The sequence below is a fragment of the Lytechinus pictus genome, chromosome 5 (assembly GCF_037042905.1).
Source record: "Lytechinus pictus isolate F3 Inbred chromosome 5, Lp3.0, whole genome shotgun sequence".
In the NCBI taxonomy this organism is placed as follows: Eukaryota; Metazoa; Echinodermata; class Echinoidea; order Temnopleuroida; family Toxopneustidae; genus Lytechinus; species Lytechinus pictus.
Genome location: NC_087249.1, coordinates 9,517,663 through 9,661,841, shown reverse-complemented (window position 1 = coordinate 9,661,841; position 144,179 = coordinate 9,517,663). Strand labels below are relative to the sequence as shown.

The 144,179-nt window shown below is 35.6% G+C and overlaps 6 protein-coding genes across 10 annotated transcripts; 3 read left to right on the top strand and 3 right to left on the bottom strand.

Annotated features, from left to right (window-relative positions):
* The first annotated feature begins 1,509 nt into the window (after positions 1-1,509).
* Positions 1,510-12,757, top strand: LOC129261832 (band 4.1-like protein 4A). Its single transcript, XM_064099373.1, has 4 exons — positions 1,510-2,178; positions 9,165-9,269; positions 10,020-10,062; positions 11,608-12,757. Exons 1-4 carry the CDS (start codon positions 2,095-2,097, stop codon positions 11,814-11,816), a joined length of 441 nt encoding a protein of 146 aa, XP_063955443.1. The 5' UTR covers positions 1,510-2,094; the 3' UTR covers positions 11,817-12,757.
* Positions 12,758-28,710: 15,953 nt separating this feature from the next.
* LOC129262456 (band 4.1-like protein 4A) lies at positions 28,711-69,881 on the top strand. The gene is made up of 19 exons (XM_064099319.1): positions 28,711-28,714; positions 30,172-30,292; positions 31,375-31,551; positions 33,505-33,565; positions 38,355-38,506; positions 39,355-39,597; positions 40,460-40,555; positions 41,125-41,274; positions 41,512-41,586; positions 44,441-44,488; positions 53,190-53,318; positions 56,047-56,097; positions 56,592-56,702; positions 57,660-57,764; positions 58,460-58,679; positions 58,952-59,116; positions 60,001-60,233; positions 61,236-61,976; positions 64,857-69,881. Exons 1-19 carry the CDS (start codon positions 28,711-28,713, stop codon positions 64,942-64,944), a joined length of 2,970 nt encoding a protein of 989 aa, XP_063955389.1. The 3' UTR covers positions 64,945-69,881.
* Positions 69,882-72,484: 2,603 nt separating this feature from the next.
* LOC129262457 (zinc finger protein 532-like) lies at positions 72,485-84,260 on the bottom strand. The gene is made up of 3 exons (XM_054900581.2): positions 83,973-84,260; positions 79,930-80,269; positions 72,485-78,355 (listed from the first exon to the last, which is right to left on the bottom strand). Exons 2-3 carry the CDS (start codon positions 80,237-80,239, stop codon positions 75,648-75,650), a joined length of 3,018 nt encoding a protein of 1,005 aa, XP_054756556.2. The 5' UTR covers positions 80,240-80,269; positions 83,973-84,260; the 3' UTR covers positions 72,485-75,647.
* On the top strand, positions 84,016-97,201 carry LOC129260535 (uncharacterized). 5 transcript variants are annotated; one of them, XM_064099771.1, is made up of 6 exons: positions 84,087-84,133; positions 86,879-87,018; positions 88,315-88,405; positions 89,993-90,072; positions 91,242-91,402; positions 91,882-97,201. In XM_064099771.1, exons 4-6 carry the CDS (start codon positions 90,031-90,033, stop codon positions 92,066-92,068), a joined length of 390 nt encoding a protein of 129 aa, XP_063955841.1. In that variant the 5' UTR covers positions 84,087-84,133; positions 86,879-87,018; positions 88,315-88,405; positions 89,993-90,030; the 3' UTR covers positions 92,069-97,201. The 5 variants fall into 5 exon arrangements, with proteins under 5 accessions (XP_063955839.1, XP_063955844.1, XP_063955841.1 ...); XM_064099770.1 differs by having other exon boundaries at positions 84,089-84,133; positions 86,926-87,018; XM_064099769.1 differs by lacking the exon at positions 86,879-87,018 and having other exon boundaries at positions 84,016-84,133.
* A 2,086-nt stretch (positions 97,202-99,287) lies between these two features.
* Positions 99,288-116,437, bottom strand: LOC129262458 (coatomer subunit epsilon-like). Its single transcript, XM_054900582.2, has 11 exons — positions 116,026-116,437; positions 111,588-111,650; positions 110,409-110,509; positions 109,690-109,792; positions 108,628-108,677; positions 105,251-105,304; positions 103,835-103,916; positions 103,379-103,534; positions 102,442-102,510; positions 101,603-101,677; positions 99,288-101,002 (listed from the first exon to the last, which is right to left on the bottom strand). The coding sequence occupies exons 1-11, from the start codon at positions 116,125-116,127 to the stop codon at positions 100,958-100,960; spliced, it is 900 nt and encodes a 299-aa protein (XP_054756557.1). The 5' UTR covers positions 116,128-116,437; the 3' UTR covers positions 99,288-100,957.
* Positions 116,438-120,401: 3,964 nt separating this feature from the next.
* On the bottom strand, positions 120,402-142,506 carry LOC129262459 (integrator complex subunit 14-like). The gene is made up of 8 exons (XM_054900583.2): positions 142,249-142,506; positions 134,883-134,990; positions 132,338-132,845; positions 130,382-130,538; positions 126,818-126,951; positions 126,474-126,592; positions 125,417-125,482; positions 120,402-125,130 (listed from the first exon to the last, which is right to left on the bottom strand). The coding sequence occupies exons 1-8, from the start codon at positions 142,483-142,485 to the stop codon at positions 124,906-124,908; spliced, it is 1,554 nt and encodes a 517-aa protein (XP_054756558.2). The 5' UTR covers positions 142,486-142,506; the 3' UTR covers positions 120,402-124,905.
* Positions 142,507-144,179: the final 1,673 nt, after the last annotated feature.

The following is a 144,179-nucleotide window of genomic DNA, read 5'->3' as shown; positions in this document are numbered from 1 at the left end:
CACTAATCAAATATATCGAGCGCAAAGCGCGAGCTGAAAATTTAGATAATTCAGACCTGAAGTGGGGCATTCTGAGGTTTCTTTGTAGGAAGTAACTACTGTAGGACCATACGTATATCATTAACCAAATGATGCGAGCGCGAAGCGCGAGCTGAAAATTTTTGATAATTAGATCAGAAGAAGGGACATTTTAAGGACTGATTTTAGGAATTCATGATAAGCAGACATACCTCACCAATCCACTAATGCGAACGTAATCACGGACAGGAAATGTTTCATATATAGGAAGACCTTAACGTGGGGCGATCACTTTTTGAGTCGTGAAAAAGAAGCATATGTCACTACATAAAACAATGATAACTCAAGTGCTATAGGAAATATATTTGGTTTATATTGACTTGAAAACGGGATGTTTTAGTACAACAGGATTATATATCTCGTCAAACAGACAATGCGAGCACCAGGAACAATGAAGACGTAGGCCCTGGGCAAATTATGTTTCATAAAGTTATGATAAAAATGTTTCTTATGTAATGTAACATAATATATATAGTCCTTTCTCCCCCTTTTCTCCTTTTCCCCGGTTTTTTTTGGTCAGCCGATTGGGGGGGGGGGGGCACGTGCCCCCCATGCCCCCCCCCCCCGTAGTTACGCCACCGTATGTCCATATGGCAAATACCCCTCCAATATTATTATCTTTTTTACCCCATGATGGTTTAATGGTTTTATTAGAGATTACATTAAAAAAAAATTGACATTCCATCTTAATCCCTTTCCAAAGACCCCAACATTGATAATTTGGAAGAAACGGGGGTTTCTCTTCAATGTTATAATAAGGACATTAGTATTTCGTTTGGAAATGGTAAACTGGCTCTTTATTGGCATTTTATGATTCAATAATATTGTTTTATTTGTTAAGCTGTATTTCAGGAAGAGTTTTCACCAATAAAACAATTCTCTCTTGTAATTTCTTTTTTCATTTCTTTCGTAAAAAGTGGGGGGGATGTTTGTACAGGCCATCCCCCCCTCCTCGAAAAGTGGGGGGGATATATCCCCCCCATCCCCCCCGGGATTTACGCCAGTGATAATCATATAAAAAGAGTGTCAAGTACTAAGTTCTTAGGTGTTATTATTGATGATAAGTTGTCTTGGAAAAATCGTATGGACGAGTTACTTGCGTGGTACCATAATCTACTGGAATTCTTAGGAGGTGTAATAATTTTTGCCCAGAAATGTTCTAATATTATTGTATCACTCTTTAATATTTTCTAATTTTAGCTAATGCTCCACAGTTGGGGCTTTAAATCGCAGTATATGTGTATAATATAGTGGAGACGCCCGATATATATGAAATGAAAACGTCCGATATTTATCTCAAATTTCAACAAATTTAAAATAACAGATTTCAGTGAGAGTCATATAATTTCAATACGACGAAAATGTCATTTTTGAACAGCGCCATCTCTTGTCCAATTAACATGATAACACTTGCAAACCCGGTTGCAAACCAAATTATTGATTATTTTGATGCAATTTAAATATAATACATCGACAAAGGCCAAGTCGAGATTTCGACTCGCAGACGAATCAGTCGGTTACGATTGTTGACAAAAACTCTGGAAATGAATCAGCTTAAAACGAAATATTTCTTTTACTAATTATCCATTCTGTACTGTTTCGGAGGCGGGGCCCGGGGTAATCACCGTTTTCAAAGCAAGCGACAGGTGTACCGGTACCGTATGTAAAAACGCCATTTACCGTGGCGCTTCCAATGCAATTACGGTACCCCTGACTGCCGGTGGTGTTTGATAATAAGATTCGGATTGGGATTTCGAAAACAGCGTCTGTGACTGTGGCACTGTGTGCATCACGGGTGACTATAAGACTAGTTTATGGATATTCTAAAAGGTTATATATTGGAGTAGATTTATGCAACTACTCGATATTGACACCCTAGTAAATGTGACTACAATATGGCTATTTACGCAGTCTGAAAAATGATGTTTGGTCATCTACGTTAGAAAGCACAGAGCAGCTGAAAATTTTAACGGATTATTGACTTCTCTTCTCGCCGACTGCTCCCCGTGCGTAGAGATGACGTGCTGTGGTGTCCAGACTATTGATGCGTTCTGCAGTATCCAGCTGCTCAATGGCTCGGAAGTGAACATGAATTTAGAGGTGAATATTTCTTAAAATCATTGGTGGTATAGCTGGCACCAGGTAGCAAATAATAAAAGTATGGTACTAGTGGATCGTATTACCGAACACTTTTCATGAATTCAATCTTATCAAACACATTATTCTCATCAAATTCATCAAACTTTCACCATAAATACACAATTACCTACAAAATATAAATATGTAAAAATTTTGCCGAAATCGTTTTTCTGTTTTACGATATTAGCTTCCAATCGAACCCCTCTTCGCATGTGAAATATTTTGGTCACTTGAAAAAGGTATCGTATTACCGAACGTGTGTTTTCTATGGGAAAAATTGAGAAAACAACAAAATCACCGATGAGGTTTTTTACCATCTTATCATTTTTAGAATATTAAGACTTTGAAAATGTGTTTTTGACCATTTTTCATAATCTTTCTATTCAGTTTCTCTTTGGAAGAATGTTGCAAAGTTTTGAGCGTATGAAATTATTTTCTGACGTGTATGATGCGCGCGTTCGTTAATACAAGGCCGGTCGGTAATACAATCACTCACTATACATTGTTAGGCCTATCTCGGTCTCCTCCCTGAATAAAAAAAAGGGCCTAGGATATATGATCGTAGACCAAAAGCTTCGGTCTAGTGTTATATTGGTTGTTCCGCTGAACTCCATTGGCTCCACTCACCAATTACATGTGTACGAGGAGAAGAATAAAAAAATGTTTAAAAACTCCTCGAAACAGACGGCTGCCAGCTGTAATATGATTGATGCAGTGCCTTCAAGTTACAGTATTTCAACTGCAAGTAAAGTCTAATGCATATTAATTCATTGTTGAAACTGGTTTTTCTTTACAAAAAAAAAGTTTTCTATTTTGATTTGTACATCATAATGAATGAACTTTATTTTTCTGTATTAAATGTTGAGCACTGAATTATTACTGTACTACTTGTAGATCTATATGGGATCAGGAATTATTGATCAAGTGACGCCCCTCCCCTCCCTCTTTGCAAGGTTGCACTATCTATTTGTAACTTTCATTGTCTGTTTAAAGGGATGGTCCGGGCTAAAAATATTTATATTTTAATACATGGAGTAGAATTCACTGAGCAAAATGCCGAAAATTTCATCAAAATCGGATACCAAATAATTAAGTTATTGAAGTTTAAAGTTAAGCAATATTTTGTGAAAACAGTCGTCATGAATATTCGTTAGGTGGGCTGATGACGTCACATCCCCACTTTCCTTTTTCTTACGTTACATAAAATCATATTTTTTTTCATTATTTCATACTTGTGTGAATAATATGTCTCCCTTATACTAAAATGAGTTGCAGCAATAAATATCTAATGCACTAAATCAGTTGTCAATCCAATTTTTCTAGATCTTGGAGGAAAAAAAATTGAAAAAACCTAATTTCATATAATAAAATACAAAAGAACGAGTGGGGATGTGACATCATCAGCCCACCTAATGAATATTCATGACGACTGTTTTCACAAAATATTGCTAAACTTTAAAATTCAATAACTTTGATATTTGTTATCCGATTTTGATGAAATTTTTTGGCATTTTGCTCAGAGAATTCTATTCTATTTATCAAGCTATAAATACTTTCAGACCAGACCATCCCTTTAATGGTAATTTCCATTGGATTACAAGTAAAAGTAACTTTTGTGTAAAATTGATTTGTCACAAAATGTTAACATTGATGAAAGATAAAAGGTCATTTTTTAGGCCAAGATTATGGATTTGAATGTTCATTGTAATTTGAGTCATAATGGTGATGGTGATAAGCATAAATGATCATGAAAAAAAAAATTGTCATCCGTTTATTATATCACTGATCGAAAAGCTTGTTTTATGATCTGCAAAAAGGCAAATATTATGATTTTGTAAGAACTGAATATTTGCTCTGAGCAGCTGAACTCCACACTTGTATTATAGATTGATGTTTACTTTGAAATTTTCACTTTTTGATCCACTCAATTTATTCATCAGACTGATAGACAACTTCAAAGAATTGACAGATAAATATTTTCCAACCGTGAGTTTACATAGCATAGGAACATCTCCTTTTGAGCTGTTTGAATAAACTTGAGTTCATGTATTCTCCTAATTGTTATAGTTCAACACCTACATGTATGCAAATATCAAACAAGAACAGTAGTCAGTGGAGCTTTATGTATTTTGGAGAGTTCACATGGTTTCAAAGTAGAAAATGAGGAACAAGGAAGATAGAGAAGAAGAAGAATGGGAAGGGGAAAATAGAAAGTGGTGAAAGAGGAAGGAGAAGACAAAGAAGAGAGAGAGGTAGAGGTGAAATAACAGGAGAAGAAAAAGAAAAGGGAGAAGAAAAAGAAAAGTGAGAAGAAAGAACTGTATGTTTTCTTCATCCAAAGTCTATATAAATAATGTTAAAGGGGTTCTGCAGGATGAAAATAACAAAGTCGTTATTCTTTGTCTGATTTTGATAAAATTTTCAGTGTTTTGTTCGTATGATTTTTCTGTTCAAAATTAGTTGAAAACATATTATTTTCAGCCTGTCGATTGAAGGAGGATAACAAATTGGACAGATTACAGGCCAGTAATAAAGAATAATAAATTAACCAGATTTAAAAGTAAAATATATCCATCTATAAATCAACTCTGTATGATGCTATACATTATTATCTAATCATTTACTTTAAAAAATGAAGCAGTTATCAAACTGAAAAATTGTTTATCTTCATTGAAAAGTGTATTTTTCAAGACATCACACAAGTCTCCATCCACTAGAAACAAGTCTTTTGTATGATATAACCACTCAATTAGATTAGATTAGATTAGAAGTTCATATATTTTTTAATACTTTAGTTATCTGTTGGTGTGAGATCAGATTTACAATTCATAGTTTGATCCTTTATCCTCCTCATCTTCAGTTGTGTATTGTTTTTCTTTTGTATACTGGTATGTCATTTGAGAGTTTAAGACATTGTTTCAGCGTAAATAGAGGCTTACTCTTTGACATGTTCTCAAACTTCTCTCATCCAAGTTTTCAGTCTTCCATCCATTCCCTGCGGCCTCATTCCACCACGTCCGCATAATCCTTCAAAATCATTAATTTGCCAAATTTTTCCATCTTTTTTCAAGTCTTGACTCTCCCGTCAGTCCCGATAAAGATCATGTATGATGTGCTCAGCTCACATGGCGAGAATCCATGGACTGTTACCCTCGCTGACACACGAGGGGGTAACATATGATCCTCAGGTGCTTATTAATTTACCTTGCATCTTGTCATTGCGAGTCTCTGTTCGAAACTTTGATGGGTTATTGAGCGAGATGGTTTTGTTGCAATGCAGGCAAAACTACTGCCTGCTCATTTCGAAGGAAGTTATCTCAATTTCTTTACTAAAATAATCTTCTTCAAGCCATATTTGAATTGTTGTTTTTAATTGCATATTCATGTACCTGACTACCTGTTGCATTCAGACCTTGATAATGATAATAATAATCTGCTTTTACATGTATATAGCACTTAATACATCTGAATGACGTCTCTAAGTGCTTAATACATTTATTTTGTATATACTGCACTACGAGTACATACCATGCCTTGAAGGTAATACCATTGCTCACTTTTTGATTTAAAGTGAAATAGTTGATGGCTTGTTTTTTTGTTGTAAGACATGGATTGTATCCTATTCTGACAAATTACTTAAGTGGCACAGTTGATAATAAGTGATTATTATTGAATAAAAATGTTAAGCAGCACACACAAAATGGACAAAAGGCTTTAAAATGAGGAATGGGGTCACTCATTGTGGATGTCCTTACAGGCCGGCCTTCGCAATTCTTCTTTTGTTACCAGATCCTTTTTGATGAATGCAATCTTTCTATCTATATTTAGGCATGTATGTAGGTTTACATATAGACTGCCAAATATGATAAGGCCTAGATGCAACCTATTTTCCTTTTTCATTTACTAAAGTTCAAAATAAGATATTCATTTAAAAAATGTTTTGGTGGGGTCAAAAAAGCATTTTTTTTCACCACCCTCCTCTACAGGTAAAAAAAAAAATCAGTTTAATGATTACTTTTAGAAATGGCCAGCTGGTTGCATCTGTTAATTTCTATCATATATCCGTATAAACACTAGTCAAAATTTATGACAACACATTCATCTCTAACTCCAATATAGTCTCTTGCACCACCTGACTACTAATGTAGTCAATTTTTATTGATATGTTTTTAGAGTGCATCTTAATCAGATTCAGTAACTCTTTGCCTGCTTCTGTCTGGAAATAGAATCTTTACTATACATTACATGGTGAGAGAATTTAAAAAAAAAAAAATCGCCATTCATGTGTAATCACATCATTAGGGTCAATTGGCTTTCATAGAGCACTGTGCTGTGTTTGAAAAGCACTCCCGCCAATAAACTGTGTTTGATTTGGAGATGAGAATCAATTTGAAATTATGTGAACCTCAGGTGGAGGTTTCTGGCCTGGATATGAAGGCATCTAATTGAATAACTCCAGTGACTGAAAGTAAATCAGACAGAACTATATCAACCTATCTGTTGTTGATAGATGCTGCCATTGGTTACCAGCTGTGATAACACGATGATCAATTTGACAACAATGATTTTTGTGTAGGATTATGGTTGGTTGATATAGAAGGAAAATAGAGTGATGGATAAATAAAAAAACTCTATATTTCCAAGAATTGGTGGACATTGATTGGCCTCTTTTTTAATTAATGTCATATACATACACATAAACATTACAGTATGCATTGATGAATAAATCATTGTTTAATAATTAGTTGGGGGAAAAGGGAATGAAACAGAGCAAAATGCCCTGGATCTTCTTTCTTTGCATGCAGAATGCTTTGATTGTGAGCACAATTTATTGGAAGGTTGTGCCATACAATGCAGTCATATCAGTGTCATTATCTTATTTGTCTTGTACATTGTGTTATCTATTTACATGTACATGTAAGCCTACAATCAACAGTTCACACCCATTTTAGGCAAGACATTGTGGCATTGTTTGGAATTTGAGTATCAAGAACATAATACTGAAATTGATGATTGCCACTGATTGTGAGTGCTGTGATAATGGTCTGTCAATTATTATGTCAGCTTAAACCTTTTAAGGTTATTGTACTTTTAAAGGGGTCACTAGCTAACAATACAGTGGCCAAATCTATTGCCTGTTTCAAATTAGAAGGATGGAATTTTCATGAACATGATTTGTACATGTATGCAATCTGTGATGAAAAAAGACACCTAAAAACAAATCTAATGCAGTTACATGTACATTCCCTGTAGTTACAAGTGAATGCTTCTTAAATACACCCCCAATGACATTATTTGTGCCAGAGTTTGCATGAGAGAGAGAGTCTTTAGAGAATCAATCAAGCAGAAACCAGCAGTTTGTTATTTTTGTTTTTCATAAAAGGGGGTGCATCTTCCCATAGAGTTTTGTCTTGTCACACTTGAATTGCTATTGAAGTCGACAAGTCGTTGGTTGTTTTGTCAAACTCAAGAGGAGGTTTTGATGGGCATGTTATGGGGTACGTTATGGGTTTCAAATCTCTCAAAATTGCCTCGATTCTTTCTTTGAACTTTGAAGATGGAGAGAATCAGAGATTCATGCATATTCATTTTCCAGGTTGAATCTTTGTGTTATTAGTTTGAAATTATTTCCCTCACATAAATTTCCATCTAGCTGCTGGCTAGTGACTAGCTTGATAAGCTGGTAAATAGGTACATGTATGCAGAGAAATGTATGTACTGTTTACTAACTTGCAATTGCTTTCTCGGCTAGTCGCTAGCTAGTATCTTGCACACTCTAAATTCCAAGGATTTAAAAATCATCCAGATCGGCTGTGAATAGTGACCAGCTGAATATTAGATTTAGAATTAAACCTTGTTGATTTGAATATAAATCTAAAAGATTTGAATTTAAATCTTTTGAGATTTAAAAGTTAATCCTTAGGATTTAAAATAAATTCATAGTTTGGCTGGTAACTATTCACAGCCAATCTGGATTTATTTTTAATCCTTGGAATTTAGAGTGCAGTATGCTTAAATTTCTGTCAGGGTTTGTCCAAGTTAATTGTTATCATACAATTCTTTTCACTAGAGATTTCTTCTTTTTTTAAAACAATTTGGCCCATATTCTGAACTTGGGTTTAAGTTCAACCCAAGTTTAAAGTTGTGGTTTAACTCATGGAGCCAATTGGAGTACAAATCTCTAACAGTACACATTAAATTTATTAACATTAATATGACACCCAAATTGTTCATAATTGTCTGGGAACTGAAGTATTTTTTTAATGAAAGCAGGAGGAAACAAAATAGTAAACATAAGAAATATGACAAATACAATATAAACATAATTTTTGGCTCCCCATAATTTTAGCACAGACTTAGACCGTGGTCTATTAAAGTTAAACCTGACTTCCTCTATTTTCTTTCTTGCTCTCTGTTTTGCTTTGGTTTTTGCCTGTTTAAAAGCCCAATTTCCTTTCTTAAAATATGAAATCAATTTAATGATTGATTGAATTTATTGTTGTGCACAAACAAAAGTTGCATCAAATCACATTGTATGAATTGCAGTACCGTAATTAGGTATTTTTTGAGAATGCTCTAAAATTTCATCACAAATTCGTATTTTATGTTTTCATTGAAAATTGAAATAAAATTTTGTGAAATCCATAATTTAAAGATATATACATTTTTATTCATTGGATTGTTAATAAACATGTATTCACACATATGTCAAGCCTTAATCGTAATTATACAGGTAGGCCTAGATGAACGATCCTCATCTGAAACAATTATAAATTTTATTAAACCTAAACTATTAAAGTTGCATTTTTTTTTTAATTAAAATGTTATTAAATGTAGAAGAAAAACATTGAAAATGTGTGTGTGTGTGTTGTGTCTCTATTCTTCACAGGTTTTACTCATAACATTTTCCCCTTATTTTCTCTTTCCCCAAATAATTTCTCCTCCAGTATAAGATGAGAGGAAGTGATGTTCTTGATCGAGTCTTCAATCACATGAATCTGCTTGAAACTGATTTCTTTGGGCTCAGATTCATCGATAAAGACAACCAAACTGTAAGTTTCCTCCCATTGCATGTTTCTTGTGAGTGATGGTTATGCTAATGAAATTACATGAAGATGTTCTTATAGCAACTTGTACATTACAGAAAATACCTGAGGGTGATCCACAAGGAGTTAAGTGCGACTTAGAGTCATTCTTAAAAGCCAACGCACAGATATTACATGTATTTAACTCATAACATTTGCTCCTGGCTTTGTTTCGTTGTAGAGTATGTTTATGTCGGTTTCAAAATTTAAATGGCAACATGAATCATGATAGAAAACGTGATTACAAAATGCAACATAGTGAGAAACAATGGGTGTTCAATGTTTTCCATTCTTGGTCATAAAAGTAAACGTATTTCAAATCACGAATCGGAGGAAAATTTAAACGTCAAAAAGTAGTGTTTGTAAACATGATCACCTCAGATTTTTTTTCCATCCTATGTTTTTTTATAACAATTGAAAGCACAGAAATTATTGTCATTTCAAGATTGATAATTGGTATTAATAACTTGACCTCTTTGATATAGAAATCCCATTTTGGAATCTTACATATGACATTAAAAACATTTAAACTCGTGATAAAAGACACTTTAATGTGATTCATTAATGAGATCGGATTAGAAAATTTGATGTGGTCATGTTTTTCAGTAAAGATTACGATTTAACAGTTTTATATTCAGTGGCATTAGAAATTATAATTAATTTAAAAGTGATTGTACATGTAACAGTTGATTTTTTTTATACTTGAATTTATTACAGCATTGGTTGAATGCTGAAAAACAAGTACTAAAGCAGTTAAAAAGTAAGTACAGTAGTATGAAATTATTTCTAAATGTTCTGTTTTGATTATTTTCTCCAAACTTGAATGCTGGGTATTATATCTTACAGTTAATATTTTGACATTTTCCTATATACTAGATGGATTATTTCACCTTATATTTTCCCCAGAACTAGATTGATACAAAGTTTTTATTTTTTTTTTAGTGATGAAGCCTCTTGACAATTTGTGAGAAATGGGTACAAATTGAGTGGTTTATTTATTTATGAGATACGCATTGATACTTGACACTGTCTTTTTTTTTATACACCAAGTAATGACATAAAGGGACTACCGGTAAGCTCGAGACCAAGAAACAATGTAAAATCCAAAACTTAAGTTCAATGTTCTACGTTGGTCTCTGTTGCAACTTGCAAGTTTGGTAATTGGAACAGATCTGTGTTACTATTTACGATCAAGGCTACTCAAAACGTTGATTGGAATGAACAGAAAAAAATCAAACTAGAAAAACTCTGGAGTATTTCATCTATTATGTAAAAAAAGAAAGTTACTCAAATGACCCTTTCCATTTTTTTTTCAAAACAGTTACATATATATATACTAATATATAAAAATTATTAAGAGTAAATGAGATCAGTCACTCACTATTTCTTTTGTATTCTAATCTTTGAATTTATATATACATGTATTTCAATTTTTGTAGGGTTGACAATAAGACTCTTCATCAAATCACAATAGGTTACAACAATGACAATTCCACATATCCAGGGAGAAATCAAACTTTGTTTCGAACATAGTAATCAGGAGAAAATCAAAATATTTCATATGTTGTATGATAAAATACAAAAGAAATAGTGAGTGATTGATGTCATATGTCCCCTTATTTGCATACTGACCAGGATGAGGATGTGCATATGGCTATTTTGTGAAATTCAGCGAAATTCTTTAATGTCATAACTTTCTTATTTAACATCTGGGGCCCATTTCATAAAGAGTTACAACTTTTGTAACTTTGCCATTATGGCAACTACCATGGTAACCTTGATTTTGATTGGCTGCTGAGCCCTGTTGCCATGGTAGTTGCCATAATGGCAAAGTTACAACAGTTTTAACTCTTTATGAAACAGCCCCTGGTTTTGATGAAATTTTCAGCATTATTAAAGCTTGTTTGATATTTCTCCTTTTAATCAAATCAACTTTCTGTGGAGGCATGGACCTGTCCACGGAGGATAATCTATTGTTACTAGTGGTGCTGTGACAATGCTCAGCACCCCCCAGTAACATTAGAATTATCCTCCGTAGACAGGGCCCTGTGTGGAGGTGGACTTGGCCTATAATAATTCAGTGAATTCATGCTTCCAACGTCTTGCAGGAATATTTGGCCAAATTAATTAAAACATTATATAGGTTGAAATACAAGATACATGTTGGTGTTTTAAGACGAGTTCTGCTCTCATGACATTCAAGACTTATAAGGATAGGTCTATGGGCATCTTACAATCTGGTACTGAAAATCAGTAAGGTGACAAGTCATTCCCTAAACTCTTCTACCTCTTTATTTTTCTGCAGATGTGAGTCCGATGACATTGTACTTTGGGGTCAAGTTTTACGTGGAGGATCCGTGTCGGTTGTCCGAGGAAGTTACCAGGTACCAGTTCTTTCTGCAGCTGAAGATGGACATGCTTCAGGGAAGACTTCCCTGCAGCTTCAACATGGCTTCAGAACTCTTTGCCTATGCAGTGCAATGTGAGTATCAAAGAGCAAGCTCTGATGTTTAATGGATGTTGATGTTGCTGGCTTTCCATAGTTGTGGTTGATCGGATCAATTTCAACTCTTTGTTAGACTGGCCAAAATTCAAAATGAATCAATTTGGAATAACTTTATGTGTAAAGTATTTCAGAATTGGGTTTATGAGAAATATGCATTTTACAGGCGGATGGAGTTCTATACATGTCCTTTCTTTTTCTTTCTCTTTTTTTTTCATACTTTCTGATTTTTCTTGTTCCGCCTTTTTCTAATGTCATGAACTCTTGTAATGTCACTCATAAGCAACATTCTTGTTCTTCAGAAACTGAAACCACATGTAATGAGAGATTATTAATTCTTAATATTTATTACAACCTTGAAAGGCTTAAATTTGATTACTTTGGATTACCTAAAACAATCATCTGTCAAATTTTAATCTGTTTGGACAAATGCATCACATCACATTCCATTGCCCGGCTCCAGGTTATCGATTGCCGTTATTTGTCATCGTAGGCCCCGACTCCATCACACGCAGACCCCCAAACGCTGAATCCAAGAGCTTGACAAGCCCAAATTTTATTCCAGCGGGTATTGGTCTCGTCAAAATAGTCTCAACGAAGTATGACGACACTTCATTACTGCCAAGCCCTGGCAATGAACAAATGTTTCATTGCAGTGTGGATTACTCCTTTTAATTTCGGAAACTTGAGAGGGGCATACTAGCATGGGTGAAAGTCTCTTCACTCGTTCCTAAGCAAAATGGCTAGTGGAGAATGACCTCTCTTATGATCACTATGGCAATATCTGAGGAAATTCGTCACAGTGAAGTTATATTGTATTTTGCATTGTCTTCGCTTATTTCCATCTACCTGTTTTGTTATCAAGTTTCTTTGGTTGATGATAAAAACTCTATTAAAATCAAAGTGATTGTTAAACTTATATCCCTTGTGAAATAGTGAAAATTATTCAGATAAAAAAAAAATACCTCTTGTACTAAAGCAATAACTTGAATTGCCATGTATCCTCTTGACATGAAGATGAAAATCCAATTTAAAAAATTGTTGATTAGATCATTCAGATTATTTCTCAAGACTGTTTATGTGGTCTTTTTATCCACTTTGCACATTTTGTCAAAATCTTTGAAAGGTATACAGTATCCTCAGTTCGAAGCTGGTACAACTTTTGTTGAAATGGAGATGTCTGTACTGTAGTCCATGTTTAAATGGGTAGACATTGGATTTGAGTTCTGCTTCATACAGAATGCAGTAAAATTCTATACTTCCATCCTTTGAACCATACATTCTACCGTAGTACCGTTTATATTCAAACCCCTCCTGGCCCTTGGTTAATTCTTTGATATCTTCAGAATAGTCTGGTATTCTCCTACGTGGCGCCTCAGAGCATCGTAAATCACCTGTCATTCTTGCATGCCATCTATTGAATACTTGGAGTCATTATCGCATTGTGATGTATTGATGTTCTCTGCCCACTTCCTGCCTCATCATTCAGACTGATTCAGGCAGAGTTATGGTTCCTGTCGACATCATCGGCCCAGGTTCACTACAAACTGATCCCGCTATTTCACGGCCCCGTCTTACGATTGAGTTACGATTGATCTGATCAACTTCAACTATATGGAAATCCATTAATGTCATTTTTTTTTCTGCAGGTAATTTGCACATTGTCTTTTTGTAAACAAAGAGGAGCATACTGAACAGTACAGAAAACAGGTGGGTGTTTCATAAAGCTGTTCGTAAGTTAAGAGCGACTTTAAGAACGACTGGTGATCCCTTCTTGTGGTAAATGAACCATGCAATGTCATGAAATTGGTGATTAATTCGCGCGCAAGAAAGGTTCACCAGTCGTTCTTAAAGTCGCTCTTAATTTTAAACGAACAGCTTTATGAAACGGCCCCCAGATGTTGTAAATAAACATCATATTCTAGATTTTTTTTTAACAAACATGCATTGTAGATGTTGACATTGCAGGTTTTCCATAGTTGTGGTTGATAAGATCAATCGCAACTCTTTGTAATGTAAGACGAGGCCCTGATCTGGGGTATTTTGTGGAAAGAGTTGCATTCAAACACAGCTCAAAGAATTAAATGCAACTTTGATTTTTATTTGGACTTGTGCTTCATTTAAAAATTTTTGTTCATATTCAACTCTTTCAACAAGAGCTAGATGAAAACCCCAATGAAAATGTCAAAATGCAACTTGATTCTCAACCGGTTCCATGACATTTGCTCCGGCGACAATTGCTCTGCTGCAAATTCCACACACTAATCGAATGGCCAGCTTCAACCCTGGGTTTAACACTATACCCTACCTTAAACCTATGTTGTGTCACCTTCACACACATTCTGGAATTCAATTTGATTATTTTTTGGTGATGATGATTGGGCTCCTGGCAAATAATCCTGATTTGAGTAGTGTTGAGAGTGATTTACTTGCAGGCAAAAGTGCTGAAGATTTTCTTCAAAAAACATATTGAGAGTCTGATGAAAATATCATAATGCGGAAGGGGAATATATTCTGAATCTATGGTGTGAAACTATGAATGTATTTTTTTTTTTTGGAGTGGGAGCTCGGGCAGGGGGAGGGGAGTGGGAGGGGGGGGGGTGATGAACCGCTTCTACATGTAGTTTCAATATGTCTCGTTAGTGATTATTTGCAGCACCTGTCTCTTTGATGGGTCTCAGTTATGTTTTAGTAGTAGCCCGATATCCCTTTCTTTCTACCGCTAAACTAACAGGTTAGAAGCAGGGTTTTTCTATGGTTCAAGGTCCAATGCCAAACTACTCAATTTTCTTGACATGAATGTTGTTCTATGAAGTGTGAGAAACAGAGAACTAGATGAAGGAAGTGGGGAATCATGCGATTTGAAGTTAAAAACCCAATTCCAATTTGGTATATAGCCCTAAATATAGTCTGTTACATGTAGAATATTCTCTGTCATAGCAATGATTATGATAATTATGATATTCCACTTTTATATAGCACTTATCTATCTGAACGAGGCCTCTATACACGTTACAGAAATCGTATGTCATATTCAAGGCAAACAATTTTTGACACTACACTCTAAATTTCAAAGATTTAAAATGAATAGAAAAAAGATGTGAATAGTGACCAGCCGAATATTAGAATTAAGATTTAAACTTTGTGGATTTAAGTACAGAGCTAAAAGATTTGAATTTAAATCTTTTGAGATTTAAAAGAAAAAAATTATCATTTCATCATTGAGATTAAAAATAAATCCAAAAATCATTTCATCATTGAGATTAAAAATAAATCCAACATTTGGTTGGTCACTACTCACAGTCAATATGGATTTATTTTAAATCCTTGAAATTTAGAGTGTCAGTTACACTTTCAAATCAATCTCCATCTACTGCATTGAGCTTTGATGAAAAAGAAAATAATGAGGGAAATGAAATGAGATTGCGTGAAAAAAAAGTAACTGTAAGCAGTTAAAGGACTGAATATCTTTTCAATTGATTTTGAACCCTGATCACTGAGCCTTTGCACTGCAGAATAAAAGAGGGATATAATAAGAGCATACAGAGAAAAAAACACATAGAGGTAGGTAGGGAGAGAGATGTACTCCTTTTCATCGAACACAAAAACAAACAAAAAATCATCTAGCTGAATGAAAAATGAAATGTGTGCAAAGCAAATTAATGACATGAGATGACTAATGAGATTGTTTTTTACATTTCAATTTTTTTTAATAGCTTGTTTTTCCAAAATAAAAATGTTCAGTCCATGAACAATAACATTTTGATTACAAAGGTAATTGAGTGTTACCTTTCCTTTGAAAAATCTCTTTTTAATAGGTTCAAATTTTCAAATTAAGTTTCCTTTTACCTATAATTACGGTAAATGTTGTTTTCATGTACAGTTGAAGTCTTTGCAAAAAAGAGAAAATAAGGTCCTATGAACTCAACATCAAAGATTAAAGTTGCTGAACTTCTGCATGAAAGAATGTGCGAACATAAAACAAACATACCAAACTTGATGATCCTTTGCACTTAATCGCTACGTATCCCAGGAAAAATCCTAATTTAGAATTAGGGTCATGCTATACAATATAAAGCTAAAGTTATGATTTTATGATGAAGTGTTTTCAATCACATTTGACGAGACGCCTTCAGGGGGGAAAACACTGTTTGATCTGAACTTGTAATCACATGCTGTGCGTCGGTCTGAAGCATAAGCCGAACAAAAACTGCCTCGAGGAGAAATTATAGTCTTTGAACGTGTTGAAGAGACCTTTTGTTAGATTATGCTTTATGATTATAATGGACTTTACCTCCCCATGGGCATATAAATCATATGTTTCTATGATATTGCAGGAAATTCTTTTTATGAAGTTTTTTAATGTCTGTAGAGTAGATAGCATGGATTTCTTTCTAAGTTCATTCTGAAACAACTTAAATGTAAGGTATTGAGCTTGAAAGTTATACCAGTCTTGCCTTTATTGCTATTGTTTTTGTACCTTATTGTATTATTGGCATTTTTTTAATTTGCTCTGAAAAATATTGAAGCACTCCTTGGACCTAGGTCCATGAGCATATACTATAGGCCTAAATGCTATTAAACCTTTGTAGAGCTCAAATGGGTCTTAAGTCAAACAAGTTAACTGCAAACTATATAAAGATCTCTAGTATTGGTTGTAGTTGAAGTTATAGACTAAATTTTAAATTGACATCTTCACTCTGGGCTGGCTAAGATTGTCTTGTTTAAACACTTGTTCAAAAAGTTTAAATTAATCATATACATGTAGACCTACTTGGTGAAAACAGTGAAAGACCTTTCAGGAGCCTCAAAACAGCAACTAACTAATAAAGTATATGTGAAATTAAATGACATAGTATACTAGCATGATATAAATTATAAGATAAAAAATGAAATGAAATGAACAGAGAATTTGGCCTATAAAATGGAATTAAAGTTTTGAAAGTTACCCATTGACAGAAATTCCAGATAAATTGATAATCTAAAGTACATGCAGGCTAAATCTTGCAATGAATAGAGATTGATACTGTATCAAAAGCAACAATTTATTGTCATTTTTTTTTTCATAAAAGCTCTCCGGTTAGCTTTACCCAAGTGGCCAGTTACTGTTCAAAAGAAAAATTATTGCTCTGGATCTAACAGCTCCCAAATTGCATCATAAAAGTCAGGGGGTATTTATTCTGCAGCCCATCAAACAGCTTTGTCCTGAAACCATGCCAGTTTAGAGTGTTTTGAATGGTTTCAAAGTTTTTATGGCTTGCAGGACATGGAGGGCTACATGCCACCTTTGACCTAAACGGTACTAGGACAGAAAGAAAATCACAGTAAATTACATGTGTTCTACTTGGAACCAGTAGGGCTTAACTTTGTGAATGATGGTTAACATCGTTTGGTCTAATACCAGTTGGTCTAATTCCCAGGTCTTTTAGCAACCCATTAAAGCCTGGATCAAGTTGGTCTTCTATCAGGTTTTTGAGATTAGTCTAATGCCATTTGCTTTACAATCTTTGTAGATTAGTTCTAATAGTCTGTTTTTTCTTTATCAACTACTTCACCATGTTGGTGGACTATAATTATACCCCTTTTCCCCATCAAGAGCATTTTAGCCAAGCAAACTTTAAATGTGAAAGAGGTGATTTAGGTCCCATCAGGGCCAACCAAACTAAAAAAGTTTGAGGCCTTCACATTTGATCTTGTATATGATTTACTCAGTATGAACACATCAAATGATAGTAGATCAAGAGCATGGTGATTCACATGATCTATTAAATTAGTTTATAATAATAATGGTGATGATGATGATGATTATGCAACATTTATAGGCCAATAGCGCTAAATACATGTACAATATTTCCAAGCAATGCATACTATCATCCCTGCTTTAGCATGGCTCCCCTGGTTGGGTGCTTGAACATTCGAGGAATCTGTACCAATTTACCACACCTGGGTGTAGAGTGGCAAATGTAGATAGACTCCTGGCCAAATGACGGGATTTAAACCCCTAATCTTTGCGGTTCAAAGTCCAGAGACTTCTTCCCTTTTTGCTTCCAATGGAAGGTGGGATTTAAAAAAAAATGCTGTTTTGCAGATTTATGTGATCCTGTAGCTCTCAGATATCAAAAATAGTTAGTGAAATGTTTTGTGTCACTCAAAGGAGACACTTTAAAACCTTTTAGGAGAGATAAAAACTGTTTATGACCATTCAGTATCTTTACAGTTATTTGTGTTTATCTAGATCACAACAGAACTGAAAGCGATGGTCCGGGCTAAAAGTATGTATAGCTTAATAAATAGAGTAGAATTCACTGAGCAAAATGCCAAAAATTTCATCAAAATCGGATAACAAATAATAGTTACTGAATTTTAAAGTTTAGCAATATTTTGTGAAAACAGTCGTCATGAATATTCATTAGGTGGGCTGATGATGCCACATCTCCACTTGTTCTTTTGTATTTTATTATATGAAATTAGGTTTATTCAAATTTTTTCATCAAAGAACTAGAAAAGTTGGATTGACAACTGATTTAGTGCATTAGATATTTATTGCTGCAACTTATTTCATTATAAGGGAGACATATTATTCACACAAGTATGAAATAATGAAAAAATTATGATTTTATGTAATAAAATAAGAAAACGGAAAGTGGATATGTGACATCATCAGCCCACCTAATGAATATTCATGACGACTGTTCTCACAAAATATTGCTATACTTTAAACTTCAATAACTTTATTATTTGTTATCCGATTTTGATGAAATTTTCGGCATTTTGCTCAGTGAATTCTACTCTATGTATTAAGATGTAAATATTTTCAGCCCGGACCATCCCTTTAAGTTAACAGTTTTTTTTTGGGGGGGGGTGTTGTTTGGAGAAGAAATTTACATCTTTACCTTATGTAACTTTGATGTTTATAGATACTTTTTTAAGATAAAAGCTTGTAAGTTTCCATTCAAAAAGTCTGAAGATGATTGAGAGAGGGTGACACACTTGCACACACATACAAGGAGGGATCTATGTGATTTAGGTAATGAAAACAATAATCTATTTTACTAATGAAAACAACATATCAACCTAATTTTAGGCCTACTAATGTAATAAAAATTAAATAAATAGCCTAGGCCTACATCTAGGTGCTTATATTTTAAACAGCCATAATGTCTTTTTACATGTAGCACTGAAAGACTTTCACGTTATACTCTACAGCAAGTCAAGCCTTCAAATTAGGACAGTGAACTTTTGGTCGACCTACTTGACGAACATCTTTTTCCTCCTAATAATGCTCTTAAAAATCTGAAATTGTTCTTTGAGGGATCCTTGTTGTCAGATAAAAGTTCATGCAACTTCCGGAGATTTCTAATATCAGTCTCTAGTAATAGAAACTTGTGTGTTGTTTTAACTTTTTGTGAGCCGTCAACAGGCGTATTCAGACCGCCTCGATCACGGGAGTACCTGTTGAATTATTAGAACCTTAAAATACCTGATAATTATTTTTTCGTATTCATACCGGCCCTTACGGCTCTGGGTAAGATCCCGAAGTTACGAGCATGCGCAGTATGATCTGATAAGCAGGGAAGGCGCGAGATTCAAAATCACTTGCTCAGCCGCTACCCATGACGCTCTAAAAGAAAGTTCACAAATTAGCTTTCACACTGCCAAAATTCATTCAACCTTGGAATAATCCTTGCAAAAGTTTTCATAATTTTGACAAGTATACTATTACTAGTACCTACTATTTATTTATTTATTTATTTTTGAGGGGGAGTATTACGTGCAATTTGCTTTCACACTGCCAAAATTACCTGGTATTTTCTGGTCAGAGTAGGTTAGGGCAATTTCCCAATCAGAAAATACCTGGAATTTACAAACTTCAAGGCAGTCTGAATACTCCCATAGATCAGTCTATTTTCAGCTGATGAGGGATGCGTAGTTGACTTTGTAGAATGACATTATATCAAGGGTGAACCACGAATTGATTTATGGAGGAGCTTTTAAGGACTGACTGCTCTATGGGAAATTATGATAAACTGGTGAATAAATCTTGATGATTTCATATTAACAGGTCAAAGAACGCATGTTTTCTCTGCCCCAGAATTGGCTTTTGATCAACTCATTGAAATATTTATTCGCTTCACATGGGACTTATCTTTACCAAGTATGTTGAAAGAGCAATCCTACATGATATTATCAATCTTGAAGTTGCCTCATTGGCATTTTCTTTCCCATTGAATGGATTTTGGTTGAAAATCAAAGCATATTGTAAGTTGATTTCTATAATTGATGCACAAGCAATTCTATCTTTGAAACTTATTACATTTTAATGACATTGTAAACTGGCCGTTTTAGCTCTGCTGTTGGCTAATATTTATATGAGTATATAAAATAAATAAATAACCAATAAATAAATAAGAACCCAAATGAACTTGTTTTTAGATCAAGTATCTGACACAGATCTTTTCCTTCATCAATTCACACAAACACAAGAATCTATTAATATTTCAGTATTTAATTCAAACAGACCAGGTGCTTGAGCGACATGCTATAGAGGTTGTTACATGTAGTTTTGATTGATCGCAATTCATGCATATGAACTATTAATTGCGTTTTGGTGATTTTCATCATAATATTACCTGTTATTTATATATCGTTTCTCCCTGAAGTTATTGGTGATCTGTTTTTATTTCTCTGACTTTATGAAAGGAAAATGCCCCATAACTTTAATGACAAGATCCTATAGACCTCATTCTTTTTTAATTTGGGGAGGGGGTTGGGGGTGGTAGGGATATAGGCCTATGAGGGAGGGGCCCTTATTTCATTTTTGGGGATCCTTTTGATTCAATGTAACATTTAATGTCATGGTTTTTGTATTCAGGTAAAAAAATAATTTAAATTGATTAATTAGAAATTTATTTTATTTTTTTGGAAAAAATACATTTACATAAAGTTAATTCTGAAATGGGCTAAGAAGAGCATTATATATATTTTTTTGGGGGGGGATTGCTAGTCGCCTATGCCTTTGGCAACTTTCTGTGATACATTAAGGTTGTATTGAAAACTGTCCCATGAGAACGGATACATTCAGAACATAATCATTTCCACCTTTTGTTCTCACTTGCTGTTTGATTGATCATTGAACAGAACAATAAGTTAAAGAGTGGTGTGTAAATATTACTCTTTTTGTGAGAAAATCATTGTCATTTAACCAAGCTTTGTTTGCACATTCTTTGGAAGCAGTCAACTCAGAATTAAATCTTGTGCAGTCAGAGCTTCACAAACATGTATGAGTGTAGTGTTTGTACAATTTAAACTGGGAAACAAAGGGACTATTTGCTTGCCCATCCCTCAAAACTTTGAGTAAATTTTCTGCTTTTACCTGTATTGTACTGTAACTGTATATTATCCTATGGAGAAACCGTTTCATGATTAGCTGATAAGGCTTATTATAATCACTCGGGTCGCGTTCGCGTTCGAAATCACTCGGGTCGCGTTCGAAATCACTCGGGTTTTTGATTTTTGGCGATTTTTTTTTTATTTCGATGCGATTTTTTTTCTAACGGTGTCTTCAATGGGACAAACACGCTGGGCAAATAAAATGAAATTGAAATTCTAGTTTCGTTTTAAGCCAGCAAATGCCTTAAATAAAATGCATCATCTTAAAGGCGCAAGTGCAATTAAAATGTAATAGAAGTCGCAAGCACGCGCGATGATTCGGAACATGTTATTAAAATGCTTTGGGGAGCTAACGTTTTCAAATCAATTTATTACTATCTTCAGAAATTAACTTTTGATAACCAAGAACAAATACAAAAGAAGCGGGTTCCGCTATCACCACGAGGTTGAAGAGAAGTGTCTATCATCATAAAGGAGGTAAGAGAGTAGTGCAGTGATGTCCGTCGGTAAACCGACCTTTAAAAGTTCACGGCGGCGTCCGCTATTAGTCTGCTGGGCAAACCCTTCGCTCGAGTTAAGGGTCTGAATGTGCAGCCTACTCATGCCTTGTGTACTGAAGGCTCTCCTGTATTGGAACAGCAAGTTTTGTATGTGCTAGTCTTTGCGTGGAGGCACACTTGTTGATCATAGTTCCAATCAGGGTCTGTGCCTGCAGACTAGTCCGCTATCACCACGAGGTTGAAGAGAAGATATCTATCCTCGTAAACATCGTCAGAGATAATACTGCGTCTTTCTCCCTGATTAATGCGACCTCTAAATAGCTAGCACCTCAAAAAAATCTTGAAATATGTTCTGAACGATCACGCACTGTAACTAGATCTACGCCGATATTTTATATCCGATTTTTCCTTCAAGGGGCATGATCGAAGATTGGCAGGTGATCGCGCCGATTGTGGTAAAATCGGGTAAAATCGGGAGCCGATTTTAAAATCGGTTAATTAGAATAGGTACAATTACGATTTTAAAATTAATTTAAAATCGATTTCCAAAATCAAGTTTAAAATCGATCTAAGATCAATTTTAGATCAGTTTTAGTATTAGTTTTTAAAAGCACATTCACATTTTTACTGATGCTGATGAAAAGTTAGTTTGGTTGTCAGAGCATTATTTGTCCTGCGTCTAAATAACTATGTCCGATCGAAGGACCGTTTTAATTTCGGAAAGGTAGGAGAGACAGAGAGAGAGACTGATCCCCGTTCAGCTCAACGTATACGTTTGGCACGCGAGCACAAAGAAGATCAATTAAGCACATCACCTAATGCAATGTTTCGAGAATTTAGGTAGGGAATTTTTTAGGTCTCCAGTTACTTAAAACATGATATGGCGATTTTATCTATAAAATAAGACAAATTTTATGAGAAATGGACAATAGTTAAGAGCAGAATTTTAAAACGCCTATCGGAAAGATCGTCCTCAAAGCTCATTACGTATTAGACAGCTGGCAGCCGTCTGTTTCGATTTTTTTTTTCATTTTTATTTCTCCTCGTACACAGACGGCTCGCTATGGTGCAACCATCATTACGGGGTTAACAATGCAAAATCCCCCAGACAGCGCTCATCGATTTTTGTCTTTATTTCATAAAAATATATGGAAAGAACTGTATCAAATAAATATTATTATTCGGGCATTTTCACGGTAACTGACATTACACGGCACAATGTTTTCACACCTTCCATTGTGTGTATCTCTAAAACAACAAATGATGGGAGCTTGCTTTTGATAGAGTTAATAAAGTGAACCTTGCTGTATACTCTGATACTAAGTTTTCCTATGTAACCACATTTTTTTACGCATCAGCAAGCAAAAATGTGTCGGTAACTGACATTACGCAAAAGGACATGCAATTTCAGGGTGTTCATTAAAATTGAAATATCTCATGTCCCTGAGTAGATAGAGAAATAATTTGAATATGTAAATATACCTCCGTTACTAGGTTAAGATGTGTCAAAATATTAAACAATTCGTTTTTGTCTTTTGGGGACTATGATAATTTTTTCACAACCATGCTGGTAACTGACATTACGGTAACTGACATTACACTTAATTTGCCATTGAGATAACACATGGAAGTCAAATGTGTGGAATCATTGCATTTTATCTTCTGTGCAGGGCTTCACATGAAAGTGAGCTTGATGTGGAAGTATACCCGAGTTTTTAGGAACATTTCAATGAAAAAACTTTTTCTTTTTCTTAATTCCTTTCTTTGATTTGAACATTTTTATCATTACTTGTCGGTAACTGACAATACACATTAACATTACCCAGTGCTATATGATTTTCAGAGGCATAATTTTCTTGGTACTTATATGTAAGGCTTTTTAAAATCATAAGAGTTTCATAATACTTCACATTTTTAATAATCAAAAGATAAGAAATGTATGTTTTACTTACCCGGGGGGGGGGGGGGGGGTGGGTCATAGCAGCTACATGTTTTCCTATAGTAATTTAATATTGCATTGACTGTACTACATGGATTTTTCTGACTATACACCCATAATATATTCATCAGTTTTATATTGACTTTTTAAACCTTTTCCTTCTCCAACCTCCCCCTCCCCTCAAAAAGGCAAAATTAATAAGGGTCTCCTCCCCTAGGCTACATGTACCCCTCCCCCGAATCTCATGCAGCCATGTAGTTTTAGTGATTTCTATTCTGGTCAGTGCAAGCAATGCTTGTTCATATCTGTCGGATTTCAATTCTCTTCATAATTTGTTTAATCATTTTCTTTGCTAATTTCTTTTATAAGCTGTCAACAAAAAATAAACTCCAGCTTCTAAACTGAAACTGAACTATTTGTAAATTAGAAAAAACACCACAGTTTTAGTAGATCCATGCAACATTGATCAGAACTGTCAAATTTCACTTTTCATCTATACTTATAAACCAAAAACAAAATTGTATCACACATCCACACTACTAACAGGTATAAAATCCAGGAATTTACTTTTAGCGAGGCAATGCTCAAAAGAATCCTAGAAACTAAAAAAGGGACCCTGGAAATCCCCTTCATCACAATGTTAAGCTTAAAAAATGTTGCAGATTTAGGCAATAGGTTGGGAAAAGTACCACCTACCCCCCCCCCCCCGAAAACCAAACAAAAAATTGTCTGATACAAACAATTAGGTACTAGGTAAAGTGCATGTACAAAACAATTTCATAGTATTTTTTATTGCACGATGGGAATGCAACTGATTCAGCCCCCCTTTATGATCTCGGCCGTCGATCACGCGATCGCAACGAAAATTGGCACGCGCTTTACCCATGGCATTATCTACAAAACTATAAAATCAAATTGTGCAGAAAATCTCATTGCTGATTAATTATGCTAATTTATGCATAAAATCATAAGTTTGATCTAATTAATAAAATAATGACCCTAAAATGCTAATTTTTGTTTCACATACTCTAGATAGGCATCTGATCAAATTTATTTTTCAAAAATTTCAACATCACATTTATTTTCTTATGTATTCTATTGATTTTTAAATTTCTGATGTATTTCTTTGTTTTTTGGACTTTGTTTTTTATTGTTTTTTCAATGGATATTGTCAGGGACTTTATTTTGGCACTATACAAGATAAAATTAATTGATTTTAAAAGTAAAAGGAAAAATAATGATACATTTTATGAATTTTGGCTGAAAACACTATTTGCATTGGATTTGTACACAAATTCATGTTTTTTAGTAATTTTGGGTCTGCATGCACTTACAAAATGTTGCGTAATTTCGGAACCGTGTACCCGGGGGTCACAATTTTGGTCTCAAAAGTTGCTCGAGACTTGAAGGTAAAAAGTCAGCTAGCGACGCGGTCAAAAACATTCGAGCAGTGGATTTATCGCGAAAAATGTCGAGGGGTCTTAGGGTTAGATAACAAGTATACAATATTTCTTCACCATAAAATTGACCACATATTTGCATTTCAATATTGGTAACCAACGTTTTATCATGGTAACTGACATTACATCTCGGTAACTGACATTACATTTTCCACTTGGTAACTGACATTACATATATTTAATGGTACCCTATTGCTTCATTGTTAATTGGTAATCTTTAATTTTGGTGTAGAAGGGAGGGGTGTTACCTAGAGAGGAAATCTACCAAGTTTCATATAATATATCCTCTTTTCCAGGAAATGAGAAAAAAAAGTTCATGTTTTCGGTAACTGACATTACATACCATATCACATACTTCATCAATGTTTTTTTATCAGATGAATGAATTACTGGTGTTTCTTTCTGTGGGATTTTAAAAAGTGTTATAATAGCAAGCTAAATCAAAGGCAAAAACATCATGATCAAACCTGTTCTTTAAAAATCTGTCAAAACAAAATATGTATCAATATACTATTTTCAACACTAATTTGTATCCATACTTTGGCAGCCATTTTGAAATAAAAAATGGCTGCCAGAGTCGGAAAAAATGTTGTCTCAGAAACTTCAGGTCTTGTTTTATTAAAAAACATAAAGCATTTGACATGAATATCAACTTTATTTTTTTGCCTCTGTGTCCATCTGTGGTGAAAATGCCCATTCCGTTTTGTCCTAAAATGCACCAAAAAAAGAGAAAATAAACTTAAAAGGGAAAAACAGTAACTAATTGCTTCGGCTGTCGCGCAACTTCACTTCCCCGTTTTATTGGAACTTAATGCATAAACATATGGCCATTGAGTCCCTGTACAGATCGAGCTAGAACTTCGGTCTCTGTATTGGTGAGTGGAGCTAATGGAGTTTAGCGGAACAACGAACATTACAGACTGGAGACCGAAGCTTTTGGTCTAACTGCGTATACATGCATTAAACCACGGATGGCTTGCTATGCATACCGCTGAATAAAATACTTTCGGACGAGCTGCAGACTGACTGGCACTGTAACATGGGATCTAACTCGGCTGGACTCACGTTACCTTGCTCCATGCTACCGATGCACGCCGTGTCCGACCGTGGCCGGGTCCCGCCTTGGGGCCATTGCATGCAGGCATACATGTCCGTACATGGGAATGACGATGTAATATCGACGTGGCAGATATGGCAAGTTCCGACTCGGAGTCCTCGTATAAAAACAGTAAAAGTCTGGATGTATTCTAGGATAGTTGAGCCACATGGCTGATTTGCTTGTTTGTTATGTTAAGCAGTAGGCGAGTGCCTTTTTTTTAAGGTACTTGCCGGCTTAAAACGGAACTAGAATTTGAATTTCATTTTATTTTCCCAGCGTGTTTGTCCCATTGAAGACACCGTTAGAAAAAAAAATCGCATCGAAATAAAAAAAAATCGCCAAAAATCCAAAACCCGAGTGATTTCGAACGCGACCCGAGTGATTTCGAACGCGAACGCGACCCGAGTGATTATAACAAGCCGCTGATAATACAGTATCAGTGCATGAAATTAGCCAAGAAAATTTCAATGCATAAAGAGATGTAGAGGATGTCTATTTAAACAATGTGTGCCTGGTCTCTATTACTATAACTCAGTATTTACATGTATCTAATTTTAGTACTTTTAGTAGCAAAAATGTGATTTAATCAGAAACATATTATATACATGTAGATTGTCAACCTTGAAATACATCTATGAACAAGTTTTCTGATTTATTTACTCTACTGTATATCAGAGTATTTGTGAAACATAATTTAATTTGATTGTTGATGTTCCCACCTTGCCATAATGGTTGGGAAAGGACGTTTTTTTAATATGGTGGAAAATTGGTTCATGTATTGGTACAATGATACCCCTTTCATAAACCCAATAAAACATATCCTCCAATTAGCCGCCTAAGAGTAATGCGGATAATTCAATAAAAATTGCGTTCACAAACTCCATAAATTATTTTTACGAGCGCCCGTCCTGAAAAAGGCGGATAATCGTCATGACAACTGGACACGCCCCCTCCAATGCGGTTGTGTTGGAAAAGGGTGACCTTGTGACCGCACCATGGCAATTATCCGCATTATTTGGAAATACGTTCATAAACTCAAAATCTTGTCCCGATGCCGCTATTATGCGGATAATAGCAGCATCAGAATAATGCGGATAACTCTTGTCCTCCTCTGATTTTACGACCAAATTATGCTGCTATTAGCCGCATAATTGTGTTTTATTGGGTTTATGAAAGGGGTATTAGTCAAGTGTTTGTTTTGATGAAATGGGGATTATAACATTGGTTTATTTCCATTGGGTCCAATGCCAATTCATCCAATTGCCAACTCGTCTACCATCATTTGGTCTAACATCATTTGGTCTAACATCAGTTTGTGTCATTTCGTCCACTCACCATTCCATCTAAATGACCAGTTGGTCCAATAGCCATTTAGTCTATATACCATTTGGTCTAATTAGACTAAGTGTTATTTGGGCAAAACGAATGAAAACAAATGGACGGAATGGCATTAGATTAAATGAAGGTAGACCATGTGGTTAGTGGACGAGTTGGTAGTGGACGAATTGGCAATTTACCATTGAACACCAACAACTCTTTACATGTATTACTGCTAAAGCCTGCCTCGAACTGGGCAGTCCACTGGAAAAATACATGTAGGCCTGGGCGGTCACCAGTCAACCCTCCCCCCCCCCCCAAAAAAAAAAAAAAAATGGGATGACTCGGACCTACTTACTGCAAATTCATTTAAGTGCAACTATTATTAAAATTATCTACCATCCTTTTTTCTTTAGCCCAATTATTTAAGATAAAAGACAGAAGTTGCAGCAAACAATTATTTCATGAGAAAGTCTTTTAAATCAAGGTTAATTGTCAAACTATTATCATGCATCTAGATCTGGTATTTAATGTAAACTTATCTTTGTAAAATCATGAAATCTTAGCTCAAAATCGGTAATTCTGATGATCACTAAGGCAAAAAAGCATAAGTGGGAAAGGGTATTAATATTGCTTTGAAAAAATACCTGACATTTGATGGAATTTCATGCTTATTAAGCTCATTTCTCAGCAATTACGCATTTTCTTCCAGAGCTATTTGGCACACAAATTTGATTTATACACACAAACACTTTGCTGGTAATTTTATTGGATTCTGTTCGAACTCATTTGAGATCGTTAACACAACTGGTATTTATCTTGAAATGTGATTGGGTTTGCGGTTGCATTTGTTTGTGTATCACTCCCTACGGATACAAGTTTTTAATCAGATAAAATATTCTGTGGACTTAATCTGGGCGAAGTCCTCTGCATGTATAGCGTGGGATCAAATACATAAAGTAAATATGCATTGTTTTATTTTGATGGTGGCTTAATAGATGTAGGCAATTGTTGTGCATTGTACAAGCAAGGGACAAGTGTTAAATCCAATGTATCGATTTCATCAGAGTCTTTCAGAGATAAAAATGCCAAGATTTTGAAATATCTGGTGGGAATGCACTTGTATGAGGTAGACTGTATCCAGTCTGAGAGAAGGTTTTTTCCCCTCTGGCATATTTATTTTGTTTGGTTTATAATATCATGGGTATCATAAATATTCCTATGTTCAATACAATCCTCATTAAATATAACTCTTTTCTTATGACTAATAGCTTGATCAAAGGTCATCACTTCTTGACTTGCATCTTAGAATATGCGTAGTACTAGAAGTTTCTGATTTTTACTTCATGTTGAATTGTGATATTATGCGCTGAATACCCCCCCCCCCCAAAAAAAAAGTGTTTAGAAGCGCCAATAAGTTACCTGGGGGATGTTTCACAAAGATTTAAGTATGATTTTACAGGGTTTTGTAAGAAAATATTTGCAATCAATTGCAAATATTCTGTTGCAGTTTTACAATTGATCGATCAATTTTAACCATAGCAAATCAGATTACATTGTTTGTTTCAAGAAGCAGATTAGCAATCAATCTCAAATTTGCAATTAATTTCAAAACTTATGATTGATTTAGCAACTAAAAATAGACTTTCAATTGATTACAAGTTTCTTGCATTGCCCCATTAGAGTCCTTGCGCGTGGCATAAAAGGCATGACTTCATTGGCCAGATCATGCTAAGAGGACACGCACTACTGCATATTGATCAAGAAGATTGCGCATCGTATTTCAGTCCGACTCTAAGTCATTCTTAACTTTTTGTGAAACACCCCCTCCCAGGTGGTACATTTCGGTAAAGTGTGAAAGCCATCTTAGTTTAAAGCATTTTATTGGATTTTCATCCTTTTTGAAATAATTACAGTAGACCAATCAAATCAGTTCATTCTATATTAGTTGTTTTTCGTTTTTTATAAACAGGGGCCGCGGAACGGTTTTCAAAGTGGGGGGCTGACCATGCAAAATATCACAATCCTATGGTCATTTTTACGTTTTTGTACACGGTTTTGGAAAAAAATGGGGGGGCTTCAGCACCCCAGCCCCCCCCCCCCCCCCCGCTTCCGCGGCCCCTGATAAATCAGGTGAGCGTCTCATCAACATTTTTGTCTGACAAGTTGTCAGATCTTCCCTTGATTTTGATTGGCTGTGAGAGGCACTGTTCCTATGGTAACTGTTGGATAAAACAGGACTTGTCGGATAAAACGTCCGACAAGTCCTTTCATGGAAGGCTCCCCATACTACAAGTAGATGTCATACAGTCATACTATGTTTGATTATTATTTTCTAATTTCCACGCATACAACTGTTACAGTAGTCCTTATTTTGATTGACCAATACTCCATTTTCGGACAATAAAGTTATTCCAATATGTCATGGACTCCTCCCTTTTCTTTAGCAAAAGTACATTTACATTTATTTCATGAAGACAGTTGCCACAAATTTGGATCTTGTATAATGAGATGATGATTCTTGGAAATGATCACTCTTACCCTATTTATTCATTTTTGATAGACAAAGAAAAATAGCAATTTTGGGCTATCAATTTGTTTTTATGTTTCCTTGATCAATATCAATGATTGAATTATCTCCTCTTTCTTTCTCTTTCGCAGCTGAATTAGGAGATTACGACAGAGAGCTCCACCCAGAGGGCTATGTATCTGAGTTCCGCTTTGTACCGAATCAGACGGAAGAACTTGAAAAAGCTATCTCAGAACATCATCAGAAACTCAGGTAAGATCCACGCTGCTAAATATCTGAAATCTTAGAACCCGTTTTCATTTCCATCCTAGAACTAGTTTACTGGAAACTAGTTTCATGTGTAATGAGAGCTGTCGCAGCTGTCTTGGAAGCAATCTTCCAAAACGGTTTGGAAAAACCACCTCGCGATGGAGTTTTCAAAATTACTTTGCCGTATTAAAGTGGTTTTAGAGTAAGTGAGGACACAACCGTTCTTCGGGAAGTGATCCTCGCACATGTTTTGTGTAGAATGCCTACACTGTGGTTTCAAATTTCATGCGAAACTGAAAGCGTACCCATAGCAGCAAGATCGCTTTCTGTGAAGCTGCAGTGAAGTGGTTTTAAAAACCACTTTCAGGTGATCAAATGGGAACGCTAGCAAAGCGATCTTCCAACTGGGTTTCTAAACCAGTTTCCAGTAAACTAGTTTTTAGGATTGCAATGAGAATGGTGTCATATCCTCTCTTGATTTCAGCCTAAAATACTATTATTTTTGTATATTTGTTTTGTCATCACCGCTCATCAAAATGTAGATTAAAAATATACCCTTTTCATTCATGCTACCTCACATAGCCTAAAGGCCTGTTTCCAAAAAGCGTTGCAATCAAACGTAACTTCAATAATCAATCACAATTTGATTTTCAACCACCCTTCAGGACTTGAGTTTGATTTTTTTTTTAAGAGTTGCCTTTAAGCATTAATCTTTCTGCCATGGGCGCCAGATAAGTATCAGGCTTGTTGATCAATTCAGAACATCTATACAGGACCGAATCCCACCACAGCACTCGCGTCCTGTGGCAAGGTGTTAATCTACATTTGCCACTCTCCACCCAGGTGTATTAAAATGGTAGGAAGAAATTCCTTGAATGCTCAAGCCGTGCTAAAGCCAGGATAATAGTATGCAGCACTTAGAAACATTGTATTGAATTATTATTAATTATGTTTATTAATTACATTGGCAATTATACCTTGATTTTGGGAGGTTTTTTTTTTAGTGTAAGATCATGATGTTTCCACAAAGTTATACAGAACAACAAAAATAATCTTCTAATTTTACATTTCCCTATCTATTTCAGGGGTCTGCAACCAGCCAAAGCAGAGATGGGATTCCTGGACAGGGTGAAGCGGCTAGAGATGTATGGTGTGGACCTATGTCAAGTGGTAGGCATGGACCATATAGAGTACTTCCTGGGGACCACGCCCAAGGGTGTGGTCATCTACCATAACAAGAAGAAGGTGGCGTTATATAACTGGTAAGTAGAGCAATGCGGTGTTTGTAGGGCCATGGGGTTGAATATGGAGTATTAATGGAGGATCACCTGTGACATTTGGTAGAAAGGGGTTATTATAGAGTACTTCTTAGGGGGCCACGCCCAAGGGTGTGGTCATGTATCATAACAAGGAGAGAGTGGCGATTACAACTGGTAAGTAGAGCAATGCATTTTTAGTAGGGTTGTAGGTGGCATATAGAGTTAATGGAGGATCACCTGTGAAATTTGGTAGAAAGGGGTCATTATAGAGTACTTCTTAGGGGCCACGCCCAAGGGTGTTGTCATGTATCATAAAAAGGAGAGAGTGGCAATTACAACTGGTAAGTAGAGCAATGCATTTTTAGTAGGGTTGTAGGTGGAATATAGAGTTAATGGAGGATCACCTGTGAAATTTGGTAGAAAGGGGTTATCATAGAGTACTTCTTAGGGGCCACGCCCAAGGGTGTGGTCATCTTCCATAACAAGAAGAGAATGGTACTTTGCAACTGCTTTGTAGAGCAGTACGGTGCAGAGAGATTTGTGGGGTTTAGAAGATGAAGAACATACAAATAACTGAGCCAAGTGTAAGGGAGGGATGGGGGATGCAGCAGCACAACTATCAGCAGAGTCATAATAAGTGGAGTAAAGTTTGTTATGTAAACTTTATATTTATATATTATTGTGTGTAATTATAAATGTATGACATAAAATTGTATTATGCTTTATGTTCTGTTTGAAATAAATCAAACATTTAAATTTGAATTTTGAAATTTGAAAAGTTGAATTGAGAGGACTTATAGAAATATATACCTTTATATGTAATTCGATTAGCAAGATCCCTTCTATCCATCCACTTTATCATTTCTACAATTGTGGGCAGCATACATGGTATCTAACTTCTCTTGGGAAACTCCATCTGAACAAATTTTCGAAATATTATCCTGGCCCAAAATACGCAATGTCTTTTTTAGAGCATCTCGCTTAATGGTTCATAAATGTTTACATGAAGCTGCTCCCCAGGTGCTTTGTGATAAGTTTATTTATATAGAGAAAATATCCTCCCGAACAACTAGAAGCACAAATAAGATGATAATCAGGGTGCCATATGCTCGTACAACCTTTTATCAGAAATCATTTTTTGTCACAGGCCCATTACATTGGAATAAACTACCCGAACACCTCCGATTCATAGAAAACATTTAACAGTTCAAACGGGAAATGGCTAAATGGGAAAAAACCTTTAATATGTAATAGGGACTAATGGTGGAATCTATTTTATTCTTTCTCCTCATTTTGTACATATTTTATCTCTTTTCATGTGTATATAATGTTTTCGTTTAGTTTTAGGTAACATCTGTACAGTATCATATTTTATTTGTTCTGTTATTTTCCATAGTTAATTATGCTTATTTCATTTCATTTTTTTTTTCAATATTAGTATTTATGCTCTATTCTTTGTTTATATTTGAATATGTTACCATGTTTTATATTTGTGTTTGTTTACGAAGGGCCTCAACGAAAACCAGCTTGTTGCTGATTGAGCTACCCTTCTTTTAAATATTTGAAATAAATAAATAAATAAATAAATAAATTGTGTATCAAAGAAAACAAATCAATCCTTAAAGTCTTATTTCCTTTTTCTCATATGCTTTCATTCATTGTTTATTATTTTGTCTTAGCATTCCATTAGTATGAAGATACAGACCTTTGTTTTTCTCTTTTTTTTTGCAATTCGCATAGTGCATATTGCAGAGTCTGGAGCAGTGAGACTAGGTTCACGTATTGTTGCTGCCTCTTTCTTACATGGACTTACATAGACAAAGAGTTTTGAGTCTAGTCTTTATTCTAGACATGGTATAATTGTTAAATTGTCAGTTTTGAGTCTGAGCTTGGAGACTAGTATTCTATTTTCCTTTACCTGTTCCGAATTTTTCTTCTTTTCCTTCCATTTTACAGGTCAAAAATCAAACAAATGAACTTCAGACTCATGGAGTTCAGGATCACTGTAGAAGGCAAGGTAATGAACAGATCTTCTTACTTTTTCAACATTCATAAATTTTTGTGATTTATTTACCGTTTTCAGAGAAATGATGCTTCGGTATTTAGGAGCATGACACTTCAAAATAAAAATTCGATGATTTTGGATTAAGGGTGCGAACAAATGTAATCAAACTTCTTTCCGGGAGTTTTTATATTTTGTTTTTTACAGGCATGAGCATCATTCCTTGATGGCATTTTTTGATGGGGTTTTTTTTCTCCAAAGTTTTCATGTTTTTTTTTTATTGGTATCGTAAAGATTCGGATACAGGCTTTTATTGAGTTTTCGGTTGTTGGCATTTTTCAAAACCTATTTGAAATTTTGACAGCTTATATTTTGTTTTTTACAGGCATGAGCATCATTCCTTGATGGCATTTTTTGATGGGGTTTTTTTTCTCCAAAGTTTTCATGTTGTTTTTTTATTGGTATCGTAAAGATTCGGATACAGGCTTTTATTGAGTTTTCGGTTGTTGGCATTTTTCAAAACCTATTTGAAATTTTGACAGCTGCAACATATTCAGAATAGAAAATGAAAAGCTTAAAACACTTTGGTTCTTAAAGGTCTTAACTTAATATTGCTGTGTAATTTATATCAATAATAACAATAATAATTTGTATTCACATGCATGGATATTCATGGGGTCATCAATATGCAAATTAGCATATTTTATCAATTCATTGATAGCTGATTTATTTGTTATTTATTCATTTTTTTATATTCAACTCACCAGGTAATTGCTTTTTTAATGGTTCACTCAGTCAGTCACTACATAATTCAATATTCAAAACTCAACGCTCTAATTCTGGCCTGCATTTTCAACACCATATTTTAAAGAATGTTGTCATGTCATTTTATAAACCATCTGCAGCTGTAGAAAGAAAAACATAATCTTTCTACCTATCAAAAGGAAGTTAGATTGATCAAAACAGGTAGTCTTGCAACAGAAAACATGTCCTCTACAATTTGATATGATAGGACCTACCTCACTCATCGAAACCATTACACTAAAAGAGGAAAATCAACCAAAACAATCCTAAAGTTCTCCCTCTTGGTATGTATACTCTAGCTGATTGTTGATAGATGAGAATGGAACACAGTCAAAAAGACTTTTAATAGGGATCTAATTTTAGGGAGGGGGGTCTTAGAATGTTGGATGGATAAGTTGAATACTGTGTAGAGAAGGGAAACAAGTTTAGTCAAGTTGAGAGAAATTGAGGGGTAAATAGAAGCTAAAAGAAATAAGGTACAAACTAGAATTACTGAGAGAAAGAGAGAGAGATAGAGGGAAAGATTGAATGGGAGGGAGGAAGGGGGGCAGGGTGAAAGGTAAAGGGATGGAGGGGGGGGGGGGGTTAAAGAAGAAGCCTGTAGGGCCTGTGTTGCTGAAGAGGAAGAGGTGAAAATATAGGGTTATAAAGAAATGGTAAAAACAGAAAATGCTAAATCTTCAATCTTGATGATTTTTAATATTAACATACAAAAAAGTTATAAAGAAATGATAACTTTTCATCAAAAAAGAGATAGGTGGAAATGTAATCAAAATGATATTGAACACTGATTATTGCAAATGTAAGAGCATGAGATTGTTAAAGACATTGGATGATAGATGGAAAGCAATGCAATTATAATTAAGTTGTAAAAATCTGAAACAGAAATAGAAAAGAGTAACAGATGATAAAAAGAGACAGAGGTGAATGGTGATCTTGAAAGGAACAGAAATTGACAAGAATCGAAGGAGACAGGTCTGACATACCTCCAGGCAAAAGGGACCGAAATAGATATTGTTGACAAATTGTTGTGTAGCAACAAATCAAGATGGAAATTCATACCTGTAAATACAAGTGACACTAATGCTCGTCAAACAATATGATATCATAGATACATAAAACATACCTTCACTGCTCTCCGTACACGGCTTATCTATCATCAGAGGCAAACATATCTTTAATTGTCATTGCACATATTTTCAAACTCCTTGCTGTCAAACGTTTATAGCCCCCCCCCCCCTTCAATTACTGGATCATTTGAAAGAAAAAGTAGTGGGAGTTGAATTTTATGGTCCATTTGTGTTTCTTGTTTATTTTAAGACCATGCTCGGCTTTCTTCAAGATCATAAAGTTGATGAAAAACTAACATTCAGTATTATTAGAACTTTAAGTTGAAGTGAGTTGAAAAAGATAAAGGGAAAAGTCCTATCTACTTTTTCCATCTAGTTTTATTGAACCAATGTTATATCTGCATAAGACAAACAACATTGAACATTTTATTTATGGGGGCTGGGGTAGATTTGCACTAAAGCTATTTTTAAGATATGCATGACTTTATCTATCTATCTATCTATCTATCTATCTATCTATCTATCTATCTATCTATCTATCTATCTATCTATCTATCTATCTGTCTGTCTGTCTGTCTGTCTGTCTGTCTGTCTGTCTGTCTGTCTGTCTGTCTGTCTGTCTGTCTGTCTGTCTGTCTGTCTGTCTGTCTGTCTGTCTGTCTGTCTGTCTGTCTGTCTGTCTGTCTGTCTGCCTGTCTGTCTGTCTGTCTGTCTGTCTATCTATTTATCTATCTTCTATCTATCTTTCTGTCTATCTATCTGTCTCTATGTCCCTGTATATATCTGTATATTTCATCTTTCTCTCGTTATAATTCTAGTCCCCTTGTTATCCCCCTTTCATCTGAGTATACCAGCATGAAAAAATTAAACCAGTTATCCCACACCAAAACTTTCCAAATGTCTTCCAATTTCCTTGTGTCAAATTCACATCCATATCTTCCTGTCTTTAATTCCGCACTCTTGTATTGTTTCAATAAACATTGGGCCAGGTGGTTGGCAAACATGAATGTTGTTCTAACGCAGCATATGCGACATGCCCGACACTTATAAAACCTGCCGTGTTCGTGACCCGAGTATTGTTATTCGACACTTGCTAAGCAGTTGGGCACTTGAACTTAAGAGTATTTTAAAGCAATTTATCGGCAGGCTTTGGTTGTGATCGTAGGCATTACAAGTACACTTGGTGGGATATGTTGGGGAAAAAAATTGGATGCCTTATTTTCTCAATTATAAAACATTTGACAAAGCCGACATTGAAAATGCCTATCAAATTGTAGCAATAATGAATTACACTTCAGCGGAAGTTGGAGCAGTTTATATCAATTTCAGAAATGAGAAAGTTTAGGAATTAAAATGTGATCAATAAGACCCAAACTGAACAAAAATAGTTCACCTGAAAGTCTGATATTTTCATATTTCCTTAAATATTTTTCCAACAACAGTCTAACTACTTGATTGAAAGTCTTCTAAAGTTCCGAGGCAACTCTACAACTTCCCCTTTTCTACCTTGTTATCCATGGTATGAGAATGCCTGGAACATTGAAGGCTTTAAGAGCAAACTATAAAGTGAGGCAAGATTGTAAACTGTTGGGGCATTTTGGGGGGATTTTTTGGTTATGTAGATATTTCAGTCTGCTTTTCATAGAGAATCAGATATATGTAGGCTTGTTTGACAAAAGTGAAGACACCAATGAACAAAGCATAACAAAGCAATGCAAGCTATAATAGTGCACTAATGGAAGGGAATGGAGATCTTCAGTCTTGAAGATCCCAGAAGTTCTGCACTTTTTTAATCTGAGTTTTCTCAAACTCTTACTGTAGTATTTCTATCATTTTTCACTTCTATTCCTTTTAAAGCACCTCATTTTAGTATTGCTTTCAATGTCTAAAAATAAAATAAGAAAAAAAACTTTTTCTCAGTAACAAGAAGAGGAGCGTTTCATCAAACGACATACATGTTTTATCTGACAGGTCCTGTTTTATTTGACGGTTTCCATAGAAACGGTGCTTCTCAACCAATCAAAATCAAGGAAAATTGTCCAACAATTAATTGTTGATAAATATTCCCCTGATTTATCAAATAGAGCAGTTATATTACATTTCCTGTTGGTCTAGCTATCTCCTTGATAACTTTTGAGATTGATATGAGATGAAACCATGGTTGCGTATAAACAGAAAGTTCATCCTGACGAAAAAATTTGATATGAAAATCGCAAAAAAAAATAATGAAAAATATTGAAGGGTTTAAGATTTTGATTTGCAACTTATATGAGCAGCTGCCCAATATGTTATGGAATATAAAATGCATAAATTTCAATTTTTCAATGATTTATGATGACTTTTTTTCTTTTTCTGAGATAATGGCATTTCATTATCATATGTGTGGGAAAGCTGCTCGCTTACAACGTCACAAATCAAATAATTGAAATTCTTATTCTAATTTCTAGACAGCTAAAATAAACAACTCAATGTGCTTGGTGTGCAAATCTTTGCGGTATTTTAGAGATGTTTAAGCTGTCGGCCCAGCTACAAAGGGTTTGTCCTTAAACCCCAGGGGCTTCCCCTCTGTTATCATAGGCCATTTAAGTGCTCTAACAGCATGGGTTAGGTTTCACCAGGGAGTTCCCTGGTTTCACTGATCTCCCCTAATAGTATTAGGATGTTATTGATATCATAAGGAAAACCTTGCATCAAAGCTGGTAATCCGTAAGCAAAACAGGCTCATAATTTTGAATAAAGGCATGAATAGTAAAAATGTGATCAATGATAATATTTATACTTATTGAAAAGATATAATAAAATACATTTTTTTACAGATGAATAACAATCTAAGTCTAATGGATCACATTGTCACAATAACAGAAATTCAGTTATGTTGCAATTTAATATTTTTTTCATATCTTTCACTCTTCTTTTCATTCTTTTATTAGGAGTATTCTTGGACACTCCCCTCACACTCATCATGCAAGCATCTATTCCAGTGTTACATAGAGCAGCATATGTTCTTCAGGCTAAGGCCGTCCATGCTCGAACGCAATGGGACTCTTACCAAATCACTCAAGAGCAATGGTAGCAGATACAGGTAATTATAATAATAGGTGGGTTTTTATTTAGTGTTTAAAGCTTTGATAAATTGCAACAATATCACTGAAGGGTTTAACCAATATATGTTTGCTGCTGTCATCAGGTTCTTTTCCACTCTAAGGAGAGCATTTCAATTTTGTCGTGCATGCCTATATAGCCACAGATTTAAGAGCAATAAATTCCAATAAATTTGATGTATTTGTATGTATATGTTTGTCTTTAACAAACATAGATTGTTAAAGACGATGTGTGGAGCGTTGTGGCCCAGTGGATTAGTCTTCTGACTTTGAAAAAGAGGGTCATGGGTTCGAATCCCAGCCATGGTGTAATTTCCTTCAGCAAGAAATTTATCCACATTGTGCTGCACTCAACCCAGGTGAGGTGAATGGGTACCCGGTAGGAAGAAATTCCTTGAATACTTGAGCGCCTAGGCAGCCCAGCTAAAGCCGGGGTAATAATAATAGCAGGGCCCGCTGGGAGAACAGTTTTCAGAACTGATGTAGCTTCCTTGGGTAAATATACCTATATTATTATTATTATTATAGATTATGAGTTGATATATTAATTGCCTCGTGTTAATATTACCTCTAATCTGAGTGAATTATTGTAAATCTGAGAAGCGTTTCATGAAAGGACTTGTCAGACCTTTTATCCAACAATTACGTTCTGTTTTGTCTGACAGTTACCGTAGTAACAGTGCTTCTCAGCCAATCAGAACCTGGGAAAGTTCTCATATCTGACAATTTGTCAGAACACAGATGTTGATGAAACGCTCCCCTAGTGCTGATAGAACGATTTTCTCAGGTTGTGCATCAAATTCCTAGAACGTTCTCTCTTTGGTTTCAGTTTCAGGACCCAGGAGGAGGCACTTCAGAACTCCATGAGGCTGAGACGACCCGAGCCCCAGGTTCAGAGGGTTCCCAGCCGTCGCTACCTCAGGAGAGTCTCGGGCAATGATGCTGACCAGAGTCTCTATGTCAACCATTCTTCCTTGATGATGAATGGATCACCGGGTATGGACGACGCAGATGGTACGATGATGTCGTCCGGGAGAGTCGCCAAGTCTGTTGCTCCGGAACCAGTCAGGAGGTGAGGTTCTTTTCAAAACTTGAAATATTTTGATATCTGTGACAAAATAAGAAAGAAATTTCAATCCCTTAACAATTGCTGTTCTGGATGCCATTTCATTAACATTTGTCATCTGTTGTCATTGGACAAGTCCAATCCAATCTGAACAATCTACCTCATATGATCCGGCTGAAAAGCACAGGTGTCTTGACTGTTATTATGGTAGCTGTTGTATAATGACAACTTGTCAGTGCTGACAACTTTTATGAAGTAATCCTTAGATTACACAGGGTTCGAGTCTGGTTAGCAGTCTTTTATTTCATGTGAAAACTAGTTTGGAATGTTAGCTTACTTCTGTTCGGTCATTCTTGCAACAAAAGAAATTACAAATAATATACTATGATGTTCTGTTGGTGTTGATAGCATTTGTCATCATTGTAACTACATCTAAAGCAGTCTTAGAGATCGGGATTATAGTTATGAAAGCATTGTATATCACAGTATTATCTGTTTTGGAAATGGAAATGGAAGTGATTTTTTACCTGATTGCTAAGAAAGCATAAATGCTTGTAAGCAAGCAACCAGAGGACAACGGCTTAGATCCTCTATGAGGGACCTGGTAATGAGGATTTAAATGCTTTGCCAAAGGGCACTAGTGCACCAATTGGGAATCAGACCCGGGTCACCGGAGTATAAAACCCCCGCTCTATCGACTGAGCTATCGCGATTGGTTGAAAAGCACAGGTTACTTGACTGTTAGTATGGTAGCTGTTATATGTGCTCTTATTTTAAGCTTTTTAGACCTTTAAAATCAAGGCAAACTGAAGTTTTAGTAAGTATTCTATTCATGTTCAATCTAAGATCTTGTTCCCTTTGCCACTAGAACACACAGTCAGTTGAGTGGTCGGGAGAGTCCAACCTCTGGTATCAGTATCAGGTCTGTGCCTTGGGATGATGCCGATGGAGCTCTATCAGATAGGTAAGGATGGATGCAGTGGTGCGGAAGATGGAGATGGTGGTGGTGATGATTATGATTATGAGGGAGGAGGATGAAGATGATGATGATAATGATGATGGTTATGGTGATGGTGATGATGATAAATTTGATGATTATGATGATGGTGATGATGATGACGACGATGATGATGATGGTTAAGGTGATGGTGATGATGATGGTGGTGATGATGATGATGTTAGTGGTGGTGATTATGATGATGATGATGATGTTTGTGGTGGTGATGATGATGACGATAATGATGTTTGTGGTGGTGTTACTGACGATGATGATATAATTGGTCATGGTAGTGGCAATGATAGTAGTGATGATGAAGCTGCTGTAGACGGCATTCATTATGATGGGGAATATGATGTTAAGTTTGATAACAGTGAAAATTATGGCATATATTATGCAATAATTTTGATGTGTTCTTAGGGAAAATGTAAAAAAAGTCCCCATCTTTCTTCAAAAAACAGATTTATTTGCTCACCTTTTCATCACTCAACCATCTCATAATTAAATTTTTTTATGATGCTTTCTGAATCATACAGGGGTTTGTTTACACGAAGCGGCGAGTCTCCCGTACACAGACCAAGACGGCCTCACTCCAGATCCTCGTCACCAGGCACTAGCAGGAGGAGACATCACCATGGCGACCGATCAGGCAGCGAGACAGAATCTATCAGCTCCAGAAAGTACAGGTAAACATAATTTGCACAATAGATAAGATACATCGTGTGTGATTAGTAAAGATTAATTAATGAAAGTCTCTGGAAAATATGATAATGAATAATTCATGGTAAATTTAATTCTAACGTTGCATTAATGCCTGCCCAAACCGCTTGCTGTTCCTTAGTTTTGCATGTTCTTGTGCGTCCTTGCTATATAAATCCAGCTATTAACTGTTTTTATCATCTCTGTTGATTTTGTTGTTACAGGTACAGAAGGTCGTTAACGGGATCAGAGGCAAGTGGGGATGAGACAAGCCATCGGAGGAGAAGGAGAAGAAGAAAGTGAGTGGATGAATAGAAATTTTTTTTTTAATATTTGCAATATTTTATTGTCATTGCTTTATTGATTTCTATTGATTGGGAAAAGATCATGAAATGAACATATCCCATTGAATATTTCAAATATTGACACCCATTATTTGCAATGCATTTGTCAAAATTATATGAACTAGTATGCATGTTATCTCAAATGACCGTTACGTTTTTGCCGTATTTGTTCTGTTTTTTCACCCAAAATACAGCGTTACTTTTTTTCTTTGTAAAATACGTTTTCTTAAAATTTCAATCGTGTACAATATGCATTGTGTTTAGCTAGCTGGGTGTTTAAGGTGAGTGTGCATTATGATAGGTAGTGCGGTAATGAATTACGCATAAAAAATCCCCAATGTGATGGTGCTTTGTGCAGGGCATAAATTTAAGGTATACCATAAAATTAATCGACGGCCAGGCCGTCGATGCCCCTATAACTGGCCGTGATGCCTTTAGTTACAAAAAAGTGATCAATTCACGGCCAAAAAGGCCGTGCCCTTTTTTCTACCTGGCCGACGTGCCCTTTTTCAAAACTGGTCATGCCCTTTCTCAGTGTAAGATTAAAGTTTACAAAGTTCTCCCATATTTCACAAGCAAAAATACAGAAGAGAGAGAGAAAAAAACAAAGTTAAAAACTAACTCAGATCAATTCAAAGTGCAAGCCATTTTCCGTGATTTTCTGGGATCTACACACAGACACACACACACACGCAAAGTTAGCATACAGGGTACATGTACCAGCTGCCACACGTGGCTTGGCCTGCCTGCCTGTGTGGTGTGTGGCAGGCTTGCATGATCGGAGGAGATTTGCAAACTCTGAATCAAAGTGAAAAATCTCACATGATTAACAGTTTTTCCAACAAAATAATCACAAAATCGGCAGGACATTTTTATAATTACATATATATGGATCCTCAGATTAATGATTTGGTGATGTAGTCGTAGGAGCAAGTTATCAAATTTTCATTACTAGATCGGTTTAGTTGTTTCAGCTTTTGTTTTGAGTGAAATTGAGTCTTATCGTGTTCGCACCGATAACAAGAAGACAAGACAATGGGAAGAGATGGTGTGATGCCGCAACAATGTTTCACTTTGAAATTTTATTCGTTTCTAAAACATTTTAGTTTTCTAACAATTTTTAAATATATTATAAAAAAAGACAAATATCAGTAAGATTTATGTTAGATGATTACATTTGTTTTGTTTGCTTGAAGCTGGATTTTTTTTCCTCTTTAATTCTTTCTTCATTTCTTTCTTTATTGCTTTCTTACGTTCATTTTCTTTCTTTTCTATCTTTTTTTCTTCATCCTTTCTTCTATCCTTCCTGCTTGCTTTTTTTGTTTTATCTTATTTCAAATCTTTCCTAGCTTTCTTTCCTGATCCTTTTTCTCTCTCTGTTCATTTTTTGTTCTTCCCTTCCTTCCTTTTCTTACTTTCCTTTTATTTCCTTTCTTCTTTCTTTCCTTATTTTTTTTGTTCCCTTCCTCTCCTCTTTTTTCATTCTTTCTGTCATTCCCTCTTTCTTCTTTTCTTTCATTCTTTTCTTGCTTTCACTCTCTCTTTCGCTTCATTCTTTCCTTCCTTTTCTTTTCCTTTCCCTTATTCTTTCTTATCTTCCTTCCTGATTTTTTCTTTTTCTTTTACCATTCCTTCTTTCTCCATCCTATCTTTTCTAAATTCCCTTTTCCATTCCATCTATATTTATTTCTTATTATTTCCTAGCTTTCCTTCCTTTTTTCTGTGTTCATTTATTTTCTTCATTCTTTCCTTCTTTACATGTCCCTCATTGTTTTTCTTTCTTTTTCTTACTTTCCTTCTTTTTTTTTAAATTTTATTTTTTCTTTCATTCTTTCATTTCTTAAAATTGTCTGCATCCTTTTCCCTTCCTCTCCCTTTTCTTTTTCTTTCTCTCCTATTATTTTCTTTCTTTTTTATTCTTTCCTTCCTCTCCTTCATCCTTTATTTCATTCTTTTTCCTTTTTGCTATTCCCTTCCTTCCTTTCTCCCTCCCTTCCTGTTTTCTTCAAGTTTTTCTCAAGGAATGAAAAAAAAAATTCTTTCCTTCTTTCCTTCATTCATCCTCCATGTTTTTTCTTTTCTTTTTTGTCGTTCAAACATTCATTTATCATCCCTTCCTTTCTTTTTCTTTCCTCTTTTTCTGTTTTATTTATTTCAAAGAATGAAGGAAACCTTTCTTCTTTCCTTGATTATTTCTTTCATCCTTCTTTTATTCTAACTTTCTTTCTTTTTTCCTTCATTTTCTTTAATTCATTTTTTCTTTGTTTCTTGTTTTATAATTATTTTCAGTGATTCCCTTTTTATTTTGTGCCACTGTTCGGTCGTTTTGCTTCGTTATATTTTACAAAATACTTTTTTAAAAATCAAAATACTGGTTTTTTCCTCTCAGAATACTGTTTTTGCTTTTTGGAGGTTGGCATCTCTGCTAGTGATAGTGGTGGACCGTGACCTGGAGGAAACAAAGCATTGGAGGGGAACTGTATTGTTTTTTAACAATGCTGTGCCCCTCCAATGCTTTGTCTCCTCCAGGTTACAGTCCGCCACTGCCTAGTGGAATCATTGAATTATCTTTCAGTTTCAAATTCAATTAGTCAAAATTGATTTGTTAAAAGAGATAATGTTTATTTGTGTAGAAATGTGAAAGACACAGAGAGTTTACATTAAAGTACACCAAAATAATGATGTAATGTAAGGTGTATGAGAACTGTCAGTATGAGATACTTACAAAAATATACTTTATGTAAATGGGAATGCATTCACCCACCAACTCTATTCTGATTTGTTTGTTTGTATTTATCTTTTGTGCTAGATCTCGTGATAGCAGTGGTAGTGATGGTGAGGGAAGACATCGGAGGAGGTGAGTTTGACTGTAAATTGGATTTTCAGTTACCATGGTTAATTTGGTTGCCATAGAGATGTATGTATTCTATCCTTAATTAGTCCCATGTTCACGATGAAATTATTCCACCATCCTCCCAATCCTTGCAAAAAAAGATGAATAGAAAAAGGAAACTTGATCTGCATGCAACATATCCACGCATTTGTGCATTTCAACTGCTATGTTAAAAAAAGTCAGTAGATAGTTTAGATACATTTAAATCTTTATAAAAATAGAAAATTGGTCTGCTTGGCCGCTATTAAAGTCCAAGAATCACAATTGGTTATAGTAGAATGCCATAAAAAATCATAGATTTTAAAAGAACATGGAGCAAAGCTCACAGAAATGAAAGTAAAGACACACTCTTCGTCAGTGTCCATGGTGTGACAAAAAAGAGAAATCAAAATCTGTTTAGAGTTAATATTTATATAATTCTGTTTGTCTATTCAAAGATATGTTTCATTATATTATGTCTGTTTACACATGATTGAGAAGTATACTATCAATACCAATCATATAAATATAACCCAAAGATGTATCAGTGAAAAGCTGTTGCCTACATTATATGAAGGGGCCTAAAGTAACAGGATAAAAAATCCAACATTTTCAACCACGATAAAGATTAATGGAACAACTCGAGGGGGAAGAAATCGGGGGAGATGTATAAGAGCAAGTGTGAATGTGACGTCCCATCTACCAGGGGGTACATTACAGAGCTGCCAAAAATGGCAAGTTCCTTACTCCCTGAACAGGCCTGTTCACACTGTCAGAGTATAGGCATGGTAATAGCCTTGGAATAAGGATAAGCCACATTCTTGGGGATTTACCGAAGCTTAAGACAGGCTTTAATGATTAAAAAAACAATAATAATTCCTTGGTCAAATGATCAAATTAGACACCGTTTTCATTACGCTTTCTAAAACTAGTTTACTGGAAACTGGTTCAGGAAACCAGTTTGGAAGATAGCTTTACTAGCGTTCCCATTCACCCGAAAGTGGTTTTCAAAATCACTTCACGTAAAGCGATCTTGTTGCTATAGGAACGCTTTTAGTGGGGTGACATGTTTAGCGCGAAATTCGAAACTGCTGCGTAGGCATTCTACACTCAGTGTGTGGAGTAGCGCGTTCAAAATGTGCGAAGATCGCTTCCCGAAGAACAATTGTGTCCTCACGCTAAAACCAGTTTAACGAGGCAAAGTGATCTGAAAACTACATCACGAGGTGGTTTTCTAAACGGTTTGGAAGATCGCTTCAACCGTTTTCACTACACGCTAAACTTGTTTCCAGTAAACTAGTTTTAGGACGGTAGTGAGAACGGTGTCTACGATAGAAAAAATATACATTGGCCAACAATTGATTTTTTTTTTGCCTTACTTTTTTTAAAATTTGTATACAAAAATTGTAGGCTAAATTATATAATTGAGACACCCAATGAAATCTAGAGCAGATTATTAAAAATTTTATTTTAAGATGTAATGTCATCAAATATATAAGCTCAAGACGGGAACTATAGTTTATTAATGGCTATATGAATAAGGACTTCAATGTATTTCTGTGAGTAGTGCAATTTTGTAGTCAAATCATGTTTTTTACAAAAAAATGTTTACCTATTGTAATATTTCTAACAAATTTTCAAAGATTATACACACATTAAAACCATTATTTTCAAACAGATATGATTTAAATAATTAAAAAAGGCCAATGACAAGGAATTTTGATAATATTTATGAGCAATTCTTTCAATTTATGAACCTTTTTGTACTTCTGAATTTTGACCCCTATTTTTTTTCTTTTCACTTCACAATCTGCTCAAGCTTTGATGATGTACATGTAAGAGCATTGCAACTTTTTGTATGAACTAGAAAAACTGATGAAACTTTTCAAAGAAATCTTACATATGGGAGGTCCCATGTACATATTTCATGGAATTGCCCAAATTATAAAATAATGACATTCTATTTACCCAGGGTAGCCACTTCAGTTTGATAGGAAACTGCTCTGCCAGTGGGCCCTGCATAACATAACCTGTTATTATTACCCTTTTCCAATCTAAAACTTGAGCGCCTAGCATGAAGGCAGAAGGTCCCATTGTTATAAGTCTTTGGTATGACTCAGCCTGGGATAGAACCCACGAACCTCCCATTCATGAGTCGGACACTCTACCACTGAGCCATCATGTCCGATAAATTCAAATACAAGGATACTTGCAAGAGAATGAGGCTAATGTGCTGGGGTGGGCACGGTGCCAACCATGTACGTCTGCAAGCCTGAACATGGTAGGTCCATGGTTACATGATTGGCTTTTGGGGTCAACCCCTTGCCCTGTCTTTAATTTTCGTATGAAAATGTAATGAAGATGAATGATCAGGGGCTGCCTCTGTTTTTATGACTCTTCAATTTGTTTTTGAAACCCACCTACCCCCATGTTGATCACTCACATGTCTTGACGTTTAACCCATAATGACTTGATATCCCCTCCAGGCAATTTTTGCGATGAGAGAGTGTTTGGAAGTAGTCGGTAAGATATCAATGTAGATTTAAAGGAAAGTACAAAATCTTGGGAGCATTTCATTGAACATCTTGTTAGTGGTTTTCACTAAAGACTGTTATAGATATAAGCTACTGAAATCCTTGTATCTGATTGGCTGAAAATGAATGGTGTCAATAAAATCACTGATCAGATACTTCATGAAAACGTCCATTGTCACATGTTCAGGATGAGAAAAATTGTCTAAAACTTATTGGAAAAGTGGTCATATACATGCCCCTTAAGAATATGTGATGGAGGGGTTTTCTAGAAAACAAGTTTTTTAAAGGAAGAATAGGACCTCATCTTACCATGTTCATATTGTTCAGAAGCATATGTGGGATTTGTTACACAAATGTCCAACTGACAAGTCTTCTTCACTATTTGAAAACCCCTTCAAATCTGAAATAAAACTTCTTTCCTTATCCCTGCACTACCCCATTAATTCTTTTAAAAAGATGCCTGCGAAGCATTACCAGTCTCAAAATAATAGATTTGCAAGTCTTGCCATGATTTTAACAACAGGTTATTATCCATGTGAGAGCTAGGGTGTGAATGTGATTTCTTGAGGGAAACTGCACGACTTACCCCGTTTTGTCTTTCAATATTTCTCATCCCACCTGTTCATCGAAGACAGTTCGAATCGACAGTGATTGAGTACTTTTTCTTGAATGAAAATTCCTTCACTCTAAGCACAGACTTTCATTGATCTTTGAATATGGCATGTGATCATACATGCCTGTCATATATTCCATAATGTTAAAGATAACTTTTATTTTAGTCACCAGTCAATTTACTGATAATTAATTGGTTCTTTCCCACTGCTGCCACTAAAACATGTGACTTTTTGAAACAGCTAGAGTAGAGTTTAAGCACCCCAGCCATTACATACAAATATTTCATGCACTCAAGATCTTCTTGGGTTGCATGCATTTACCTAGACCAAAAGCTTTGGTCTCTGTTGTATTGGTTGTTCTGCTGAACTCCGTTGGCTCCACTCACCGATTACAGAGACCGAAGTTCTAACACGATCTGTACAGGGACTCAATGGCCATTTGTTTATGTATTAAGTTCGGATAAACCAGGGAAGTGGGAGTTGCGCGACAGCCGAAGTAAGTCACTATTTTTTTCCTTTAAAGTTTATTCTTCCCGTTTTGGTGCATTTCAGTCCAAAACGGAATAATAATCTTTATTTTGGTCCAGTTCTTTTTATATATTTTATGAAATAAAGACAAAAATCGATGAGCCCCGTCGGGGGGATTTTGCATTGTTAACCCCCTAATGGGGGCTGCATGATCGCGAGCTATCTGTGTACGAGGAGAACTACAAAATTTTAGAAATGTCTGAAAACTTCTCGAAACAGAGGGCTGCCAGCTGTCTAGCATTTACCAATGCTCTGTTCACAGAACTATAGACAGAACCAATCTTGTTTTGTCAGAATAATGTCATGAAAACCAGGGGTAGTGTATGGAAGAAGCATTTAATTGGGTTGATTGATAGATGTTTTGTTGCAGTTTTCTGGCTGATTGTCAGAAATGTTTTTGTGTTGTTTTCCAAAATCCCTACTAGAAACTGTTTTAAATTATAACTTTAACAAAGGATGTTCAGTCAAAGTGCTGAAGCTGTGTTGAAGCTCAGAAACACCATTAGGAATTCTAATTTTCTAATTTTGTGTAATTATGTAAAAGTCTGTTCATGCAATCAATAATTTTATTTACAATCCCACTGCTGCCACCATAAGTCTTCCATGGAGATACTAACTGTTTGTACCCCCATGTTTCTTCTGTATTTTAAGTAGAATTAAAGGGATGGTCCGGACTGAAAATATATATATCTAAATAGAGTAAAATTCACAGAGCAAAATGCTGAAAATTTCATCAAAATCGGATAACAACTAATAAAGTTATTGAATTTTAAAGTTTATCAATATTTTTTTTCAAACAGTTATACTGTATGCACATCATTATGAATATACATTAGGTGGGCTTATGATATTATATCCCCACTTTCCTTTTTCTTATGTTATTACATGAAATCATAATTGTTTCATTTTTTCATACATGTGTAATTTATTTGTCTCCATTATGATGAATAGGTTGCCGCAGTAAATAACTAATGCACTTAATCAGTTGTCAATCCAATTATTTTAGTTCTTGGTAGAAAATTTTTGAATAAATCTAATTTCATATAATAAAATACAAAAGAACAAGTGGGGATATGACATCATCAGCCCACCTAGTGAATATTCATGAAGACATGCCTAGAACGGTTTCACCAGAATAATGCAAATCTTTAAAATTCATTAACTTTGTTATTTGTTATCCAATTTTGATCAAATTTTCAGCATTTTGCTCTGTGAATTTTACTCTATTGATTGAGATATACATATTTCCAGCCTGGAACAGTCATTGTTTCTCTTGAATTACCCACATCATACATACAGAGTTTAGCAGACAGAGACTGGCCTGAAAATTAGGGGCCAAATATGTTACTTGCTCTTGATTTTCCCGGGCAGTACAGTGCAGCGGAATGATGAAGCAGTTGAAGATAAACCCTTTTAACAAAGTTTTATATCTTGTAAGAAGGAAATGTGATATCATCGGTTTCAGGTGTATTTGAAAAGAAAGTTTGATGTGAATGCAGTTTTAAAGAGGGCTGCATTATTATTGATTTTTTAATATGTATGATTTTTGAATGGTTGATGAGTGAAGTTGAACCAAGACAGTGAATTGGGTTGAAAAGAACAATGCAGATAGACATAAAGGGAGAGACCAAACAGCCAGGCACAGAGAGAGACACATATATTAAAGAGAGACGGAAACGGCGGGGGGGGGGGGGGGGGGGGCTTCACCCCCCCTTACTTTTTCCCAAACCATGTACAAAAACATAAAAATGACCATCTGATTGTGATTTTTGTATGGTCTGCCCCTCCCCCCACAAAATCATTCTGTGGCCCCTGTCAATGTAGAAAAAAGAGAAACTAGCATGAAAAGGGAAAATAAAAAATGAATCATTTCTTCCATTTCTGCACCAAAATCCCAGTAACTCACCCAAAATTACTGCCCCTGCCATGGAGTCCAAATTACAAACAGGTGTCCTTTTACGTTCAGAGACCTAATGCCTTTGCACTTTCCGTCATATGGAAATCATTTTCATATAAGGGCATCTTAGTTCACTTCATAAACTTGGGGAAAAAAACCTAAAAGCAGAATTATAGAAAAGAATGACAGAATGGTTGAAATGTAAAATGTAGTACAATTTATGTTGTTGAAGAATTTATACATTCTCATTTGGCTCCATCCTCGTGTGGAAAAATAGTTGAAGAATTGTGATAAGATACCCTGGTAAATGTTCAGACTTGTACATCGCTGTTTAGATTTTAAACTATAACCTTTCATAATGATTAAGTAGCATTTATACAGCGTCAGTGCTGTCCCATGTATCTACTCTTTAGATTACAATTTATTTTCTCTCAGTGTTTTGCTGATAATTGGTGTTACCTAGCTTACTTTGTATTTTCATCTTGAATGATGTTTGTTTGTTTAAAAACTGCAGGGCGCGTATGTGAAGAAGTTTTTCAAAACTGAAGAGGCCATACCTGCAGTAAACAATAAGTAAATAAATGAATGAATGAATGATTGAATGAATGAATGAATGAATGAATGAATGAATAAATAAATAAATAAATGAAGGCATTTTATGGGATGCATCATTATATTTTCAAATTGTATGAGGTGCGCCCGCACCTTCTGCCTCCTCCCCCCCCCCTGGATCCGCGCCTGCAGATGTTCATATTCTCTCACTCAACCATTAATGTTTTCCATTCTGTGAGAAACAATGTCATCTCAAAACAACAGTTGAATTGTTGAAGAAAGCACTTAGTTAAATGTCACCTCATCACCATGAAATAAACTTTTATTGATATTGATACTTTTATTTGATATTGTGTACTTTGTGGTATTATAATTATTTGTACCAACCTGTTTTCTGTAAAGCACTTAGAGATTGATTTGTTTCAATATGAATGCTATATAAGCTTATATTATTATTATTATCTTTGATAACTCTATATACTACATATTAAAGTACAATGATAATTATCATATTCCACATTCAACCGTCATTTTTTTCCTATTCTATTTGTGTATTTCATTTTGTGAGTACTACATTTGTACATAGGCCTATACACATTGATGAGGCCATATTCACTAATTCTGTATGCTCTATCACAAATACATTGATAATTATCATATTCCCAAAACCACAGCTATCCAGGTATTTTCTATAAACAATATTTACTCTGATTAGATGGATAGGCGAGATTAATGGAATAACTACTGTATCCCATGCTCTATGGTTGCCGTTAGTTACCAACATTGGGAGGTGTTTTCACAAGTCAGCAAGATATATTCATTTGCAATTGTTTTTTTCTAAAAAAAAAAAAAATCCGAAATATTTGAAGTTGTGTTAAAATCCAGTAAGATTAAGAAGATGAAGTTATCTGTAGGTCATAGAAATTGCTGAAATCATCTTTATTTGCGATAATAAAGTATAAAGTCATTTTAACGCATAAAAAAACATGCTTTATAAAGAGGGAAAGCCACAAAAAAATAATAACTGAATATTCCAAACTGCAGAAGTTCACAGAAAACCATTCAATATCCTCCACATGTACGATACTTTAACCTGTTTATACTTGCTGTAAGATGTGTGAGAAAACTCTGACACGCTTGTAATATGAAATGACTTTAAAATGTTATAAGATCCCTTGGTAATACTAAACATATGCATGTGGCATGTGAAAGTGTGAAGTTGAACAAATGAATAATCCAAAACATAAGTGCTGCATTAAAGACAAATGCATTGTGATTTTTCAATGTTTGTGATACTCGTGCCAAAGTGAATGAAATTTTCAGTTTTTCTTCAGACATTGTTTTGAGAAAAAAAAAACATATATCAATATGAATATAATCTATGTTTAGCATTGTTATAATGTTAGCTGATATCACTTTCAAGGTTAACAAAAAAAATTCATGCAGTATTGCAACAGAGATACTCGTATATCATAGTGAGTCTTTTTTAGGACTTTTCATTTTTTTAATTTATTTATTATTCATTCTGCACTTCAAACATATTCAAGATTACAAAAGCAATATCAATCATTACATGAGATGACATAAAATATTATATAGGTACGTGCAATATTTGATAGCAGTTTACCCAGTGCATCAGTTGGTGGCCAGGGAAGAAGAGAGCAAACTTAATCATTGTGACCTCAAGGTCCCTCCGCCCAACCAACCGATGCACTGGGAATACTGATAAAATATAGCATGAAGAAAAAATACAATGACAATTGCGGGGATTATGATGTATTTAAAGGTAAAAAAACAAATATTACGCCTTTATAAAAAAAAGGATATTTGTTTCATTTATTAATTCAAGACAGCCATCTGTTGTCAAAAAGAATTCTTCCTTTAGGATTCCTATCCTGTTTCATTTGCCTTGCAATCCTTGAGCAGAACTCAGGGGGGGCGTTTCATGAAAGGACTTGTCGGACGTTTTATCCGACAAGTCCCATTTTATCTGACAGTTACCATAGTAACAATACCTCTCAGCCAATCAACATCAGAGAAAGATGTCAGATCTGACAACTTGTCGGATGAAAATGTTGATGAAACACTCCCCAGGTCATTTTCTATTATCTTACTAACTTTTTGTAAAAAGAGATTTCTTTCTCTTCATTTCATTCAACTGACAATACTTGAACAAAACTGATCTTTTATGCAAATTGTATTTCTTTTAAATTAATAAATCAAGAATCATTTAATAATAATTTGGAATCATGAATAAAGAAACTTTGATGGAAAATATGAAGACCTTTACTTAACTTTTCTTAGTGGGGTCTCAACAAGCCCGTAGCCAGGGGGTTCAGGAGTTCTATTGATCCCCCTAAAATTTGAGGAGGAAAAGGAGAAGAGAAGGAATTGAACCCCTTATTGAAAACTCTGGCTACGCTTTTGATCTCAACAAATTCTATTGAGTTGTCAGTACTCAATTTCAAACTACTGTATGAATTGAACTTTCTCCATTAATGAGACTAATTATTCATGCATGCATTAACCCTAAAGGTCTTACTGTCTTGTGATTGGTCCAGATCTAGGTCACGTGATCACATGGTCGAATCCGAGTCTCAGTGGAACGCCGTCCAGACAGGAGAGTTAGAACAGAGTCGAGGGGAGGTGAGAGAACCAGGGGAAGCAATCGTCAAGAATCTTAAAAATGGGTAAGAAAACGACAATAATTTTCAAATTCATAGAAAATTCCAAGTGATGTTATGCTTTACGCTCACATAACTGTATGATTACTTAAAACTGATAAAATAAAAATATATTATAAAAAGCTATTTCCATCTTGTCATTGATTTTTCTGATAGAATTCATATTTTGTGAAAATTGGAATCAAATGTGGAAGTAGGCCTACATTCTTTTTAAACTTCTTTTATTTTCATCAGAGAGGGAAAAGGGATTTAGAATGCAGACAGGAGCTGAAAATTTAAAGAGATTGTTCTTATGAGTTTTTTGTTACTTCACTTTCCAAACTCCCTTTCGCGAATAAACAGTCTCCAACACCTGTAGTCTATTATAGAAAAAGACACCAGTTTGGTTTGGACGTATTTGTTTTGCTCGCTTGCTATTTTTCCTTGATCCTCGGCAGACGTGTATTTTTCTCGCTTGTCCCGCGACATCTTGTCATCGTACGTCAGGTTTATGAAGTGAAAAGGAGAAGGGAGGAGGCGCAAGCACGCAATCATTCGAATTCTCCCCCCTCCCACGTTCCGAGGTGATGCAGGCGGTCCTTCACCAAAGCGCTTTAGGATTTAGAAATAATTTGGGGAATTTTAGCCGGGATCCTTGAGTAAATGGGCTGGAAATCCCTCCGGATCAGAGTCAATACACTTTTTTTCAACTGTTTTCACCATGAGCCTAAATTCTCTCTCTTCTCTTCCTCGTTTTCTTCTTTCTCCCTCTTTCTTTCTTTGTATCTTTATTTCTCAATCTTTGTCTTCTTTTCTTGCTCTCTCTCTCTTTTCCTCTGTCTCTGTATTTCTTTCTTTCTCTCACTCGATCACTCTCACTCCCTGTCTCTCTTTTTCCTCTGTCTCTATATTTCTTTCTCTCAGTATCCTTCCCCCTCTCTCTCTCTTTATACCTCTGTCTCTGTTTTCTCTATGACTTCCTCACTACCCCTCTCCCTCTCTCTCTCTCTTCTCTAACTTAATAATTTATCTCTTTTGCTACTCTATTACCTTTTATTTCTGTTTGCAATCACAATACAGTCAAAACTGCTTTAGTGAACACTTGCAATAGTTCTTCTCATGAAGACCACTTTGGTGTTATATATATATATTTTTTTTTTAGGGGGGTTGATATTTTTTTTGTAATTTCCATAGGACCATGTCATATAGGACTTGTTTATAAAGACAACCTTCCTTGTCTCTCTTGAGTAGTCTTTATGGACAGGTTTCACTGTATTCACACTCATTTACTCAAGTTCAATTATGTTTTGAACTTGATACCCCACTTCACTTGACAGACTTTCTAAAAAGGTTTTTAATTTTCTTAGGACAAAAAAATTAATACTTTATCTATATAATCTGCATTACACAAAGTGATAACTGTATCAAAAAATAGTCAAACATCCAAAGATGTATTCAGCATTGAGTACTTTTTAAACAGACCCACTTTGATTTTGATGTTCTTTTGATATTAATAAAAAGACTGACATAATATGTAAACTTTTGTGCACAATTGACTAAAGTCGGAAGCCCCAAATATTAAATCTCTAAATAAATTATATAATCACACTTTAGATAGAGTGAAAAATAAACTTCTAGTAGGGAGACTAGTTTGATGGTAGGATCAAGGGATATAGGGGTGATTGTTAAAGGGGTTAACAAAGATTCCTTAGAGGGCCAATGCGGTAATATGAGAGGGCATACTCTACCCTTGTTTGAAATGGGATATGTTTTCTTGCTATTTTTGCCTGAGGGTGTATGGGGATAACTCAAACATGAGAGAAACAGAGTGGGGGTGGTTATCAGAATATTTTAAAAAAAAGGATGATGGAATCGAATTCAAGGTTTTAATCATGTAATTCAATCCATATTTTCAATTTGATTTTAGAAACGATTTCTGCTTGCTAAACGTGAAAGTTACTGGCATAATTGTAGGAATGTACATTGAAATTGTGTGTTTGAACATGATTAATCCCTAGATTGCCTAACTGTATGCATCCATACAGAAATGTAGAATTAAACTGAAAAAAAATCATAAGAGTTTTAGGACTGCAAAATTTAATTTGATACTTTAACATGTTCCTTTTCTCGTTGTAAGACGCTTTGGGCCTTCCTGGGAAAAGCACAATACAATAATGATGATGACGATGATGATGATGATGATGATGAAGATAATAATGATAATGATAATGATGATATTAATAATTGGCTTATTTCAATTGCATTTTCATCAGAGAAATCTAAAAAAATTAACATAAGTAACATCTTTAATATTTACCAGCATACCAATGAAGCAATAAACAGAGCAGGATCATATAAAGTATACAAGGAATTGTTATTGTTACAACATATTCCTCACAATTTACGGAAACAACCGTCATGTGATTGGTTTAAGCCCCTTTCACAATTGGTGGTGTGACTGCTTACAACCGTTGCGATTGTGCACAACATATACTGTGACCAAATGATCGCAAGCGATCGCACAAACAGTTGTGAAAGCCCCTTTAGCAAGTGTGCGCCTAACAGGCTGCTAAAAGCTATGAATCCAGTGATAGGGTAATAATAATTGTGAAGCGCTTTGAGCAGTCGTAGATTGATAAAGCAGTATATTAAACCAAGTATTGGTAGCTGTATTAAGTATAAAAATCTTTACATTCTAAAATTTCTTAATAAATATTCATTTGTAAATTCTTCATGTTAATTTATTTATTTTCAGGTACATTTCACCAGAGACTCCTGAGGGATACAAGTGGTATAAAGAAAGAAGGTCAGAATTTGATTCTTGACAATTATTGCAATTTCTTTTTTTAAAGTCATCCATTGTTAAGTTAGATACCTAAACACTTCAATATTGTTAAATAGTCTTTGAATCGTAAAATGTTGAAAGATTCAAAGGCATCCTTCATGGATGACTTTGTGAATGCATCTGTATTTTCTGTGTATATTGATTTAACAAATAATTGCATTCGTTGCCGTTCTTCTTGTGTCGAAGTAATGGAATATTGATATTGCTAATTTGAAAGAAAAATGCATTTTCATTTTACAGTAACCATTGCGCAATAATTCTTTGCAGAAAAGCTTAATATTTTATCAAATTTCCCGACAAATAAACCATGTCTAATCTTTTATATTTTCACCATGTACACAAATTGTTACAATAACATCTATAAAACGATCTTCTACTACGAAATTTAGAGGTGTCTTGCCTCCACACTTATCTCATTTATCATTTATTATCGTAAAATTTGCTTTGTAAAACAGACAAATTGAGGACATCAAAGCTTCTACTGAATTGCGGAAACACATCCAGCTTGGTCTTCAAGAGCCTTCTACAGAGTTGGATCCTCTAGATATACCCTACACAAAAGTAGTGTGAGTATACACCGTCGTTTGATTCGAATTGAATACATTTTGATTTTCAGGGGAGCGTTTCATCAATGTTTTTATCCGACAAGGGGCCCGTTGCAGAAAGAGTTGCAATCAATCGCAACTCTAAAAATCATGCGTAACTTGATTTTCTACCAATCAACAGCGCGCATTTGGGACTTGCGATTGATTTTTTGACTTGCGTTTACATGCAACTCTTTCTGCAACGGACTCAAGATGTCAGATCCGACAACTTTCGTTGGTTTTGATTGGCTGAGAAGCAGTGTTGCTAAGGTAACTGTCAAATAAATCAGGACTTGTTGAATAAAACGTCTGACAAGTCCTTCCTTGAAATGCTCCCCCGATCGCGCATTGGACAAATAGACCTGGGCCCTGTTGCATAAAAGTTACTATTCTGGTAACTTTGCCATCCAATGGTAACTACCATGGTAACGCTGACTACCAACCAATCATAATCACGGATTCCAGACAATTTACCATTGGATGGCAAAGTTACCATAATGGTAACTTTTTATGCAGTGGGGCCCCGAGTCTTGTAACAGTGTGCATGTAGTATATTGACTTTGTCCATAAAAAAACAACACTGTGTATATGAGATAGAAATGGGATGACAAAGTTATTTTGATGGATGTTTTACAAATAACACACTCAGTGTCATTTTGATATCTCTCTTTTTAACATATCCATATTCATGTATTTATATTTCCCAATGCTATGTTAATATAACTTAACATTTTCAATTCTATATTTTGAAATTTCTTTCAGATTTATAAGGGGTTAGTAGAGTTTAGTGGGTTTTATTGAATAGAGAGAAAAAAAATGTACTGATCTTCACTATTATGATTGCGTTCCCAGAAAGCAAATCAAATAAAAATGAAATGAATAACATGAATATGCCCTTAAAATATATTCTTTCTATCTCTCTCTCTCTCTCTGATTCAGTACTGATGATGGCGTTGCTATCAGGGTATCCCATTCCCCTACCCGTCAGAGGTCACGTCCATCCAGTAATGTCTACAGGAGAAGCAGAGGAGACTATCCCGATGAGTAAGCTAGCTTCCATTCTCATCTTTTGTTCCTTAGAAATACATCATTTATGATGTATATCTTTCCAGTATAGATTATTGATGTTCATTTTGACATTTATCTACAGTATCATAGTCTGTTATAAAGTGAACAAAGTTATTCACATGAAATCACTTTAACGCCGTGTATATATATATATATATATATATATATATATTCCAAAGGTTGACCTGAGATTCGAAAAAGGGTAGATTGGTGGGGCTTGCTGTAATGAAAATGAACAAAATACAAAAAAATGATACTGCTTCAAGGAAGTCTAAAATTGTCTTTACAGGCAGTTGGTCTTTGTAAACAGGGTTTCAAATTACACAGATTTGGATGCATGGGAGAGAAAAGTATAAGTTTATGATCTGACTGATGAAACTTTACAGGCATGATGTTACATTCTACTTATAAAATTTGTTAATAGGGCCTATATAACTTGCATGTTTTTGTAAGGATCACACATTTCAAATATTCTTATTCCCCACAATTTTGGCCTTATTTAATGTATACAAAAAATGTTTTGCAAACATGTTTACAAAAAAATGAGACTTGAAATTCAGGAAATTGTCATTTCATGATTTTTATTTTGTTTCGTAAGATTCATTCAGTACAATGAACTAAAATGATCTCAATTCAGGGGTTAATTCATTTTTTATATTTTTTGCTTACAGAACAGAGAGTATGCATTCTGCTCAAGGAAGTGTGCGCTCTACGGCCACCCGCAAGACAGATCCGGGCCCACATAGAAGCCGGCAGAACAGATACCCAATGGCCTTTGACCTTGTTCAATCTGGAACAGGAGGCGAAGGTCGTCCGACGAGACCGACGTCGACGTATGAGAGCGATGATCAGCGGAGTGGCAGAAGAAGACACAAAAGACAACAAGACCAGGTAACTCAAAATAATCTTTCAGGGCGGTAGTACAAGAAAATAAACATAGACTGAATCGTGATAAAATGCCATACATCAATTCTAGCATGGTATCGACTATATTACGTTAGAGTGTGATGTTAGGTGCATTTAGTCGTTCACGACTCATGGTGACCCCAAGGACAAACTTTGTCCATGCTGTTCAATCCTGTAAAGCATGCTCGGATCTCTCTCAGATTTTCCGGTTTCTTTTATTATTCCTTTAAAAAAAAAGCCCTTATTTCGTTATCCAGGTAAATGCCAATGGGAGGCCCTCTAGGGCAGAGGCAAATAGAGGAGGAGGAGAAGGAAGAGATGATATACCAAGTTATCTTCTCGCTCAGAGAGGCCAGGGGATGTTCAGCCATCAACAGCAATCCGAAGCCGACCAGTATGATAGTGCAATAAACCAACAAAAGGTAAGCACATGATCAAACTACCAAGGTAAATAGTCATTTCGGCCCAGTCTTACAAAGAGTTACGATTGATCTGATCAACCCCAAGTATATGGAAATCCATCAATGTCATAGTTTTTTTAAAGGAAATTTGCACAATGTTCTATGAAAACAAAGTGAAGCATACTTAATTGACAAGAAGACAGTGAATGTATGAATATACATATATCTAGAAAATATTTTGAAGAAACATGTATTTTAGATGTTGATGTTGCTGGCTTTCCATGGTTACGATTGATTGGTACAATCGCAACTCTTTGTAAGATAGGGCCCTGATCTATACCCATTTTGTCTACTTTCCATTAGGTCTCATCATACGTGGTCTAATTTGTGTGCACCACTGGTTCATCTACCAGCCATTTGGTCTAATTGCCATTTAGCCCATTTATGATTTATTTAGCCTTATTTTCAGTTGGGCCATACCAATATGGCCTTATATCCACTTGTTCTAACTTAGTTTATATGATTAGGTGAACTGTTGATGAATAAAACTTGAAATTAAATCAAAGTACAAAGTATTAAATAAGTAGACTAATTGGAAATGAGATGACAGTTTAGGCCAAGTGATGGTTGGACCAAATTGATTGTAGAGCAAGTGGGTTTAGCCGTGATATGGTTAGACGGTCTCAGGATTAGACCATCTGCTAGTAGACCAAGTGGATGTATGTGAGGATCAGTATAATGTTGATGATATATTTTTTTTAATGATTTTCATGCATTACTATCCACATTTGCCAAACACTTTTACACAGTTTCTTCCTTAATTTAATCTTATGACGATGACCAAACTTCATCTTTGCACCTTTTTTCTCTCTCTCTCGTGGTCTTTTTATCTCTACCATAAGCAGCCTCCCATGCCTTATTCTGAACCACAAACATCGACAGGGTCAATGCAGTTTCATGCCGACCAGCCACACCCATCCACATATGCCCCGCCCCCTGGATACACGTCTTCCCATGCTCCTGTTGCCAATGGCAACCCCATCAGACCCAACCCTGCATCTTCCGTAAGACCTGGCATACATCACACGAGAGAAGACTCGGGCTTTGAGCAAGAAGAGCCTACTACTTATAACACAAGGTAAAACTCAAGGCTTTTTCTCTCATATGATGTCTAAGAACAAAGAAACCCCACTTTAATTTCTGCAAGATATTATCTTTTAAAAATATCAATAAAATATTAATTTAATATATTAAGAACAAATTGCTACAGTTTACAGCATTTTGGGGGATTTATAGTTTCAATTCCTGCAGCATATTATTGTCTGCTTTTATAAAAAGTATTGCTTCTATATTTTTATTAGATTTGACTCGGGAACTATGTAAACTTAATTTTCCATGATTTATAAAAAAAAAATTTATACAAATGTTTGAGTAGCTCTTTCCAACATATTTTCATTATTGTTCATTTTTCAATAAACATGCTGGAAATGAGATTTAAGAAAAATCAAGTCTTTGATATATTTGTATTACTATTATAGTGATATATATTTCTTTATTTTGGAAGTTGCCAATTCATTTTACTTCCCATCATTGTATTATATTTGAAATCATTATTTCTTTTATTGCAGCTCAGAAAATAACAAAGGTATCCTCACAAAGTGTGATATCTCGTTAAAATAGCACCCCCTCGTACGCCAAAAACGGAGAGGTAATAGACGGAACATGGTCATGCATAACAATTGTATCTAATCCAGTGCATGTGTGGAAATCATATTTTTGTTTGATATATATCCTAATGATCCTTTATATTCTCATTTTACCAGTTTAACTACATATTGCATTGGAATGTAATAATGCTGTTTGTAAAAGGTGTATGTTTTGAAAAGGCACTAATATTTAATCCCAGTCTTCCTCATTCATTCATGTTCATTTGTTTTTGTCTTGTTTTTTTTTTCACTGGAACTTTCATTCTGAACATGATCCATGTTTCATGTGTTCCTTCATTCTCTCTTCCTTCGACTGTATAGACATACAAATATTGTGTTTGTTTAGCAACCATAGCAATGCATGCCTTTCCATTCATTTCTCATCTGTACATCATTTCTGTTCTTCTTTCACTTCCTCTTCAACTCTTCGCCAGGTTGAAGCCAAGACCCGTCCAAACAAACGCCCCTCCACCTCTCAGAAATAACCCCAGCCAGGCGGGCAACGCCTACCACCAGGGACACGCCCAGCAACCACCGCATTCTTCCATTCCGCAGCATCACCCCGTCTCCAAGCAAGGACATCCATCATCGAACTTTGCTCCTAACTCTGCTCCAAAAAACAATCATCCCAAAACTTCTATGCTTCCACCATCATCATCATCATCTTCCTCTACCAATCATCAAAAACCCTTCCCTCGCTCCCGTCCCTTGGGCGACAAGCAAATCTCATTGCAAGGCGACCAATCCAGGCCTCGTGGATCAGATGGTTCTGTCAAACATTTACAAATTCCAAACGGTGGGCTTGAGCAACGCAGCAGCTATAACTCTAACATAAGCACGGGTAGCCACCAACTACCGCTACGGAACGGACTGCATCCCGCTGCCGGTGGACGCCTTCATTCCGGTGTTGATATCCTAGCTGTGAGTGAACTCCTGAATGAACTTGACAAACTCGGCCAAGGAGCGAGGAGCAGCAATCGATCGGTCCGATCCAGTCATAGTAACTATGAAGGGCAGGGTCCATCGTCACGGCAACCAGCAGGGACCGATATCGGGAAGGGTAGCCATGAGTATCCTCCCACTTCTCGGAATAAAGGTCGAGTCAGTGGTGGACAGAAACCGGATTTCATCCCTGATGTTAAGCATCCTCCCCCTGTTGTAGTCAAAGGAGGCGGGTAAGTAACTTTGTGGAGTTAGCAGCAAAACATTACAAAGGCTCTAATAATAATATACTATTATATATACACTTAATGTTTATTATATGTACCAAATGAATTTGGAAAGATTCAGGGTCTGAGAATAGTACCATTTATATTATGGATGCTAGCTTGTCAAAAGGAGAGGATGTCAGCTATCAAATATGTCTTTTTTGTTAATTCAACCACTTTCTACGTTGCCTAAAAGCATGTACTATTATTTGAAGGAATGATCATCCGTCCGTTTGAATAGATGTTATTAACATGGTGAAATTTTCCTCCACTCCTAGTTTGCATTCCCCTTACCCCACCCTACAACACCCCTCTCCTTGACATAGCTTCTGATACACTTTTACATACCTACATTTATATATCCTCTCAGTGCGAGGTCATGCACTGTCAGTACACAAATAACATCTTGGTCAGACATTGTGACATTTTTTCCAACATATATTCAAATAATTTCTAATCATTCCATATTGATTTTTTTTTGGGGGGGAGGGGGGCAAGTATTTAATAATTTATTTACTTTTAATCTCCTGCCTTTGATTTACAACTCTCAATACACAAGCTATTATGTAATCTGTCATTTTATATATATATATTTACATATTTCATACCTATATGCAAAGTTCATATGTTAATTCCAATTTTTCCCACCAGTACAAAATCACTCACCTATTCCCATGCTTTTATTATCCTGACTGTGATCCAATTCATAATGGTTAACATATATTTTCATAATACCACAAATTTCCAGTATGTTACAAATGAATTATCACATATTTTCATACACATGATTTGAATTACATTTTATAACCACATTTGAATGCAGGACTGTTTGAATGGAAGTTTATATATCAACAGCAGTATAATAATATTCCCATTATCGCTATTAAATTAATCCTATTTAACCCCCCAATAATGTCATGTTCAAAACTTGTTTATGCTTTTATAGCCATTTGTCCATTTTATGAAATCCATGTTATATTGTATAAATCCAACTTATAATTTTAATGCCCTTCGCTCTGTATTTAGACATTTTCCAATATTCAAGCAGATATTTATTTTCAGCAGTTGAGTAATTAATGATATTTGAATATTACCATATTAACTGCATGTACCCATTATTTTATATAGTCATTGTAAAAAAAATGTTTGGTTTGAAATTTGTTACTTTATTTGCTCTGAATAATCCAGTTATAGTCGAGTGAAGAAATGCATGGATTAAAAAATAATATTTGCAACTAATTTCTTTGTTATCAGAATATTACTTATGATAAAAAGCATTTTACATACATGTATTTGTTGCTTAACAGAGTTCACTCTGCAATCATTTTCTTTGTCTTCATATTAAATGTTTTGAAGACACCTTATATTTTTATGATTAGTTTTGGATTCAAAATGAAACTTAGTGAATCTACTAAGTTATTGTCTAAAGAGCATTCATAAATACATGATTGGTACTGCAGAATCGGAAAATAGCATTAAAAATAGCCATACTCGAGCTTTTCAACATGCACTCATTGAAGTAAAATCGCAAGAATGAACAGAATGCTAGAACGAAACAATTTTTAATAGAACCGAAATAAACAATGGACGTTAAACAACAAGCTGTGATTGGCTGTCAAGGTAAACAAATTAGGCTTAGTAAACAGCTGTTAAAGCAAAGCAACTGTGCCTCCAGAAGGAGTGTGTAAGAACCCTTGATATTTTAGTTGCTTTGCTTCAATGAACAGCTTTTTACTAAGACTAATTTGTTTACCTTGACAGCCAATCACAGCTCGTCGCTTAGCGTTCATTGTCTTTTAAATCGTATGATATATTGCTTCGTTCTAACGTTCTGTTTATTCATGCAATTTTACTCCGATGAGTGCATGTTGAAAAGCAGCATGTTTTTAATGCTTTTTCAGAAAGAGCATTCAATTTCTTTACCATCAAGGAAAAACTGGAGCCTGTAACACAAAGCTTAGTGACTAATCTTACAGTTTAATTGTATTGCTTTGATGATCAATGTTATTTAAGATTAAAAAGTCCACCCTACAACTAATTGGTTCTACCACCCTACGATTATTATAATGGGGCTCGGATGGGTGTTTCATAAAGCTGTTCAAAAGTTTCGAGCGACGTTACAAACGACTGGCCGCTGGCGATCCCTTCTTGAGGTATATTACCAAATTTTTCATTGATACTGACTTAGTTCCTAAGAAATGATCAACAGTAACTTAAAGTTGCTTACTTGCTTGCAACTTATGAGCAGTTTTATGAAACACACATCAGGTATACTTTCAGGTGAACGTAAATTATTAGACAAGTAAAATTCAGGAATTAGGATGAGTTTAAACTTTGCAAAATTGAATGGTTATCACATTTGAGTACATAACCAAGGCATATTGGATGTGAACATGCCTCTGTTTGCTTTGCATTGTTGCATTTAGTAGGCCTACTGTGATGTCACTAAATAGGGGCCTGTTGCAGAAAAGTTATCGTAATAGTAACTCTGCCAGTCAGTGGTATCTTTCATGGAATCCTTGATTCTGATTGGCTACTTAGCATTGTATTGTGTCTATGGTAGTTACCATCGAATGGCAAAGTTATTATATAATATACTTTTATGCAACAGGGCCCAGGTCTAACCTCTTACCTAAAAAAACTCAATTTTCCACATGAATTATTTTCTACTTCTGTTAATTCAGAAAATTTACATCATGCTTTTAACTGATGGGAATTATTAAGGTAGTTTAGGCAACTTCTCCCCTTTTGATATTTAATTAGTTGATTACATTTACAGTGCCTTCACTGTATTTTGTCATACTCTTCTTAATTGTGATGCTTTCTTTCTTTCAATATATCATTTAGCGGAAAAAGGATGAGTATCACCACTTCCGAGATACTTCGAGTGAGCCGATCTGATGGCCACAATCGCAATCTACTGACAGAGCTCTGATCCAATGATGAGTTTTTCTGAGCTAAACTGAGTTTATGGCCTTTATGGGACACATGGCACGCCATACACAGATCCACACTCAATACCATAGTTGTGATGGGCCGACTATCGTGCAAAAACAATATGGCCCTTGAAATAGTATTCTGCCACTGCTATGGACTTTCTTGAGGAGTTCATCAGAATATATATTTTGCCGACTATGAGGAAAGCTAGGGTTGGGGACATCTGGGGCCCGTTTCATAAAGAGTTACAACTGTTGTAACTTTGTCATTATTGTAACTACCATGGTAACCTTGATTGTGATTGGCTGCTGAGCCCTGTTACCATGGTAGTTGCCATAATAGCAAAGTTACAACAGTTGTACTTCTTTATGAAACTGGCCCCATATCAAATTAAAGCAGGTAGTGCAACAAGTTTCATTTTCAATCGATCACCAAACTATTTCAAATTTGGAAAGGGTGAGATCAGTATTAATTGCAAGAGGCAGATGCAGCGATTCAAGGTTGATTTTGCAATCAAATGCAAGACTTGCAATTGAATTTGCAATCAAATGCAAGACTTGCAATTGATTTTGCAATCAAATGCAAGACTTGTAATTGATTTTGCAATCAAATGCAAGAATTGCAATTGATTTTGCAATCAAATGCAAGACTTGCAATTGATTTTGCAATCAAATGCAAGACTTGCAATTGATTTTGCTAACAAATGCAAGACTTGCAATCGATTTTGAGACTCACTTTTGATTATCCTGCAATGCCTCTGAAGATTGATTGATGTTGGATTAAATATGACAGGCTGTTCTTGCCATTGTCAAGCCCACAATGGATGTGCTAATTTAACCAGTTACTTACTGGAGCGTGACGACCCATGTCCAAATTAAATTAGCTAATGGATTCGGTATTCACTTTCTTCAAGAGTGTACTGTTCAGAGATATATAGGCAGATTATGAGATACTATTAATTTTTTTATAATAATAATGATGAATAATAACATGTTTTTACCCAGTTTTTACCCAGGGTAGCCACTTCAGTTCCAAAAACTGTTCTCCCAGTGGGCCCTGCTATGATTATTACCTCGTCTTTAGCTTGGCTACCTAGGCTTCACATGATTATTTTATTACCCCGGCTATAGCCGTTATGCCTACATGCGCTGGAGCATTCAAGGAATTTCTTCCTACTGGGTACCCATTTACCTCACCTGGGTTGAGTGCAGCACAATGTGGGTAAATTTCTTGGTGAAGGAAAACACGTAATGGCTGGGAAACGGACCCACGTCCCTCAGATTAAAAGACGAGAGTCATAATCACTAAACCATGACACCCCCACATTTCACCATGAGGCATATGTCAGCACTGTTGAGAAGAAACAATGGCATGAATGGCCTGTCATATTTAAACCTAAAAAGTTTGTAATCTTAACTCCTGTTTATCTTAAAACTGTGGTCTTAATATCTGGTTTATTTGAAACTGATCTTTAACAGTATAGTTACTGAACATTTAGATGCTATATTTAATTGGCACACAAAGTATGAATATCTGTCTGGAAATGATAAATCATTATACCATTAAATAATGAGAAAAGAGCCCGGTGAATTGTAATAAGAAAAACAAGTGTCTGCAAGTTGGGACTTTTTTTCAGCTTCCCGTAATGTTAGCACAGAGTTAGGTGTAATCCGTGTCTTAAATTAAATCAGAGTTCACCAAGAAAACAGCAATCTTTTTCCTCAACGACGTCATGTGTATCTGATGTTACATTTTAACCTTTCATATGCTGCTTGAAAAAACCTGCTTTTCTACATCCTTTATATATCCAATCATGTTTTTGACATTGAACTATGCAGTTAACCTTACCAGTCTTCTTCGACACTTTTGCTTGTATTGTAATGAAAAATTGTGTTTATTCATTGAGAGAAATGTTCATGAGAAGAAAGATCTGTATTTCATTCATCCCTGGAAAATTATGGCCAAAAAAGACAAGGAAAAAAAAGAGATTGTGCAGAAATAAGTAAAACAGTCACCTTTTCTTGAATAAGTGTACTTTCAGTTAAAACAACAATAATGTCAATCATAATTATTGTAATATGCCTGTAATGTGTATTAAGTATAACCAATTCATTATAAATTTATTTTCTAGAACTTATCAAATATCGAACCCATAGCTCTGACACCTTGAACAAGAAATAAAAGTATTCACACCTTTTTTTCTTGACATAATATGGATGAATACCAGATATTTTACATATTTTGTGTCATTAGACATTTTTTATAACAGAGATTGTATCTTTCTTAATACATACGTAAATAAACTATACCTAAATATATCAAACTCATCATTTAATCACTTTATATACACAGAATAAATGGCTCCTTGATAATCGCATCAGGGTCCTGTCTCATAAAGATATGCAATCAATATTTGTAATTGCTTGTAATGTTTGTATCATAGACTTAACTGTAAAATTGATTGTAGGTTTCATGTAACCGGGTCCGAACATTTCTCTGAAATAAAATCCTGTTGATATCAATTATGCACAAATTAGGGCAATTTATATTTCTAAAGCAAACAGCTGCATGAATATTAAAGCTTTTATCTATTTATTTTTTTCCAGTTGTGCTAAATAGCATCTTATCTGCATCACAAGCACGTTTCATTGTATTATGTCCAGAGTAACTTTTACATTATTATTGTGTATATATGATACTGAATAGCAAATGTGGCAATTTATCCCAAGATGGTCTTCACAGAGATGGTTCACAATAATTTAGTTAAAACTTGTAAGGATCAATATCTTTAAAGGTCAAGTCCACCTCAGAAAAATATGGATTTGAATTAATAAGGAAAAATCAAACCAGCATAACGCTGAAATTTTCATCAAAATCGGATGTAATATAAGTGAGTTATGACATTTGAAATAATGCATTTTTTTCCATAAAACAGTTACATGCGCAACTCGGTGATATGCAAGTAAGAGAGTTGATTATGTCCCTCACCATTTCTTTTGTTTTTCATTGTTTCGATTATACAATATTTCAATTTTAACGAATTTGACAATTAGGGCCTCCTTGTCTGAACCATAAAATCTTAAAACAATGGTACATCCACATGTCCAGAGAGAAATAGACTTTTTTTCACAGGCAATGAAAGGAAAATTAGAATAATTTATATTTCATATAATAAAATACAATCGAAATAGTGAGTGGGTGATGTCATCAATGATCATTCCCTCATTAGCATACTGACCAGTGTGAAATTAAGTGAAATTTGAAATAGTCATATTAAACTTTCTTTTTTTACTTCCAATTTTGATGAAATTTTCAGTGTTACGCTTGGTGGATTTTTCTGTTTCATATAAATAAAAACTTTGGGGGGGTCGGACTTGTCCTTTAAGAACTCATGAAAAGAACAGCTTGTATTCAAGAGCCTTTCATTTTTAAACTAAAAAAAAACTCTTACTGCAATGTTTCTTAATTCGATTTACAAAATTAGATTCATAAAAATTACAGTACTTTCAAAAGCACAATGATATTAATGTGTTATTGATGTTATCTATAAAATGCTGTTTTTGTATATTTTTGCTCTGATTTCTTTCATTTGTGAATCATGAGAGGATTTTTTTAGTCTTTCCGATTTTAAATGATTTTATTATTAGGCATATCTGTAAATTTTGCTTGGAAAAGAAGTATTAATGTTATTGCAAGTTGGTGGAGTGCCTTAAGTATGTTCAGTTTTTATATCGCTTCAATTTGGTACATTTTTATCGTCCCATGGAGTATCATTCTCCTTGCAATTTGAAGTAAGCATTTTAGAGTTGTCGGGTTTTGCTATTTTGTAATAAGCGAGTTTAGCTCAGTGATGCGGAATGAATCCTACGATGCAAGTAAAATCACAATGAAGTCTTTCAAGGGTCGGTGAATCGAAACAGCAATTTCATCCGATGTTTTAGAGATGACAAAGTCACAAATATGTCCTTTGTCCAGAGTCACCGACGAAGCTGCCGTCTCGTTTCACCAGCTCTCGACAAAGACTCCATTGTCATGAAGGGCATTTGACAATAGATTCTCTACGTTCCAGAAAGTGTCTGTGTAGCGGTTGTGAAAACTCCCTCATATCTCATTCATTGAGATATTCAAAGCATGTCTGAGTGACTGGGACACATGGACCCAAAATGTAAAATATAATTTTTTCAGTGTCAAAATTGAACAGTGAACAGGGGGCACTGTGAACTTTCCCCAAGGCCTGAATTCGTAAAAGGAGTTCATTGGAACCATGGTTTTAGGTCAAATATTCTGTCAAACCCCTTCCCTTACTTTTGAAAGCATGCATCTTCACAGATCCCAGTCCTATTTAGGTTTCCTTATCGGTTGCATGGGCTGTGTAAATGCATTCATTCTCCTTTCTACTTCTAGATATTCAAGCAGTACCCATTCTTTTAACATCGTATTTGAATTTATTTTTAGGTTACATTTTATATCAACTTGAAATGGAACCCTGGAAAAGATGGTTTTAAATCTGTGACATAATTTTGCATCTGTGGAATATGGTACAGGATCCGCAAATTAGCTTCTGCTTGAGGAAAAAGTAAAAATACATTAGAAACAGAAATTGACAGAAAGAAAAATGTCCCTCAAAAATTTCATTTTCTCTCATAATTTCTGTGAAGTATATGTATATATCAACATCAAAGGAGCATTTTGGTATAATCCTACAAAATACCCTTTCAGGTTTTTTCAAAGTTCTATTGGTATTGTGTAATTTCAAGACAGCCAGTTACGTACCCTTGTGTACTAAATTAAGGATATTGTATTTATATTTATTATCATGATGCAGTGAGCTATGTAAATTTTAAATCCATTTTTTAGATATTTTTTTAAATGCAAGTTTATGAAGGAAGGTCACATGTGCCTATTTAAATGAATGGATATTTTGAAGTAAATTCACTTTGAGATGTATTTATCATTTTCATTGGGGGGTTAGATTGAGAGAGGGGGAGATAGTGACGAGAGGGAGATAGATGGAGGGCTGGAGATGAGCAAAGAGCTAGAGAAAGAAGATGAGAGATTAGGAGAGTAGGAAGATATGAAAGAGAGACTGGGAAAGTAGAAAGAGAGATTGGCGAGTAGAAAGATATGAAGTAGACTGATAGAGCAGAAAGATATGAAGGAGAGATTGAGAGAATATAAAGATTTGATGGAGAGATTGAGAGAATATAAAGATATGAAAGAGAGATGGGGAGAGTAGAAAGATATGAAGGAGAGATCGAGAGTAGAAAGATATGAAGGAGAGATTGAGAGAGTAGAAAGATATGAAAGAGAGATGGAGAGAATAGAAAGATGAAAGAGAGAACAGAAAGAGATAAAGAGAAAAATGGTTTTCATATGTTCATCCAATTTTTTGACATTTACAAATCACTGAATGACACTTTCATTAAGAACCTGACCAAGGTAGCATCAGTAAAGCTCTTCATAATCTTATTAACGATTGGAATATGGAGTGCAAAAATAAATACGAGTCCCATTCTCTTAATATTTTGGGTTTAAACATATATTCAAATGCTTGTGGCAAAAGAAAGGCACTCTTTACCAATGTGTAAAACTCGAACAATGAGAACATAATGAATTTTCGCATCATTATATGATTCAGAAACTCATTTGAATTACCACATTCAGCCTTTCATCGAGTCCTTCACAAGCAGCATATATGAAAATGACACACTCCAGGGCCCCGTCTTACAGAGTTGCGATTGATCCAATCAACCAAAACTATGGATGGCCAGCAACGTCAACATAAAAAATGCAAATTTATTCAGAATATTTTCTAGATATGATGTATATTCACGGTTCTCTTGAAGATTCAGTGTGATTCCATGTTTACTGAGGAGATTGTGCAAATTTCCTGTACAAAAATTATGGTACATGGATGGATTTCTATACAGTTGAGATTGATTGGATCAATCTTAACTCTTTGTAAGACGGGACCCATGATTATCTTCTGAAGGTTTCCATGGTTAAGAAGAGTCAGAGTCTAGTGGTTTCATGGTACTAGTTGAAACGTCGAGTTTGGCTAGTCCTTTTCAGGACATATGCCCACAAAAAGAATACAGTGTACCATGAAACCACTACACTACACTCCAAGGATGTTTCATGAGTTACACCGGAGTTTACCAAAAATAAAAATAAAATATTGGTGAAGTTTTGAGGAAAATCCATTAAAGACTATTATTAGAATTTTAAGTTTTGGATTTGTGACGTCATAAAGCAGCTGCCCCATATGTTATGTAACATAAAATGCATAAATATCAAATTTTCTATTGATATACTGAAGGAACAAGTAAAAACCATTTACAATTTTCTGAGAAAATATCATTTCATGGATTTTTTTTACCATACAATATGTAAGAAAACTGCTTGCATATGATGTCACAAATCAAACAATTAAAATTCTAATAAATTTTCTATTCTTTGATGGATTTTTCTCAAACCTTCGGCAATATTTTTTATTATTTTTTCTGCTATTTTTACAATAAACCTTTTGTCGGGGTGAACTTCCCCTTTAACCTGCAATTGCTAAATTTTGATCAAAGTTGATATCCAATCTTCGATTGCATTTTTGTTGTCAAGAAGCATCTAAATGTGGTGCTTAGTATCAGATGCTGATAATTGTTATACACTGTAGGAAACTCATCCCCACTGTGTTGACATTTATCGATAGAACAGGTCAACAAGGTGCATAACTTACAGGCCCGGATCCCGGGCGGTGAATATGTGAATAGTGGGCACCCCAGAAAATGCCTTCATGTTCACCACGTAAAATGGAACTGTTCTTTTTTTTTCAACGATTTCCTTTTTTTTTTTCAATCAAAATGCTGTAAATCAAGAGCTAGACCAAATTGATAAAATCATCCACAAACACTTTAGCACAAGGAAATGGTATCTTCACCATAATGCAACATACTTGTCATTAATACAGCAAAAATGAAAAATACCATCAAGTGATTAGTGTGTAAAGATATTTTTAAAATAAAAATTTTCATATTTACTTGATGCTCTGAATATTTAGGAAATTATTTTAGTAGATGGGGCAAATATGCCCAAAGTGGCCGCAGCATCATATCCCCCCCCCCCCCCGTCATGTCAAACAAAAAAATATCACTGAATACATTTACTATTAAAGTGAAAATGTCTAACAGGGCATAGTAAAATACTTGCAAATAATTACAAGTCAACTCATAAATAAGTGCAAATCATTACTAGTTTCTGTCTTGCAGCATATGAATAGATTTGCTGTGGTAAAAATTTATCTACCAAATGCAAATTTGCAACCACAAATAAATTCTGGTTAAGACCTTTTAATGCTAAGAAAATCCAAATCATTAACGGTCGGTGACTCTGTTTTGCAGCAAATTGATTTGCCGAAGTGCAAACTTACAATCAAAATCTTCAATTGATTGTCAATAAGTTCCTCGCGATCGATGCGAATAAGTTTCTTGCGATGAACCCTCTCAATGCCAAGGAAAAAAATGAGAACATAAGAGGCAATACAATAATGTGTCGAAATTGAGAATATCTTCATTTCTAGAGTACTTGACCATTGAAAAAAAAAGATACATGGAGCCTTGAAATGTGCTCTCTCTTAATACACTTTGTTGAAACAAAAACCAGTAGGAATAAATCAATATTACATACCATAGTGGTAAACAGATATACAAATAATACACTAAATAAATGTAGTTGTAAATACATGGCAATCACAAATTTGCTATATAGCTAACAAGGCACTTTCAGTTATGATAGCCGAAGAATAAGCAAAATAATAAATGACAAGGACAATCTCTAACATAAAAGTGCCAAAGTGCTTTTCAAGCAACATGTAATTTTTGTTCATAAATTCGAACATCTTCAATTGATTTTCATGCAAAATGAATATGTATTTGAAATAATCAATATGGAACTAAAAGTACAAATCCTCTTTATTGGAAATAATTCAACATGCATCTGGGTTCTTAATCCATCCAAATGTACAAAAAAAACCCATCTCGGAATTCACAATTCATTATGAATATACTAACATTTCAGTGCTGTACTTATAATTATATACATCGAGACAAATCCAATATATATATACACCAGTTCCTGTATACAGTGGTGTTATAAAGTTGGTGAACCCCATCAGAAAATGAACATATTTCAAGTTCTGCCACGTTTTAGATATTTAATTTTGAAGTCAGGTGATAAAATATTACATTCAATAAAGTTTGTTTCTCTGGGCCTGACAAACATTGTAGTGTTGTTGTCTCCATTCAACACTCGGCATGAAGGAGTGCATTTTCAGGTGGGGTTCAATAAATTTTTAACACCATTGTATGATAATCCGCTGTGCTCCAGTTCAGTATACTTAATAGAGTACCAAAGTGATGATATCACAATTTTTTTTGTATTTCTGCATTTTTTATACCATACCTGGGCGGGACACGATAAAAACACCCACAGACTGAATTCGGTGGGAATTGGTCAAGAGGGGCCAAAAACATCACCTCATGAATACATCATGAGTCCCATATAAAGTCAATGTACTATTGGCCTGGATCATAACATAATTTACAACCAGGCCAATAATATATTTATTTCAATGGAGCTACTTATGTATTCAACTATTCATGAGGTCATGTCTTGACCAACCATGGACCGATTCCCACAAATTTTGGGTTTTGAAGGTATTTTATCATATTCTACTGAAGTATTTCATTAAAAATACTGAAATGCAAAAAAAAAAAGGAAGAAAATTGATGATGTCACACTTTGGTACTATATTTCCTTCGACCCTGTGAATTAAAAAAAAAAACATTCAAAATCAAATGATTCAACAAAATAATAACATTAACAAAGAAATAGAATATGAAAAAATTGATTTTCTTCTGTTTCATAATACTGAATGCCCAAAGTTCTCTTGATAGTTGCAAAGTTAGTACAGAGGATAATATACAGTTCTTGGTGGAGCTAAACCAGTCAATTTGGACCATAACTTGGAATTCTTAATTCATAATAATTTGTATTTCATGGATTTAATCATTTTCTCCATTAGGATAGTAACTTTGGTATTTGTTTGCAGGCCATATCTTTTACCTTGAAAGATCATATTGCGAATAACGTTGCCAGTTTATTCACTATTAAAGATTTGAGAAGTTGCAAATATTGGTGCCATTATTGAGGAATATAATAATAATAATACAGTGCTTAACACTTTATCAGAAGTCTCTAAGCACTCTACATTAATGCAGCATAATAACCCTGACATTAGCAGAGGAAAAAATTCCTGCCAGGTACCCATTTACCTCACCTGGGTCGAGTGCAGCACATTAGAAATAAATTTCTTGCTGAAGGAAATTACGCCATGCCTTGGAATCTAACCCATGTCCCTCGGGTTAAAAGACGAGAGTCGTAACCACTAGACCACGACTTTCCCATAGGAGTGATCCTAGTAATAAGCTGATAAAACCGTTATCTGAAGAACGTTTGAAATCACAAAATATCCTCAAATATAACTTTTTGAGGCAGAGAAAAATTGTATATCAATCGGGTAAATATCTGGTACATTTTTTTATCTTTCAATGGACAACTTAAAAAAAAAGTAAATTAGCTCTCTCCCATTAAACAGAAGTTATTATATAGCACCAACTTAAAGTCAGCAATAGAAATACATCTGTTGTTCTATCCTACACTACATGTAATATAATTTGTCAAGTTAACAAAAATAAGTCCATTGGCTTTGGAAAAATTGGCTTAATGTAAAATCCCGTCCCAAATGAAAAATTTGGCATAATTTGCCAATTTTAACACAATTTGGATGACCAGTACCTGAAAGAATCAATATAAACAACTGATAATTAACTTACAAAAGAATAAAATATTTAGGCCCATATTCCATAGTTTAATTATAGGCTTTGGTACAACTCGGTGACAAAAATATGGTATGATGATATGTCAAAATTTTGTTGGCATTGTATAGGCCTATTGTTTTTAATGATTAATGTGTTCTTTCTTTTCCACGCTTTAATGTTAAAAAGATTATTTTATGAATGACTTGAATATCAACTCTGATCAGCTGACGAATAGTTATTTGTGTCAGGAGTGGCTATTCATCGTTAAACACATCTTTAGACTGGAGATAAAACCAAACCCAACTTCAGAATAAGGGCCTTATTGGGGCATTGCAATAAACTTGTCATCAATTGCAAGTCGAACCTGGGTCCCTAAAATCAATCATAACGCTGGCAATTATATAACAAAAATTTGCATTTGATTGCTAGTCTGTTTCTTGCAACAAAAAGCAAAGATCAATTTGCTGTAGTTACACAAATATGATGAATCAATTGTAAACTAGCACCAGAAATATGCAATCGATTTCAAAAAATTTCTTCCAGCATCTCCATATAAAGCCCAACGCACACGATGTAATCTGATGTGACAGGATTTTTAAATAAATCACATTTTACATCAAATATTTCCAAGAAACAAAATTATTTTATTTGAAGTTCAACATTTCAGTAGTCTTATCACAATTCTGATTGCTAAGATTTTATTGGTTGGAATGTTCATATCAAATGTTATAGAAATTTCTTTGAAATTTGGATCGCATCATTGCATAGTGTATGCCAGGCTTTAGACATTTATCAAGAGGAATGGAATCTGGAATGGAATGCTAACAAGTTAATTCCCATTTTGATCTTCAATGGAACTGCCTTCATCACTGGAGGTACTACTATCAGTGTCTGATGGCAGCATTCGCTTCACAACGGGCGATGTCTTTGGCTTTTCTACAACCTCCGGTGATTGTGGGGACGATTCTGCCGGCTTTGAATTCAGCATACGTGCCGCTTTCTCCGGGGACCTAGAGAGTGTATGTTGCAGATAAGCCAGCCCATGGCTCCTCGCGTGAACGGTGAGGGCTTTCTCATTCTCAAACTCAACCTTGCAAACCTTGCACTTGAAGAGACTGCTCTCCTCCACTTTCTCCTCTTCGGCATTGCCCTTCTCTTCAAACGCTGGATGCGCTTTTCCATCATCTTCCTCCTTCATATCTGATTTCGTGGATTCCCGCTCTTTCTCCTCCTCAAGTTTCTTCTTTTTCATGTCGTCTTCCCATCTCGGTATCAGATCATCGTACGTGGTGTTGTAGAGATCCATGTTCTTGATCTTATGCTTGATAAAGAGATGCTTCTTCAACGACATTGATACAGTGAAGCAAAGACCACACTCGTGACATTGGTTGAGAGAATCGTCTGCTTTGTGCCCTCGGATGTGTTTCTCAAAGACCAGTCGATCTTTGCTTTTGAACTGACATTTGGCACACTGCTGATCGGTGAAGCGACTTACCGTCACCTTAGTGGCCTCCGCCTTGGTAACCGAAGAGTCCTTTGCCGATTCCCCTGATCCTTTTGGCCTGATGGCATCTTCTTGTACTTTATCAATAGTTGTGACCTCTTTATTCTTCTGCATTGCTAGACTATCTTTCACTTGCCCTCCATGCTTTTCAAACATGTGCTTTCGGAGGGCATTCATGTCGAATTTCGGGAGCTTCTCCCCACATTCCCCACATACAATTGTGTTTTCCGCAGACTGGCCAGGATTCTTCTTCTCTGGCTCACTGTTACGCAACTCTTTATTAGGCTTTATATGGCAACTTTGTCTGTGGATCATGAGATTGGTGACAGAACTGAAAGGTGAGAGGCACAAATCACAGGTGAACATGTTGGTGCTGGATCTACCGTGCTCATTTTTCAGGTGATTAAGTAAGGCCAAATTATAATCAAAAGGCCTATTGCACAAGGGGCATGTATACACAAACTTCTCGATCTTAATGAGTCCTTCCTTGAAGTGACCATCAAAATGGTTCAATAACATGCCTCCCTCTGAGTACACGCTCTTACAGAAGGGGCACTTGCGTAGCAGACTGTACGAGGCATTACTCAGTTTATGAATTTGCAGCGAGTGCTCATTTGCCGACTGCTTCGTGCGGAAGGCCAGCTGGCAAAGGGGACACTTGAAGAAGGACTCAACATGGCACTGCTCGAGGTGTTTCACCAATCCCGGGAAGGTGGTGGCGTACTTGTTGCAGAAGAAGCACTTGAAGAGTGGCCGCGTCATCCAGTGAAGGCATCCATCGTTCTGATGAATCAAGAGCGATTTGAGATCAGTGAACAGGCAGCCACACTCTGGACAGGGCATTGGTTTTGTTTGGTCATTATGAATGATGCTGTGCATCTTGAGCTTACAGGTATTGCCCAAAAGCAATTTGCAGACATTACACTGGTGAAGACAAGCTTTGTGTCCATACTTCGCCTTTGGTACATGATCAGACCTGCCTAAATGACTACTCAGATGGATCATCTTCTCATACCTCACGTTACATCCCATACACAAATAAGAAGTTTGGCCATCTTTTTGAACTAATTGTAATTGATTTGTATTTTTAGGGTGCAAAACGACAGCTCTCGGTTTATTAATCACTTGAGTTTTTACTGCACTTGGAGGTGTGTCAGACTGTTTTGATGTTGTGGTGCTATGTGTAATAGATGGTGTTGATGGATTCTTCAAAGCAGCATGGCTCGCAACACTAGATTTATTGGCGGTTACCTTTTTCTTCTCTGGTGCTGTCAGCATCGTATATGCCTTCAAACAGGCCAGGGCATTCACAGGACTAATGGAAGCTTGTGATTTAATGTTTTCTATGTCACTTTCAGGCGCGTTATGGTAATGCAGGTGAGCAAGGAACGTGCACTTGTTGTAGAAGACAAGATTTTTTCTCCCTGTGCAAAACTTGCAGCGAAATGTCACCAGGACTGTCCTACGATTCAGATGGGCATCCAGGCTCGCCTTGAAGAGGTACGTGTCATTGCAACCAGGACACTGGAAAGTCGTGTTATCCATGTCCAGGACTTTCATCTGCTCCTTGGTGAGATCTGGACAGTGGTACGTAGCAACGCTGTTGGGCTTTCCCAACATTGCCAGCTTCATTGCCTTCAGTTCACGACCCTCCTTATAGCGATCAAGAAACGAGTTGAACTCATCTACCGATGTCAGAGACTCTGGGTTGTCCTCCATGTCCGGTTCCTCAGGAACATCAAGAGATGTATCTGGAGGTTGAAGAGCACCTTGAAGCCGTGACGTCATCACTGGTTTGGAAGTGGACTTCAGAAGTTCCTTGATCAAGGAGGTCTTTTGGGCACCTGTCTCATCCTCATGAAGGGATGCTACACTCTGCTTCAGACCAAGATCAGGGACAGCCTTTTGAGGTTGCTTAATGGATGTTTCTATTTTCCTGTCTTGAGAAGGAGCTTCATCTTCATTTTGGCTGACATCGGTAATGCTGTCTGTACCTTCATCAGTCTCCATTGCCATATCTTCTTCAAGATTCTCTGCAAAAAATTAATAAGGAAAACTTCATAATTGGATGAATGAGTATAAATGTTAATTTATTGGTTTATTTCCAATTGGTCTAATGCCACTTCGTCCAATTACCAACTCGTCTCCTATCATTTGGTCTATCATGAGTTCATCTACTATCCACATGATCTAACTGCATTTCGTCCACTCATCATTTCATCTTATAACCAGTTGGTCCAATAGTCATTTAGTCCATACAGACAGGAGTCCATATACCATTTGATCTTAGTGGATTAAGTATTAATTGGGCAAAATGAATGAAATTAAGATGGATATTAGACCAACTGGTTATGAGACAAAATGGTCATAGACGAACTGATGATTAGAGCTACGTCGATCTGGCGCTGCACAGTGGCTGCCGGGCCCACGATCAACTAGGCAAAAAGAATTTTCAGAGTATTTCTATTTCAGATTTCATTTTGAACAATAAAATATGGACTTTCATTTTTTTCATAAAGTCTTTAGTTCATTGAGCATTAGCTACGGTAGAGAATCTGTGAAAAAAAATTGTTTAATGAAATAATGGAAATACAAGTATTATTTCATAGAATTATTTCATAGAAACAGAACTTTGATATTTCTGGACCATTTACTGTGATTGAGGTGTCAAATCAAAGGGCAGTTATTGAACTTTCTATAAATGTGATTTTCTTTTTGAAATTCAGATACCATCTGCCAAGTGACTTTTTTGGTATCCTTTCTTCAAATTGTTTTAACTCACTAATGCATGTATGAACGATCATCTAAGTTATATGAGAAGAAAAAAGAGGTCCTAACTTTACAACGATAGGTCAACTTTGTGAATTGTTCTTGTGATTAAGATATGATAAATCATCAATGATTCTTGGTTTTGCTTTTTGTGGGACGCATTGGATAAAGAAACTTATTCAATTTCAAATCCCTCTTTTTTATACTTTTCTTTCATTCATTTTTTCCCATTATCATGGGGGAAGAGGCATTCACCCCTGCCCCCTCCATCTAGCACCACACCCAAATGTTTGATGTACCTGTTCCATTTATACAACCAAATTATATAAGCCTCGTCAAACTATTTATGTTTCAAAGTTATGATCTTTCTTTCAATCATGCCTTTTCCCAGAACACAGACCCACATTTTTGCCAACATCTCTTTCTGCAAATGCCTGGGATCATGATCAATAGCAGTGTGCACAAAATTTGGTTTCCAACTTTCTATATAGTTCATGATGTTGTACATAGACTATATACAACCAAGGACAGAACTTCAATATCAAAAAAAGGGTTTCTGCAGTCACCTATTATAGAAATAACATGAAGCCAAACCAATGCATTACTTTTCTCAAATTATAAAAAATGCAATCAAAGAAATTCTACCAAATATCGGGCAAAGCCTAGATATCGTTTCTTTTCCACCAGGCTACAGTCGTAATGAAATGATGCAAAGTCCCTCCTGGACCATCTGGGAACCTACGACCGCTAGAACATGATTACGATTCCGATCCTGGAATGACTAAGAACAATATTGGCAACACATAACTTGACATCACCGAACCAAACTCCCATTTACCTTTGTCATCCGTTATTTCTTCCGCTTCCTGTGCTTTGGTACCCTCATCTTGATCATCATCTCCTTCATCCTCATCTCTATCCTTGCTGGTGTCTCCTCCTTCAGCCCCAACTTTCTCCTTCTCCTTCTTTGGATGATCCTTCTCTGGGTCCTCCCCCTCTGGATCCCCCCTGGATCCACCCGGTGTTTCCTCGTCATCGACGTCAAGTGGAGGCAATGGGATAGGGATGATATGCTTGGCTAGGTCTGGGATTCCGAAGGCTGATAGGATGTCTCCCATTTCCTCCTCAACTGGATCCGTACTAGCCATCCTTCACAGGCTGAGTGCGTCACAGGTATACTAAAATGCAAAATATTAATATATATATATATGACAAACATATTTTTTTTTATTTCTTTCTCTATATGAGAAAGGATCTTGATTAAAGGAGAAGTTCTCCCTGACAAAACGTTTGTACTGAAAATACCAGAGAAAAAACTGGTAATAAAAGATATTGATGAAGGTTTGGTGAAAATCTATAAAAGATTATGAAAGTTATTTGAATTTAACTTTAAAGTGTTTTATTTGCGACGTCATAAAAGGTCAAGTCCACCCCAGAAAATTGTTGATATGAATCGATAGAGAAAAATCAAACAAACATAACGCTGAAAATTTTATCAAAATCAGATCTATGTAAAATAAGAAAGTTATGACATTTTAAAGTTTTGCTTATTTTTCACAAAACAGTTAAATGCACAACTCAGCGATATGCAAATGAGTGTCGATGATGTCCATCACTCACTATTTCTTGTGTTTTTTATTGTTTGAATAATACAATATTTCAATTTTTACAAATTTAACAATAAGGACCAACTTATCTTAACCATTAATTGTTCAAATAATGGTAATTCAACATGTTCAGGAAGAAATAAAACTTTGTTTCACTTGACAAGGAGGAGAAAATTAGAATATTTCATATTTAATATAATAAAATACAAAAGAAATAGTGAGTGGGTGATGTCATCAGTCTGCCAATTTGCATACTGACCAGGATGTACATATTATAACTGTTTTGTGAAATTAAGCGAAACTTTAAAATGTCATAACTTTCTTATTTTACATCCGATTCTGATGAAATTTTCAGTGTTTTGCTTGTTGGATTTTTCTACTTCTTTCAAATAAACTTTTTGTTGGGGTGGACTTGTCCTTTAAAGAACCCCATATGTTATGTAATATCAAATGCATAAATTTCAAATTTTTATTAGTTTGTGATGACTCATTTCTTTTTCATTTAATTCAGGAGCGGTTGTGAAATGATTTGTCTATATACTGAAGGTACAATAAAAACTATTTTCAATTTCCTGAGAAAATGAAATTGGATTGATTTTGTACAATACAATATGTGGGAACACTGCTCTAATTAGACCAAAAGCTTCAGTCTCTGTATTTTGGTTGTTCCGCTGAACTACGTTGGCTCCACTCACCATACATAGACTGAAGGGGATGGGGCCCCGTACCTACAGCCAACGTATAGTGAACTAGCGTTTTATAGATCGCGATTTAAAACTGTTTTTTAAGCAAAATTGAAAGTTTCATGGTTTCCATTATCAGGGAAATATAAAAAACTTAAGTAATTGCATACCTTGGGCCGGAGTTATTGAAAAAAATCCTCTGGATGATTGAGAAATCTGTCATCTAAGACATTTTCACCTGACCTGACGGTTTTTCTTGCAAGTTGCCATCTTGAATGACGTCATTATCGTTATTAACTTAATGTCTCGAATCGAAATATCGCGATTATAACTAGTACTAGTACTAGTATAAGTAGTATCGTTTATCTTCGGTTTCGTTCGCATATGGAGCAGATCGTATAATATCGAAAGCAATATCGATATCACATTCGTGATTGTTGACGTTCGTTTGTAAATATTTTATAGTTTGGCTGCCATTTTGACCATTTTTATCGTGTTCAACCCAATTAAACATCGGTAAAGTATATTTTTCATGCCTTTTTCATCTATATCGTTTAAAGTATTCAAACATTGACATATCAAGTTTTAAAAGTTTGTTGTTTATACATCCTTAGATTGTATATTCGATGTGTAAAATTACATCAAACTTTGGACTGTGAATTGACAAAAGGGAGGGAATGAGAACACATGCGAGCCCACACGTACACCCTACCGTCGGTAAATGGGGATTACAGTAAAATGTCAGAAATTGTTGAATAAATCCCCAGAAACTACGGTTATTCCTGTCTATGCTCTAATATGACATCACAAATAAAAAAAAATCAAATTCTAATAACTTTTTAATTCTTTGATGGTTTACTTCACACCATCACCAATGTTTTTATTATATTTTATGCTATATTTACAAACAAATTTTTGTCAGGGTGAACTTCTCCTTTAAAGGGCAAGTCCACCCCCCCAAAAGAAAATTGGAATTGAAATTTTTTAATAAAGAAAAATCAAACTTGAGCAATACACTTAAATTTCATCAATATTGAAAGTGAAATTAAGAAAGATAGATTGCTTATAAACTATGTAGAATTGAGAGTGAGTTGATACATCACACCATCAAATTTACATCAAAGAGGGAATATTTCAAATATTTTAAATGAAATATATTCATACAACACTATCTTATTTTCTGCAGATTTGACAAAAAGGAAGCTCTTCATTGGATGACAATATGTTGCAACAATGGCAATCCCACATATTCAAGTAGAAATAACTTGTTTCACATCATAAGGAACAAAAAATATACAGTGTAATACTGTATCTTTTTTTGTATCACTACTTTTTTATTTTATAAAGAAATACTGTATTTCTTTATAAATAAAATACAAAATTAGCGAATGGGTTACAAGATCGGTTCCCTCATAATGCCTCATTTGCAACCACCCCGTCAGCCAGTGTGCAAATAAATAGGCCTATATCCCCTTTTAAGTAAAAAAATTAAGTTGTCTTAAAAAGGTGGTTAATTTGACTCCCCTCCCTCAACCCATCCTTTTGAGAAAAGCCCACGCGGTTGTCTCGAAATGTGAACACAGACTGTCGTCACTAGTATAAGCTGATCCTAAATTTGGGATGATCCGATTCTTCAAGCGTGTGTATGCGTTGGGCTCAGCACAGCACAACTCCGAAACACCTCTTCACTTTCTCTTCTTGGACTTATAGGCCTTATTATTTTTGTTCTGCACTAAAAATTCCTTTTTCCGTTAACTCAACAAAACGTTAAGTTCACTTTCTACAATTCTAGTTTCTAATCTCGGATTGGATCATTTATTTTCGTCCTCCATTGATCCAACTTCCTTTCTCTGTGAGCTTGGCAAGAAAGGTAAGAACAGGCAATTACTCTTACATATTGATCATAAGGCCAAGTGAGCATGAACTGAAATTAAGCAAGAAATGCTAAAATTCAACTCGATCATCTCCTGTAAAACATTTTGCCTTCAATGTTTGCTCACTCATTTTATTTCAATTAATGTTAATTAGAACCAAAAAAAATCAGGATAGTCTAGCCTATATTAAGTAAAATGTAATGTATTATTTCATTTTTGACCGACTCTTACGTGAACTGTTATAAAGATAATAATTTCTGAAGAAAAGAACAGACTCCTAAAGTCGATCTTCCAGAAGTTCCAAGCTTAACTAGGACTCAGGAGTAGGAAAACACAACTCATTCATTGTTTCCTGGACTGACAAACTATTTAAATTCTAATGATAAAAAACAGTAATAATCAGCATGACCAAATCATATATGGATAATGGATATGGCATCGACATATGAAAATTTTGAATTAGGGGGTCTTCTTTTATTTACCCAAGTTGGCCAAGTACAAATTGCATTAAAACACAAGTGCTTAGCCTTAGCCATGGCCATATATACTGCACTACACTGCAATCAAGCAAGTTCATCATGTTCATGTCAAAATCATGTTTTCAAATTAATTCATCTCATATTTGATACCTGCAAAAACTTAAAACTTGTTATTTTCTTTGTTGTGAACATCTGTTCTACAAAATTCATTAACAATTAATGACCTTATCATACTCACAACCAAATTTGCAAGACAGTTTTTGATGTCCAATTGGGATTTCACACAGAGACAAGGCAGCCATGAAAAAGCAGCAAGCATGTGATAAAATAGGTGGCGCGCTTTCACATAGATGCATTGCATTGTGGGATATGTTTTGATGAATGATATCTCCTGGAAGGGTAAGACAAATTAGGCTAAATATTAGTTTCTGCCGTTATTAAGTATTGGTATATAAACATTATTGTTTCTTAGTTTTGTTGATAGTGCAAATGTTCTTTCTGATGTGTTGTAGTTAAATTGGTGAATCGACTCGTTGATCATAAATGAAACTGATCAGATAAAAGCAGTGTGATAGATACGCTGCAGGACCTATCGAAATGTCCGATACACCGCCCCGGCCCGCTCCCGTGGAAATTGATCAAGCTCGGCTACCTGTAGCCGTAGGCATGTCATGCGATGTTGCCCAAGTCGAGACAAGTGGCCAAGCTTGATCCATCCACCTCGGCCGGCTCGGTTGACGGTCCAGAGCCCCAGGAGCAGCGGTCTGGCCCGCTGTGACGGCGGAGAAAGAGAATTAGCAGATGTCATGGATGTATGATGGGGTGTCCAAACTTCGCAGACTTATCAAAAATATTCACCAGGCTTAAATTTGTTAACAAAATATTCATAATTTATACAAAATCAATTCAAGAAATAGTTACCACATTAAGTTTTAACGGCAAGATCGTAAACTATAAAATCATGGACGAAAATGTAAAGTAGGTCAAGCCTCAAGGGGTTTCGCCGGTATCGCGATCTCAAAATTCTATTCCGATCGGCGAATGCGCGTTGTGCTGGAAAACTGTTCTGAAAAAGTGTGACCTAACTTCGCGGACCAAAGTTTTGTGGAGATTTAAACAAAAACTCAAGCTTAAAAAGTGAAATATTTGTATAAGATTGACGTCAAAATGCTATAGAATCGGTTAGTATGGTGAGACTACCACATATCGACCACCTCATTTGAAATCGACCACTTTGCGCGCGTTAAAATTATTGCGTATTACAAACGATCCGCGCGGGAGAGTAGGCGCAGTGTCCATAGAAACGGTAAGAATCGATTTTACGAGAAAAAAAAAGAAGCAACAAAAAGTAAAAATTTAGTAGAATTAATCAAAATTGTATTGACCAGACCCAAACCCTGCTGAAAAACTAAGAAATCCGATAGGAAACGGCTCTAGAACAAATCGTCGAATCATGTGCCGGAGCTCGCAGTGGAAGTAGTGAGACGATCATTTAGCATGTTGACATCATAGAACTGATTTGGAAGAGTAAAAATATTTTGCCACCGCGACAAGAATCGGCCGTAAACTTAATGTACTGCGGGTGGTCGGTTTCATAAGACGGGTGCAAATGAGCAAATGTAAAATCGTCGTATTCGTTGTTCGTTGATATATACAATGTACACGGATTGAATCGGAGTCGCCGAGCGAAACATGGGAATCTGATTTGCTCAATTTTCTGCACAAATGAGACGAAAACTTGGTAAAATTTATGAATATTTTCGCAGATACGATGCTTAGAAGATTAGGTGGTCGATAAGGGGTCGTTCCAACCATACCACATTTAACTCACATTTTTGATGATTTGATGTTTTTACTCACTGCCATACAAAGTGAGACAGGTCACAGACACAGGGGAGAAAGGGACTGCATGGGCCTCATATAGGCCTTCATCGTCTAGACTCTTGTATTAATAAGACATAGATGCTGCTTGTGTCTTCAGACTTTCATCAAAAATTATATAATTTATTCAGGCTTCTTTTTGATTTGACTATCACCATGATCACTATGTCTATGAGGCCACTAGGCCTAATTTACAATCATGAAAAGCCTTAAGTTAGACCAAAAGCTTCGGTCTCTGTTATGTTGGTTGTTCTGCTGAACTCCGTTGGCTCCACTCACCAAATACAGAGACCGAAGTTGTAGCTCGATCTGTACAGGGGACTCAACCATATAATGTTTATGTATTGAAAGGTCAAGTCCACCCCAGAAAAAAGTTGATTTAAATAAATAGAGAAAAATCAAACATGAATACCGCTGAAAACTTCATCAAAATCGGATGTAAAATAAGAAAATTATGACATTTTAAAGTTCCGCTTATTTTTCACAAAATAGTTATATGTTCAACTCAGTGATATGCAAATGAGAGAGTCGATGATATCACTCACTCACTATTTCTTTTGTTTTTATTGTTTGAATTATACAATATTTCAATTTTAGGACCCCCTTGCTTGAACCACAAAATGGTAAAATGGAATTCCATGTGTTCAGGGAGGAATTAAACTTTGTTTCACATGACAGTGATGAGAAAATCAAAATATTTCATATAATAAAATCCAAAAGAAATAGTGAGTGGGTGATGTCATCAGTTCCCTCATTTGCATACCGAACAGGGTGTGCATATAACTGTATTGTGAAATTAAGCGAAACTATAAATTTCTTATTTTACATCCGATTTTGATGAAATTTTCAGTGTTATGCTTGTTTGATTTTTCTCTTTCTTTTCAAATCTGCTTTTTGTTGGGGTAGACTTGTCCTTTAAGTTTGGATAAAAGAGGGAAGTGAAGTTGCGCGACAGGCGAAGTAAGTCACTGTTTTTTCCCCTTTTTAAGTTTGTTTTTCCCCGTTTTGTTGCATTTCAGACCAAATCGGAATAATAATCTTTATTTTGGTACAGTTAAAGAAAAAAATTGATGAGCCCCGTCGGGGGGATTTTGCATTGTTAAATAGTGGCTGCATGATAGCGAGCCGTCTGTGTACGAGGAGAAATTAAAGATGTTTTAAAACTCCTCGAAACGGACGGCTGCCAGCTGTCTAGAAAAGCCTGAATTAAAATTCAATGTTTTTTTTGCTTGGATCGTAAATGAATCTGTTTATGTATTGCAGGTGTTAATGTTTAAGTTTGTGGTCGCTGTGTCTTCTTTTATCATCAGGATTGTTCAGATGTTTGTGCAGAATAGGGGCACTGCGCAGACTTCGGGCAGCGTGCCATACTAAAAATTTAGGGGAAAGATTACTTTGATAAGGTAACTGTTGGGGTCTACTATAATTACTAATGATCAGGGATGAACTTTGTCTTTAATAGTATAATGACTAATTTCCTTGTATTTTAGCCCATCCCTTTACTATCATTATTACCTTATGCCTATATTTTAATTTAGAAATAGTATCATAATGATAAGATTTTATACTAGTCTAATCATTTTATGGGAGGGTGTGGGATTATATTATCTTTTTTTTAGATTATTATTATGACTGAGTAAATTAATTAAAAGTTGAACTTTGAGGAGCAACTATTTGTTAACAGGCATTTTGGCTTCTATCTACATGTAGTGTACATTGTTAAAAAATAAAACTACAGAACAAGAAGCTAGCCTAATTGATTGTGCAGGTCAAGAGACATTTCTCTCACAATCTTCTTTTCCTGTCAGTTTCAAAATATAAAATTAATTTGTTATGTGAATAAACACATTAATCACATTAAGTAAACAACTATTTCTCTCTTCTTTTCAATCTTAACCTTCAAGTGCAAGTGCTCCAGAGTTGATCTGAATAAAGAGAATGTTTATTTTTGTAACACTGAAATATATAAGATAGGATTGTTCTAAAATTCATGAGTAGTATAAGTTTTGTTTTTATCTTACAAACTTTACATATAAATATGTATACACAATGCAGTGATTTGGAAATGAGAGAGCTAATGATGTAGCACAATGATTTCTCCTGATATATTTTTATTCAATGTCTCACCTTAACGATGTTTGGTAGAGAACTAGATCTAGTAATATTGCTTTTCCTGTTGATCTGTTTGAAAATGTTAAAGTTTTTGTTCAACATGCTCTCATTTCTTTATTTTTGCATCAATTATGGTCATACATGGTACATAATTATGGTCCTTTGGTAATACCCGCATGTGACCTTATGAGAATGATGGGGTCAAAGGTCAAATGATATGAGGTCATGTTCTTCCTACGTATTTTGAAGTTTTTGTTCAACTTGCTCTCATTTCTTTATTTCTGTATCTATTTTGATCACACTTGCCTAAAATGATCATTGGGTAATACCACATGTGTGTTGTTGATGAAGGTGGGGTCAAAGGTCATCTAGGGGTCAAAATGTCAAGTTTTTGTTCAATTGGTCTTATTTCTTTATTTCTGCATCAAATATATGTACCGGTATGTTCATATATATGTACTTGGTACATATGATCATTGGGTAATACCATATGTGTGTTGTTGAGGATGATGGGGTCAAAGGTCATCTAGGGGTCAAAATGTCAAGTTTTTGTTCAAATTGCTCTTTTTTCTTTATTTCTGCATCAGTTATGTCAACACTTGTTACAAATGATCCTTGGGTAATACTACATTTGTGTTGAAGAGGATGATGGTGTCAAAGGTCATCTAAGGGTAAAAGGTAAAATGATATGAGGTCATGTATCCTTTTTCAAGTTTTTGTTCAACTTGCTCTCATTTCTTTATATCTGCATCAGTTGTGTTCATATACTCGTTACAAATGATATTGGGTAATACTGCACATGTGTTCTTGAGGATGATAAGCTCTAGGGGTCAAAAGATCATAATGCATTAATGTTATTTATCACAAAATCAGGCGAGACTTGTGGTTCATGAACCACCTTGTGTAGAAATATGATCATGATGCTTTTCATTGAATCCTAACAAGTCGCATTAATGCTATTTTTTAAAGTTCATGTCATTTTCATATTCCTTTGTTTATGCGAGAAGAATTACAGTTATTTCAAAAGTCAAGCAAAAACTTTTAATTAAAAACAATACACGCACCTCTGTACAATACACTCTCTGTAATAAAAAAGGGAGGTGTTCGTTAAATTACATTGCTAGACTGTCCATTCTAAATAATAATCAAATGTACAGGTCAGGTACATGTACATGTATGTATACATGCTTTGATATGAATAGAGAGAAATATGATATCATTCAGAGAAATTGGGTTACGATAATAATCTTGGTAGTAATAATTCATCATATTCAAAAGTCTGTCCTTTTTCTACTCTGCAGGAAGTATTCCGTGATTATAATGATAATCACTAATTGTTTATATTCACTGAAGTGTATATTTAAAAAATGACCTCTATATAATGTTTTTCTCTCTCTCTTTTCTTTCCTGAAATTATGCTTTTCTTTTGTCTGAAAACTTCTTGAAAGAAGTTTCATTTTGTTAAATAGCAGGTGTATCCTATCTAGGTCAGCTAAATAACGTTGACAAATATTTGCACAAGGACCATTTATGAAAGAGTTAGTGACGCTAGTCCATATTTACAGATCACTTTAGAAATATCTGAAGAATATTTCTGAAGTTCGAGATCCCTTAAATAGTGCTTATGCACAAAAATTACAAGCATTCTGGTTAAGTCTTGTTAATTCTACAGTACAGTAGTACTAGCCTTCTTAAATGTAAGTGCATTAATGTATATATTTATATTATTGACTAAGATTTTGACATATATTCATGTTCTTACCTTTCACTTTAGACTTTTTAATTTGCAGGTAGTGTGTATATGAATAGGTACAATATTTAAAGACAGTATTTGTAAGCTTTCAAAGTGATTCTGTGAACCAAAAACATGGTCTACATAGATATGTATTTATTCTCTTATCATTCTTACTTTTTCTTGTCTATACAGTGTATGACTGAGGACCTGTAAGATCACTCTTGTTTAGTATTCAAAATTGTTGTTGATGTGTTTACTTGGAAGCTCTGGCTAATTTAAAAAAAAAGATAAACTACTTTTTGTCTCACCTGCGAAGCAGAGTGAGACTATAGGCGCCGCTGTTCCGACGGCGGCGTCAACACCAAATCTTAACCAAAGGTTTAGTTTTTTAAATGACAGCATAACTTAGAAAGTATGTTGGACCTAGTTATTTTAATACATAACTGCTTGTATATAAAGTAGAGTATCAGTTGTATATAATTTGTGTAATACAGACATTATTCTTCTGTATATTTCCTACTTTTTACAAGGTCTGTGTAATATACTGTAAACTAGAGAGTAATTCAGAATGGGCATCCTTGGAGTCATAATATCTACCATTGCCTGTCAGGTATTTATATTCAATAATTTTGTCTTGTTCAAATGATCTTTTGAAATTCTCTTCAATATTAATTTCATTATTGACTCATCGAGGCTTGGAGCAAAAAATGAAACTCCCAGTCTCGCCGAGGATCATTTGAAAATGATGGTGGCCTGTATTCTGAACTGCAGTTTATAAAAATCATGATTTACCTGTATATCTATGCTTTAACTCTGAGTAGCCTAAGGCTAATATGATGCAAATTTTATATAGAAAGCTTATCAATTGATCATCACCCTTGAAACTCAAATGGTTACAAATTGTCTGGAAATTATAGATAAAATACCATAATAATGTTTAGTATTTAAAAATAGGAGTGTAGTCTAAGCAAATTTTCCGCAATTTTATCTTTTACCAATTATTGTCAGACTAGGACCATAAACACCAGATTGATTAAAAAAATCATATTTGGTAGATCAGCCCATGAAATCTACCAGGATTATTTTCAGAATTGTTCTTTCATCCTGTGTTTCTTTTTTCCTGTTCTCCATTTTATCACTTTTTGATGTATCACAAACTTGGGGGCTGGTTGTTTCCTTGCAGCTAGCCTATAATCCAGGCTATTTATGCAGCGTTTGTCTTTAACTTTGATATATATGAGTCTGATGCAGTTACGCGAAAACTCAGCAATACATCTGATGCAGAAGACTTAGAACCATGGCTGCGACAAGTGTGTATTGGCAGTTTTTCATTATGAAAAACCTGCACCAAATCCTCGTCAATACCAAAAAAAAAGTAACGCAACACCAGAGTATGTAGAATTATGAGGTACCAAGCTGCTTCACAGCCATGGTCTGTAGTCTTCTGCATCAGATGTATTGCTGACGTTTCGCGTAAGAGCATCAGGCTCGTGTAAAGGCAAAGACAAAAGCTGCAACCTCTGCCTAGATTATAGGCTAGTTCCCTAGTCTGCAGGCACAGACCCTTAGTATTCGCATAGTGCATAATGCAGGGTCTGAAGTAGTGAGACTAGATTCACTATGTACTGTAGTCTGTAGAGCCTTTGGGGTCTAGTCTTCACTCTAGACCTGTTATTGATTAAAGTGTCAGATATGAGTCTGTGTGGCAGACTAGTTGTCCCCCTGCCCCATGGTTGCACTGCCTTCGATTAAAACTGAATACTTTCCTCCATTTTTCAGGTGATCGGCTTCATATGGTATGGACCGAACCCCATTGGAAGGATGTGGTTGAATTCATGCGGCAGAAAGAAAGAAGAGTTACAGAAGACAGGGAATCTACCCTACCTGGTTGCTACGTTCTCTAAAGCAATCACGGCATACTTTCTAGATGGATTTTTAAGGTAATGTAGATGAAGAGTTGACAATTAGAAGGTCTTATTTATAAAATTAGTGACTTTTGAAAAAGTTCTGAGAAGAATTTTAAGATGACAAAATGGATCCAAATCAATCGTTTGGTTGCATCTGTGTGCTTCATCAGACATTTAATTTGCCTAATGTGTCAATTTATTTATGACTGGTATTGAGCAGTCATAAGTTAAATGACCCGAGTCGTTGTTTTAAGATGAGGATATATATACTCTTTAGAGGACCCCCCCCCCTCTCTCTCCACCAATATGAAAACAAAGGAAGAACATGTGGACTGGTCATAGTGAAAGATGTCCTTGCCACAAACTAAGATAGAAACAAATGCTTCTGGTAATAAAGCTCCTTTTAAGGAAATAATAATTATACAAATTTTATCATCATGTTCATATAATTAGAATACTGTCCTTTTCGTGGATATATATTTTATGAAATCTTGCATTTTATTTCTTAACAGAGCTGGAATGGGAGTCGTCACAGTAGAGGAAGCATTCTACGCCAGTATCAATTTATCAATCATTGTTGCCTTGCTCGAAGCTACCCACGCCCCTTTCCATGGAGTAGGCCTACCGGCGTACCTCGTCAATATCGGCTATGATGCTGCGTGTTTGATGGTCATTGCAGTATTAGTTATAGCATTCTAATTTATCCCTTGTTGTCCTTCCGCATGTGTTTTCAGGTATGTAACTAGAGCCCTGTTACATGATATGATACAACCAATCTAACTATTATAAGTATAAATCTATAGAAATATATGAATGAAAAGTTACAATTGATTGTTATTATCAATTGTATCTCTTTGTTTTACAGGGGTTTGTCCCATCATTAAAATTCACAAAATGATTGTCTTCTTTGATCATGAACATGTATAATGTAAAATCAGTTATTATCATGCCATTGTATATTGTAATAATTGAAATGCAATTCAAATGTGCTTGTAATCGTAGCATACCGGTAATTTTTGTAACAGCAATTTTTTTTGGTTTGGGTTTTTTTTATATAGTAAATATGAAGCTATCCATCTCATCTTAAAGATCCAGACCGGACCCGAAAATGAAATTGATAAATTATATACCAATCGAAAGCTTATAAGCTACTAAATACAGCAAGGTATGCTTTATGCATTTTCACTGCTTCCCAGCTGAGTATTTTGCTTAAGAATATTCCAATTATCGGGCTTCGAACCCCGCTTAGAAAATAGGCTTTATTGTGCTTTTCACCTGCCTCGAGACCGTGACGTCACGTTGTGTAAGAAGCGTCGTGATTCCATAGGTTTGTACACAGAAAAAGTGGGTGATTTTTTTGCTTTCCAAATAACGCATTTCATTCTCTTCACTTCTATCACAGAGGGATATCACATATATTTTTACCCACAAGCTTGAATTTATGAAATCTACAGTTTTGAACTAGTTTTTGCCATATTTTATTTCCTGCTTATTTGGCGCAGATTTCAATTCTATCTGCATTTAGATTATGTATAACAACTTTTCCTGACATAGCAATTTAGGCCCAATAAGAGCCAAACAAAGAAATCACAAAAAAGGTAGTGAATAGTTGCAGGTTTACAAAAATTTGAACAGTGAATAATTTTGAGTGCCATTTTCATCTGAAAACGAAAAAAATAATGGATTCATAACATGGAAATGGAATAAAATACCCAATGCTTTTGTACACAAACCTATGGAATCACAACCCTCCTGACACAACGTGACGTCATCATTTCCAGGCGACGTGGGGGTGCTCAATCGAAGCGTACTTTGGAGGAGCAGTTTCTTTGATTTTTATTCTATATTTTTAACTATTAGAAGGAGATATATATGTAATATTTTTGGTATATTTGTATTGTATGAATCATTACCTTTATTTTGATATATGATTGTTTTTACACCGGTCAGGGTCTTTAAAGTTTTTACAATATTTGCATGCAATTATGATTATACATGTATATCCTTAACAGATAAATGTCAAAATATTTGTAACCCCAATTGTTTGTCAGCAAATTGGTGCCTGTTAATTTGATTTTTTTTTATTGGACAGAAATAACATGTGAAGAGATTAATAATTGATTTCAAATGTGCCAAACACCTTATTATCTTTGCAATACATTTTTTTTCTCTACCATAGTTTAGTACATGTAGGTCTACTGGGTATTATCTACATGTATGTTAACATTCCCAATGAAAAGAAAAAAACTTCTTTGAATTAGAGGGGGTTTATGAAAATCGTCTTACTTTTGACAGAATCTTTATAAATTTTGAGCCAATGGCTTTTTTCTTCCATCTTGCTAAAAAAATAAAACCCAGCACAAATGCCCGAAGATGTGCTCTTTACTTGAAGTGCCAGTATGCCCTCATTTTATAAGGGAAAAGTTATTTTATTATTTTACATGTCTTATAAACAATGTATATTTCTTATATTTAAACTGTGAGCCAAATACTTCCGATTATTATTTCCTTTGTATTCCAGTAATCACTCATTCATTTAAAATGCAAATGCTTGGTAGTATAGTGTTTTATAAACACACTATTTTAGTATGTTGAGTATCATATTTAAAATCACACATTTTCTTTTACCTTGTACATGTATGTATTCATCCTCTATCCATGGGCATTACTCTGTAAAATAAAAAAATGTTAGTTGCTGTAATATCTGATAGCTACAAAGGATAAAAAGCAACATTGCAAGACACCATACAGAGTAAAAGAAATAAGCTTTCATGGAGTCTTGAAATAAGACTAATGTCAATGTCTTGAGATCGAAAAACACAGCAATTTTGATAAAATTGATGTGTAATATTTTCCTACCTTTTTTATTATGATACAGTGAAGTAATACTTTTGATATTAGACAATTGATGCAAAATTGATTTGGGTTTGAAGGCTTTACAGTTATTCAGAACCTATCATTACTATAAAATCCTTTTTGTTCCACATCTCAAAATGGAAAAAATGGTGAGTTCCTTACCTCTGTTTGCTACCCCTTTTAGAAAGATTGGTGTAAAGGCAAAATCATATTCTCTTTGAGTACCTTTTTGTATGGGAAGGACATGATGGTCCCTTTATCCAAGCTTGAATGGTGTTAACAGAGGACCTGTTTTCATGGTTCATTTGTTATTGAAATCACAAAGTTATTCTTCTGTATGTAATTATTTCAAGGGATGGGTACTTGTAGTTTCTATGCAAATCACTTCTCGGTTCTTTCATTTAAGTTGTTTTTTTGTGGACTGCCTTCCTACTTGTCTTCTGTATTCATTTGTATTATGCATTTATGTAGTATATTCTTTGTATATTTATGAATTTTGCTATATATAAGCAATCATTGGTTTATTCTTTACCACATACAAGAAAATAGAAGCGTGAAATCGACCAGAATTAATAACACGTACATTTGTTTTTCAGCAGTAAATGCTATAGAGATATATGAATTTGAAGAGATAGGAAGAGAGAGGAAAAATTAAGATACCTCTATTCATGATGCAAAGTAATGTAAATTTTGAATTTCACTAAAAATTTTAATGTGTTTTTCAATACATCATACATGTAAGTTTTTGTTGTCTTCTGTCACTACTCGTTGTAGTCAAACTTGCATAAAAGCAGTGCATGATATGTGAAACTTGTAGACAAGCCTATATGCTGTACATAAATGGAAAGAGGGCTACTTCAAAAGATGATACGACATTTGCTCCTGCGACATTTGTATGAATATCTCAGAGGGCATAGGGTTAGAGTTAAGATTGTAATGGAGTTTTTGGTTCAGAATAATGTAAAGAAAAGAATTAGGGTTTATTTAGTTTTGGAGGTTAGGTTTTATATTTAACGTGCAGATTTTCCATTGGAGCAATTGTCGCCGGAGCAACTGTCGTGTAACCACTTCTAAACACATGTACCAATCAAGTTCTTGTAAAAACTCATGTTTGTGCTAAGGCATTAAATCAAGGTTTAGTTATCATTAAAATAAACCTTGCCTGCATGCTTCATGATAACTGCCTAACTTTAAGCTTGTAATTATACTGATCACTGCATATTGGTGCTAATTTGTATGGTGGCAAAAGTCTTCCTCTTTTGCAAACATATATTACAGCAAACATGTGGTTTTATGAAAACCATACATTTATTTTATATTCATGTTTTATTGCCTTGATCACGAGACTAGTTCTTTCAAAGAAATTTTAGAATTAATTTGTGAAACTCACGTTCTAAACGTTGCCTCTGAATTAGGGAGAGATTAAAAGATTATCCCTTATTGTGTGTGGATTACACTTGAACTCGATGAGGTTCATATTAATTATGACGATTCAAAATCACTAAAAAATGTAGTATTTATAAGAGTAAAGATTATCATCACAAAATAATCAATTTTATAATTCTCTTTTTCTCCATCTCCCTGTCTTTTTGTTCTCCTCTTTATGATTATTATCATTGATAATATTATCATGATCATCATTATTATTGTGATTATCATTATCATTGTTGAATTTCCATCATATATTAATTTTCATTACCTTAAAGCAAGCTGAAATTTATCATTTCTATTCTATAGTTTTATACAGATGCATGTTTTGTTTAACCTTGAGTATATTATTGTGTTTATTATTATGCTGCATGCTTAGTCACACAAGTTAGTCAAGATTTTTAATTATTTTTTTCCCCAGGAAAAAATTGTTTGTTACTCTTTAAAGTCCATGTAAATATATGTATTTTTAGAAAACAGGTAGTGGATGGTATTTCATAAAGCTGTTTGTACAATTACACACGACTTTACGATTGACTGGAGCATGTTCATGGGTCCTAAATCAATTACATAGGGATATATCATCTTATTATTATTATTATTTGTTTGGCGTCACCCGAGCCTTGGAGGTGAAAAGCGAACTGAATCACTGTGACCTGCAGGTCTCTCCTCACGATATAACTGATAAGGGGGGATGCAAGTGGACCACTACACCGCGGTTCCCCCCTACTCTTATATGAATAGTGCAATGGGTTCTTAATGTGCAAAGGTGGCGTCTCTCCTCTACATCGAGCCAGGCCTCCATTTAACGTCCTATCCGAGGAACAGTGTTTTCCTCTGTAACAAAGCCACGTTTACAACATGACGCTGGCTTTAGTCATCCGCCCGGTTGGACCCGAACCCCACGACCTTTGGTTCGACAGGCAGACGCTTAAACTGACTGCGCTATAACTTGCTCCCTGCAAATCTATCACAAAAAAGGATCAGCATCCATGCCTAAAGTCATTAGTACATGTAAATTACTAACAGCTTTAAGAAACACCCATCCGCCATCCAAGAAAATTATATATGATTCAGAATATCTTGATCGGGGTGTACCTCAGTCGTGAATGAAAGTAACAAAGTAACAAAGAGAACAAGAAGAGTGTTAATGATATTCAATGTCCCCTGATCATTGTATGGGATGAAAATTAGATTAATGTCAATAACGTGTGATAATTGGGCATTTTCAAAGAGATTCGGGTGGATGTTTCATAATGCTGTTCGTCATTTAAGAGCAACGACTGGTGAGCCTTTCTTACGTGCTAAGTAATCACCAATGAATATTTAATGGTGAATATCATTTTCCACAAGAGAGGATCACCAGTCCTTCTTAAAGTCACTCTTAACCAACGAACAGCTTATGAAACGGCCCCCGGGAGTTAAGCTATATAATGTAGGTTTTCTGTACACTTGCTGAAAGTGCAGACAATATTTAAAAAAGCCATTTGAATGTGTATCATTGTATTTACTTTCCTGAAATATAATAACTTTTTTTTACAAAAATGATTCCCTGCAGTTTGTGTGTTTTTCTTTGAGAAGTGTATGTTGAATATTTTATAGTGATAGTGTGTGTGTTATGCTGGATTCATAAAGTATATGCCTTTTGACTAGTGGCAGTACGGGGGGGGGGGGGGGTCAGGGGGGCAACTGATAGCTCCCCTTCCTGTGATTTTTCAAGAAGTGAGAAAAAGGAAGAAAGGGGGAGAAGAGGAAGAAAAAGGAAGGAAGAAAGAAGAGTATAAAACAAAAAAGATGCCACATTTAAGGGATGTTCACCCTGAAGAAGTTTGTTGTAAAAATAGCAGAAAAAATAATATAAAATATTGGTAAAGGTAAGATTAAGGAATTTTAATTTTGGGATTTGCGACGTCATAAACGAGCAGTTGCCTCATGTTATGTAACAAGAAGTGCCTAAATTTCCATTTTTTAATAGTTCATGATTACTTATTTTTGTTTCCTTTTTAGAAATGGGTGTAAAACGATGTCTATTGATATACTGAATTTACAGTAAATACCATTTTCAATTTTCTGAGAAAATTTAAAACACGAAAACATTTCATTGATTTTTTACCATTTGATATGTAGAAAAGCTGCTCGCATATGACGTCACAAATCAAATAATTAAAATTCTAATAACTTTTTAATTCTTTGATGGATTTTTTCAAACCTTTATTTTTTTTGCTATTTTCACGATAAACTTTTTGTCAGGGTGAACTTCCCCTTTACGATGGTATAAAGCCCCCATTAAAGTAACCTAGTGCCTTCCCATCTTTGACAAATAGTAAATAATACTCCCCCTCTCTCTCTTTTTCTTCCTGCTTCCCCCCACCCCAACCACTTTTTTTGGCTTCTACCCAACTTTGTCTACCTCTCTCATGGGTCATTCTCCCCCTTTTCTCTACCCCCAACCCCTTCTCTCTTTTCTTGTCTACCATTGTCTCTCGTCTCATTTGTACAATATCCCCCTCTAATCTCTTCCCATCATACTCTTCTCTCGCCTTTTATTTTTTCTAACCCCACCCCTCCATCTCTGTGCAATCTTCTGTCTTGTCATCTTCCTATCTCATCTTTCTCTTGTCTCTCTGTTTCTTCCCCGGCCTCTCAATCTCTCCATCCATTTTATCTCCCCTTTTCCCTGCTCTCATTTTCCTCTTCCTTTCCTATTTTTGTACCACTCTCACCCTTCTATTTCTCCTCTCATCTAGTCTTTACCCATGTTTGCTCTCTCCCCCCTCTCTATCTCTCTTTCTCAAGTTCATCCAATCCAATCCCATAGATATTTTCATATATAGCACCTTGTCCTTTTGGTTACAAAGCGCTGCACAACAAACTGCATGTCGGGGCCACTAATACTATAATTCAACACCTCAGAATGATCAGCTTAGTCCATGCAAACATAAGGGCCGTCTGCACCATCCCTAGTTTTCAAATTAGCGCGCTATTTCTGATCCGGCAAATTATCCCGATCTGAACAATCTCGAGATTATTTGCAATGGAGACGCAATTATCGCGCTAGTTCGTAGGATTAATCTCAAGATTGCAATCCCAAGTCAACTTGGGATTATTTGCAAAATAGCACGCTATTTTACGAATTGTCGCGCTAATTCGTCGGTGCAGACGCACTCAGGATTATTTATTCACGGCGTCACACCATAATGCATCGAGGAATCGCTCTTATTGCGATGGTGGAGACGGGGTTTCTTGAATCTCGAGATTAATCGCGAAGAGAGCCGATCGGGCTAAATCTTGAGATTGAGCAAACTCGGGTTGGTGGAGCACCGCCTATTGTCTGCCTAGCAAAGGAGACAGGATTTAATGGCTTTAATCTCACTCTCTCAAGTTCTCTCATTCTCTGTCTCCGTCTATATTTTCTGTTTCTATTTATAATAGAATGCGAAGCAAAAGGAACAGGCTCGGAAAGACATGCTTATGTCACCATTCACCTGATCTTGGCAAGCTTTTGCTTCTGATGCTTCAATCTTCATCAGACCATCTAGTTGAAAACTTTACCAAAATCTGGTAAATTATAACAGACAGAAGATTATTTTCTCATGTTTTCACACTGACCAAATCAAACTTATGAGTCAAAGTCTTATGAATAAGTGCTACTGTTTATTCTGTGAGTAATGTCAGAATACACTATATCAAATTTACATATTTTAAACATGTCTGCATTGTTGACCAGAAAAATATTACAGAAGTTAAAAGAATGTTTTCTTGACATTTAGTGTTTGAGCTGAAATCTTGATTCTTTAAAAAGACTGAATAGATCTAGGAACTTATTTTTTTGTGTTGAAAGAGATGAAACTGTGTTACATTGAGCTGCCATAGATGTTTCCAGACAGACACTTGCAAAAAATTTGTATGAGATGAATAGCAGGGTTTAAAAAGGTTTTCAAAAATAAGAAATCCCTTTTCTCTTAAAATGTATTTCGTAAAATTCGTGTTTTTCTCGTCCATAAAAATTGTAATATGAAGATACTACGAATGGACATTTCTGCACATACATGATTCTGTTTACAACAGATAAATAAATATTGCTAAATGCAATGCACATTGTAAAATATACTTGGATCTAGTCTTTAGCCATGTACATCTCAGGTCTTGACAATGTGACAAAACTTCATTACAAAAAGTAACATACCCTCAAGATAAACCTTTGTATAAATCAAGATTTGATGACCCGATTTAATTCTTTTTCCATTCCTTGAGCTAACTTAACAGGGGAAATTAGAAATACACAGATTTTCATTTATCAGGCTTAACAGGAAAACGTAGTGTACAGATTAATTTCATAAATAAAATTAAGGAAATTTTACAAAAAATTATAATAAATCATAATTTCTTATAAATAAGTCTAGTACACGGGTCAGTGTCTCTCTTTTACTCTAAATAAAATGCTACGATTCATTTAACCCAAAGTATAGCCAGTTAAAAGTAAAATGCCAGAAATGACATGATTTGTGAAGAGCAATGAGTACATCATTGATGCCTTAGGCGCTATCTGTACAGATATTTGGAGGTAGGGGACATTAGTCTTAAAGATAAATACCAGTTGTGGTGACGATCTCAAAATGAATTCTAACGGACACCAATGAAATTACCACCAAAGTGTTTGTATGTATAAGTAAAAAAATATGTGCCAAATAGCTCCGGAAGAAAATGCGTAATTGCTGAGAAATTAGCAAAACAAGCACAGAATTCCATCAAATGTCGGGTATTTTTTTGAAACAATATTTATACATTGTCCTACATATGCGTTTCCGTATTAGTGATCATCATTATCGATTTTGAGCTAAGATTTCACGATTTTACAAAGATAAGTTTACATTAATGTACCAGATCTAGATGTATGATAATATTTTGACAATTAACCTTGATTTAAAAGACTTTCTCGTGAAATAATTCTTTGCTGCAACTACTGTCTTTTACCTTTAATAGGAACATAACAAGACCCTGATGCATAAAGTGAACTACTGCACCAATTCTGTATAGTAACTACCATGGTAACAACACTCAACAGCCACTGAAGTTACCATGACATAGTTACATGTACTTATACAAGGCCCTGGCCCAAATGACCAAAAAAGGCAGCGAGTCAGATTTGAACCTTAAACCTTCCACATGATACCAAGAGCATAAACCTACGTGGTTCATCCTTGAAGTCATACCAAATAGAAAGGGACATAATATGAATCTATTTACAGAGAATAAAGTTCTTTATTTCACATGGAATGACATCATACAAACAGACTGCGACCTCTAGCTGGAGACGTACTGGGTTGCTAAGCGATCAAACTCTGCTTCCTGGAAGACAACGAAAGAAAAGAAAGAAATACTTACTGAAATGCTTGGAATATTTGGAGCATTTGCCGCCTTATGTCATGGAACCGTAAAAATAGCCCACTCCCCCCCCAAAAAAAAAATATATATATTTTCTGCCTGGTGGGTATGTGTGCTATCCATTCACATCATGTCAATTAAACTCAAAACCTGTTTCACATTCCCATACTAACTAATAAATTTGTAGGGAACTCTTCCTAAATCAACTTTCTCATAAAGACCAAAGAAATCTCTTCGATTTAGGATGAATTTAACACAGAAGAGGTAAATAATACATTTTGCATTAGTACAATCCAGTCTGAAAATTTGCTATGACTAGGGCCCTGTAACACAATGGTTAGCAATTGATCATACACTTGATTTTTACGATTGATTGTACATTGTATTCAATGAAATCAATCGTAGAAAAAAATGTTCTTCGATCATTGCTAACCTTTGTGTTACCGGCCCCTGGGCTAATTTTCACCTTGCAGAAGGTTTATACCGGTAGCTATATACAGAGAAAACTCTTTTGCACCTAAATTATAAATATTGAAAAAAATACTGCAAGAACAGGTGTTTTACCTTTTCTAAATAGTCCTTTATAAATGGATGTTTGGCGTGTGAATCTTTCAGTTGTGTCAGGTAGCGGTTGGTCACCTTGATAAGGATAAAAAGATATTTCAGTTGGCTGAAACTGCAAGTGGCAAGGCGACATAGTCAGTAAACACGACGATAGACAAGTCTGAAAGAGTCGATGACATCACATACTATTTCCTTTGTATCTTTTATCATACAAGATGTCAAATATTTGATAATAAAGAGGCTCTTAATCGCACAAAATATATCAGTGGCGGTTTACACATGTTTATTGAACAGTAAAATCATGTGTTGTATATATTAGATAGGGAACAAATTTTGTTTCAAAATACAAACAAATAGTGTGTGACATTTGCATACTGCCTGTGTTGTGCATAAAACTGTTTTGTAAAATTAGTCAAAATTTGGAAATATTGTCATTTTCTTATTTTTTTCACCCGATTTTGAGGAATTTTGCAGTGCTCTATGCTTGTTTGATTTTCTCTTTTATTCAAATCATATTGTTTTTGGGGTGGACTTGTCCTTCCCCAGTTCTATACAAACACATTAGAAAACACTGCCCCTTGGACAGGGTGAAGGTCCAGTATACACTGTAGAAATCATCCCCTGTCTATATCTAGATCCCATAATTCTATATTTGTGTCTATCAGTCATTTTCAATCAAAGAGGCCTCAGTTGAAATATTCTATTGTAAAAGATATTATTTCAAACTATGATAACTCCTGCTTTCGAAATAAGATTGTTAGAACTATTACACATTTTTTAAGTGTTTAGCATCCCCTACTCCTATTTGGTATGTAGCACATTGATTCTTGATAGCTTACCTCTGGTGCTTTTCCCATATGTTGTGAGAGTACAATCATGTTGATAAGTGTCTCCGGACAGTTGCTATCCTGAATGTTTCAAAAATAATGAAAAGAAAAAAATTTCATCACAAATGAGTTTAAGCCATTTAAATTTATTTCAATACCATTCATTTGAACTTACATTTCAATTCTGTGGTTAAATTCAGTCCAATTTGATTAAATCTAACTTGATTCATTTCAATTCAAATTTAATTCAATTCAGTTCAACTCAATCCAATCTAATCATACCGAAGACAAAAAGAGCATGAGGCCAAGTAGCAATTCATGTGTATCAGCTGCACAGTAATGTTATTATAGCTTACAGAGCGCTACCAGTAGGCCCAGCCACCTCCTTACAGATTGTGATGTTAAACGTTAATCCAAGATGTATGTAACGCATTATTGTGATAATCGGCATCACTGAGACTTTACCGGTTGGAACAGGGGCATCTGAATAGTGCATTAGGCCTCTGTTATCGCATTGTTCAGTGCTTACGTTTCTGTGCGGCCAGCACAGGTCATACAAAGAGTTAAATTTAATCAAACCATTAAAGCCGGCATTATCATCATTCTGAATTCAAGCAGCTTATGCCTGGCATCTTTGCAGACAAAATAAAGAGCCATTTTGTTGTGTCAATGCAACGCCCTAACAACAGTACAGCACATTTTCACACATCGCATGCGTGCAAAAACGACCTTAGCAGCACGCATAAGGGCATTTCTGCACCGATGGGGAGTGCGAAAACATTTAAAGGCGTTTTTGCACCAACCCAACGATTTATTGCAAAAAACAATGACACATGCACAAGTGTTTATCACATTCAGAGGACACATGGAACACACAAGGATTATGGTGTCCCTGGCTTTCCATAGTTGCAATCGATTGGATCAATTGCAAAGCCCAGTGAAACCATACCTTGTTGATGGCTTCCTGGAGGATATCCTCGGCATCCTCCATCTTGTTCTGCTGCATGTAAGCCGAGGCTTGACCGTTGAGAAGGAGCGAGGTGGAGGAGTTCTTGTCCGCTAGCTCCTGGAAGATGTAGAAGGCATCCTGCAACTTCTCACCTCCCTGATAATAAAAAGTAATGGATAATAATGATATGATATGGAACAATCTGCCAGAATATCTTAGGAATATACCAACAAATGAAAAGTTCAGAAAGAGTTTGAAAACATATCTATTTAGCATTTTGTAAACAATTAAGAACCCAATGCTCTCCACTCCACCCCCACTTGTTAAAAGCACTATTAAGAGACAAGATTGGTGACTAGATTCCACTATCGACTGGACTGAAGGTGCACGGCACAATGCTAAATATGGAATTTAGGTTAACAATCTATAAACTATTTACTTCTTGGATAAACTCACCACTGCTAAATTAAACCATGCTTGTGCTAGCTGTGTAAGGGTGGCGTCATCATCCTTTTCCTGCATTTTCTTCACTTCTTTCCTGATAAATAGACAATTAAAAATAAGTGTTCATATTAGGAGGACATTTATATATAAAATGGAAGTAATATAAGCTAGATCTGGGCTCCGTAACACAAAGATTTAGCGATCAATCGCTAAATGGACTGACCAGTCAGGATCAATGTTACAAGCGCATTTAATCAAAAATACTGACCAGAAGCCAATCAGAAATGTTCTTTCATATTTGCTATTCATTGCTAAGCCTTGTGTTACGGGGCGTTGGTGGGTGTTTTATAAAGCTGTTTATAAGTTACAAATGGCTTTCCGCACGACTGGTGATCCTTTCTTGTGCTAAATGATATATCCATACAGACACCTTTATGAAACCCTTTATGACAAGGCCCCCAGAGGAATATCTGCTTCACAATACCAGTTATCATATTATCATGTTGCACAAAGAGAAAGACAAAAGTGATAACTCACAAGCATCCATATTTTCAAGGAAATAAATAATTTACACAAAGTACATGTAAATCCCGCTATCCAAAATATTGACAAATAGACTTTATAATTTATATGACATCTAGATAGATCCTTGTCATTTGATTGGTTGGTCAATATCGATCATTTGGTCCATTTAACAATGATGTCATCAACCGTGCAATTTTGGATCCATACGATTTTGTCCATTGCACGCGCGCACCCAGACTGCAGGCACCACACATGTTTGCAGCGCACATGTTGTATGTACGCAATACTTAACAGACCGAGCTCACACTGTATGAGCATATTTTGCATCAAAATTCACATGAAAAAGAATCTATTTTTAGTTGTCATATAAACCAAATAATGAATGTTCTTTTCATTCGTGCAATGGACAGTATACTTCACTCGGTGAAAGATGAAATGAATGATCCAACATGAATGATCATTTCATCTTTCACCTCATGAAGTATTCTGTCCATTGCACTCATAAACATTCATTATTTGTATAATGTCTCACTCAAGGAAAACAATTCTGCATTTTCAGAATGGTTGTTTTTCAATGCCTGTTCATTCAAAAATACATTTTGTACAGAAACAAATAGCAATTTACGGGAACTAGTTTGCAGCCTTTAGGCATTGAGTTGCCCCCCCACCCCTTCTCACTTTTGGCTAACCCAACTACACTATTCTCAAATATGGCTAGTGGGGGTACTGACTGAATTAAGCACACTCAATTTTCTTTAAAATTTGGTCTGCTGTAAAAAAAAAAAAAAAAAAAAAAAAATCCAGAATATCAACAAAATTTTGAGACTTTTTATTTTTAATCCGAACTTAAATGAATGATAAACTGGACCCCCTCCACCCCCCAAAAAACCCCTCAATACTTACCTTGCTAGATCAACTTTATCCAAACTCAAGTAGCATTGTACACTCATTGCAATGCTGTGTAATAGGGAGAAAGAAAGACAGAGAGAGAAGATTAACAAAAAATCTCTAATCCTGGGCCCCCGTCTTACAAAGAGTTACGATTGATCCGATCGATTGTAACTATATGGAAATCGATCAGTGTCATAATTTTTTTTAAACAAAAAATTTGTGCAATGTCCTTTGTATGTAAAGAGAAGCACAGTGAATTTTCAAGAAAACTATGAATGCATGAATATACATCATAGCTAGAAAATATTTTGAACTATGCATAATGGATGTTGACGTTGCTGGCCATCCATAGTTGCGATTGATCGTATTAATCGTAACTCTTTGTAAGACGGGGCCCAATGGACAAAGAATCAACATGTATGATTTGTGAACCCAGGTCCATGTCACACAATGTAAAGAAAAGCATTATTTAAATTGTATGCTTTCTAACCTATTGGCCCGAATTCACTAAGGTGGTTTTTAAAACCATCGGTTGAACCCATGGTGTATGCAGATTTCCTGTATAAATTACGCTTATTTACGGCGTATGTTGAAAAATGTCCAATGCTGATGCACGCTTTTGTCACAGTGCGCCAATTGACGCCTCTTGCCATGGTTAAATACGCTATTTTGATGGAAAAAAATCCATATCTTATTGTTCGAAATAGACATGAAATGAAATACTCCGAAAATTTGCTTTGCCCAATTGATCGTGGGCCCGGCAGCCGCTGTGCAGCGCCAGATCGACGAGGCTCTATCCCTTTAATAATTGAACGCCAAACAGGGTAGCAGCAACTCCCATCTTTTAACGTCTTTTGGTCTGACGCGGCCTGGGTTTAAACCCCCGACCTCCCGGTTGTGAGACGGACGTTCTACCAACTGAGCCAACACACCGGTATTCATGAGTCTACTGTTTTGAATTAATGAGTCCACTGTTAAAACAGTGGACTCATGAATAAAATAGCGTACTTAACCCAGACCTGCCAACCTCTGGGAATGAAAAACTGTATTCTGTGATAAAACAAGTGGAATGCCTCTGGCCGTCTCACCTGCATCACGCGATTCAATATAGCAGCAGTGCTGATTTTGAAAACTACTATAACTCGCACAAGATGTTCAGTGATACTTCATACTTGGTTACTCTTATTTCCACGTTTTATGAACTAGACCAATACACTTATAGAGATATGATGGCAATTCAACAAATACCCCCAACGTGGCCAAAGTTCTTTGACCTTACATGACCTTTGACCTTGATCATGTGACCTGAAACTCGCACAGGATGTTCAGTGATACTTGATTACTATTATGTCCAAGTTTTATGAACTAGACCAACACACTTTCAAATTTATGGCTGTAATTCAACAAATACCCCAATTTGGCCAAAGTTCATTGACCCTAAATGACCTTTGACCTTGATCATGTGACCTGAAACTTGCACAGGATGTTCAGTAATACTTGATTACTATTATGTCCAAGTTTCATGAATCAGATCCATAAACTTTCAAAGTTATGATGGTAATTCAACAGATACCCCCAATTCGGCCAAAGTTCATTGACCCTAAATGACCTTTGACCTTGGTCATGTGATGTGAAACTCATGCAGGATGTTCAGTGATACTTGATTAACCTTATGTATAAGTTTCATGAACTAGGTCCATATATTTTCTAAGTTATGATGACATTTCAAAAACTTAACCTTAGGTTAAGATTTTGATGTTGATTCCCCCAACATGGTCTAAGTTCATTGACCCTAAATGACCTTTGACCTTGGTCATGTGACATGAAACTCAGGCAGGATGTTCAGTAATACTTGATTAACCTTATGGCCAAGTTTCATGAACTAGGTCCATATACTTTCTAAGTTATGCTGTCATTTCAAAAACTTAACCTCAGGTTAAGATTTGGTGTTGACGCCGCCGTCGCCGCCGTCGCCGCCGCCGCCGCCGCCGCCGCCGCCGCCGCCGCCGCCGTCGCCGTCGCCGTCGGAAAAGCGGCGCCTATAGTCTCACTCTGCTATGCAGGTGAGACAAAAAACTGTATTTACAAAAAAAAGTGTATTTCATAATAAAATGCTTGGCGTACTCGCTCATCGCGGCGCTCAAGCTGCATGCAAGCTAAAATGCGCACTGCTCTTGCAGATGAAAAAAAAAACATTAAAACATGTGTATATCTTCACCCTGGTTTGAACAAAATGATTGAAAAAAAAACAAGTTACCTGAAATTACATTGATCTAATAACCATATTTGTGCACGTTTTATGAAATAGAGACATATAGAGATTATTTGTCTCAATAAATTACGATTTAGTTTAAAAAAACAAAAATCGTACTGCCGTATTTTGGTTGCAAAAACGTACTAAATATGGCTAAAACGTACTGGTTGGCAGGTCTGTTAACCATGGCAACAAGCGCCAAATTGGCGCACTGTGACAAAAGCACGCATCAGCATTGGACATTTTTTAATATACACGGTAAATAAGGATAATTAATACTGGAAATGTGCATAAACCATGGGTTCAACCGATGGTTTTAAAAACCACCTTTGTGAATTCGGGCCATTATGTTTGAACAATTAGAAATCACAGTTTTGATTAATGAAATTGTGGTCTAGGAAATTTGAAGGGAAAGACCATTTATCAAAATAAAGTTGTTTTTAATACAATAGGAAATGATTAAATGAACCTTTACAGAAGATCAAAAGGGATTTCTTGTATGATGTCAATTGTAACATACTTTTTCTCAAACTCTCGTGTGGCTTTACCATTTCAGTAAAACTTAATTTTCCTGTACAATGAGTACACATTCAGACACAGTATTCATACACACTGCTCACTGCTATGAAAATATTGATTTAATTATTATAAAACATTAAAATGTGATAGATCGCAAGTGATGTCAATATTTTTAACCCAACAATATTCCTATCTTGTTATAGATTTTTTCAGCAAAGTATTGTTCATATATAAGTTGGCACTCATTTGAATTAAAAATACACAAATTTGATTGAAATCACATTATTTTCTGTTTGTTAGTCCCATCCTGTCAGATTCACACACACTTCTGGATCACGTCTTACAAAGTGTTACGATTGATCCAATCAACCTCAACTGTATGGAAATCCATCATTGTCATAATATTTTATACAAGAAATTTGAACAATGTCCTATGTAAACAAAGAGAAGGACACTGAATTTTCAAGAAAACAATGAATATACATCATAATTGGAAAATATTTTGAACAATCATGCATGACAGATGTTGATGTTGCTGGCTTTCCATAGTTGTGGTTGATTGGATCAATTGGATCAACTCTTTGTAAGACGGGGCCCTGGGTCCATATATACTTACCATTCCAGTGAGTCAGACTGCCGTAAACATCTCAGGGCTGAATCATAGTTCTGGGAGAAAAATAAAGCAAAGTTAAGCAATTATCAATCATTGCTGCTGTCTTGGTGAGGGTGATGGCATATTATATCACTTCCATCAAAGAAGATATATTGGCCGAATTCAAAATAAGTCTAACCTACAGACTGCCGCCCAAAGACAAAAGGAAGCAACTTTAAAATGTTGAATGAGTCTTTAGTAAATGAGGAAAATGTGTCCTTGTTTAATGTAGAAAACTAGAAATGTAATAGCATTTCTTGATTTTGAAAATCTATACATGTATTTAAGAAATTATAGGCTATATGACTCTAATTCCTTTACAGAAAATATCCCAATCAAGAAAAAAAGTCAAATTTGAAAGAAATTTTAGTTGCTTCTTTTGGACATTGGATGGCGGCAGTAGAGTTGCATGCTTCAACTCTTACTACTTCTGTTTGAAACATGCACTGGTGTCGACCGTGACGTCATACTATTCAAGTGGGTGGAGGGATGAAACAATATATTATCCCCCTTGAACAATAGATTCACAACACAAATCGACACCCATGACGTTTACAAATTTAGTGTATTAATTGGTAACAGTGCAGTGCACTTTCAGCAAAGAAATAACAAAGTGCAATGTACTTTTATCTATTAGCTTGTACACTGTTCAATACAATTTACTTTTAATAACAGGTAGGCCTATTGTAATTCTGGATCCAAGCCATCATTTAAAAAAATCAGGAAAACAGACAAAACCAACAGGTTTTCAAAAATTTTGATTTGTAGGGAGAAAACAAAGTAATTTATAGCACCTTTACTGCTACACTACATGTTCAATGTCAAGCCTCACGACAATAGACCTTATGACGTCATAATCTAAAAGCGCCCTCCCTCGGAGGATTATAGGAATACGCACTGGAGTTGTCAGAGATGCGCCAGCTGAAGATCACAATCACATGCAAGACAATGGCTTCAGCCTCTAGGATGGCGGTGCAATGAAGTCAATGCGAAAGATCTATTATGGTAAAAAATGGGTTTACTGACCTGTTCATGGTAGTAGATAGATCCGGCCATTAGTAGAAAGGTATCACTGTTAGCATCCACACTGCTGCTCATCTTACTCTCCAATTCAGATACAACCTTGTCTCTACATAGGTGAAAGGTCATACAGAGGTCAAAAGTCATTGAGGTCAAAGGTCACAAGCAATGTAAACATGTTTTAAATCAAAAAATGAAATACAAAAAATACTAGCCATTCACAGAAACAATACATTGTTAACTTCCCTTAGAAATTGGAAATTGCGAACAGGTTGACTATCCCTATACCACAAAAGGAACTGTGGTCCTGTTTGGGTATTTTACCTATCTGTGACATCATTTATGTTAAGAACCTATCTTCTAGTGAAGAAAATGATACATGTAGACCACTTGGTCATCTCCCGAAACAGAATACTGAGCCAGTAGTCTTCAACATATTTTTTCAAATCCAAATATATTCAGACAAATATATCTAAACTCAACCAGATATTTTCCATAAAACCTGTTATATATTAACTGTTACAAGCTACCGAGAACATGGCATCTGATTGGATAATAGAAAAATGCATTTGTCATTGATAACAACATTCATAAAATAAGAGCCTGAACTAAACTTTATCTGTAAGCTGTTGACTATAAATGGACATGATTGGTCCTTGTACAGAGCAAATGAGAAGGACAGAATTCGGTCATCAATGGATTATTAAGAGGTATATCCACATTACCTCTTATCAGGGTTGGCAAGGTAATCAGCAAAGAGGCGTACGGCATTTAGCTCTGGTGATGAAGCACTCGACAACTCATCCAAAACCACTCCATATCGACCCTATGATATAATAAATAGAAAAATTAACATAAGGGGGGGGGTGATATCATAATAAAATGTAGTCAGAAATTAAGGTACAATAATAAATTCACAAGGTTTCTTCCTGGTTTATACAGTAGAATGCACAGCCATGTGTACATACTTCCTATCTGACTAGATTTTCATTCCTACTTGGTCATTCCATAAAGCTATTTGTACAAGTTACACACAATGTTATGCACGACAGGTGGGTTCCATGACATTTGCTCTGGCGACAATTGCTCCGCTGTAAATTCCACACACTAAATAGAATGACCAACTCCAACCCTAGATTTAAAACTACAAATATTTTAATACTAGTAGACCTATTGCATCCGTATGGAAACAGAATTGATTTTTGGTAAAATCTCTATAAGTAGCAAATAAGATTTCATCTGCAATAAACAAGATTGTATTTGTATTTTTTTTTACAGTTTTACACCATCAATTACGTCTTTTATCCTCCGTTCTCTTACATGTACCTTCAAGGATCTGCATATTTCTAATAATGACAAACACATGATCCAAGCAGATAAGTTACCTGACAATGCTGGTACATGTATATACATGATCTATTCTTGTTATTATTATTATGATATATTTGTGATAACTGATATTTACAATGCCCAGGTTTACAGTATATCATGACATTGAAATATTTAAAAAACATACACTACTACACGTTTACACAGGACTACACTTATGGGCCCCATCATACAAAGAGTTACGATTGATCCACTCAATCGTAACTCTATGGAAATCTATCAGTGTCAAAAAAAATTCTACAGGAAATTTGCACAATGTCCTTTGTAACAAAGAGAAGCACAGTGAATTTTTAAGAAAACAATTAATGCATGAATATACATCATAGCTAGAAAATATTTTGAACAAACATGCATAATACATCTTGACGTTGCTGGCCGTCCATAGTTGCAATTGATCGGATCAATCACAACTCTTTGTAAGACGGGGCCCAGAGAACTCCTGGACGACCACAGTTAAACATGGATGCCATATAGGCTACATCTTCTTTACAATGAAAAAAACAATAAGAACTTACCGCAGCAGCATACGCTCTGTACATGTAAACATCCCTTGAAAGTACCAAATCTGGATTTGAAGGCTGGTTGAAAAGAATTAGAAATAGTTTGAGTTGTTATGTTAAATAGATTACAAATTGTCAATAAATGTAAGGTTAGGGCCTTGTAGCAATAAAGATGAAATTAATTGCTCAATGAATTTCAACTACAAATCATCTGGTAAACCAATGACCAATACCATAAATTGTAAATAGCTGATCTAGGGCCCTGCTTTGAAAGGTTGTGTGTTGGGATCACCCCCCCCCCCAGCCCAGGCAAGGCATGATGCAGTCTCAACGGTCAAGATGCCCTTAACATGACTTGAAGTTGAGACTTGAGACGGAATGAGTTTTCCAAATAAGAAATGCTCATTTAGCTAAATGTTTATTCATGCACAGCAGCAAGTTTGCATTATTTACTATCACTAACTACAGTCCATGTTGAGAGCAAAGTAAAAAATTAAGTTAGTGAAAGAGATGTTGAACACATGATGAACAAAGACTTTGGGGAATAAAATTAAGAATAAGATCAAAGAGAAAAAAATTATAAGTTTTTGAGGTTTAATTGATTAATTAGATATTGGGGAGAAATTCTGGGTTAATAATGATTATTACTTTGCTATACAAAATCTATATATTTTTAATTTGACGCATTGAAATTCAATAAAAAAATATAGCAAAATCGCTTACCTCAGCCTGAAAAGTGGTTTCGCATATCTCTTCCATGGAAGTAAAAGGAAGCCTGATGGTGGCGTAAATAAATTTCATTTAACCTAAATTCAGTTTGTCGGTAGTTTTATAACTGTCTAAATTCATTTTATGTGCAATTCCTATGATTATTTGATAAAATATGGACACCAATAAATGCTTTCAGATTACTATTGCTGATGATATTTTTTGGAAATCATTTAAAAGCGACGACAGATCTTTAAAAAATCAAAATTTTACGTGCCTTGAACAAAAACAGCAGTGCGAGCCTTTGTTCGTTTGTCAACAAACGATCCACCAAAAGTCTATACAATGAAAAGACTGGACACTTTACCGACTTCGGGTAATGCTTTGCATCAATTTGCGTGTAAAATAGTTTTAGTGCCACTCACGGGGAAGAGCCCCGGTGAGTAGCAAAAACGGGTTTTGGCATACATTACTTCTGTTATGAAGTGATGTTTACCAACTTCTCAAAAATCCATTGTGTTGTCATGATTGTGAAGACCCAATCACATACGTAGAGCGAGGACCCGAGGTTAGCTTAGCTAACCTCGCACTACGTGTGAGAGAAAAAATCCTGGATTTTGAGTGGCACTACACAAAACATTTATTATAGCCTATATACAGTAGAGGCGCACGGCCAACAAGCCTTGAAATAAGCACCTGTGAGCCGGGGGCAATTTTTTTTTTTAATTGCCCCCGGCTCACGGGCTTTTTACAGGAACCGGGGGCAATTTAAAAAATAAATATATAACGGTGAACCACACCGCAAATTTGTTTATAGTAAGCGCAGCTCCTGCAATTTTTTAATTAGTACAAGAATAGCATGCTAAGTATTAGGCTTATTCAAACATTTAAGAAATCAGATTTAAATGTTTAAGTGTGTTTTGACACCCTCACTCCACATCCCCTTTACAACCACACACACATGGGCTTATTTATTTTTCATCTTTAATGAACCATGACGCTCGCGTCCGTAACGTTGGGGAAGTACAATAAGAAACAAGATGGCGGCGTAAACATCGGGCAAGTCTCTTCCGTCTTTTCACAATATTTTTTCATTTTTTTTATGAATTCTTGTTTTAAAAATAACAACGAGAGCGTAGAAATGTCGGAAATGAAGTTTTATCCCATGTACATGATTTAGAGCTAGATCTTTTAGAAGGAAAGTAGAAATCTCGGGGGTGAAAGTTTCAGGTTTTGGCTTCCTTTGTGTGGGTCTATGAGGTAGAAGTCCTGGCTTCGTATGAGAGTAACCTTACGTTAGTAAATGATTTTTACTCTCTAGAAGCCGCCTGGCTAGTCAGAAGCCCATTTGTTTTGTGTGTGGATGACAACAAAAATCCTTATCAAAACAAAAGTAGACGGTGAAAAGGGGTAATTTTACATGAGGAATCTGCCTATCACATTTTTATTTGCCGCCAAGGTAATTTTGCAGCAAATGTAAACAAAGGAAATTGGTCTCCCAAACTGGAGTGGAGACTCAGACTGTCTCTGAAATTGGATACCCAAATTATTTACAAAAGTCTCTGATATTGGAGCTAATCTCTCTCTTGGGAGACAGTTTCCCATATTGGCCGTGCGCCTCTACTGATATGATATAGGCCTAGGCCTATTTTATTTTTAACATTTATTTTAACTTAAAATGGCTTCCCGAAACCACTCTAGGCGACACCCCAATACTTACCCGTGCTAATAAACTGGGACTCCACTCACGCGCGTTTGGGCCTCCCTAGCTTAGAACTAAGCACTAATATCACCTTAAAAACTAAATCTACAAGGTATGTATAATCTATTTATAAATTTAATAATGTTTAATCGGTACTCACCGGTTCTTTTGTTGCATTTTCAGACCATTTCTCACAATTCTTCGTAAATATTTGCGGCAAATTTTGTCGCCATAGACAGCTTAGCGTCCATCTTTATTGATAAATGGAGCGCCCTTTACGATAGTTGTTAATGCCGCGGAGAAATCGTTAGGCATTTTGGCCTGTGTTCAAGGCGTTCTTTCTGTTTTATTTTTATATTGAAGATTGTGCATTTGTTGAATAGCGCCGTCTACGTCAGGTATGAGATCGAGTGTATAAATACACTCTTCCAAAATAATTATGATTCCGACCTGGCGCTGTTTAACTTCAATCTCTTTCACCTAAATTAGCGATGAATGCTAGCATTATAAAATATATATTATTAACGTCTGACGAAAAGAATAACCAACCGATCAGCTGACGAGAACGCGAATCACGTGATCTTCATATCAGCTTCGATCGCGAGTCAGAAGAGAAGAGCAGTTGCCCAGAAAATCAGGAAAAAGCCGTGAAAATGTAAGTTCCCCTTCATTTCTTTCAATTTTTTTTATTGCTAACAATGTATTCAATTAGTGAGATCGAAATGTAATGATTAGACAGTACGATAGCTTGTAGTTTTGATAAAATACAAAAATAATCATCTTCACAAAGATTTCTGACACAAAATACTACTGATGTCGCCTATGAGGTCCATACATGTAATGTTGGACCTCATTGGTACTAGGAGTGCCCGACACTCCTAGTACCAATGAGGTCCAACATTACATGTATGGACCTCATAGGCGACATCAGTAGTATTTTGTGTCAGAAATCTTTGTGAAGATGATTATTTTTGTATTTTATCAAAACTACAAGCTATCGTACTGTCTAATCATTACATTTCGATCTCACTAATTGAATACATTGTTAGCAATAAAAAAAATTGAAAGAAATGAAGGGGAACTTACATTTTCACGGCTTTTTCCTGATTTTCTGGGCAACTGCTCCTCTCTTCTGACTCGCGATCGAAGCTGATATGAAGATCACGTGATTCGCGTTCTCGTCAGCTGATCGGTTGGTTATTCTTTTCGTCAGACGTTAATAATATATATTTTATAATGCTAGCATTCATCGCTAATTTAGGTGAAAGAGATTGAAGTTAAACAGCGCCAGGTCGGAATCATAATTATTTTGGAAGAGTTTATTTATACACTCGATCTCATACCTGACGTAGACGGCGCTATTCAACAAATGCACAATCTTCAATATAAAAATAAAACAGAAAGAACGCCTTGAACACAGGCCAAAATGCCTAACGATTTCTCCGCGGCATTAACAACTATCGTAAAGGGCGCTCCATTTATCAATAAAGATGGACGCTAAGCTGTCTATGGCGACAAAATTTGCCGCAAATATTTACGAAGAATTGTGAGAAATGGTCTGAAAATGCAACAAAAGAACCGGTGAGTACCGATTAAACATTATTAAATTTATAAATAGATTATACATACCTTGTAGATTTAGGTTTTAAGGTGATATTAGTGCTTAGTTCTAAGCTAGGGAGGCCCAAACGCGCGTGAGTGGAGTCCCAGTTTATTAGCACGGGTAAGTATTGGGGTGTCGCCTAGAGTGGTGCCCGAAACTGTTTTTGCATTTGCCCCCTTTCCTTTTTATTCCCGTGAAATGGCTTTCACGCGACAGACGCTATTTGCGATAAATTCTATAGCTTGCCATCGTAGCCGCTAGAGTATATTTCATTTTATGATGCACAGAAAGCAATTTTTTGGAACTGTTTGTTTGTAAAACAAACCATCATCTGGCAGCATCCAGATGCAACATAAAATGTATTGCATGGGACCGTACAACAAAATTATTCTTGCAATCTTTCCAATTAATTTGATGCACATCGCATCTAATGACTTTACCTTTAACTTTTGGGCTTCGTTGATACACTGTTGAAAGCTTCCAATGTAAAATGAGTTCCTCACTTCAAATAATTCGTCCACATCATCATTCTTTGGTGCCATTTTGGAGATAAATTTAGCTCAATTCACAGAACCTCAGGCTTCACAGACACGTCACTTTGCAAGTAGTCTTTGTCAAGGATCTAATACAAAAGAATTACTGCACGCAAATTCTTTTTCATTAATTTATTTCATTTCCGATTCATTTCCAAGAATACAATGATGATATTGAATATCAATACTTTGAAAACCATCATCAATACAATCAGAAGACAAAGAAAATACACACGCACAAAAAAGAGAAAGAACGTCAGTTAATGCCTGGGGCCGGGTATCAAAAAGAAAATGGGTTGGGATTGGTGTTGGGATTGGTGTTGGGGTTGGCTGGCGGGTTCGGGTTTAAGACCGCACTTTTTCTTGAATTATGTTTTTTAATTGCTTTTCTAACCGTTTTCCTCTGCCATTTTTGCCTGGCGCTGGTAAAATGACAGGACTGAAATTTCAGAATATTTGAAATGCATCTGCCGACTGCAGTATTTATTTATGGCAAATTCATTATAGCGCTACTTGCAGTCTGTCCAAAATGCCACCCCGATCCCTTTCTTTTCTCCTTTTCTCTCCCTCGCTCTTCACTTCCTTTTCTCTCTCTTCTTCCTCTCCCTTCCCTATTTTTCCTTCTCTTTTTCACTTCTTCCTTTTCTCTTCCTCTCCTCTTAATCACCTTTTTTTTCTTTCCCCTCTCCCTTCATTTTTTCTTTCTCCTAGCTTTCCTCTTCCTTCCCGCTCTTTTCCTCCTCTCTCCCCCATTCTTTTACCCTTCCTTTCTTTCCTCTCCCTTTCTCCTTCTCTATTTTTTGGTCTCTCTTTCCTTCGATCTTTTCTCTCATCTCTCCCTTCTTTTTTAAATTTTCCCTCTCCTTTAATTCCTTTCCATCTCTTTTCTTTACCCTCTTCCCTTCATTCCCCTTCCTTTTCTTTTCCCTCTCCCTTTCCCTTCCGTTTCTCTTTCACCTCCTATTCTTTCCCATCTCCCCTTCTTTCATTATCCTTCTCTTTTTCCTCCCCCCCCCCTTCCCTTATTCTCTTTCCTTTCTCCCTTTTCTTCTCCTCTCTTTTATTTTTTTTGGGGGAGAGGAGGGTGCATCGGTTATCATGAAAATCTTATCAGGGTTGAATTTAAGCAAGCATCTGTTAAGACATCGCACAGAGGCTACCACCCATGGTTTTATGATCTCATTGGAAACTTCCACCCCCTTTCCTATACCCGCTCTCCGCCAGGTCACAGTCTATTATAAAGACAGGACTTATCTCTATCCCACTCTATAAGGCATTATGTCTTTTTCACTCTCTCTTGCCAATACCCAGCTGATCGTGTAGTCATTGTGACATAAAATAGATGAGTCTTTACTCAGGAATATCTCATTGATAAATGTCCATAATCCACAAGAATTCAGGAAGAGATACACGAATGTCTTAGAAAAAAAGTGTAGAAAGATTTATTTACAAATTCAGAATGATACATTTCTGTCATGTTTATATCAAGATTTTACTTTAAAAGAGGACGAAACCCTTGAGACTGACCAGTTGACTTCAAATAGATCAATAAATGTGTGAGGAAGATTGAATGAATAATTAGTTAAAAATATGGGCATCTGAATATTCAGATCAGTAACACTATGTAGATCTTCCCATGGGCATTGCGACCAAGATCTGTGACGTCACACACGTACAACTTCCCCATTACTTTAATACATATTTCACTTAAATTTTCTCTTTTATCAATTCTTTGCAAGATAAGGTGTTCTTTTTTATGAGGGCATGTAATAATGGTTCACAACAATGTATCATGGATGAATTGTTTGTCATATCAATAGAATGAGCAAAAAAGAGATGTTTTGGGGTATATTTTTAGTGTCCAAGGGGGAGAGTTTTACATGTGTGACATCACAGATCTATCACCTTTTTCACATTGCCAATTAGAGGATCTCAATAACATTAGTGATCTTTACATTCAAATGCTTATATAACTTTCTTATCGCTTGACCAATCTTACTCAAAACTTTTGATGATCTTATTCTTTGATCTATGCCCCGTCTTACAAAGAGTTATGTTTGATCCAATCAATTGTAACTCTATGGAAATCCATCAGTGTCATCATTTGTTCTACAGGAAATTTGCAAGATATCCTTTGTAAACAAAGGAGCACACACAAAATTGTCAAGAAATCAATGAATTTATAGATATACATTTGTATCTAGAATTTTTTTTAACAAACATGTATTTTATATGTTGACTTCGCTGGCTTTCCATAGTTGCGATTGATCGGATCAATCACAACTCTTTGTAAGACAGGCACCTTGTTTCATATAAGCTAACCTGCTCCAAGGGTTTCATTCTCCTTTAAAACAATGTTTCCATTGAATTATAACCCTTCTTCTAGAAAATGAAACACAGGTAAAGAGTCTAACAATACAGGTACATAAGCCATCCATGGAGCAAGGTTTGAAATTGTACCCTTAAATATTTCTTTACTTATCACCAGAACAAGATATTTTGACCTTTGACCTTGTGATCCACAATGCTAATCAGAAGCCCGTTCATAAAACTTGTTATAATAACAAATTTGCAATAAAAGTTATAGACTACTATGATCTTTCAATCTGATTGGTTGATTGTACATTCATTAGAGATATAGTGCATTTGTTATTGTAACAGGTCTTTGTGAAACGGGACGCTGATCATCGCATCAATATCCATACAAGAGCAAAGTTTGAAGTTGATGGTCCTTTGGCCACTGCTCTTTGGCCTGTGACCTGTGACTCTGACCTCGGTATACTAAAATATAATCAGATCATCATAGCCGAATGAAAGCCAATTTGAAGTTGATCCCTACAACTGTCTATATCACAAGATATGTAGATGTATCTGTGATCTCTGACCTTGCCAACTCTTTGACCTTTGACATTGATACCTCGAAACTGAGCAGGTCACTGTCACTCCTGAATGTATCTGCATAGTTGGACGAAGTTTATCAAATAATTCGTGAATTTTCATAAGAAAAAAGATGGGATGAACAGATGTAAACCCAAAACCATGGTGCCTCCATCAACACCTATGGTGGACAGAGGCATTATAAATCTTTATTTGCTTTAAAAGTCTTAACTAGAACATCATTTCCTTTGGAAAATATGCCTTTAAGAGATGCCAACCAGTAGGATTTTTGCATGAGTAAAGGACAGTAGGAGTTGTATCAATGAAATAAGACGTTTCTGAATTCCGATGTGTGTTATGTGCGCTACAATAATAATAATCACTAGATTTTAATTCGTCATGCGGACGAATTAGGTGGTCTGTCATGATTTTTCATTCATTGTCGGCTAATGTTGTATAAAATGAATCCCGGGAATGAATCATTCAGATATGATTGATAATCTTGATCATAGACATCAAAGGAATAAATTTTGACCATTGCTAAATGTGATTATAAATGTAGTGATGACAATCGTGATGATTATAATGATGGTGGTGATAATGCAATATGTTAAATACGAAATAAAGTTAGGAGCACGTAAAATGCCGGCTTAAAAACTCTCCAAAAATCTCAGACGATTTTACCGAAATTGGCTTTCCAAAATTGCGCAATGAAAGGCGCCTTAATTTTCACAGCAGCTAATTTTTAATCGACAGTTTGATGTTTTTTATGCAAATTCTTGTTAAAAATTCTTTGTACTTTGAGCATTTTTTTTATTAATTTCACCCACTGACATTTCACAATGTCAGTGGGTATTAATTTCACAGAATACTTGAAAATTCATAGGTGATACTTTTTAAAAGCTAAAATATCTTAAATATTTTTGTTCAAATTTTCTGCTACATTTCAATAGATTTTAATGAGAAGTTTCATAATGCTATAATTTCACAGCATTCACCTCAAAACTCATGAGTGATGTATTTGATAAAAGAACCAGATTTTTTTGTAAATGTTTGCCAAATTTCTGAAAATTTTTAAACATTTCAAATAATATTTTCCGTCAAAAATTTTCAATATCCATTTATTAATTGTGTATGACTTTGACATTTACTTGAAAATTCTTTCTTGATGATTTTTACTGAAAAAAAGTCAGGTAAAAGATTCAAATACTGGCAATTTTCCCGCAAAATTTCGGGAACATGTGTAATTAACTAAATTGCACAATTTTTTCATTTCACAGAAGGTACCTGAAAATTTGTTATATGTTATATTAAGTAAAAATGAACAAACAGAAAAAAATCCAGGAATTTCCGCAAAATGTCCGGAATGAAAATTTTCAACCAAATAGCGTTTAAATATTGCAGCGTTTACTAAAAAATACATAAATGATGTTTTACAATGTTAAAATTGCCCCTTAAAAAGTTCCGGCAAAATTACAAAAATTGTCCTACATAAAAAAATGCAAGGCAAGTGGGCTTGAAATTTTCAGGAAGACTGTACAATTGGTTAATAAAACATTTCTCTAAAGAATTTCTCAAAAATTACGTCCAGAAAAAATTTGCAAAAATTTAAACACATCATAACACATTGATGCTGTGGTCAAAAGTCAAAATTATTCACACGTTATTTGTAGAGAATTGTCTTCACTATACGATATCAAAATTTGGAAGAAAACTGACCAGTAAAAACGAAGATACGGTCAAGTCATTGACGTTTGTTGCGGAAATATGTAATTTTCACTAATAACTTAAAATTGACGTAATTACAAAATCTCCAAATGAAATATTGAATATATAAAAGAGTGAGAAAAAATTTGGGGTCAACGGACTCCCTGAAGAGCTACAGTGAATTTTATATAGGCATATTTTAGCCCATTTACGCGCGCGTAATGCAAATTTGAATGGACGCGCATTCCCGTATTATTGGTCGTAAGAGGCTGAATGAGGTATCAAATTAATCAGAAGATAATGAACAATGGAAAGACATGAAAGAAATGATGACTCGAAGATGCATAACGATGGTAGGTGCAAGAACGCGCACGCATACCTGTGCGCGCGCAAATTCTTGACATGCTCAAAATGACCAGAAACGTACCCAAACTTGACCACGGTCGATTTGGGGAAATTTAAAATTTTGACGCGCGCGTACGTGCGCGTCGTGACCTTTGCATGACCTCTGATGATATGTCCTGATGACCTGTCACCTGAACTTGATATGATGCAAATATGGATGATTTTTGATGATTAGTTGCGATGATATGATCAATCATTTAATTTTACAAAATGGCGCCTAGATGACGTCATCATGATTTGATAACCTTGAAAAGTTTCCATTCCCATGTCCATAATGATGCCCATACATGACATGAAAATCAAGGAAATTGACATGCCCGATTTTGAGATAGAGGTGGACAAAGATTTGGCAATAAAAATAAAGAAAATTCTGACGAATATAATAGGTGATCTGTCATCTTAATGACAGACCACCTAAAAAGGACCAAAAAAAAAAAAAAAAAAAAAAAAGGGGGTCCAGCGAGGTTTGAACCACCGAACCCTGGTATACCAGTCAGGTGTGTTATCCAGTCGGCCACAGTGTGTTCGACAAGCACAGAGAGCAAAATAGGAAACATATTGTCAACTTGACATTGAATGTACATTCTTGCAATTCCAAATTGGCATGATGACAAAACTCTACAAATTCTAGTTTTGAGAATAGTACAAGCTTTAAAATGAAACAGTGGAGATATTGTCTAAAGGATACATTCTAAGCTAAAACATATTGAAAATTTGGCGAGAACAGACCAAGATTTACGGAATTAAAATCAATTTAAATGACTGTGGTGACATCATGAAACAGAAAACACTTGTTCTTAGTTCCGACGCCATTTTGATGACGTCACGATGTAATTAAGAGTCAAATGTGGCATGAAATCATATCTCCTATTCATACTCTATTCGAATATGAAAAGAAAAATTGGGGTCAACGGACTCCCTGAAGAGCTACAGTGAATTTTATATAGGCATATTTTAGCCCATTTACGCGCGCGTAATGCAAATTTGAATGGACGCGCATTCCCGTATTATTGGTCGTAAGAGGCTGAATGAGGTATCAAATTAATCAGAAGATAATGAACAATGGAAAGACATGAAAGAAATGATGACTCGAAGATGCATAACGATGGTAGGTGCAAGAACGCGCACGCATACCTGTGCGCGCGCAAATTCTTGACATGCTCAAAATGACCAGAAACGTACCCAAACTTGACCACGGTCGATTTGGGGAAATTTAAAATTTTGACGCGCGCGTACGTGCGCGTCGTGACCTTTGCATGACCTCTGATGATATGTCCTGATGACCTGTCACCTGAACTTGATATGATGCAAATATGGATGATTTTTGATGATTAGTTGCGATGATATGATCAATCATTTAATTTTACAAAATGGCGCCTAGATGACGTCATCATGATTTGATAACCTTGAAAAGTTTCCATTCCCATGTCCATAATGATGCCCATACATGACATGAAAATCAAGGAAATTGACATGCCCGATTTTGAGATAGAGGTGGACAAAGATTTGGCAATAAAAATAAAGAAAATTCTGACGAATATAATAGGTGATCTGTCATCTTAATGACAGACCACCTAAAAAGGACCAAAAAAAAAAAAAAAAAAAAAAAAGGGGGTCCAGCGAGGTTTGAACCACCGAACCCTGGTATACCAGTCAGGTGTGTTATCCAGTCGGCCACAGTGTGTTCGACAAGCACAGAGAGCAAAATAGGAAACATATTGTCAACTTGACATTGAATGTACATTCTTGCAATTCCAAATTGGCATGATGACAAAACTCTACAAATTCTAGTTTTGAGAATAGTACAAGCTTTAAAATGAAACAGTGGAGATATTGTCTAAAGGATACATTCTAAGCTAAAACATATTGAAAATTTGGCGAGAACAGACCAAGATTTACGGAATTAAAATCAATTTAAATGACTGTGGTGACATCATGAAACAGAAAACACTTGTTCTTAGTTCCGACGCCATTTTGATGACGTCACGATGTAATTAAGAGTCAAATGTGGCATGAAATCATATCTCCTATTCATACTCTATTCGAATATGAAAAGAAAAATTGGGGTCAACGGACTCCCTGAAGAGCTACAGTGAATTTTATATAGGCATATTTTAGCCCATTTACGCGCGCGTAATGCAAATTTGAATGGACGCGCATTCCCGTATTATTGGTCGTAAGAGGCTGAATGAGGTATCAAATTAATCAGAAGATAATGAACAATGGAAAGACATGAAAGAAATGATGACTCGAAGATGCATAACGATGGTAGGTGCAAGAACGCGCACGCATACCTGTGCGCGCGCAAATTCTTGACATGCTCAAAATGACCAGAAACGTACCCAAACTTGACCACGGTCGATTTGGGGAAATTTAAAATTTTGACGCGCGCGTACGTGCGCGTCGTGACCTTTGCATGACCTCTGATGATATGTCCTGATGACCTGTCACCTGAACTTGATATGATGCAAATATGGATGATTTTTGATGATTAGTTGCGATGATATGATCAATCATTTAATTTTACAAAATGGCGCCTAGATGACGTCATCATGATTTGATAACCTTGAAAAGTTTCCATTCCCATGTCCATAATGATGCCCATACATGACATGAAAATCAAGGAAATTGACATGCCCGATTTTGAGATAGAGGTGGACAAAGATTTGGCAATAAAAATAAAGAAAATTCTGACGAATATAATAGGTGATCTGTCATCTTAATGACAGACCACCTAATAAAGTCGCTTTTATATAGCGCTTAATACATGGGATACTGATGTATTATTACCCCGGTCATCGGATTCAATCAGTCATTCCGCACACAATGCGTGCACATCCTCCACTCCCTGGGGAGTATTCCAGTTAGTCGCCGGTGAGGTGCACACAGTACTGGACAAGCTACAATGACTTTCACATCCTTCCGGGTACCCATTTAGCACCTGGGTCGTGAGTGGCAAAGTGTGGATTAACGCCTTGACAAAGGACGTCAGACCGCTGTGGGATTCAAACACACGACCCTCTGTTTACAAGGCGAGAGTCAGAACTACTACACCATGACTCCTCCGCTGTATTATACATTGTAAAACACTGTGTTGATTGCATGTACGTGTGCTTTTTAAGTACAACACATTCTGTCGTTTTCATCAGCAGTCCATGTAACTGAAATTGTAAAAGTCATGTTTCCCAACAGCAAAATAGCAAAGGATGGACTAAGTCAACTCAATGGTAATAGCAAGAACACTTGGACAAGGAGCTAATACAGTTAACAAACATGTATGTATGTAAACTGCAAAGTTAGTGAATATATCAAACACTGGTGAGCTAGATTCCGTGCTTAAATTTTGCAGGTGACGTACTAGTGGCAAAAATAGGATTTTTTAGTTGAAGAAAGGATTTTCAGAGAAAATAGCATGATTTTTAGTCCAATGATGTCAGCAGCACTGGTCTTTGTTACGCCAGTTATTACCAACTGGTCTCGTAACATCAGCTTACTCTCCCTATGATATCTGTCATGACTCTCATGACCTCAAAAGACGGGTTCTCTTTTGTTTGATGAATAGCTGGTCAGACTTATCAGAACTCATTTATCAAGTGAAATCTGTCATCGCACAGGTTTCTTCCTGAGAAATTCATCTCAAGCAATGCAACAATGCAGTCTTGTTCCTGTGAGAATCATCGTCGGAGCCATAGAGCTGCATTAAAATGTGCTGCATGTATCCCAGCATGCATTTTGATCTACGATCGATCAAGCACATAGAGTCTTGTCATCCCATGGGCGACCCACAGCACTTTTTCATCACGTATTCCCGGTGAAATTTGTTGAGAGTGGTGCGATGGAGTAGTTGTAGTCCTTGTTGACCGAGTTCTTGACAAGCTTGGCGGCATGGGTGAGCTGTATGGCAGCGTCGGGGTGTGCGGTCGGAGGAAGGAGGGTGCACTCTCTCTCCAGGAGCTGAGAGATGCCTTCTAGGAAGTCCTGCATTCCGAAAGACAAGGTGGCACGTCGCAACCGATTCAGCTCCTGCGAAAATTAAAACAAAAAAAGACATCTAAATATTTCTTACAGACTTGTATACTTGCTCAAAAGGACAGAAACAAACATTGGCGGAATTTCTAAGATTTTCAAATAATGACCTCTGTGACCTTTTACCATATGATCTTACATCTCATCTGCTCATTGTCACTCCCACATACATAGATGAGCCAAGCTTGAAGCTGAACCCACAATCATTCACTTTTTGCCAGAACAAGATATTTTCATAGACAAACCAAGCATAAAGAGTGATAATAACGTGTGTATACTTTACCTTGTAGAAAACTTGAGTCTTGTCTGGTAGCTTGCGTGCATAACGTAAAATCTTCTGTACATCCGACTGAAGAAGGAAAACAAAATGATATGAAAAGTAATTGAGGTTTATAATTATAATTCTGTAATAAAATGCATGGCGAGTGTTCAAATGTATTCTTCCATTATTCATATCATTTAAAAAGTGTTCACATTATTAATTACGTTATCACTGATATGAATAACATATCCTTATTAATATCAAGTGACAGGATGGTGTTTTGAGCATGTTCTCTCTCTCTCTTTCTGCTAGTCTGTTTTAGTAAAACATTATTCTGAAATCTTTTACTAGTGTTATAATTAGATGAAAATGCAAATTATAAGGTTACTTATGATTGCGGTGTTAAGAATATTAACCTGGGCTTTACTAGACAACTGATACCGCTTTCAGTAACTCACTGGGCCAGACCAGGCTTGGGCTATTAAAGGTGTAGTATTTTGAATTTATGAATGGCGCGGGCTAAAATAGCCCGCGACATGCCCGGGCTATTTCGGTCCTGCTTTTATCAGCACCAGACCAGCACCATAATAAAAGCAGCGTGGATCTGCTACAGTTACTGAACACTTGTGGTGCGGACTATTTTAGTGCGGGCCTGGTGAGAACCAAAAACTCTTGAGTCAACTGGATAGGTCCAGTGTGGATCAGTCCACTGTGGACTGGTCGATTGAGGATCGATCAAGTGTGGATTAGTCAATGTGAGAATTGGGCCTGTGTGGATTGGTCGAATGTGGATTGGTCTAGTAAGGACTGGTCAAGTGTGGATTGGCCCAATGTGCATCGTTCTGGTATGGATGAATCCAATTTTGATCAGTCCAGTGGGTATTGTCCAGTGTGGATGGTCCAGTTTGGATTGGTCAAGTGAAGACTGGTCCGGTGTAGATTGGTTGAGTGCGGTTTGGTCAAGTGTGAATTGTCCCAATGTGTATCGGTCTGGTATGGATGATTCAAATTTGGATCAATCTAGTGTGCCTTGTCCAGATAGTGTGAATGATCCAGTGTGGATTGGGATCATATTTACCTGAAGGTTGCTATTCTTGATCCAGACCACAGGATTTTGTGCATAGCTGCGTTTAGAGTCGGGTATAACAGGAAACGGCGATTTGTTATCATCTTCACCATATGGATTCTGGTCAAACGCTATATTTTATTGAAGAAGAAAAAAAATATAAGTTAGATAATATAAGTATTTTACAAGCAACCATTGTACGAATGCAAGTTCTTCTGCCTCAGTAATGATAATATAATTCCGCTTGAATGACATGAATGTTAAAAAAAGTAGAGAAAGTAAAAATATTCAGATAATCAGAGCATAAACCTTTCGTCAAGGAATAACGATTTTAAAAGTTGTAGATTGATACCCACCTAAACATGGTCCTAACAGAGTGAACTTTCCCAGCCAAGGTACAGCTTTAGATCCAGGACTAAAGATAGACAGCATCATGTTAGATTTCTTCTTGCTATCGGCCCAGGAGTACAATATACCATACCAGTCATCACTGAAACAAAAAAGAAGGGTATCTGTTATAAGTGTTGGGTCATCATGGTTACTTTTGTAAACTGGGTGACGATGGTGTTGCTGGTGCAGCTGGACCTGGTGCGCTGATGAAAAATAACTGACAAATCTAATCTAGTTTATATGATGATTTTTCTCTATTCATATATAAATATCAAATTTTGAACCTTTCACAGAATAAAAGTATGGAAAGATGATGTGGACAGACTTTTCTTACTTGAAGTAGTCGAACTCTGTATGTTATCCAGTTCGGTGAAGGCCACAATATCTGTTGACACCTTTGCCCCCTGGAGGCGCTAAGCTATAGTTTGGCATGCTTAACAAATAGAGTGGATTGCACCAAACAGGACAATAAAGTTTTTCCACATTTGGAACAAGGAAACCCCTTTACATTGTGAGAGTCGACTGTCAAGGACATACTCTCACTTGTAACCACTTGACTATCAGTCAAACTTCACATGCCTTGCTCTGCCTTCATTTTGCCCATGACTAGTTTGTCTCCCTACTATTTTCCTCATTTTCACTTAACCTAATGACCAAAATGTCTAATATCCAGTTTGATTAACGCCATTTCGTCTCATGTACTTGGGCCAGGGTTGTAATAAAAAACGTTTTTTATAAAAAAAAACAAATAAAACGTTTTTTATTGTTTTAAAACGTTTTAAATCGTTTTAAAACGTTTTTTTCAACGAATGATGCAATTTTCTGTAAATCAATGAAACTATACACTACTGACACTAAATAGAGTATGATTTAAGCTCTTGATGTTTTAAATAAGAGATGACCAAGTATTTTGTTAATGAATTTCCAACAGAAGAGTTCATATTTCCCCCAAAATTACTAAATCATGGAAATTGAATGCCTACAAAAAAAGAACACTTAGTAAGTTGACACTTTATTCCTAATACATGTATACATGTAGTCCCAAGGTATATTGAGTCTTGTCAATCGGGGGGGGGGGGGGGGGGGGGGGAGGAGAAGAATTCACACAGTGGAAGAAATTGACGTACATGGGGTTTCAAAGCTTAATTTCATTACCGGTAAATCAATATGTTTTATTTCATTTGAATCACTTATACCAATTTTAGTGCATGAAATACAAACTCAATTCAAATGTATAAATGAAGCCCTTGAAGTACTTTTTCAATTCAGGAATTCTGATCAAATGCAAAAGGATTTTAAAATATCAGTAGGCCTATAGAATGTTTTTTTAACCCTAATGAGACTTTGGGGGCTGCTTCAGCCCTCCCTCGTAATTTTTCGCGATAAATCCACTGCGCAATTTTTTTTTATTGCGTCACTCACAGACTTTCCTTTTTTTAGTCTAACGCAACTTATGAGACCAAAATCGTGACCCCCTGGTATGCGATTCCGAAATCATGCAACATTTTGTAAGTTCATGCAGACTCAAAATTGCCCAAATCCAATGCAAATACTGTTTTTAGCCAAAATTCATAAATGTGTCATTATTTTTCCTTTTACCGATTAAAACAATTAATTTCACCTTGTTTATGGTAAAAATATATTCCCTATTTCCTATTTTTAGATTATGCCATGGGTAATACGCGTACCAATTTTCGTTGTGATCCCGCGATCGAAGGGCCCAGATCATAAGGGGGAGGGGGGCCTTCAGTCTTCTTATGAAATGAAATAGCCCAGTCTATTTAGGTTTACCGGTAATGTTTTTTTAACTTTTTTATTTTTCTTATGTATAGATTTTTAAAACTAATAGAAATTTTGGCAATAATTTTCCAATCATTAACAATAAGTACAAATAATGATACAGATACAAATTTTGGCAAGAACTCACATTGGGTTTATACATGAAATCACGTTTTTGAGCAATTCGGGATCTGATAATATGCACTTGTGGTGTATATCATAACTGCACACCAATGCATGCATCCCAAAAATAGTCTAGAACGATATGTCGTGGCCCTGTCATGTTTATGGATTTATCATAGAAAGTTTTAGGGGGCCATTAAGGTCCCCTGAAATTGTTAGGGTTAAGGTTTGCTAGCTGATTTTCTTACACTATTTAAAGTACTTTTCTTCATCTTTACAAAGCACAAAGTTTTACCGCTTTTGTGTGTACGGTGTACCTCAAGAGTATGATGTCAGGTTTACAGTCTATTTGCAAAATATTATTGTGCTTGTGCACCACTTCCATTTCATTCAAGTACTTCTTTAACATGTATTTGAGCTCATTTGAAAAAAGTGTTTCTTTCCCTGTCCAAAAAGTGAGCACAACACTCAGATGTTTGTTAAAATGATAATATTCTTAATGTGGATTGAATCATTGATGTGCAAAATTGAACAGGGAGAAAAGGAACAAGACAAAGCAATGGAGAAAGAAAGAAAGAAAGAAAGAAAGAGGAGAAAAGGAGTGGTGTTGAAAAAGAGTTTTAGTTGGAAGGAAATAATACACCTCTTAATAAAAAATGGTATTAAAAAAACAACATTCATCTAAAATCACATCCATGCAAATTTATAACACACAAGTCTATGCGGTGTTTTAAAACACGTTTTTTTTGTAAAAAAAACGGGTGTTTTAAAACGCGTTTTAAAACATGTTTTAAAACACACCGTTTAAAACGCGCCAACCCTGACTTGGGCTAATTTTTACATTGTCAAAAACACAAAATGGTAATTCAACAAAGTGATAACTATCTAAAGAGGTGATCAGAACTTCTTGAAATTCGAAAGGAACTTTTTCAACAAGTGAAACATGGACCAAAATGGTTAGCCAGAATGTTTGCAAACTGGAAATTAGACAAAGCGATAACTAGCCATAATGCTGATCCAAACTTCTTGAAATTAGACAGGAATGTAGACATCCCATATGGGACTTTGACCAAGTGATAACCAATACACCATGGCCCCATCTTACCAAGAGTTATGACTGATCTGATCAACCCCAACTATACGGAAATCCATCAACGGCATAATCTATTCTACAGGAAATATGCACAATGTCCTTTTGTAAACAAAGAGGAGCATATATATATTGAACAGTACAAAAATATCTAAAAAAAACATTTTGAACAAACATGCATTTTAGATGCTGACGTTACTGGGCCCCGTCTTACAAAGAGTTACGATTGATCCGATCAATCGCAACTATGGATGGCCAGCAACGTCAACATGTATTATGCATGTTTGTTCAAAATATTTTCTAGCTATGATGCATATTCATGCATTGTTTTCTTAAAAATTCACTGTGCTTCTCTTTGTTTACCAACGACATTGTGCAAATTTCCTGTAGAAAAATTTATGACAATGATGGATTTCCATAGTTACGATTGATTAGATCAATTGTAACTCTTTGTAAGACGGGCCCCTGTTTTTCCATAGTTGTGGTTGATGGGATCAATCGCACCTCTTGGTGAGACGGGGCCCAGCTATAGACTCACGTGATCTGGACTAGCGCTACCATGTTGTTAATCTTCAAGCTGCCGTGCAGAAGCACGCAGAAACTTGGTGTTTTTCCATCTTCCGTGGTCGTTGATGAGGTCGGATCGTCTTCGGCCTTCTCAGCATCCTTCCCATCAGGAGACGATTCAGACTTGTCTATAAAGCAGAGGAAGTATGCAAGACAATTGTCAAAATGTGTTAAAGATTATACAGCACTTGCCTCGACAAAGAAGCATTGTGAGCATGTAATTGAATTTTTTTTTAAATAGCCAAGATGAAATATGCATGGCTTTATATTTCAAGTCAATTTCAATTTATATATTTTTTTGTGCAAATGTGCTGACCTAGTCTGGGGAAGATGATAATTATTATTATGACGAGCTTGTCTTGTTGGATAAGTGTGAATAATAAATACAGCATTTAAAGTCCTCCATCATTCTAGTAAAACTATTCTGAGGTGCTGATGGATTAAAAATGTGTATGGAAATCAATGCTTTTCATATGAACCTTAAAACCAACAAAACAAGCATTTAATTTGTTACAAACAGCTATGTTATAATTTTTTCCTTTTTTTTTAGATTGTTCTTTGGTCCTGATGTTGCCATCATAAAATGATGAAAACTGGCCCATGACTGCCACATAATAAGCTATAATCAAATAATGTGGCATTAGTAAATAGATGGAATGGGCAGTCAGCCCAAACCAAATAAAGCCAGGGGCCGAAGCCACTTGCTCCTGGGACTCAAACAGGGTTTCCCCCTTCACAGCCCGTATGGATGCAAGCTAGGTTTGTCATCCCCAAAGAAGGCCTGGTCAGCTAGGAGCCAAGCTAGCAACCTTGACTTCTAACCTCCTCTCTTTTCTAACCAAGAATGAGAAGGTTTGACACAGATAATGGAAGAGTGATATTTGGATATCATTTCCAAAGATTGCCATGACTTTTCACTATCAATAGCTTCTTTCCTGGATATTGCACTTTATCCATTTCAATTAGCGTTTGAAACATTTTTAATGTTTCTAAATATTAAACAAAATTCTTAAAACAAATGCTACAGGAAATAAAATAACAAAAAAAGAAATACGTCATGAACACATGATTAATATATATGGCCAGAAAGGGTATTTTCTCCCAAATAATTTGACACCATATTTATGGAGTATATGTTTAGGCTTGGATAATCAGAAGAAAATTCTGATTCGCACCAAATTCAGGCATCACTGCAATTAATGAATCGTGATCTCAATGATGTCATAATCCTACAAGTGTTACAGTAAAATCCAATTAAAAACATCCTTTCAATAATTAAACATTAAATGAACACATATAAGTAACAATTCTACAACTCTCAAGTTAATTTCATTTAAAAGGGGATTGCGATGACAAATCCATCTAATGTAGGATTATGACATCATCGGCATCTGGAGTCATTCATTGCAGCCATGCCTTACCTGTACTTTGGCACAAATCAAATTTTACATCACAATAACTAAATACCTCTTGATTATCCAAGCGTATACATGTACCACATAAATATGGTATCACATTGTTTTGGAGAAGATGCTCTTTCTTACCATATATAATAATCACACATTCATGGCATATTTTGCAATAGGTAATTTGTGAAGTGTAAATTTTTCTCACTCACACTGTCTTACCTTCCAGATCTAAAATTCATAATGTCGCTGGACTTTTAAGACCTCGAATCTCAAAATTTAAAAATGTTGATGGCAGCTTTAATAGGAAAGGCTGTATTTTTAAAATATATCAGAATATATTAATGGTGGCAGCCTCATATTGTCTGAAACAGTCTTCTGATATCTGTGAAGAACTCTTTCAAGGCAAAAGAAGGTTGCTACCCATAATATATTTCTGAAATCTTGTTTATTCTGACCTTGTCATCAAAATATTTAAATTTTTAGTCAAGTGGTTTTATCAGCCCTGCCATGATAAGTACCTTTAATAGTGTACGGGATTACAAGGTGCCTAGAGATGGAAGCAGGACTCACTACATCTCCCATATCAAGAAACCCACACACGTGAAGATCAGGTCCGACCTCTCGCGTCACGACCTCCGTGTCCAGCTCCACCGTGGCCACCTTGGGATGCGGGAAGAGCTGCACGTCAGAGCGCAGGTTCCCGCAGTGAAGGGTCGTACGGAACACGCTGTGCTGCGACTCGGCGTACTTCATGAACATGTTCTGGACCGACTTCACCGTCAGGGCACCCTCTACCGGCGTGTGGACATGCCCGCTCTCGTTCGCATCGACGAGGCGCTGGTAGAGGCTCAGGGCGTTGTTCTGGGCGAGTTCCGAGTGGCTGCTGATGAGGAGGACGTGGAGCTCGCTCGGGAAGACAAACGGAAGAGGGTTCTTGGACGGGTCGGTCTGGTGGCTCATCTCTGATAGGATGTGCCGCAGAGATCCTGGTCCTATTCCCGGGTTGCCATCGGTAACCAATAATACCTAAGAAAATTACAGAGATACAGGATGCTTTCATAAGTTGGAAATAAACAAATACCGTATATGTATCAGACAGAAGAGAGTGGTATGCCCTTGTGTTCCCATTACTGACTTTAAAGAAATACATTCACATATGGTCAATGTTTCAATGATTCAAACCTAATATTTGGGACAGATTTGTCCCAAAAAAAATTCTTGATAGCTGAAAGATACCATAAAAATAATTTGTTTTTTCATCTTTCTCACAACAGAATTTTCTATTCCAGGCTGGATCCAATCAACATATTTTGATCTTTTTGGAAGACTGATTTTCCAAGACATTTAAGTCAAAGTAGATGCATCCATGAAATATTTGCTGGTCATAAATGTGATTTCTGCAGATTAAATGTAACCAGCCGATTGAACGTAAACAGAGGTCTCAATCATGATTCTACTACAGGCCTTCTTCCAATTCAAGGGCCCTTTCATAAAACTTGCAATAACAGTTCAAAGCTAATGAGATCCTTCAATCTGATTGGTTGATAGGACATTTGTTATAGAAATTGTGTTATAACAAGTCTTTCCGAAACTGTACCCTGAAACGTATCGCACACACTCTAAAGCTGACCTTTATTTCCTGGGTCAAACTAACAGACCTGCAATGCATGATAGGTGGGCTTAAAAAGAAAGGAAAACAGTGTGACTGAATGCTTACTCTTCAGAAATAACCATTTTGGGTTTACATTTGATTTGTGATTCCAGCCTAAGAATTTTACTAAATGCCACCCAAAGAATGTCATGTAAAAATTTGTCTAAATCTTTCTCATTTTAGTTTATTGAGGTGTCTCATGAGCGAAGGGCGGTGCCCAATCTTGAAAGATTTTGAGATGGATTTTAATCAGACTCTATAAATGGCATTTGATCTACAGCAAAGATACTACAAGGGGAAGATCGGACAGTACATAGACCGCGTAATGAAATGCTCGGGAAGAGCGCCCCACAGCGTTGAGTAAGTAACTACCTTTTTTTACCTTTGCGTTTTGCGAAATGGTTGTGTACAAAACATATGAGAGAAATGGTGAAGGGTTGAAGATGATTTTTACATTTAAACAATTTTTCATTCAATTTTTTTTCTTAAATTAAAGATTAATTAATATTTCAGAGGTTTTGGGATAATAAAAGGTGGAATTACTCCCATGCACCACACTTGAGCCCTCTCCAAAGTCCCCTCTCTCACAGCTGTGTGCCGATGTGCCATGGTTTACTTACTCAACACTGTTGGGCGCCCTTCCCCAGGAGCATTTTTCGGGAGTTTGGGAGCGTTTCAAAAAATCGCCGAAGTGTCCGATCTTTCCCTTGTAGTATCTTTGTCTACAGATAAAATTTATCTCAACTACACAAATATAGATCAATCGCAATTCGAGTTTGGTTTGAATCTTTTGCAACTCTTTGGAAGACAGGGCCCTAAACTTCTTTGTTTAATAGTACAACATTAGTAACGAGCTTTAACAACGACACACTGCCCTTAATGGAGTACTCTGGGCTGAAAACAATTATGAAATAATTCATCAAGCAAAATGCAGAAAATTTCATCAAAATCTGAAAACAAATATGCATGTCATCATGAATATTCATGAGGACAATATGTTATTTCATATTTTCATATATGTCTGTGTGTGATACATCTCCCTTATAATTAAATATGAAGCAGCATAGACTATCTGATGCATTAAATAAGTTTTCAATCCATTTTTTTAGTTATTGGATGACCAAATTTGAATACGGTAAACATAATTTCATATAATATAGTACATAAGAACAAGTGGGGATTTGACATCATTAATTTGCTCATTGAATGTTCATGAAGACATGCATAGAACTGTATCACCGAAATAATGCAAATCATTCAGATTTTATAACTTTGTTATTCCTTGTCCAATTTGATCAAAGTCTCTGTGTTTGTTTGTCTGATTTCCGAATATCTGTTCAAACCATATCACTTTGAGCATAGAGTACTCCTTTAAGTATAACAATTAAAATCAATCAATAATGATTCCTTACCTTGACCGGTGTATTGGAACCCCATTCTTCCATCACATAATTACTCATGTTGAGGAGTACATTGTCTAGCAGCGTCTTATCATACGTATCCATTGACTGGATGGCTATCTGAACGTGAGATAAAATTGATTTGAAAGAAAACCAAAACATTGAGTACACTACATATGTCAGGTGGTCCCAAAATATAGGCAGTGTTGTTTATTTGTTAGGTTTTAAATGCAATGTTATGTGCTACTTCTTTACAAATCAAAAGCTAAATGAATCTAATTTGCATTTCGTTGTCACTCTTTTTTACCTCCATGGTGGTATCAAATTTAAGGATCACCACTCATTATTCTAAAGTACTGGGGGGGGGTGTTTCACAAAGATTGAAGTCGCACTTTAAATGTCTATTTGCGTGCGGTATAGAAGGCATGATCTGACCTCATTGGTCAGATCATGTGACGGGGATGCGCACTACTGCATACTGATCGATAAGATTATGCGTTGCAAATCATGTAATCGTCGGCACGTAGTAAGTACGACTCAAAGTCAAACTGAAATCTTTGTAAAACACCCCCAGGAGTCTATTACAGGACCCCCACTGTTCTACTGACCTCTCTACAGGACAGATCCCTTTTTTTATTAATGGGTAGACAGACAGTCCTAAAATAATAATAATAAACACAGACAGCATATTATGCGCCATCTATCTAGTAAACTATTCCGAGGCGCAGAGGGATGGATTATGGGGGGAAAAAGTTTGCTTGTGTGGGTGAATGGTCAGAACAAATTACATTAACATATTTAACAAAAGTAAGAACAAAACAGAAAGGATTTTAAATGCTTTAAGCAATTCAATTGTTCGGATCCTCCGTGGAAGAGCATTCCAGAGAGATGGAGCTGAAGAGTCATAGGCCTTTTCTCCTAGCGTTAAATTTGTTCTCTGTACATTTAGCTGTACTGATTGTAGTACATGTACGTACATGTATGCAATCTGTGGCCGGTAACGCAAAGCTTTATAGCAATCATTGTAGGACATTTTTTTATATAAAATGCTTGATTGAATTGACTTCAATGTACAATTTTGGTTACAGAACCCATTATTCCATTTCATCTTTTTCTGGGGGGGGGGGGTTGGGGCTTGTCTACAACTACAGTTACAAAGCTGTCTGTAAAGTTAAAAATATGAATTACTGGGATATGGAGTTCAAAAGGAGAGGCCATGTCAATGCACTTGTAATAATACCCAGTTAGATTTGGAAAAATTAATTCTTACAAGTAGGCCTACATGTACATGTGGTATTCAAAAAGGGTTTGAATAAGAATGTGATACCATCACATTTTGAATACCTTCAATGTGACCATCATTAATGTACACGTATTGATTTTAGTCATGTCATCTCTCTAATTTCTTCTATTTTGTTCACACACCATCAGCGCTCACCATCATCAAAAAACAAAATGGATCATTACGTATTTTCAAAGAGCGATGATCATACATTTCCATATACGTTGTACGGCTATCAAGATTACAGATTGAAAACTTGCAACCCCCCTCCCCCTCCCTGAATGTAACACATAAGCTAGCCAAGGCTATTCCTGACATATATCTCATCAAAACAATCTCCCAAGAAAGCGATTGCGAAAAGATTGAATCCTAATAATAAACAATCTACATATTCATAAACCCCAGCGAAACTATTTTCAGGCCTTATCTGCCCCCTTGGGACCCAAATGCTGACGTCAAACAACAAATCTAATTTCAGGCCAGGCCAGGTACACCCTATCAATTAGATTTGATAGGAATTGGGAATTAGGTGAGCATACATCAAGCCTTATTATTAAGCAGTCATCAGTTGAATATAACCTTCATGCCTCCTGGGGTAAACCCGTTGAAAATTGAAATAACTTTCCAAGCCAGGATTTAATTTCAGGGCTAAACAAATCAAACAATATTCTTCAGATTAGCAATAATTTATTTTACCAAATTACAAATAAAGAGGATAAAATATATAATCTCCGAAAAGTGTTTGAAAATGGCCAAGTGGCCAGGGGCCCGTAACACAAAGCTTAGCAATGGTCGTAGAACATTTTTCTGATTGATTCCATTGACTACACTCGTGAAAATCAAGCGTACGATTAATTGCTAACCTTTGTGTTACGGGACCCTGATCTGATTTTCTTTCTATTCTTTTTAGTTAAATTTTTAACTTTAAAAAGTTTTTTTTCCGCATTTAACTTTAATAGACAGAAACATGAAATCGACAGTTTGTTAAAGAAGTATACTAAGTTGTGCTTCGTCTACCTATATCATTAGTTATTAATTTGAATTTCTAATAATGGATAAGTTTCCTAATTGCAATTTTGATTTCAAATCAGTGAATATGAATTAATATTTTGGCAACAAGAGCATTACGTTAAACCACATTTAAATCATGGTGTGAATCAGAGAAATTTGTCTTGATGTTCAACCCAAGTCTTGCTAATCTGTGTCAAAAGGTGCGAGAATCATTTTGCTCTATATTTGGTAGGGGGTCCTAAAGCTACGCACCACTCCATTGTGCATGCAATTCAAATGGCAAAATAAATGCGCACTCAAGCTCTGTGTGTGAAGCTGTGACTGCAGAGTGACGAACGATCCCTATTCAACTTTTCTACAGAGGCTGCAATAAATCCTTGAATGCAGAGAAAACCAGCAAATGTTTGGAATTCTGGAGTTATATTCACTTTAGTTTCATATTTTCCTATACTAATACGAACATATTTTAGAAATTGAGGCACAGAAAATACTAGTTATTTGCATGGTAAATCGAGTGCATAGCTTTAGGACCCCTTCTACATCGGGCGGCGAAATCAAGAGGCATTCGGAAAACACGGCGGGATTTTCGTATTAGTGAGTTTTGTAATATTTTCTTGATGGTTAAGGATCTTCAGAATATTTATTACAATCTACAAATTAGTGAAAAATAATTTGTTCAAAAATTAAAATTGGCATAGTTTTTATCGTTTGAAAACAAAGTGCGTAGCTTTAGGTCCCCCCATCATAAAAGAAGAACTCATTATTGGCGAAGCAATGAATGAAACCTGTGGGCCTACATCATAGGCATTGTTCTCAAAGATCATAGATGACAATAATAATACTGTACTTGAATGAACTTCTATTGACCAATAATTACAAGACATTGGTAAGAGTCTTTTTCATTGATTTCTCCTCCATGGTCTTGATATTGATTTATTTCAATGACAAAGTTACAACCTATTCAAGCAGAAAAGGGCAACATCCTTGGGAGTCCCTCAATGCACATGAATATTTGCATGCCCATGCATCATTCTTCATTATTAAAAGCGATTAATGAAGTTTCTCAGTCACAAGGTAATGTTCTCTTGCCTGTTAAAGTTAAAGGAAACTGATAAGGAATATTACGCTTATCAGTACAGAGTAATACATTATTAAAATCAATGAATTTTAATTTGGAGGACACCATAGAAGAGGTGGAATCATTAACATTTATGGATCCAACAGGCTGGAAAACCTGGAAAGCAGACAATAAGGTAAGGTAATGAAACATTCCATCCCATAAAAAGCAAAGGGGTGATACACACCAATTGCAGGAATGAAGCCACCATAACACCAGCTTCAGGCCACATCCAGAGGTGGACACATTACGAGCTGGCATCTGTTCGGCTTTTGAAAAAAGGGAATTACACATGTAAGTCGGGACGCCTCCGATGCAAGCCTCAGTCCACTTTTGACGTACAGTATTGGTGTGTTCAATGTCAATTTTTAATTCAAACAGCAAAATGAATCATGATTGAAAACTTGTTACAAAACTCAGAACACAAACACGATCAGCGGTGCACTGTTCAGTGTCGAAAACATAAAGCTGATTAGTTGTTGATCGTCTTCAAATTTCCCGCTTTTATTAGCGCAGCTTTAGTGCGCAGTTTGACCCTTCACAAGAAAGGTCAATTCTGGCATCTGCTTGTCTAGGCTTCCACTGCAAGAGCAAATCTAAAATCTATGTTTAAAAACTCAATCGTGTTCAACATCGCAATGGCGATCCCGAGAGTCATAAAATCTGAGCTGATCTCGTTTACAAACACATCTTTTTCGACTTATAAATTTTCTCTGAATCTTGATTTGAAAGACGTTTATTTCAACGACCCCGATTGGAGTTGAGTTCAAGATATTCAACACACCCTTTGATTCTCATTATATCGCATTTTGTAATCACATTTGTAATCATGATTCATATGTTGCCATTTCAATTTGGAAACCGACATTGAACACACCCTATGTGTATCACCAGCAAATGTTCACCGCAGACCTGAAATTGGTCTCAATAACCAGTATAAATATTTGAAAACTTGAACCCTCAATCTCCAATGATAATGGAACCAGAATATTGACATTCAGACAGTGGGATTTGGACATGAATGGCTTCAGGATATTGGTTGCATAGATCAATGCCTTTCAAGCTATTGAGTTCAGTACCGTGATCATTATTGACACTGTCTTTCAGCAGATATGAAAAGGACTTCCAAAGGACTGGTATCAGCTATCAGCAGCAGCTATGTTTACTTTTATTTTAATTGGAATGATACCTCATGCACCCAGAGGAGAATACATGTAGCCATCAGACCAAGGAGTTTGGACTTGAATCGGTACATCGAAGTAGAAAGTCCCTTTTACCCCAAATATCTAAAACAATTTTAACAATATGTTTATTATCTAATGAGAAACTAGTTCTCTTGATACCTCGACGTGGCCAGTTTCGCGGACATCCTTCCTCTATACTTAATTTTGCTTTAGATAAGACCTGGGGGCTGTTTCATAAAGCTGTTTGTAAGTTAAGAGCCACTTTATGAACGACTGGTGAACCTTTATTACGCGCTTAACCATCGCCAATGAATATACCATTTACCACAAGGATCACCAGTCGTTCTTAAAGTCACTCTTAACATAACGAACAGCTTTATGAAACGCCCACCTGTACAAATAACTTTTCAAGAAATTTGTCAAATGATTTTTAATACAAAAATCACATTGAAAGAAAAAATATGTCCATTTGAATTGAAGTACAAACAATTTTTTAAAAGATTCAAATTTCAAGTTTAGTCAATTTTCAACAATAGATCATAAGGTGAAAAGTACATACCGATATATAGGCCTACATGGATAAATAATATCTTTAAAATAATGAGTCATATGAAGTGAGGACCATATGACTGTAATAATAATACAGAAAAGGAAGCAAACCTTGAAATAGGCCAACCCACTGAGAAAAGAAAATAAAGATTAAAACATACAGTAACACAACAGAATATGACAGGCATGCCAAATTTAAAAAGTTTATTTAAAGGACAAGTCCACCCCAACAAAAAACTGATTTGAATAGAAAGAGAAAAATCAAACAAGCATAACACTGAAAATTTTATCAAAATCGGATGTAAAATAAGAAAGTTATAACATATTAAAGCTTCTCAACAGTTACATATATATATGCACATCCTTTTTAAATGAGGGGACTGATGACATAAGCCACTTATTATTTCTTTTGTATTTTATTTTATTAAATATGAAATATTTAGATTTTCTTGTCATTGTCATGTGAAATGAAGTTTCATTGAATTCCATGTTGAATTCCATTATTTTCATATTTTTTTGTTCAGGCAAGGGCGTCCTAATCGTCAAATTTGTAAAAATTGAAATATTGTATAATTCAAACAATAAAAAACAAAAGAAATAGTGAGTGACATCATCGACTCTCTCATTTGCATATATCACTGAGTTGAGCATAGAACTGTTTTGTGAAAAATAAGCGAAACTTTAAAATGCGATAACTTTATTATTTTACATCCGATTTTGATGAAGTTTTCAGCATTATTCATGTTTGATTTTTGTCTATTTATTTAAAGGACAAGTCCACCCCAAGAAAAGTTTATTTGAATAAAAAGAGAAAAATCCAACAAGCATAATGCTGAAAATTCCATCAAAATCGGATATAAAATAAGAAAGTTATGACATTTTAAAGTTTCGCTTAATTTCACAAAACAGTTGTATTCACATCCAGGTGGGTATGCAAATGAGGAGACTAATGACGTCATCCACTCACTATTTCTTTTGTATTTTATTTCATGAAATATGAAGTATTCTAATTTTCCCCTCATTATCAAGTGAAACAGCAATTAATTCCTCCCTGAATCTGTGGAATTAGCATTGTTTACTACTATATGGTACAGTCAAGTTGGTCCTTATTGTCAAATCTGTAAAAGAAATATTGTATAATTCAAACAATAAAAAACAAAAGAAATAGTGAGTGAGAGACATCATCATCTGTCTCATTTGCATGTCACTGAGTTATGCATATCACTATTTTGTGAAAAATAACCGAACTTTCAAATGTCATAACTTTCTTATTTTACATCAGATTTTAATGAAATTTTCAGCATTAAGCTAGTTTGGTTTTTCTCTATTTATTCAAATCAACATTTTTCTTGGGTGGACTTGACCTTTAAATCAATTTTTTTCTGGGGAGTACTTGACCATTAAAAAAGGATGTACAAAAGAGCCACCTTTTCTGCAATATCTTCTTTCAGATGTGAGCAGTGGTGTTGCATTTTATTTGTACATGTAGTATATGTATGTTTTTGTATGTTGCTCGTGTCACTTTCTGTCCATTGATCTTATGTCTATCTGTCTCTGTCTCTGTCTCTCCACTCCCCCTTCCTTCCTCTACATGTATCTGTCTTTTTCTATTGTAAAAAAAATATTTATATTACATTTATATTGGATGGCTTAGAATGCAAAACCAGATATATCCCAGGAGTTAGGGGTAACATGGCACAAAACTAAGATGAGTGCGGTATTGGCCCCAGCCAGTGGAATATTTCTGATTTTCCGGTATTCCATGAAATAAAGCCATCCAATATAATTATTATCTACCCAACTCCCCCCCCCCCCCCCCTAGAAAAAAGGGGAAAAATTGATTGAGCAGTGAAATCAATAGAATTTACCACAATCAATTAATAAGATCAATAATCAGAGATATGCAACTTATATATAGCTGATGACTTTATGATCACCCTGCTCTATGCTGCACATTGCACTGTTGTACGCGTACTATTTTTCAAGCATTCGCGCATGCACATTTATTTAGACTGTTAAGTACGGTCTCGCATTGGGACATTTGTCGGATTTTGGTCCTTTATTCAATATGCTCTCGTATTGAACAGGCAACTGAAACAGACCAAAATATGTGGTTTTGATGCATCGCTAAAGCACTCTAAATGTCACTGCATATTTCAAATATTTGGTCCATCTACGAAGGCATACATGTATGTTTTCATATCTAATATGATATCAAAACTTGAAGAGACTTACTTTCAGTTCACTATGATCTCTTGTAAAAGGCATCAGAACCTCATATAACGATGAATAAGCAACAAGGGCACAGAATTCCATGCGATCGTTGGCCGAGATGTAGTCCAACATAGAACAAAGACACGTCTGCGCGACGGACCGCCTTGTTTCGGTGTTCGCTGGATCAAGGGGCACGGAAGAGGATGCGAGGGGTCGCATCATGGATAGCGACGCATCTAGGATTATTAACGTTGGCATGGTTTGACTTCAGCTAGTTCTGTATTTATATAAAGAAAGAAATGTTTCGTAAAGAATTCATGATTTTAATTTCATTTAATCATCTGACAAACAAAATTGCAATTAATGGTGGTCACTGGGACTAGTATAAATGAAATCTGAAAAATATTTATAAACCAAACAAAAATGTACTACATACATAACTGAAAATGAAAATTGATCGCCAATTAAAAATTAAAAAATAAGCATGGGTGATTGGTTTATTTCCAATTCGTCTAATGCCAACTCGTCTACTGTCATTTGCTCTACCATCAGTTCGTCCACTATCCACATGGTCTAATTGCCAATAGCCAGTTAGTCCATACACCATTTGGTCTAATTGGATTAAGTGTTAATTGTGCAAAATGAATGAAAAGGAAATGTATATTAGACCAACTGATAATCAGACGAAATGGTCATAGACGAAACAGTGATTGGACGAAGTGATGAATGGACCAAATGGTTATTGGACCAAACGGTTGTTGGACGACATGTTGATGGACGGAATGGCATTAGACTAAATGAAGGGAGACGGTAGACCATGTGGTGAGTGGACGAGTTGGCAGTAGACGAATTGGCAATTTTCGGGTGATTGCTATTTAGTTGCATAAATTTAATTTACTTTGGTCCTAATGCCCACCCTGACCCATCTACTTGCAGGGTTTTTCCATCAGCTTTACTTTTAACAATCTGAATCAGACTAATTTAATCTCTTTTTAAAGATTAAATTTATCCCAGCTTAACACAAAAACACAAGAGAGAACACCCTGACACAATAATTCTCATAAATAAAAACTTTCATAAGGTGGTTTCAGACCGCCTCGATCAGAAAATACCAGGTAATATTGGCAATGTGAAAGTAAATTACGCGTAATCTCCCCGAAAGAAAATACCCACTAAATAGTAGGTACTTGTCAAAATTACGAGAACTTTCGCAGGGATTTTTCCAAGGTCGCAGGTATTTTGGCAATGTGAAAGCAATTTACGGGAACTTTTAGCCCACCGTTTAGTTGGGCGCAGGTGCCTTGGGTGGCTGCTGAGCTAGTGACTTTGCATCTCGCACCTCGCTTGCTTATCAGACCATACTGCGCATGCTCGTAACTTCAGGAACTTATCCCGAAGGGTATGTTTCAGGGCGGTGTGAATGCAGTAATACTTTATGGGTATTTTTGGGTCCTAAAAAGTTCTCATAATTTAACGGGGATTCTTATGATCGAGGCGGTTTGAAACCACCTATAGACATGGAGTATAGGTTGCTCAAGGTAAAGACAAATGCAAATTCTAATAAATTTGGCCATACTACTACTGCCCATATTTGCTCCCAATTATAATGGTGGTAGCAAGGATTTTCTCTACGTCAGCACATTAAATTGTGTAATCCTGTTTAGGGAGAAAAAGAGAAATTAGGTTATAAAAAATAGCGTAATTTCTTCCAGGGCAATCCACGCTCTGAAAGATAAATGCATAGCTACAAACCTAAAGGCCAATTTCTACCAAGCAAATGCAAGTACCATAGTTATGACAAGTGTGAATAAAAACGTGCATGCCAATGAAAATGTCATAAAATGTCACAGATTATGGAGTTCTTTACTTTGTCTAGTATAGTAAGTACATTTCATTCAATCTCATATCGTTTTACATATGACGTCAGCATGACTAGATATTCAATTTGCATT

Excerpts from the sequence above, each read along its gene's own strand:
- LOC129261832 (XM_064099373.1), top strand. The coding sequence starts at position 2,095 with ATGACGTGCTGTGGTGTCCAGACTATTGATGCGTTCTGCAGTATCCAG. Across the intron at positions 2,179-9,164 it reads AAGTGAACATGAATTTAGAG|TATAAGATGAGAGGAAGTGA; the intron begins GTGAATATTTCT and ends TTTCTCCTCCAG. Across the intron at positions 9,270-10,019 it reads TCGATAAAGACAACCAAACT|CATTGGTTGAATGCTGAAAA; the intron begins GTAAGTTTCCTC and ends AATTTATTACAG.
- LOC129262456 (XM_064099319.1), top strand. Across the intron at positions 40,556-41,124 it reads GATGGAGCTCTATCAGATAG|GGGTTTGTTTACACGAAGCG; the intron begins GTAAGGATGGAT and ends TGAATCATACAG. Across the intron at positions 60,234-61,235 it reads CCTACTACTTATAACACAAG|GTTGAAGCCAAGACCCGTCC; the intron begins GTAAAACTCAAG and ends ACTCTTCGCCAG.
- LOC129262457 (XM_054900581.2), bottom strand. The coding sequence starts at position 80,239 with ATGGCTAGTACGGATCCAGTTGAGGAGGAAATGGGAGACATCCTATCA. Across the intron at positions 78,356-79,929 it reads AGAAATAACGGATGACAAAG|AGAATCTTGAAGAAGATATG; the intron begins GTAAATGGGAGT and ends AATTTTTTGCAG.
- LOC129260535 (XM_064099769.1), top strand. The coding sequence starts at position 90,031 with ATGGGCATCCTTGGAGTCATAATATCTACCATTGCCTGTCAG. Across the intron at positions 90,073-91,241 it reads TATCTACCATTGCCTGTCAG|GTGATCGGCTTCATATGGTA; the intron begins GTATTTATATTC and ends TCCATTTTTCAG. Across the intron at positions 91,403-91,881 it reads TTTCTAGATGGATTTTTAAG|AGCTGGAATGGGAGTCGTCA; the intron begins GTAATGTAGATG and ends ATTTCTTAACAG.
- LOC129262458 (XM_054900582.2), bottom strand. The coding sequence starts at position 116,127 with ATGGCACCAAAGAATGATGATGTGGACGAATTATTTGAAGTGAGGAAC. Across the intron at positions 103,917-105,250 it reads GATAAAGTTGATCTAGCAAG|GAAAGAAGTGAAGAAAATGC; the intron begins GTAAGTATTGAG and ends TCTATTTATCAG. Across the intron at positions 102,511-103,378 it reads TCCAGGAAGCCATCAACAAG|GATAGCAACTGTCCGGAGAC; the intron begins GTATGGTTTCAC and ends TGAAACATTCAG.
- LOC129262459 (XM_054900583.2), bottom strand. The coding sequence starts at position 142,485 with ATGCCAACGTTAATAATCCTAGATGCGTCGCTATCCATGATGCGACCC. Across the intron at positions 134,991-142,248 it reads GAGATCATAGTGAACTGAAA|ATAGCCATCCAGTCAATGGA; the intron begins GTAAGTCTCTTC and ends TCTCACGTTCAG. Across the intron at positions 125,483-126,473 it reads TCAAGAATAGCAACCTTCAG|TCGGATGTACAGAAGATTTT; the intron begins GTAAATATGATC and ends TTCCTTCTTCAG.